General features: G+C 35.1%; 1 protein-coding gene across 1 annotated transcript; it reads left to right on the forward strand.

The window, feature by feature from the left end:
* Nucleotides 1-13,165: 13,165 nt before the first annotated feature.
* LOC137390318 (serine-rich adhesin for platelets-like) lies at nucleotides 13,166-76,917 on the forward strand. The gene is made up of 18 exons (XM_068076650.1): nucleotides 13,166-13,337; nucleotides 14,333-14,495; nucleotides 15,592-15,841; nucleotides 17,049-17,164; nucleotides 18,185-18,348; nucleotides 18,671-18,823; nucleotides 19,949-20,046; nucleotides 20,662-22,096; nucleotides 22,966-23,149; nucleotides 26,669-26,784; nucleotides 27,424-27,635; nucleotides 28,384-28,662; nucleotides 31,174-31,276; nucleotides 31,700-31,835; nucleotides 32,147-32,237; nucleotides 33,390-33,498; nucleotides 35,394-35,829; nucleotides 76,834-76,917. The coding sequence occupies exons 1-18, from the start codon at nucleotides 13,301-13,303 to the stop codon at nucleotides 76,904-76,906; spliced, it is 4,155 nt and encodes a 1,384-aa protein (XP_067932751.1). The 5' UTR covers nucleotides 13,166-13,300; the 3' UTR covers nucleotides 76,907-76,917.
* Nucleotides 76,918-108,449: the final 31,532 nt, after the last annotated feature.

Here is a 108,449-nt window from a genome sequence, read left to right on the forward strand (position 1 = left end):
TAAATAAAATCAGAGTAGTCTACAATAAATAAAATCAAAGTAGTCTACAATAAATAAAATGAAAACGAAACTCCAACCTGTTTAATTGGACTTGTAGACCAAAATTTCACCAGTTGTGTATTCAAACACAGTTACATTTTACAACAAATAACTTTGTATAGTAGAGACTGTGAAAGAAAGTGAAAATGACCAAAAAGTGACCAGATGCTTTTAATAATATACTACATGCATTATAATCTGATAAATGGAGCATGTAGTTTGTGTTAATACATATTATTATGTCATCTGTGAGCAGCTGGCGAAAAGCATGTTGTTGTACTACAGTTGTCATATACTGTTCATATGTTGTCATTTACAACTCTGCTATGAAAGTCAGCGCATTGAATTTAAACTGAGGTAGATTAGTTATAAACAGCGAGCTTATTTCTTTTTCCCAATCACTTAATGTCATCACGAAATAACATTCCTCAATTTCATCATTCAATTGCCATGAAATCAACCAATGCCAATGCAATAATATTTATAAAAACTTAAATACTTCAGTTTGTTTTTCCATCTTACAACACACTACATGTGTTGTAAAATACAGCGCGTTAAATTTTTTATAGAAACATCAAATTAATGAAGTATTCATAACTCTCATGGTCACACATCACAATCTAAAGTGCAAGCTATGCCCCTTATTCCCTAGTACACTGGTTGTATTGTTTACTAGAGACAGGCGAGATGCCATTAGTGTTAACACATCTACTTCAGACATCTGTGTATACAATAGTTGCCTCATTAGATTATCCTTGGTCTATTAATTAGCATCAGACAGATGAAGCACTTGTTTTACTTGTATCTTTTACATAAAGTCAGCTGGTCAACCTGGTCAACCTGATCAACCTGGTCAACCTGGTCAGCCGGGTCAACCTGGTCAGTTTATTTAACCAGGTCAACCTGGTAAACCTGGTAAACCTGGTAAACCTGGTAAACCTGGCAAACCTGGTCAACCTGGTCAACCTGTTCAGCCTATTTAACCAGGTCAACCTGGTCAATCTGGTCAACCTGGTTAATCTGGTCAACCTGGTCAACTAACTTTTACAAGCAACAGAAAGCTTAACTATTTTCAATTTTATGTCTGATCACTTCTTATTTGTATATAAAATTATCCATAATATGTAACAAAACTGTTATGTAAGTTTGTTTACATTTATTTGAAATGATGAAACTTAGTAATGGTGTTGCCAAAGCTGTATTGCCAATTTTCAACAGCTTTCTGTTAGATATCTCAGCCGAAAGCATCTTAAGTCCAGAGGATAATTACTTATCATCATATCATGATTTCTTCAATAAGTAGAGGGTATTAGAATAAAAGATCCAATCAGGTGGCAGCTTTCATCAACCTTATACAGCTCATTGTATAGGCTGAAGTAATCTCTTGCCGTATGCGTTTGCATTGTATTGCTTTACACAGGAATGCAAACAGTGATTCTAAGATTTACTTTAGGGATGAAAAGAATCATTTGGTCTGGAGATCAGGTGAGCGGATGAAGGATTCTCTGAGTGGCATCATGCTGCAGGTGACTTCTTCACCCAACAAGTGATTACTTGCCATGAGGCAGATAGGACGATCTGTCAGGTACGTTTCTTCATCAAAAACATACATCTGACACTCTCTGGCAGGTGGTGAAATTACCGTAGCAGGTTTTGGCATTTTTCTCTCTGATAGGGGATTTTTTGCAGTTGCAAGTACTGACAGTCTCTGACAAGTAGCTTACAGCCCTAGGTAGGCTGACAGCTACAGATAAATGGCAAGTAAAAATTGTGATGGATGAGGTTAGGTGTTTGGCAGGTAACAGATCACAGCCCAGCAAGCTGCTGACAACTTAGATAGAAAACACTTGGGCAGGGAATTCCCATAACATGTTTGGAATACTAAATGTGGAGTTGATAAAAGTTTAATGGCTGAAGTTTTAGCATTAAAAGATCATCATCGTGACAATAGATGCATATTGGAATCTTTATAACACATAAATATATAAAATCTATCTTTTACATATGAATATATATCTTCTATGATTTTTTTAACCATTATTAATAGTCTAGAAGTTAGCGTAAAGCACATGTACAAGTAAGCTAAAAATACAGCAGCAATGCTTTAGTTGATTTTAATTAGTTTTTGCTGCTGCTGTTTTTTCTATGGTCTGTTACAGCTCTTTTGACAGCACCCATGGATATATATTTTGGTTTGCTTTAGGTTTTTTTGTTATCTATTAGGTTTCCTATCTTTACTAACCAGGCTGTGTAACAAGGTAGACACCTCTAATAGTTTCACTAGCTTGCATAGTATCTATTAATGATGAAAGCAAACACCATCGTGAAAACAGAAATATTATTTCTTTAGTTACTTGGCTGATGATATGAACTACATGTAAATCTTTAGCTTGCAATTATAGATGCAGCTGTAATATTTTTAACAGCTGTGCGTGTATTCAATACTGAAGCACTGCAACGCTTTGCTTATTATATATGCGGCATCATAGTTCATACTTGTGTGCTTTATGATTTTGTAATTTAGGTTTGTACACTACACGCCGCTTGCATAAATCCATGCACTTCAAAATTTTTCAAATTTTTTGTTAAAAAAGTTCATGTAGTATACAGTCAAGCAACATAAAGGAGGGCCTCGATTTAAAACGTCGCTCAGTTCTTAAGATGCAGTGTGACTCGAAATCCAGTATAAGTTGGAACATTACTGTGTAAGTCGGAACATTACTGTGTAAGTCGGAACATTACTGTGTAAGTCGGAACATTACTGTGTAAGTCGGAACATTACTGTGTAAGTCGGAACATTACTGTGTAAGTCGGAACATTACTGTGTAAGTCGGAACGTTTCTGTGTAAGTCGGAACGTTTCTGTATAAGTCGGAACGTTTCTGTGTAAGTCGGAACGTTTCTGTGTAAGTCGGAACATTACTGTGTAAGTCGGAACATTACAGTGTAAGTCGGAACATTACTGTGTAAGTCGGAACATTACAGTGTAAGTTGGAACATTACAGTGTAAGTCGGAACATTACAGTGTAAGTCGGAACATTAATGTGTAAGTTGGAACATTGCTGTATAAGTCGGAACATTACTGTATAAGTCGGAACATTACTGTATAAGTCGGAACATCTTGAATAGTTAACTCTATACTCTTATTAATGTCTAGTTTCACCTCCATGATGATGGCCTTTCTCTGATACATTACTATTAGAATAATCTGCCTTGCTCTTTGAAGCCATAATGAAAGTCTAAAAGTTAAATAAATCTCAAACAGGCAACTGAACGAGAATCGGGCAGCCATAATCAGAATGGCGTTTCACTGAAACTGAGTGATGCACTGATGCTGTCTTTTTCCACCACAATCATAACAAAGTATATTCATTCCCGCATGTTGGAAACTAGTCCACAATCATTTGCATTACTCGCGTCGTAAACAACAGTAAGATGAAACTATGTTAAATATTATTTTAGATACTTTCATGGGCTGGGTTCGTACCTTTGAAACATCATCAGTCGAGATCACCATAATCTGAGGACTTCCTGTATGCGTAACCACATCTACATACCAGTAAGTTGTTTCTGTAAATTTTGTCTGTTAACTTTTTTATCGTATGACCTATTATATGCCTACGTAATGTCTAGGTTTTTAATTCATTTACAGATTTTATCATTGTATATTCTGTATCTATATAATCCATGCTTTCCTCATAGAGTTACACTCACAGCAGGTACTTGTTATTTTTAGCTTGAGTTTACGTATCAATACAAATGCTGGTTTCATCATAGCGTATGCCCGAGTTATACCTGCTGCTCATCTATTTAAACAGTTATAATTTTACACTGCCCACACCCAGTACACAATAAGGATACGGTGAGAACATGAGGAGAGATAGATTCAATTAGTCGATGCTCAGTATGATAATCTATTTGACATTAACCCTATATTCTTCCTCACTAATTACTAATGCCTGCAATACCCGCCACTCAGTCTTATTACGCTGATAGTTCTTGGTTGATTGCTCACTCTTACATCCTCAGAGGAGGTGCTTTTTTTGTGTGGTCAGGAGTGATAAACACTGTGTGTCGTCTTCTCTTGTATGGTTACTGGCATTGGCCATCGGGCACTTTCTCCTTTGTGGTCATAGTGATACACATTGTGTGTCGTATTTTTCTGCGTAGTTACTAGCAATAGGCATTCACCCTTGCTCCAGAGTGATCCCTAATACTGGACATTAGGCGCTTTCGTCTCTGTGGTCATAGTGATAGACACTATGTGACATAATTCTTCTGTGTGGTCACTAGCAATTGACATTTTTGTGTCTGCTCTTGTGGTCAGAAGTACATGTAATGGATAGTATGTGTCTTCTCCTGGGTGGTAACTGAAGGTGGACACTATGTGTCTTTTACTGTTTGGTCAGGAGCAGTGGACATTGGGAATCTGCTCATCCATGATCAATAGTGATTGACCGCAAGTTTTTACGTCTGCAAATCTATAACAATTCAAAAGTTATGTACCGAAAAGTTTATTTTACGTTGTCATCAATGACTTCCTTGTAATTTTGGTACTACCTATGGATTGTTTAAAAAACCATAAAGATTTTTTGTTCCATCTATGTAAAGCGTTACATTGTGATACAAAAAACTATGAGATTTTAATATAGGTTTTTTAACATCAGGTCACGACATAGGTTTGTATCATGCTAAACAGCATTTCGGTAAACAGTACACTAAAAATCTCAGTGGCAATGAGTATATACATTGTACCTATGCTCATTTTCTCAGCCTATGTATCACATAATTGGCTTGTTTGTACATCAACACTACTGTCCTCTACTGCGTAATTGTATCTATCTTATAGCCAACTCGATGCCTTGATGGGCTTGAAACTAAGTCAGACCAATTATAGATTTTAAACATTTTTCTAAATTAAACTAGTTTTTGCATAAAGACGCAAGTACATCGTTAAAATATCTACATATTTTAGCATTTTAAAAGACTCGCCTGTTATGGTAGGCAAGAATAGGATAAGATTATATCAGAACGTTTATTTATAGATTGCACTTTGCTTTTCTATAAATATTTTCTGATTTCTCATGCTTAAGGGCGAGTTGTTTATCAATTTTCTGACTAGCATTGTTTCCAGATTGTTAGGCTATAAGCAAGCGTGTTCAGGTGTGAGCTATAAAGTATTGATAGAATGATGTAAGGTACATTCATTTAAACAGTGTTATAAGTTTTACCTTTACTAGTCATCAATGTGTTTGTACCAAGTAGTTGGTTTTAATCTGAACCAGCTCAAAGGTGGAAAACTGCATAAACATTAGGAAGTCTTTTATCTTCAGGGTTAGAGCTGGAATACGTAAGCTAACAGTTTCCTATTGTAATAAAATAGTATTATGGCTCTAGCCTTTAATGCGGTTGTTATAATAGAGTGTTCTTTTATCTTCATAATATAGTTCAAGAGCTTTTTACACTCCTAAAGCATTGATGCGGGCTGTAAAAACTAGTTGGTGCAGATCTTTTTACAATATAAAAAGGTACATCAGTAAAAGCAAGCGCCTATAAAACGATATCTAATATAAAATTATATTTTTGCTCTAAATCTCTGGCAAGTATTGTGCTAGCGTGTGAGATCATTTTCTCTCAAGCACACAAAGTAATACAGCCAACTTTTTCAGGTTTAGCCTGTTTGTCTAATACAACTTGTTATCATTAGAAAATGATAATTCTTAAAGATTTTAATAAAATTCTGTAGTGTGATGTAGTTTAATGCTAATGTTGTACAAAAATAAGTATACACAATTTTTTAATACTGTAAACAATACATAATACAGTAAACAATACATAATGCGATCTCTTATTCATTTGAGAGTCCACTATAATAGATGCCTTGTATAACTTATGTTTATGGAGTTGCCTACCCATGTTTTAAAGCGGTTTCCCATTTGTCTGAGAATTGAACTTTCTAGATATAAAATCATCCGAATTGATCTTTAGATTAGAGATTTAGTATAATAGTACATATAAATGTAAATACTATAAATTTAAACATTACATAATATTATGGACTTTACTAGAAAAGGTTGTAGAATCAGGCATTAAAAATAATTTTAAACATTGCACATCATAATATGACATCTGACCGTTCTATGTGACTGTCAACTTATAGCAGGACTGAGTAAAATTTCATGCAAAATCTAATTTAAGAAATAGCTTCCTGCAGCTTGCCCACTCCCAGTTGCTCATGAGGAACCAACTACATGTATTTGGAGATTGAAAGTATATAACACAATGTCAAAATTGATTCCTCATTTATGAAGACATCATTAGGGCCTACTGGTTCCAGTCTTGAAATGTTTGTATTCAGAACTTTTATTATGTAGTTAGCTTGAGCATTTAGTGAGTATTTAGAGCAGGCAGGGGCCACCACTTCGAAAAGCAATTTTGTAGATAATGCGTAATTAGTTGCCTAGGGCTGCCTCGAGAATGCGTGATGGCTTAAAAGAAAACTTGTTGTCTTTAGTTAGGCTATAGCTATTTTTTGAGATCAGATGAGGTAGTCTGTGTTTCAGAGTAATTTATTTTTTACATTGATTCTAGATTTTACTATTTTAATTGTTGTTTATGTTACGAATCTATTATTTAAAACTTTTTTATTTAATCATTTACTCTGACACAAAGTAACCAATTATCAAACATTAATGACAACTACAGTTTGATAGCTTTGCTGCTGCAAGTCTTGTGTGTGTTATATAACCAATTAGCTGTACTACCCAACATTGCCCGGGTAATAAAAAAGTCTTTGAACAGAAAATTGATTTGTATTTAACATATAACAGCCTTTGCCATTCTAACTTTCAAACTACATATCATGAGAGAAGTATTTTGTGGCCTTTTGTGTAGCTGAAATAAATTAAGAGAGAGTATAAAGACAAGTGGAAAGATTTTCAAACTTTGTCAAACAACTGTAACTTTCAAACTTCATATCATGAGAGAAGTGTTTTGTGCAGGACAACTAATTCAAAAATAAATAAAACAACTGTCTGTAAAGGTTTTCAACCAACTGTAAAGTTAAGATTTCATAACTTGAAAGAAGAGTTTCGTTGAAATAAATTCGAAGAAAAATAAAAATGTAAAGGTGTTTAAATGTAAATGTGAAATAATTAGCAAGTAATGGCAAAATATAGTCTGTTTTGCTACGATTACAATCAGAAATTATTCGGTATACAATTACAATGTATGTGATTTCAGTTCGTTTCAGTGTTGGCATGTGAAAATATCGTAGGCTATGGACGTACATAGAGTGGCATAGAAATCCATAGTCATTATCTAATGCAATCACCTGGTAAAAATCATCATCGTTAAAAATAGTATCAATAGTATTTTCAACATTAATTTTATCATTGTGAAAAGCTTTTATTTTAATGGATACTGGATTTATCGTATAATGGATACAAGTAACTCACTATCGTAGGTATATCTTTTAATAACATATATAACCAGCACACTAATCGCCAAATTTTAAGTTCGAGATAAATTATTGTCGATATCGTGGGGCCGAATAAATTAGCCCTAACGGAAAAAAAACGAAGAAGCATCGTATTGCATAAACTTAGGTTCCAAAATATTTCTCAACAGAGGCATGTAACGTAAGGTAACTTAATGTAACGTGTGGGCGCAATGCTAAAATAATTAGTGTGGGGAATAGGGTTCATGAAAACTTACTTGATCGATATGCAGTTCTAGTTCGTGGATTTGTGGTGAGTTCAAATCCATCAAAATGCGGAATTTTAATATCAAGACTTTAATAGCTATAGCTAGACAATCAAAACGACAAATACACAAATGCGCGAATATTTCAAACTTTGAGAAATATATACGTGTATATAGATAAACAATAAACCTCGGACATTGCAGCTCATAGACATTGAGTTTGTTATTCAATGTTATTTGTCCAACTCAGCAAGGAGGCAAGGCTACAATCACATCTGTAATCAATACTAGTTTCATTGGTCTAAACTCTCTATAAGCCTGTATACTATATCATTAAGCAAGCTGCAACAACGGAATCACTTTACATTTATTGACGAAAACACAACTCCTAAAATATTTATTTTGAAACTTGACTTAGTTTTGGAAGACTTTAACATCAAGGAGTATTTATTCCATGAACAAGTTGTTCCAGTATGAATTCTACTTCAATGAACCTGTCAATAATTGTTTGAACCTGCAGTAAAAAGAAAACATTTTTTAATTAAATACATCACAAGATCTTTTTTTTAGTAATTTTTTATTACCTATTATTTATATTAGTTTTTTTATTCAAAATATTAACTGTTGTGATGCAAGTAATACAGGATTTGTCTACTCTTCATAATCTGGGTGAATGTTTTACATAGACACACATCCATAAATGTTCCTACATAGCTGCAGAAAATGACTGGAATTTACAGAGACTTTGTGTAGTAGAACATTACTATAAAAAGCCTATAATGCTCAACAATTATGGTTGTACTAGTACTTGTACTAATAAACTGATATTTTATGTCCCAACTTCAACTTCCTAGAAAGTACGTGAAAGTGAAGCAGAGCCAAATGCCCAGCTATAAATGCTGACTTGCCTGAGCATGCTGTTAACCTCTGTATATCTTTGTAATAAAGTTTTGGTACAAATCAGGTATGCTAATTATGGTTTTTAATGTTTTTTTTCAGTTGCTTCTGTTATATTGCTAAGACAACTGTTTCTCAATAGCTCAATTTTCAACATAGCAGACACTGGATAATAATACTACAGTTCTTTGTGTAGCTGTCCAACCTTTGTCTTGACTCAAAGACCTAGACTTCTACACAACATGCCCTACTGTTACCAGTTGCCTGTGTTGGCTTAGTTATAGTTTTCAGTTAGCTATGATGTCATTTTTTTCTTATATTTCAAATATGAAGACAAATTTAAAAGCTGTGAGCAATTGAGAACTGTTTCAACTTTGGCAATCTACTATTCGGTACATACTGAGCTGTGACTACCACTGATAAATTAGTTGATGATTATACTGCTCATTCACAATTTATGTAAGTATCTCTATTCTCTATTCTTTATGTGTAAGTACCTCTATGGTTTACGTGTGAGTGTCTCTATGATATGTGCGGGTATCTCTATGATTTATGTGTGAGTGCCTCTATGGTTTATGTGTAAATACGTCTATGGTTTATGTGTGAGTACCTATATGATTTATGTGTGAGTGCCTCTATGGTTTATGTATGAGTACTTCTATGGTTTATGTGTGAGTACATCTATGGTTTGTGTGTGAGTACCTCTATGGTTTATACGTAAGTACCAATATGGTTTAAAGACACTCTAGGGCCTAGTTCAGTGTTTAAGCTTACGTATTAGTAATAAAATTCATATATTGATAAACAGGGAAACACACTAGACTCATTTGACAAAAATAGTTGATGTAGCCCAGATCTAATCTTATATTTCACCAACAAGCACAGACATCACAAAACTTTGTGTTTGATAATTCAAGGTAGTTGAGAAGGTCAAGAAACATAAAAATTGTGCCTTAGCAAGTCTAGCTTGCACTACCATGAACAGATGTACAACTAGCTTGCACTACCATGAACAGATGTACAACTATTGGGAATTTGAAATCTGAAAGGAGAAACAAGCTGATGTAAACTTGATGGTAAAGTCACTATTTGGAAATCAATTTTTAAACTAATCTTGCATAACAACAGTTACAATAAACTGCTTTGAGCTGCACAGTTGCTGGCTTATTTTATGTCTGTGTATGTATTTATTTGTATCACTTCTCATGATGAAACCATTTTTCGTGCTGGCTCTGAGAATAAAAATTGTAAAAAACTGTAGAACTATACAAGTATATATAGAATAAAGATTGTAAAACAAAAGCTAAAAAAGACTAAAATTTTATGACAAGAAGTTTGTTTAACATTTGAGACATACTGAATGAAATTAGTATTTGTGAGAGTTTGTGTGATACACTACAGCGCTGTATCACCCTGGGGGAAGTTTGTCTAGCGTGATGATAGGGCTGCTGTTTGAGCTGCAGTATGCCTAAAGGTACTTAGTATTGGATTATAATTCACACAGCTCACCCATTTACAACTGGTAGCTTATTATAATATAGCATATTAGTAAAGTCATCTTAGATTGTGTATGGCGTAGTTTATGTCAATATGAAGTAGCGTTGTACATGTAAAGATTAAACAGAGCTTTCTATCATGATGTGAAATAGTAAGATTTTGTACCATATAAAACACCAGCATTAACTAGATTAATAACAGCCTGTTAAAGCACAAACTTTAAAAAAGACACCGAAAGTTTGTTTCATTGTATTACTTTTATCTTATTACCAAAAGAAAAGGTTTTAAAATTCTGATTTATCATTAAAGAACCGTCGGTTCTGAAGTTAGGACACATTTACAAGTAGTAGTAACAATGAAATCTTTACCAGAATAAAAACTGTGTTCATCCATTCGTCAGCCCAAAGCCACGGTTGGATGTTGAAAAAAAGAGATTGCATCGTATGGGAAACGATCTCATTAATATGAATATAAAAGAACAGTCATAAGTATATGTACTTGAAATTAGATTTTAGGGCCAGTTGCATCAGAGTTAGGGAGTAACTGTCTATAGCAGCTGACATGTGTCACCTTGCTGCATCACATGGTGTCACCTTGGTGCACCACAGAGCTTTTAGTGCAGCTGACATGTGTCACCTTGGTGCACCACACCTCTCTTAATGCAGCTGACACATGTCACTTTGCCGCACCACACCACTCTTAATGCAGCTGACACATGTCACTTTGTTGCACCACACCACTCTTAGTGCAGCTGACACATGTCACTTTGCTGCACCACACCACTCTTAGTGCAGCTGATACGTATCACTTTGCTGCATCACACCTCTCTTAGTGCAGCATTTTTTTCTCTTTAGGGTGCCCATGTGAGCTTCCTTTAAAGTGCCTGCACTACTTACCTGATTGGTGATTAGCTGAGATCAGAGAATATGGACCTGTCTGCTGACAGTTTCATGACAGAAGTGAGGAACAATTTTCTCTTGTGTAAGCTATGTGGAGAAGAGTTCAATGCACCAAAAACTCTGCCATGCATGCACACCTTCTGTCTCGCCTGTCTAACTAACTATGCAGGTAAACCTCAAGTGTATATATGCATAAAACTTTGTTGGTATTGCCTTAGTAATTTTACCTGCAAACAAATAGTCTATGAATTAGTTCTCATGCCAGATTAGTAGCTACCAGAATGTAGCTTGCCGAAGTGAGTGTTTCAACAATTATCTAAAGTTGTTAAAAAATAATTCAGATGTGCTGATAACTATAAGAATATGAAGTGAATTGGTGAACATATCTTCAGATGATTTGAAGATTTGATAGATGTTATACCAGTTGTACGCTGGCATTTCGGGGCGCCGTGAGAAATTGTCATCTGTAATAAGTATGTACACAATTATTCTCCAATGTAAAAAGGTAGTTGAGTGGTGCCAAATATCAAAATATTAGAGTTCAATTCCTGTGCGGTGCAATATTTTTTTAGCGCTTTTAACATGACTTTGGACAGACGCCCAAACGAACACGGCTCTTATTATAGTAAAAAATAGCTGAATCCCCGGTATTGCACAAGTAATAGAATAATTACTTAATGGATTTGAGTAACTTACCTGGAAAGCTAGATCTTTACTAAAATCTTTACAAAAACAAAACCCGTGTTTTGAGCCAGCTTAAAAATTGTTATGTTGGGAATTATTTAACAGTACTTGTTATTAACACTAAGCACGCGCTTCAAGCGTGAGGTCTTAACTGATGTAATGGCTATTTGACCAAGATATTCATTGTATTTTGTGTAGCTTAATGGTCAAGTTCCCCACTTCTCAATCTGGAGGTCTCAAGATCAAATCCAGTGCCGTGCAGCATTTTCATCGCTAGATTTTAATCGCTATAACTGCACACAGGGTTCAACAAATAAACAAAAAGACAAACACTAGATTTTATACATCAAGATTAAACTTTGCGTATTTATTGCAATCCTTTTCTGGTGATCTCTAGCTATAATTTGTTGAACTTTAAATTTTTTTTCAGTTCTCTTCGCACTGCACTAAAATACTCTTTGTTTAAAAAAGCAAGTAATAATAGTGCTATAACAATTACTACTATAACATTGGTATTATTAATAAACATTTGTGTAACAATATTTTGGTATTTTCCTATTTTGGTATTTTCTCTAGAGCACTTTCATTTTTAAAAACACTTTGTAAAAGTGACAGTTGCCTATTTGGAACCTCATTTTGCTTTTTAATGTTATTTTTACTCTAATAGTGAGGTTAAACCAACAAATATTATAATTGAAGGTCATCTACTGCGCACTAAAATACATTTTAGCACAAAACAACTAAAACAACATTAAAACAAAACTAAATTAAAAAAATTAAAATTAAAAATTAAAAAAGTTCATTAAAAAAATAGCTGACTGCATCAAATTCTGTCAATCTTAATGTGAGTATTGTTTAGCTAGAGCCTACTTAAAATACTACCTTTTATAGTTTTGTAGTAAATCATTTTATGCATGAGATACGCATATACATGTATGTCGGTATGTACAATTATAAAGCTAAATATGAAATGAGCTGAGCGCAATAGGAGGCTAAGCAAGAGATTAAATTGTATTTAAAATCAATGAATATTGTTTAAATCTAGTAGCCTTCTTTACTATAATAGCAGGTGGGTTCATCTGGCTGAAGCCATGGCTGGAAGTTGTAGAAAAAGATTGCATTATGGAGAAATTAAACTCACGGTATTGGTTTTAATAGTTTAACGCAGTAACATCTGTGCCAGTCAGCTGCATTAGGTAATACTGATTATTGGTGCGATAACTATACTCTACACTTTGTCATGTCTGATGATCTGTCACAGCGCATGAAACTGTCAAGGTACTACATGTAGTTGTAATAATAAAGTAATAACATAGCTATATGTAACAACTACTGCTGTTGCTGTATGCTGTTGTAATTATAATGCAAACATTTAAAGTACAGGAGAGTTATAAAAGTGCCATGCTATACTCTTCTTCAGATGAGGCCAAGCAATCCTACCGATACTCTACTTACTGCAAGCCCATTTCCTGTCCCGTCTGTAACAGACGCACTGATATAACTCGAGATGATATTGATTCGCTGCCAGACAACTTCCTGCTCAGTAGTTTAACTGGTCTTATCAAGTATAAAAGTGAAGAAATGAAATTCTGTCAAATCTGCAGCAGACGGCCTAAAGGTAATGGTTTTACTATCACAAGTCATGAGAAGAAAACTTCAACTCTCTAATTAAATGAGTCTGCTTTGCCAAGTCGGTTTTTATTAGAGTAGGAAGTTCAGTCAATGGTTCGTGGTTAAGTCAAAGCTAACTTAATAGTGGAAAAATTTAAGTACTATAATTTTCAGTAACATGAAAATTATGGTATTCTAATGTAAATTTTGGAAACACTATCATTTTTAAAACATCACCAATTCATGAATCTCTAACAAAAAGTAATGACAGCAGCCTTTGCTCTGTTATACTTTTATTCAAATGTGTAGTAATGCATCTGTCATCACTTCCGAGTGCATCTTATGTAAAAACGATGTGATAAGAATTTAATATAGTAGAATCGTATTTTTGTCCAAGAGGAACTAACTTTTTCAGCCAACAACAGAAATATAGGTTTCTATTACATCTATGAAGATCATGTCATTGTGGTGAAAGCTGGCTGACCCTGTGTATAAGCCGGCTCTTGACTTGACTCAAGCCGACTCAATTTGACTCAGCCAAGCTAGCCAACAAAGAAGAACAAAGAAACCAACTTGGAAAAAAGGGGCGGAGCTTGCATTGCCAGCGAGCCTAGGAAAAAAGAAGCCTCTCAAGACAGAAGCAGAGCATCTTTGCACCTTCCCAATATATGTGCTTTATTATGTATGCTGGTGCACAAATACGTGCATATTTGTTTAACTACCATTGTGCAGTTGATCTGAGATTGGTTTGATGAATTGTGAAGGAGTCTCCAAGACTTCCTTTACATAATAAACCAATGTTTTATCAGTGTCTAGTCATGGTTTTAGTTAGGAAAGTTTTTTACTAACTCAAGTGGTAATCAGTGAGCAGTCACATTTGGTATTAGCGGATTTTATAAGACTATGCTATGAATGGCAGTTGACTTCTCAACAAGCTGCTTAAATCTTTTAGCGCTGCAGTTTTTGAAATTATTCCAGCCTTCTATCAAATATTCCTCACAGGTAGGAAGCCAACAGCAATCAAGAGGTGCCTCGAGTGCAATAAACAATTGTGTAAAAGATGCGTAGCTCAGCACCAAGAGACACGAGTCACACAAAACCATACTCTGTGTTCTCTAGACAATGCTCAGAAGCTGATGTGTAGCGAACATGAGGAGAGCGTTAGGTAAGTCTATTGTTTAATGAGCTTCCAAAGTGTTATTTATCCGACTAATTTTATGTTTCTATGAGTGTGAGTAATTGTTGCTTTGGTAAATTTGGCATTTTATTCTACTCTGAGCTCTATGGTAGAAAACAGACAATGACGCTTTTAAAAAAGTGTTTTTATATAAAATAATTACTTTTCTAAATACTTGTTGATAACTAAAGCCTCTGCTCTGAGAAATGGCTGCAAGCTGTATTATAAGACAGACTGGATACATCCATTACATTAATCCCTTCTCAGAAAATGCAGTACACCTTAGCCTATACCAGACATTAACACCTTATCAATCCACTTTATAGAACAGAGTTATTCAAAAACAGCTTCTTCCAGTACTCATAATTTTACATTACTTTTCTTCATTTTTTCGACTGGTATAATTTACTTTGAACAGCCTTTACTGGTGATAATAATGTTTATACATGTATCTGTCTATCTAGTTATGCAACTAATCTCCTTCCGTACCAACTTTACTCATTGGTTTGCTAATAGTAACTACACATCTGAAACAAAATTAAAAATAATTTTTTTCAAAATCTGTAATTTAGTTACCAGTAATTACTACCTGGACCAAATTACAGTATGACTGTGAGACATGGCACATTGGATAGCCAACATCGGTATGTCCTGTTTTAATCGACACAGAATTCTGCTAAAAATAAAGTTGCATTTATGGTTTTGTGGAAACTTCCTGGTACTGACGAGGTGTTGAAAGTCGCTAAATGCTTTTTTCCCACCAATTTTACCAAAAATAGATTTATTGAGTAAACGCAGGATAGATGACGCATATCTCTAGCTACATGTATGTTAGCTTGAGTTCAAGTGCTTCAAGCTTGAACGCAAGTTCATAGTTCAAGCTAACATATCCTACCTCATTGAGTTTACATGACCAAACCTGAACACTTGATGACGCTGCAGTTGTATTACTTAAAGTAAACACAAGATTTTCTTGTCAAGTTAGATAACTCCAAAGGTAAACAACTCAAACTATAAACTCGGCCAACTGACATGGCTTCCAAATAATGATCATATTCTACTATAAACTGGTCATAAATTGCAGGTTTATTTGCAAGACTTGCTCAAAATGTGTCTGTGTTTATTGTACACACACATCACATAGAGGCCATGACATCATGTCGGTTGGGGATGGCATGCAGGTGTGCCAACAACAAATGGATACCACTATAGACACTTGCAATAGACGTGTAGACAGTCTCACAAGTCAGCTGCACTCAATTCAAGGCTGGGAGCTCTGCTACAATGAAACCAAGGAACTTATTCAAACCACGGCTGCTGCATTTCAAATGCAGGTTTGTTAGTATCCATTTGACTATTTCTACAAGCATGTAAAAATATACATGCGCTTGTACATGTAGGTATGTTAATAGCTATTAAATTAGAAACATTTATGATATTATTTTCACTGCATTTTAACAGCTAATTCAAATAGATTGAAAAACACGTTTAAAAAAGAAATCAGAACTGAGGCATGCATTGCAATGCAGTTCAAAAGCTACAATGCACTTTTGCAAGTGTACGGCACGGCAAAAAATGCACGGCAATTTTTGCAATGTCTTGCATTGCATTTTTGCATCGCAATTGCACTTTTGAAATTTTGCAATGCAAAACTTAAAATGAATGCATTGCATGCATTCATTTGAATAGATAAAAAGAACAATTATTTATATTGATAGTTTTATTGACAATACTGAACTCAATAAAACTAGATATGTCAAATGGTGATAAGAAATATACATGCAATTGGCAAGCTGTCGAGTCTCTTTAGAATGTTAGTGATCTACCTAAAAGCGTGTCTTTGGGTTTTCTGGGGCTGTTCTATAAAGCAGCACTCATCCCTGAACAAAGTCTTCGTGGATGGAGACAGCTCTTTGAGGCAGCCTCAGTTAGGATCAGCTCAAACTTGACCTTTTTTATAGTTCAGTAGTTCCAAGTAAAGATGTGCTTGATGACTTTGGTTTGTGCAAATGTTCACTTGCATAGCTTCTGATTCTAAATTCTTCTCTCTTTGCATATAGAAAATTTGATCTAAAACAAAACTTAAAAAATCTAATTCTTAAAGTTGGATGGTAATTTGATCAGTTTATTTCAAAATACAACCTACAAAAAATTCAGTTGTAATCTTTTTGTAAAATGTGCTTTTTATTCTTTCTATAGATCAACCAGTATTAGGGTCTCCAGCTTTTGATTCAATGTCATCAGGGCTCAACCTACCATAGTGAACCTGGGTAGCTATGAAAATTCACTTTCACATTGATACAAAATACAGGAGTTCATCAAAAACGGTTTAGTGTATTACAACTTAATAGTTTAGCATTATCACTCAACAAAATATTAGAAAAACAGATGATTACTGAGTAAACCGACTTCCTGCTTTATAGCTGGAAGGTTTGCTAGATCTAAACATAGGCCAAGTCTCTATAGCCATACAGGTGTTGACAACTCTTACATTCTTTATATTTTACCTCTGGTGGAATTTCTGTCTCTCGAATAATTCAGGTAGAGAACCAGAAGCAGTTGACACTAGCCAAGTTAGATGAGCTCTATGGAACAGAAGTGCTTGATATGATCAACAAAAAGGACCAACTGACAGAGAGCCTTCAAGGTCTCACCGAGTTAGTACATCTGAACTCTCTCACTTGTCTTGTTTGTCCAGCCAGCATGTTTATGAAGTACTAGCCAAATGCTGGGTAATAGCATAATTTCCTAATGAATCTGAGTAACTTACCTGGATAGCTAGATCTTTACTAAAATCTTTACTAAAGCGATATTCACGGTTTGGGACAGCTTAACAATTGTAATGCTTAATGGTCAACAGGGCTAGTTATTAACCCAGAGCAAGTGCTTTAAGCTTTAGTATTTTAACCAATGTATTGACTATTTGCCCAATGAATCCATTATTTTCAGCGTAGCTTAATGGTTAATACCTAGACCTAAAGGTCCCAAAATCAAATCCAGTGCTGGGCAAATTTTTTTAAATTGATATAGCTGGACGCAGGATTTAACAAAAAAAACAAAAAGACAAACATTGCGATGCATATATATAGATTGTTATTTGTGTTGAGAAGCTAAAAGCAAATACTTGTTATTTGGGAAACAGTTGTTATACAAGAAAAAATTACCAAAATTGCATAAGTTATATACCCACCATCCAAGGCATTTTATAAGCATACTCAACAATTCATAGCAGTTTATTGCAAAAGTTAATTTTAATAAATAATTGATTTTATTGTCAAGTTGGTTTAATTACTAAAAAAAATGTAAAAGAGATGTATTGGTGCTACTTATTGTAAACAGTTTTACTAGCAGAGCAGTTCAAAGTTTGCAGCTTTACACAAGTCTTGGCAAGTCTTGTTTGCCTTTTATACAAAGACTACAACTTGTGTGGCATTCACGACATGAATCAAACTCAGCTGACCCTAACAATCATAAAAGGTTGCAAGCTAATATAAAAATATAGACAGCAAAGAATAATGCAAATATCTGTGACAGCCTCATTAGTGTCTTAGTAATGATAATGTTTAGTATTTTAGTTGTTCTAACATGCTTATTATTTATTTAACATTATTTTTGCGGTTTTGTTATGACAATACCATGAAAAAATTGTTTGAGATGCCCTTAAATTTTTCTGATAGGGCCTGCAAGTTCGACCAAGTTACACCCGATGAAACAGTCTCATTGGAAGCAATACTAATACAGAACGAGATTCAGAACAAAGTAAAAAATTTGCTTAGCGAAACTTCGATGTCAGCATCGAACAGTCTGCCTCCTCCAGAACTAACAATTTCCTTCGAGAAAGGTGAGATGACCAATATACTTAAGCTATTTAGTGTTACCTCAAAGTGGCAGCTACAATCTGCTTAAAGGGAGTTACTCTGTCTCTCTCTAATGCGACACAATATACCATGAGGGCATAACTCCTTTTAGCATCTTAATAGTCCAAATTGAGGCTCAAGTACATGTATGTATGTGTCAAAGTAAGCTTGAAGAGAGTTACTATCTCTCGACACATTATACCACGAGGACACAACTCTTTTAGAAGTTTTAACAATGTAAATCCAAGATCAAGTATGTGTCAAATGAGCACTACGGAAATTTTTTGTTAATTTTCGTTCAATCAGGTGGGCTCAGTCTTGGGGCACTTATCGCAACTCAAGAAGATGCTAATGAGCCTCAATACTATGATGCTGATGAGACAGAGGATAGCCTTGCTGCCAGTCAAAACTGGTGTAGAAGTTGCCGATCAAGGTCAAGGAGCAGGTCAAGAGGTGCAGGTAGTAAAGCAAATATAGTTTTGATAAGCATACTCTACACACTGTAGCCTATTTAGCCGCAGCTAATGAGTTTGATACTTATATTTAGTCATTTGACCGCTTTTAGAACGATAGCGTTGATCAGTTTTTGATGATTTTAGTAAGTTGGTCGATGTCCATGTTTTCTAAATGCTTTATTGCTGTTAGGGTTTAACCAATTACTTTAAAATTTACTTGCTACTCTTTCTGCAGTTCATCCAGAAAAAATTAGAGCTAAGCTGTATCTGAATCACCGATGCTGAGCTGCTTGACATCATCTGCAAAAGTTGGCTAACTTCTTAGAACTCTAATTTCATCACAGACTTTTTGCAAGTGCAATGTATAACCATTTTAAAATAGTACACTTTGTGGTACAATCTATGGTACACTCTATGGTACACTCCATTCTACAGTCTATGGTACAGTCTGCCATACAGTCTGTGGTACAATTTATGGTACACTCTTTGGTACACTTTATGGTACACTCTATGGTACACTCTATGGTACACTCTATGGTACATTCTATGGTACACTCTATGGTACACTCTATAGTACACTCTATGGTACACTCTATGATACACTATATGGTACACTCTATGGTACACTCTATGGTACACTCTATGGTACACTCTATGGCACACTCTATGGCACACTCTATGGTACACTCTATGGTACACTCTATGGTACACTCTATGGTACACTCCATGGTACACTCTATGGTACCATTCTACAGTCTATGGTACAGTCTGCCATACAGTCTGTGGTACAATTTACGGTACACTCTTTGGTACCCACTGTGGTACACTTTATGGTACACTCTATGGTGCACTCTATAGTACACTCTATAGTACACTCCATTCTACAGTCTATGGTACAGTCTGCCATACAGTGTGTGGTACAATTTATGGTACACTCTTTGGTACTTTTTGTGGTACACTTTATGGTACACTCTAAGGTACACTTCATTCTATAGTCTATAGTGCAGCCTGCCATACAGTCTGATACAATTTATGTTACACTCTTTGGTACGCTCTTTGGTACACTTTATGGTACACTCTGTGGTAAACTCTATGGTACACTCTATGTTTATTTTTATTACTGTTTCAGACCTGTCCAAGAGGCTACAAGGTATATTGAATCCTGTCATGTCAGATACTGATGTTTCCTTGACTGATGTCTCAGCCTTGGGTACATTGTCTCCGCAGGTAAGTATTGAATGCTGCTTGGATTACACACTTCATATCTCAACACATCGCTCATGGTATGTCAACCCATCGTTTTTTTGACGCCATCATTCTGTTTGCACATGCGCTTGTCCACGAAAGAGCCGCCATCTTTGTAGAAAACGATCGCCATTATCTTGATTAATAGTATTTTTCGGTGTTGTTTTGATACTAAAATAAAAAATTTGCAAACAAAAGCATTGTTTGCAATAATGAATTGCAGAAGCTTTGTGTTTTTAATGATAAAAGTTGTCCATAAAGATGGCAGACAATGATAGAATGCCATCACGAAAAAACGAAGGATAGATTAAAAGATCAAAGGGTCATATTAACAATACGGGATAATGACTCTTTTTAAATATATTTTGGAAAATGCTCAGTTCAAGCTACTTTTCGACTAAGATTTTAGAAAATATAACAAGCTAAATAATTTGAAACAGAATTGCCACACTAACCTACCAATTTGCATGACATAGTCAATAAGTCCCAAGTTTTAAAACAAAGTCTTTCTAAAAACACTGAAAACAAAAACTCTGCTATAGGTACTCCTAAGCTAGTATAGCACTATTAAAAACAAGCCACTCGTGTGTTTTGCAGTTTTCGAAATACAACTTTAGCGATACAGATGAATTGGGAGAGGCAGAGATGCAAAGCGACAGAAACAGCCATCAGCCTAGCAAGGAATTAGATTATGAAAATATGGAAATGATGCTTTCGACTGTACCAGATGTGGTTCCTTCTACTAGACAGACAGAGGAAACAGGCACTCAGTATGAAATTATAACAACAAGCCCCAACTCACAGTACAGCAATATGACGAGTCAAACAGAAGCTCTTAGACCAATGGTTCTAACCCAAGATGCTGAATGTCAATATGAAAGCATTGAAACAAAAACTGAAAAACAATTCAACAGCTTTTCTACGATGACAAGTTTAAAATTCAATCTTAGCCAAAACAGCATGCCATTCGCTGAAGATACAGACACTGGGCATCATTTTCAGCTAGTTCCATTCACTAACAAATCAGAACAAATGACCATGACCACTCAGCTTCTACAGACATCTGACCAATCAACAACTACATCTCCACACCGATATACCCATAAGGCAACTTCTATTTCAGTAGAACAAAAAGATGTCTCCTTAAATCCTATTGGTTGGCAACTGAAAAATAATAGCTCTCAGACAATTGGCGAGCATGTAAAGGAAGCAATGACCAACACAGAGGCACTTAATGTTGTCAAAGATGTAGAGACCAACACCGATGTAAGTACACAAAGTGAGAAGTTTTCTCAGACTATTGTTCAAAAAGTCTTGGCTTGCGGAGTAATGGCTAAACCTTCTATAGCAGAGTTTAGCATTAACGTTAAGCCAACTTCACATAATTCAGCTACCAACACTGGAGTTCAGGAAACAACAGATGGTTCGGCTCAAACAACGAGGCAAGACCATGTTCAGAAATCTACCAACACACCATGTTCATTGTCGGTCAGCACAGGTGTTTCTGCTTATGTGGTTGGCGTGAATAACCAAACAAGTACCAAAGATCTGTTTCAACTAAATGAAGTTGGGATGCAGACAGAGTCTACCACTTCTTCTAGTAACAAGTCGGTAGGATGTGAAGCCAAAGTTAGCAGCTTAGATAATTTTACAAACACTGACCAAGCCTCACACAAAACAGTTGCGTCTGGTACAGACGTTCCAAACATTCCGCTGGTATCGACCGCTGTCGGTACTACTCCATTACCCATTCTTCGGAACAAAGGAGTCAATGTTACGCAGTCCAAATGCGACGCTTGGACAAGCACCATGAAAAAAAATACTTCGAGCAAAGCTTGCGGAACCGAGCGAGTAAGACTTCGTAATGTTGGGCTGTATGTGAGGCCGTTGTCGGTGAACAGTAGCAGCATGACAGAGCCTGTGGTGAGTAAAGATGCTAGCTGTGGACCAGAGGAAGCCAAGCTCCAGTCTCACCAGCAGTTAGACACCAAGGGTCTGATTAATTACTTCAACAGACAGACAAACACGCAGAGTGAGTAGAAAAGAGGTTGCGGGTAAAACAGTTTAGACTAAGGACCATTGAGCTACACAACCATTGAGCTACCATTAGACAATTACATCCAATTGTTTGATACGTATCTATAGATTTTTATAGAATAATATTGAAAGTTCCAATGTCAAGAAATTTTTAATCATGTTGACAAAATTTAAATGTGGATTTCTGAATAATACTGCAAGGTTAATCAGGCTACTTATCTAGAATTATGATAGTACAAAACTTAATGTTATGACTCCACTATAGAAGTGTTCCACATGGATTTGCACCTACCTAAGAAGCAAATTTAATTGCGAAAAATTATATACAGTATTAAATAGCTAAATTAAACATTAGGTATATAATATTAAATATAAATATAATTAAATATTGAACTAGTAAATCAAAATATTAGGTTTAATATTAAATATAGATATAATTAAATATTGAACGACTAAATCAAAATATTAAATTTAATATTAAACTTTAATATTAAATTTAATATTAAACTTTAATATTAAAATTTTTAATTAAATATTAAATATTAAACTATATGCCTTCTATTTAAATTAAATAATGCATAAAAAATGTTTATTAAATGTTTGCTTATTTGCTTCTAGCTCTTGGAATAAGATACTTTTCAGGAATTATTTTTGTATAGTCAAAATTAATAATGCTGTCTAAGTTTTCATTTCAGTTGCATCAATTTTTTTATTTACTCATGACTTAATAGAAGTTTAGCTCATGCTGCTAGTCAGGTTTTTATGGAAGAGCATGAGAAGCACATGGAGTATACACTCAAGAAAAAAATAATTGGAACTCGTTTTTCTCTATTAGTACAATATCAATGTCTATTTTTTCTGCAGCTCCTACCAAAACAGAGATGAGAACAAAGCACAGCCAGACCCGGGTAATTACTTTATCAGACAACTACACAGCCATGTTTCCTTCAGTATCAGTCGATAAGTCGACTAACACGCCACACCAAATTCGCCAGCAGCTTCGTGGTCACTTTGAGCTGAGTAATGCTTCCACGCAGTTACAGAGCCGGTAGGTTAATTATTTTCATTGCCAGCATGATTTTTTTAGCAAAAATGTCTAAAAAAATTTTTAACATAATTTGCTAACATGCAGAACTAATGGCTCAAATTGTGCAAGGCTCTAGAGCAGAACTAAACGCATATATCTTTACTTGCGAGAATTCATTTATTTTGTACAGGAAGCAATTTACATCACGATGTTGCTTAATATTTTTAACAAAATAAGCTAAAAGGTTTGTCTTGTGTAAATTTTAAAATACTGAAAAAATACAGGCATCACCAAAAATTGCTTCAAATGTATTAATGACTTGTACAAACAAATAATACTCATTGGGATGGCCAATCATTAAAGTATACAAATATGAGAAAATGTGTTTTTCCTCATTTGTTGTACATCCCTAAAAATATTTACAATACTTTTAGTTAGTTACTAAAATGTACAACCATGCGGCCGACAGCTGCTTCTTACATACCAAGTTTTTCTCAGCTTTATGTAAAATACTTGTTAGAAGATATTAAATTGCTAATGATTTGGCATTTTATGTAACAGTCTAAATCACTAAATTGGCGTAAGAATGCTAAATTGTGAAATCAACTAGAAAAAAAAAACTTTGATTCTTTTTGGTAGTTTTAGTTAACAAAGTTATGTCATATTTTTATTTAATTAAAATTTGCAGAGTTACAAAAAAACTAAAACTGTAAGTCAAATGTTGTACATCAGTTTTTAGGCTCATAAAAGACTTACAAATTTATTACTTACTCTACACTGTTGAACAGAGCTCGTGCAATTTGAACATATTTGAAATTCAAATTCATATTTAGCATTAGTGCTTCTACTACTGCTTGTAGACTAGAATCCTTAATCCATATCGCATGTCGTTATGTGCGCCTTTGCAACTTACCTCTGATAGCTAGATAAACATTGTTTCAGCTCGGTAGTTGGTAGCTCCCCACAGGATGCCCATTGTATGCAGGTAAATTCTTCAATGGAACCCAAGTTAATGTTCTCTTGTTTCCTGTTTCATGGCATTTTGCAAATGACAAATATTTACCAATGAATCTTTTGGAAATCGGGGGTCAATAATGCAACTGGACAAGTCAGCTAGTCAATCACCATTTTTTGTTTCACCAATCAGAACTTACTTTTTGACCAATGGCACTTCACCGTTTCACCAATCAGAGCTCACTCATTGACCAATTGCATCTCACCATTTCACCAACCAGAGTTCACTTTTGGACTAGTTGCTCCTCACGGCCAACAATCTCAACTCACAATTTCATCAACGGAACCCAACAGTGATTGGGGAAACCGTGAGTTGGGATTGATCAAGTTGTGATTGATAGCATAGTGATCACTATGCTATCAATCACAACTTGATCAATTCCAACTCACAATTTCATCAATAACAGACCACTATGCTATCAATCACAACTTGATCAATCCCAATTCACAGTTTCCCCAATCACTGTTTTATCAATCACAACTCTTCATTTCATGAATCTCACCTCACTGTTTCACGAATAAGAACTTCCTGTTTTATCAAGCGCAATTTATCATTTAATCCATTGCAGCTCAAGTTTCACTAATCACAGTTCACTATTTTATCAGTCTCAACTCATTTGATCAATCACAAGTTCACAACTAACATTCTTATCCCTCATGACTCACTAGTGCACTATTAAGCTATGCAGCTAGGTTTAACTCTTTCATTTGTCAATTTTTCAATTTCTAGAAATGGAATGCGCATGGTTTGGTTTTATTAGAACTGGGTTTAAAAGACTAAATGTAGCTTTGTGTAACACTTAGTTTTAATGCAGTCAAGCCTTGATGTTCCAAGTTAATCTAATCTCATAGATTACTTGCTTTGTATGTTGAAAGTGTTGGTTGTTGAAGCAAATTTTTTTTATAAGAATGTGTTACATTTTGGTTAATTAGTTTTACAGCTCAAAAACTTGATGCTAATTATAGAATTAAAACAATTGTATATTTAAACAGATGATAAAAATTAAATTTGAAAAATGAAAGTATATGTATGAAACTAAATTAAAAACTGATATTTAATACAGTTTTTAAAATAGCATCTATTCTAAAAATAAAAAAAGTACAGTTGAGGTGTAACCTTGGTGATGCAGGTAAACGGTGCAGAGGTAGGGGTTTCAATAGAAATAAGGAGCAATTCCTTATTTAGACTAAGTAAACTTTAAATTAACATAATGTATTGATGTGTATTTTTGTGTTTAAATATTCTCGTATTTTTACCTTTAACAGATTTAGTCTGCCCTCTCTCACTCAGCTCTAACTTTTCTACACCACGTGTTACTTCAAAACAACTACTAGCGGGCTGCAAAATCTTTTCAGCTGGTCCAAGACATTTGCTCATGTTTTCTGTTTTTTTATATTTAATCTTAAAATATAACGCCTTCTTTTAATGGCTTTTTGGCTAGTCTTATAAAAATAAATAATTTAAAATAATGAAATAAAAAATAAATAAAAAATAAACAGGTCGGCAGCACTGTTTAATATTATTCATAACCAAGGATAAATACCGTGAAACCTCTGTTTGAATGCCATGTAACCGAGCCATTATTAGTATGATTTTGTGGACACTTTTTTACTGATCATTTGCTACTGTTGGTTTAAAAAGATCAAAGAATGTTAAAGTGGCGGTCAAATAGGTCAAAGGTCAAATAGAAGTGGTGCGCAATTAAAGAGTGGTGTTCTATTTTTCAACTCTTGTCCTATAATAGTGGCAGTCAAATGAAGTTGGTGTTTAAGTAAATGTGGCGTTCAATTAGAGGTGGAGTTCAAATAGAGGTGGCGTTCAAATAAAGGTGGCGTTCCATTAGAGGTTTTACGGTAAATACATATGTTCTTATTTACAAAGCTGTAATGCTGTGAGAAACCTCAGAAATTGTACACTGAAACCATAGACCTATTAACTATACGTATAGTTAATAGGTCTATGACTGAAACCCGCTTGGTTTGTCAACACAAATTATGGGTCAGATTTTATTTCAATGGTAAAAAGATTTGTAGGTAGGGATGATTACAAATCGAAGATTGACTGCATACCTTTAGTTTAACTATAGAAACTGTGCTGTGACATTCAACAGCAGCGGCATTATACGATGAAGTGAAACTAGTGAATAAATACGGCAAAGTTTGCAACTTTATGACAGAGTAAAGATTAGAATACTCTGATGCACATAAACTTGTAACTACTAGCTAAGAAGCAACTTTCATTAAGTTTAGTTTGATACAAAATTCAACCTCATAAAATATCATCATTGACATCATTAGGAGAGCCTAACGTGTCATTTTACGTTAAAACAAACAAACTTGAATAACTAACACGCAAAATCATGTTTAAAGATTAAAATAAAATTTCATGGTACGTTAGGAATGAGTTTTTAGAAACAATGTAAAGTCAAGGTCAGGTCAGCATTAGAAAAAGTCACATGATAACAGGGTATAAAACGTAGGCGACGAGAGTAATGTGACTGTAGCATGCTCACGGGTGCTTTGCAGGGCTGTGCAAACTGAGTGGGCTGCCCATGAATGCCCATCCTGCTTGCCGACAATGGATGTTGGACCTCTTGGCATGAAAATGATGCCAGAAGCAAATGGCAGCATGCTGACAATGGGTCAGTTCTTATTATTCTTGGTCAGACTTGCTAAAGTGGCAAGTAGCAACTTACACGCATGTATTAATCCTTGCAACTTGTGTGTTTAGTGGACGCCTGCCACTTTTTAGTTGAACCAATAATTTGTTGTATAAGAAATAAAGTTATGGTTTCAATGTGATATGCTATTCACAAATAGTTTACAGTTCTAAACATACATCTTGTATATCATTTATATCATGTAATATAGTTATTCTCAAGACAGTTAAAATCTGCATATATAATGTAATATAGTTTGTTCTAGAGTAGTTACAAACTACATTCACCCTTATCTTATAATATCGTTTGTCCCGAGCAGTTCCAGCCTGCGTATATTTTGTAATATAGTCTGTCTCAGAACTGTTCCAGCAAGCATATATTTTATCTTGTTCTAAGGAAGTTTCAGGCTACACATATTTCATGGTATATTATGTTTAAAGGTTATCAAATGTGTTGTATGTAAAGATTACCTCCAATTTATAATATAGTATGTCTAGGGGAGCTTTAGACAAAACACGGCTTGCAATATGTTTTTCTACAGGCAGTAAGAAACTTCATGCCTCTTACAATATTCTGCCTCTGAGTGTAGCTTATAAAGCAAGAACTTCTGAACACTTTCAGACAACAATCACCGACATCTTCGGCTTGCGCCGCCGCAGAATAGTCTCCTCGGCATTAAAAAGAGGCAGCATTCCCTCCCAGCTCAACTAGCTCCAGCAATGTGTGACAAGTTTACAAATACAGGATCTTTGTCTACCCTTCTTCACCCTGATAAAAGCAGCACTGACTGCATGGATAACAAAATATCTGAGTGCATTCTTAAACTTCGACAGGTCAGTCGTGTGGCATTGGGAGCTGAAGTTATTTTTGCACACATTCAAACGTGTTGTTGATCATATTTATTGCATTTTTATGACCTTTGCATGTCATTGACATAGTCTCATTTATTTACCACTAGCAGTAAGCTTGCTGATGCCCGTCTTTTCATTTTTTCATCAAAAAGCCTAAGAAGCTGGTTCTCAGGAACCCGACAGAATTGTGAAACCAAATATTTGTAGCAAACTGATAGAAGAAAAGCAAAAAGCATATGCCTGTCAAATTTTGATAAAATCGGTCAAAAAAATGTGGAAATGCATAGCATGTACGCGGACTAACAGACACATACATACTTGCACGCACATGCATGCACACACACGCATGCACACCCGCATGCACACACTTGCACACAGGCACGCACACAGGCATGCATGCACGCGCGCGCACACACACAAACATACACACACAATGACAAAGTGAGATTTATTAATAAGGGTTTTTAAACCTTTAGATCTTGCGAGACATACGAGAGATTGTAAAAGAGAAATAGAAAATTTTATAAGAGGCCTTTTCGGTGTTCTTAATTTGCTCTTGACACTCATGCAACAGCCAGAAATTTTGAAATCATTATTTTTATGAAGAAATGTAAATTAATTTACTGTCAGCATATTTGGTGAATTATCTTGAATTTAGCATTCTTTTTTGAAATATTATTCTGCCTTGTAAATATTTATGTAGTAAATTATCATACATACTGTAATATAGGTCACAAAAAAGCTGCAGAAAAGTTCAAATGATGTAACAAGAAGCGAAAACTTCATTTATACGCCGGCATCTGGCAACCTAGGTGCATTATCACCAAGCCATCCACCTGCTGAGAGTGTCACACCATTGAGTAGAAGTGACACTGTCATCAGTGGAGCTACGTCTCCATGGGAGTGGCAGGATGATAGCAGTGAGTCAAGTGCTCCCACTACTAATATGACAGACAGGACTGCTAATTTATCAGAGAGTTACAGTCCCAGAAGCTTCATGGATCCTGAGGTACGTGTGAAACTTCACGGCTAGACTGAAATCGCTTGCAGAATGCTTTGTAAACAGTTTTGTTTTTTAGCTTAGAGATATAGCAAACATAAATAATATTTTATTTGAACTAATTAATTAAACCAGGATTTGAATTGATCAAATAAACTAGATTTTATTAGCGCTAATGAATTCAACTAAAGTTTTAATAGGCTAAACTAACTAACTGGTACTTAAGTAGTAATAAATAAACCAACTAGAAAGCAAATGCAGATGTTGGCCCATACCTTGAGTGCATAAAGAACAACAAAAGTGCCAGTTTTGTTACATACCAAATACCATTACTGTTTTTCATGCTTAAAATAATGGCTGCTTTTCAAAAACATTATTGTGTAATTTTAGTTTCCAGTCTAAAATATTTACATGCCATACCATTTATTTATTTACATATATAAATGGTATGGTAGGTCAGTAAAGATACCTCAGTAACTGACATGAGTGGCTCGAGAACCTACCAAGTTCATAGTGATGATGTCATCATTCACGAGGTAGAGATCATGAATAATGACATCATTGCCAGGTTCATATTGATGATGCCATCATTCATGGGGTAGAGATCATGAATAATGACATCATTGCCAGGTTCATATTGATGATGTCATCATTCATGAGGTAGAGACGATGAATAATGCCATCATTGTCAGGTTCATATTGATGATGTCATCATTTATGAGGTAGAGATCATGAATAATGACGTCATTGCCAGGTGCATAGTGATGATTTCATCATTCACGAGGTAGAGATCATGAATAATGACATCATTGCCAGGTTCATAGTGATGATGTCATCATTCACGGGTAGAGATCTTGAATAATGAAATCATTGCCAGGTTCATATTGATGATGTCATCATTCAGGAGGTAGAGATCATGAATAATGACATCATTGCCAGGTTCATAATGATGATGTCATCATTCACGGGTAGAGATCATGAATAATGACATCATTGCCAGGTTCATAGTGATAATGTCATCCTCCACATGATGGTAATCATGAATGATAACACCATTGCTAGATTTAGAAGCATCCTACATGTACGTGCAGGTACCTACATGTACGTGTAGGTCTAAAATTGGAGTTATTTTAGAGCTATTTGGTGAAATACAGCTCATTTACATCCACTGAAATCTATAATATAAATAAATATGTCAATTTTTAATAAATTGTAGATATCAATCCTTACTTACCTAGTTACCCTGGTTAAAAATAATGCTGCAGTAGTTCTGAATTTAACTTGAATAAACTATGAGTAGTCTTAGGACCTTCTCAAGCTCAACTAGAGTCAGTCGTGGTTGCCAACAAAGCCTAACTTGTAGTAGTCTGCTCTAATCTCGGGCTAGCATTTAACTGCATGCGTATAGCTTTTATGTGTTCATTTAATTCTATGGCATCTATGACATGAGGTCAAGATAAGGTCAGCCAGTCAGTCCTTGGTATTTTCTTAGATATCGCTCAAATGCGAGAGCATTTTGCAGTCACAATGCCTGCCTTATCACCCCACAATGCTGCTGCCTTTGACATCATCTGCTTCTGCTTTTAAAACAAGAACGGAAAATATGCTGAGATCTCCTGGCATGGTACGCACTCGCTTCATTGTGCTTCATTATGTTGTCTTGCCTTTTGCACCAGCTTCATGTAGTTATCGTTGCTTATATCTGCATGCATTCATTCCTAAGGATAAATTTATAGTCTACGTAGAAGCAAACTGGCATCGTTTTGCATCTAAAACTGATAAAGAAAGATTAGAACGCTTTCTAAATTATGCTTCAAGGTTATGCTACCTGATATGGACAGCTATGACCAACCAGCATCTAAATACTGAGGAGCTAAATGGGTTTTTAGATAATTGCTGTCTAAAATGCTCAAATCGTATCTCCAATCTGACTGACCATCCATTACATTCCTACTTCCTCAGAAAAACCTATTGCACTTTGTGCTAGACACCAACACCAACAGCTTTCTAAATTAACTGCTGTCTAAATTATTTGCTGTCTAAAATACTCAAATTGTATCTCCAATCTGACTGACCATCCATTAAATTATTATTTCCCAAAACATCCATTACACCTTATACCAGACACCAACGCCTTTGCGATTCACATTATAGAACAGTGTTATGCAAAAAGAGCTTAGGGCCTATTCTTTCAATACACATAGTTTACTAAATACTGTTTTTTTGTCTCAAGATCCAGTTTACTTTAAACAGCATGAACTAAGTTAACATCTATCTGTATTAAATTATGATATATATTATATTACTCTACATGTACTATATTATATTTTGTTACGCTATATCATATGTATTTATATAATATTATACTATATTATGCTGTGCTATATTTGGTTATCTTACACTATACATTATATATATATTTATTTATATTGTACTGTTTCATTACATTACAATAATTATGTGGCACTGACCCATGTAAATAAAGTTTATATCTATCTTTCTAGGCATTTTCTCTTTAAGGTGCGAAGTAGGCTCAGACGACTTGGGTCATCTACTCAAAGTGATGATGTGTTTGTGCCTTATGAGCAAGAGAGCCTACCAGTTCAAAGTTCTGCTCTACCAGGTAATTTTGCACATAAGTAAAAGCCTTGAAAAGTGTTTGCTCTATCGACTGATAGTTTTTATTGGTATCTACATAACTCGTCGTGTTGAGTAACAAGCAAAGGTAAAAACTTTCGTTACTCTAAGTGAACTTTGAAAAATATGTTTACAAGTAAGAATGGAAACATAACTCTAAATAAATGCAATAACCTTTACAAAAATTTTTTTTTCTTTTCATTTGTGCCACATTCAAATAAATGCAGTAGTATTAAAGTATTTGTCATGTATCATGCCTACTCCATTTTTGAGAATTCAATCACTTTAAACTTCCATGAACATGATTGTTGTTTGAACTTGTCTTTGGCGTCTCTACATTATGCAGCCATGCAGCTTTCAAACGCATTTGAATAGTATGGGCTATTGTCTCAAGTGATGATTTTTACAGGACGCAGTCAAAGTCCCTCGCAAACAGCGAGAAGTGGCTCCTTGGGACATCAGTGGGACCTCAAGTCATTGGTGCTTGAAGAGGATCGATTAAGGAGAAGACTCGGGAATTCTAACGAACAGCTGAATACTCTTGGGTGAGACTGAAACATTGAATTTGAGTTAATGCTGCTCGCAATAAAAATTTTTAATTTGAGTTGTCTCCTCATTTTCAGCTTAAAAAGATATGATATGCTTTGTTTTTGTTGTAGCAAGGATATAGTTGTAATAAAAAGTTCTCTGTGGGTAGTTGAAAAAGCACTTATGCGAATCATTTCTACTTAAATACAGCAGCGTGCTCAAAATCTATATAGTGTGTCTGCGCCATTTGTAAAGATTTTCAACGTAGTAAAACAAAAAATACGTTTTTGAATTAAGAAAGGTTTTCAAAAAGACATTTACCTTATAGAGTGGAAAAAGCAGAAGGTCACCAGATGCTGCCAATAGGGAGTAAAATCCACAAATCTACAGAGAATCTTATCACCAGCAAAGATAGTGCAGTAAGTTAAAAGCTAATAACCACATACAATCCACATAGCATTATTATTATTATTACTACTATTATATTTTAGCTGAAATATTTAAACTTTCTTTGGCGTATTTTAAAAAGTTCAACAAACTCAAAATAAATTTTACGCAATAAACAGAGTAAGGGAGTTTACTGATGTAGCACTTGTTATCACAGGTCTGGAGTAAGCAATCTAAATGTGCTACTTTAGGAATTAGGAGTTGTTCTCACATAACTCTTTGGATATCATCATTTGTTAGTAGTTTTCCCCTTTGCGTGTTTGTGGTCCTTTAGCACAAAAAAGCACACTTTCGGCTTGAACAAAATACCTTCCGGTTTCTTTGCGAGTGCCTCCTCTTTCTACTAGCGCTTGTAGTCATACATAAGCTATGCAAAAGAAATGCTTCCATTAAAAGCGGTTTCTTTGCGAGTGCCTCCTCTTTCTACTAGCGCTTGTAGTCATACATAAGCTATGCAAAAGAAATGCTTCCATTAAAAGTACCAAAGAGGTATTCACATGATCTTCATTTTTCTAGTGACAATAAACATATTTTTGCCACTTTTCTGCAAATTTCATTGAATAATTTCAAGTGAGCGAAATGATGGAAATTATATTTTTTTCACTTCTCTACAACTTTCATAAAATCAGACAGCAAAAGCCCGCTATGTTCCGTCTATGCTAACCTTTACAAGAATTCCTCTCTACTTTGCAGCTCGGCTTTTCCGGCTCCACTACTTAGCAGAGGAAAAAGTATTTACCAATAAATTTAGAATATTAAAAATTAAATTATGAAAACAAAAATGTACGAAATATGTAAATCTCTTTCATCCTTCCTCAAACATCTTTGTGCTAGCAGTTGTTGAGTTTTACTTTTTTCTTGTTACGTTTTGCAAAGTGTAAAATTTCAAAGTGCTTGTAAGACCCTTTTTAAACACAGTCAACTCTAAATGTTGTCTAATGAACCTGAAAAAAAGAAAATACTTGGGATTAATGGCAATGTGACTTGATTAGGTATGAGTGTATTTGTTTCCACTTATAACTAAGGGGGATGATAAAAGTAGATGTCGTTGTGAATGCAACTTGTGTGTCTTTCCCTGCCTAGCGTAAATCTTCTTTGCCATAGTCTTTCCCTCTCTTTCCTAGCATTTGCTCCCGGTGCCGAACCTTCCCACTACACCCCAAAGCAAAGTTAAATCAGGAAAACAAAGAACTAAGGCTCGCTCTAGACAACTACCAGCTGTAGATATGCTAGGTATGAAGTGTATATCTGAGCACCTTGTATACTTTTTGCGTGCTAATTTTTACAAATACACTTCCTGTTAGCCATATGTTTTAACGCTCATCAGAAATGCCTATAGAAATGTCTATGAATGTAATATTTAAAGGGTGTCACATGGTACATTAGTTTTTATTGCAGAAACATTGTTAGGTGTACGAGTATAAGCAATATTAAAAGGTGACACTGCACGCAGGTACTTGTAAGATTCTTTGTGTAACCAGTGGTCACTTGGGAACATGAAGCCTTACTCTAAGGTCGTGTCGGGGTCAATCTTAGAACGTTTAGAGATGAACTAAGTTTCCTTCTGTAGGGAATTAGTTTCATACTTTTTTCAATTTGATCTCTACTTTGTATGATTGTCCCAATTTGATCTCTACTTTGTATGATTGACCCAATTTGATCTCTACTTTGTATGATTGTCCCAATTTGGTTTCTGCTTTTTATGATTGTCCCAATTTGATATTTACATTGTATGATTGTCCCATTTTGATCTCTACTTTGTATGATTGTCCCAATTTGGTTTCTGCTTTTTATGATTGTCTCAATTTGATCTCTGCTTTGTATGATTGACCCAATTGATTTCTACTTTGTATGATTGTCCCAATTTGATCTCTACTTTGTATGATTGTCCCAATTTGATCTCTACTTTGTATGATTGTCCCAATTTGGTTTCTGCTTTTTATGATTGTCCCAATTTGATATTTACATTGTATGATTGTCCCATTTTGATCTCTACTTTGTATGATTGTCCCAATTTGGTTTCTGCTTTTTATGATTGTCTCAATTTGATCTCTGCTTTGTATAATTGTCCCATTTTGATCTCTACTTTGTATGATTGTCCCAATTTGGTTTCTGCTTTTTATGATTGTCCCAATTTGGTTTCTGCTTTTTATGATTGTCCCAATTTGATCTCTACTTTCTTCTGACCCTAAGCTATCTATGATTTACCATTTGCTATGGAGTGTTTAGCTTTTGGTGACATTCTGGCTCCTGCCTATCTTATCTTTTGGATGAATTAAAAATATTTGTTAAAAACAGTCGCAAGGTGAGCAATCTGTTTAGATGAAATCCTAAGGCCTGAACTTGTGCGCCAATAGAAATTGATCTGTTCTATAAATAGATCTGTTCTATAAATAGATCTGTTCTATAAATAGATATGTTCTATAAATAGATCTGTTCTATAATATGATTTATAGCACTAACTTGTTAGGGTTTTTAAATTCCCTCTTCATTCGGGTTACTGTTAACCAAAACTTAGCAGTGAATGTTTATTTTTTACTTATATTTTGTCTTTGAAGACGAAAACTTTTTATTGTGGACTGGCTATTCTTAACTGTTACAGCCAGCAATTGCATTAGTCAGCTTACAGATCATTTCCCTTTTTAAAACCTGTAAAAACTACATATACATAAAATCTTTACATACAAGGAGGGAATAGTTCATGTTTGTCAGAAAACTTTTGTTGACTTAGACAGTATATATAACAGTTTTAATAACAAACTACTAAACTTAACTACTACATAAATGTAAGTAAATTTTGTAATATAAGATCCAATATTCTCAACAATTTATTTGCAGTAAAAAACATGGAAATTAAAATGCTCCATTTTAGCTACAAATGATTTGTTTACTAGCTGTTTTTATTAAATTTTAAAAATTATTCGAATTAAATTTTAAAAACTTTTTTTGAATTAAATTATGCAAATATAAAATAAAACATCTTACATATATAGTTTTCTGTTCATTTCTACAATTTTCTCAATGAGTAGAATTTAATTTTCTTTCTCGAAAGTATGTTTTATATTTGTCTGATTATAGTAGGAATTTTATTGCACAAAATTGAAATCTACACATACTTAAATTCACAGGAGTTCATCGAAAAGGCGAGGCAGAACCTAAGCAAAGTTCGACGAAGACTTCACCAATGAGTAAACAACAGCTCAAGACTCCATCTCCAAGCGCTGAACATTCTGGCACCAGTATGAAAACATCAGCCCACACCATCATATCCTCCCCCCATCTCAATACTCCTTATATTAGTAGTACTAATCTAGTACTTGACCCTGAGAGTAAACCTTTAAAGGCCGTCAAACAACCAAGATCTCAAAGAGGAAATACAACTGTTAGAAGGTTCTTTCATATAGAACCTGTTTTTAGCCCTGTACAGACTCCTCAGCGCGTTCCCGTGACAGGGTCAGAAACAAGGCTATCAACTGCACAGCCTTCTTCATCAAAAGATTCGACAGCGAGCAGCCCAATCAAAGTAGGCCCTGTTAAACACTCCCCTTTAGTTGCAACACACAAGTCAACTCATGATGGTAAACCATCAGCTCAGAAAAAGAAGAAACTGCCATTCAGGAAGCCATGGAGCTGATGAAAAGCAGCTAATATAGCCTCTCTGGATCTTTCTACTAGTTGATTTTAGGTAGAGCTAGTCTCTATGGCTATTCAATGGTTAGCTCTATTAAAAACTCTGTTTATTTCTATGGATTTCTGCAGCTCATGGATCTCTCTAGAAGTTAGTTTTAGATACAGCTTGTCTCTGCGGATCTCCTTTAGTTAGCCTTGGGAACTCTTTACCTCATCCAGTTAATCAGATTGCAAATCAAAATCATCATAAATTTGTAATTTTAATATATTGTTTATTTAGACCTGCAATGCCACATCTTAGATTGAAATTCTGTCCTGCTTTTTTTTTTCGTTTTGCTGTTGTAAATAAAACTTTATTTGCTACAAACTCTTCGTGTAAGCTGCAAGCAGCACTAATTTACCAAAATAAAATAATTGCATTTAGTCCTGCTTCAATAAAATTCAATGAGTTTAGAATTTCTCTAGAAGCACTTCATATAACTGATATAGGAAGGCTTTTAACTATTAGCCTGTGAGCCTAAAAATGTTTTTATTAAACAAACATTTATTGAAGGAATTTGTTGTCATACAAAATATCCAGCTGATGGATGGAGAAATCTTCTGTAGCAATACAAACTGTCTCAAAACAACTGACAGTTGTGTCAAAGCTTTCTATTCATGGAATAAATCTAAAAGTAAATAAATAAAGGAAACTCAACTATTGCTTTCCTTCAAAGAATCATATAATTTATGTTTGTTGGATACTAAAGCAGTTTTCCATTGTGCACCCTGAACATCCTGGCCAATTAGAGTGTGGCTGCTTACATCACTACCGGGTCTTTGTTGCTGGTTGGAGAATCCCAAAAAGGAATCTTTGTACAATATGGTGTAATTAGTCTTACTATCTATAATCTGTTTTATAAAATTCATACATTGTTTCATACACTAATCTAAACTTAGATGCGTACATCTTTAAAATAGCATTGATAAACTCCAGTCCAGTTGTCTATGTTTTGATTCCAGACTTTTAAATAGTTGCCGGATGTCATCCAAAACAAATTGCTCACTTGACCATTTAAGCTCAAATCACTTCATCCTCTGGTATATACTTTCTGGTTGGTTTGGATATCTTGGAATCTTATTCATTTGCAATATTATATCATCAATTTCATATTTCTCAACTTTTAGTTCAAATGCCACCAATAAGAATACCATAGACTGGCTGCTTGACACTTTATGACATCCAAACAAAGCTGTTCAGAGTAATCTCTCTTAGACTGATTTAATACTATGATTGTCATAATTAGCTACATGTATAAGCATCTGAACATTAGAGCTTGCATCAGTCGATATATAATAGCATAATGTAACAATTGTCTTCAAGTGACACCCTGCAGCAGGTGGTATAACAACCTATTATTGCTACCTGCTTTACTCTGCTATTCGTTCTTCACTGTAGATTACTTGTGCTCTCAGAATGTGATCATGTGCTTCAAGCACAAACTCTGTAAGACACCTTCAGTACATCTATCAGTGTTAGGTGCACTCTTACTGAAAAACAAGAAATAGTTTCGTGTCTTCAAAGGGGTCCAGCTGAGCATTGCCATATGATAGTGCATATAATAGTGTCAATAATAATAGGTAACAACAAACAACCTGGTAGATTCATTTGTATGAAACAAAATTTAGTTTGTATAGAATACCAAGTGTATAATATAAACAGTCAAAGATGAGTTGATTGAAAAAATAAATCGGGTGCCATATTTCCAACACCAACTCACGATGGTTTTTAAACTTTCAGATTTCAGGACAGATACAATTTTACTCAACATCTCTCTGTATTTCTCCTTCTTAAATATTATCAAAGTTTGTTCTATCTGATATATTTTTATTCAAAACTGTGTAGAGAAGGTATCAGCCATTTTCTATCTCATTTTAAAGAACATCCCTATGAACTTTTCACTCAACCTTTACACATGTCATATCTCTACATAGCCATACAGTTGCCACTTCTCAGAGAAATCATCAATAGGAGATTTAGAAACAATTATAAGCTCAGAATACCACTTCTCCATTGTGTCTGTGGAAAATTATGACACTGCCACCATACGACTAGCTGTAGCAGGTGGTATATAAGCCACCAACGGCTTGTGCTCTATCATTCTTACTCACTACCAGTCCACAGCATCTTCGCTAAAACAATCATGTTCTCGGATGAGGAAAACTCTGTGGAAGTTCGCGTCCAAAGAATCGCAGAAATTGAGCGAATGCTACTGAAGTATAAAGCAGACGATTCTCAATCCGCTGCTATTAAATTCAGGATTGCAAAGGCAGTCTTAAAAATGCATAAAAGAAATTTAAGGCAGCAGCAATAGTTGAGGTCTAGATCCATCTTGAACTAAAGCGAAATGGCCCTTTTCAGGGCCACCCAATCAGAGAGAGAGAGGATGTTTCAAAATGATAGTGATTACAAACAATGGTTGATCTGTGATGATACTGTATGAGTGTAGAGATTTTACAGCCAGACTGCTCAGAATAGTAGAGCAGAACTTTCAAAACCTTGTCCAGCAAAAGATGGAAAATTATTTTCAAGTTACCAATTATCTCCGAGTCTTTTTGGTCAAATAAAAAACCAAAATATTTTTGTAAGTTGAGGCAAGCTATTTTAAACAGGCCTTCATGTCAAACTTTATTTTGCTACTGATGCAGAGTTGGGAGTGTCCGGTCAACCAATCAAACGGTGAAATAAATGCAAAATTTATGCAGTTCTTCTTTGCAGAGATACTGCAGATATGAACTATAGCTTTCTATTCATGGAATAAATCTAAAAGTAAATAAAAAAAGGAACTTCAACCATTGCTTTCCTTCAAAGAATCATATCATTTATGTTTGTTGTAAATTAAAGCAATTTTTCATTGAGCAACCTGAACAATCTGACCAATTAGAGTGTGGCTGCTTACATCACCTCCGGGTCTTTGTTGCTGGTTGGAGAATCCTAAAAAGGAATCTTTTTACAATATGGTGTAATTAGTGTTACCATCTATTATCTGCTTTATAAAATTCATACATTGTTCCATACACTCATCTAAACATAGATGCGTACATCTTTAAAATAGCATTGACAAACTCCAGTCCATTTGTCTATGTTTTGATTCCAGACTTTTAAATAGTTGCTGAATGTCATCCAAAAAAATCGCTCACTTGACCATATAAGCTCAAATCATTTCATCATCTGATATAGAATATTTGGTCAGTTTGGGTATATTGGCATCTTATTTCTCTGAACTATTATATCATCCATTTCATATTTTTCAACTTTTAGTTCAAATACCACCAATAAGAACACTATGGACTAGTCAAACTGGAATATATATATTGCAGGTGGTATATAAGCCACCAACGGCTTGTGCTCTACCATTCTTACTCACTGCCAGTCTACAGCAACTTCTCTAATACCATCATGTCTAATACACTGTATGTTCACGGATGAGGAAAACTCTGTGCAAGTTTGCGTCCAAAGAATTGCAGAAATTGAACGAATGCTACTGAAGTATAAAGCAGACGACTCTCGATCCACTGCTATTAAATTCAGGATTGCAAAGGCAGTCATAAAAATGCATAAAAGAAATTTAAAGCAGCAGGAATAGTTGAGGTTCAGGTTCATCTTGAACTAAAGCGAAGTGGCACTGTTCAGGGCCACCCAATCTGAGAGAGAGAGGATGTTCCAAAATGATAGTGATTACAAACAATGGATGATCTGTGATGATACTGTATGAGTGTAAAGATTTTACGGTGAGACTGCTCAGAATAGTAGAGTAAAACTTTTAAAACCTCGTCTTGTCCAGCAAAAGATGGAAAACTATTTTCAAGTTGCCAATTACCTCTTTTAGGTCAAATAAAAAACCAAAATATTTTTGTAAGTTAAGGCAAGCTATTTCAGACAGGCATTCGTGTCAAACTTTAGTTAGATACTGATGCGGAGTTGGAAGTGTCCAGTTTCCCAACCAAATGGTGAAATAAATGCAAAATTTATACAGTTCTCCTTTGCAAAGATGCTGCAGATACGAACTATAACTTTCTATTCATGGAATAAATCTAAAAATAGAAAAAAAAGGAACTTCAACCATTGCTTTCCTTCGAAGAATCGTATCATTTACATGTATGTTTGTTGTATACTAAAGCAATTTTCCATTGAGCTCCCTGAACAACCTGATCAATCAGAGTGTGGCTGCTTACATTACCAACCAGATCTTTGTTGCTGGTTGGAGAATTCTAAAAAGGAATCTCTTTACAATATGGTGTAATTATTGTTACCATCTATTATCTATTCTATAGAATCTATACATTGTTTTATACACTAGTTTAAATATAGATGCAAAGCTGTTCTGTGTAATATCTCCTGAAATTATTTAATACTATGATTGTCATAATTACTTATAAGCATCTGAACTTTAGAGCTTGTATCAATTAAATTTGCAATCATCTTGCCTTGCAAAAGACAGAAGAATTTTCATGTAGCCAAATCATCTCCGAGTCTTTTAGGTCAAATAAAAGAACCAAAATATTTTTGCAAGTTAAAGCAAGCTATTTCAAATAGTCTTTACCTCAAACTAGCTAAATACTGATGCAATGTTAGGAGTGTCAGGTCAACCAAACAAATGGTGAAATACATGCAAAATTTATGCAGTTTTTCTGCACAGAAATATTGCAGATACAAACTATCACTTCTCAAAATCTGTTTTGGTTTTTATTTTAATGCTGATCACCTGTAATTGAACAAACGACAGATTTAATGAGGACATTATCAAAACAGATTAATTTTTAAATTTTTTGTAAATGGCCATCACACTGTTCGATTCCTTTCAAGTGTGAAATGCAAATGCACAGAAACTGTAAGATTAACGTGACAATGTTACGAACCCTTGAAATCCAAATTGACTTGTAAAACTAATTGCAGCTTAATGAGTATTAGACTTTACTTGAGATTTACGTTGTATTTGATTAAATAGCAAAATGGTAACTTTATCAACTATATATATTTCTCAAAGTTTGTGTGTGTTTCTGTCGTTGTGTATGTCCAACTATAGCAGTTCAAATATTGTAATTTAAATTGGCATTCTGATGGATTTGAACTCATGAAGACTGCAATCGCAATATTTAAACCACGCACTCTACCACTGAGCTATACCAGGTGTGCTGACCAAGGCCGTTCTCATATACCATATAGCGCATATGTACACGCTAAATGATATATTATTTGAAACTCTATGAAACAAGATGCTTTTTCGTGTTTTCTTGAACTTTATTTTTGCTTTTTCGTAAAGTTCAATTGCTATATCCGCAGTCAAGGCCAAATCTTTTCCCACAGACAATTGTATTATCTTCGTAGGAAGAGCCTCGTCACTCTCTCTCCGTTCGGTCAGACAAAGACAGTATGATATCTCATTTTTACATTTGAACTGGTATCGAGAGGTACCTGTATTGTCGTTTTCAAAATTTTGATGGATAGCTTCTGCTGCTACAGTAACCTTTTTACACACACACTTCTATGCACGAATTGTTATTAATTCAACATATTTAGGATTTTTATTTTGTTTCCTCAGTTCGTATAAGTTGTATCATTACCAAATCATCTTTTATTATAATCGCAGCAAAACAGACGTAATTTAGCTATCACTTGCAGATTATTCCACATTTACATTTAAACCCTTTTATAGTTTTTTTAAATTTGTTTGACCTCTATTAAAAATTTTTCTCATGATATGAAGTTTGAAAGTTACAGTTGTTGAACAAAGTTTAAAAAGCTTTACATTTGTTTTTATTTTCTCTTAGTTCATTTTAACTACACAAAACACTTCTCTCATAATATGTAGTTTAAAAGTTAAAATGGCAAATGTTGGTATATGTTAAACACAAATCGATTTTTGGTCCAAAGACTTTATTACCTAGGCAACACCAAGTAATACAACTGATAAACTTATAAAATCCTCACCAACATTTTTATGTCTGCGAATTAGCCTACTGCTATTGATGAATGCTATTCAGTTGCTTCATATTCTGCTACCTATTCTATGATTGGTTGATGTTCTAGGTAGCACAGTTAAAAAAAGTAACCAAAAACAACCTGCTTGGGAAAGTCAAAATTGACACCAAGTCGTTCCAGTCAACTCCAAGACATATCTTTAGGCATAATACCTTTATTATAGCACAATGTAATAATTGTCTTCAAGTGACACCCTGCAGCAGGTGGTATAACAACCTACTATAATTGCTACCGTTTTTACTCTGCTAGTCGTTCTTCACTGTAGATTACTTGTGCACTCAGAATGTGATCATGTGCTTCAAGCACAAACTCTGTAAGACACCTTCAGCACATCCATCAGTGTTAGGTGTACTCTACTGTACAACAAGAAATAGTTTTGTGTCTCTAAAGGGGTCCAGCTGAGCATTGCCATATGATAGTGCATATAATAGTGTCAATAATAATAGGTAACAACAAACAACCTGATAGATTTAATTGTATAAAACAAAATTTAGTTTGTATAAAGTACCAAGTGTGTAATATAAACAGTCAAAGATGAGTTGATTGAAAAAGAACTCGGGTGCCATATTTCCTAAACCATCCTACGATGGTTTTTAAACTTTCAGATTACAGGACAGATACAGTTTTACCCAACCGCCATTTGTATTTCTCCTTCTTAAATATTATCACAGTTTGTTCCGTCTAATACATTGGTATTCAAAACTGTGTAGAGAAGGCCTCAGCCATTTTCTATCTCATTTTAAAGAACATCCCTATGAACGCTTCACTGAACCTTGCTACATGTCACATCTTTACATAGCCATACAGTTGACACTTCTCAGAGAAATCATCCGTTGGAGGTTTAGGAACAATTATAAGCTCAGAATAGCACTTCTCCATTGTGTCTGTGGAAAATCATGACACTGCCACTATACGACTAGTTGTAGCAGATGGTATATAAGCCACCAACGGCTTGTGCTCTATCATTCTTACTTACTACCAGTCCACAGCATCTTCGCTAAAACAATCATGTTCTCGGATGAGGAAAACTCTGTGGAAGTTCGCGTCCAAAGAATCGCAGAAATTGAGCGAATGCTACTGAAGTATAAAGCAGACGATTCTCAATCCGCTGCTATTAAATGCAGGATTGCAAAAGCAGTCTTAAAAATGCATAAAAGAAATTTAAGGCAGCAGCAATAGTTGAGGTCCAGATCCATCTTGAACTAAAGCAAAATGGCCCTTTTCAGGGCCACCCAATCAGAGAGAGAGAGAGGATGTTCCAATATGATAGTGATTACAAACAATGGTTGATCTGTGATGATACTGTATCAGTGTAGAGATTTTACAGTGAGACTGCTCAGAATAGTAGAGCAGAACTTTTAAAACCTTGTCCAGCAAAAGATGGAAAATTATTTTCAAGTTACCAATTATCTCCGAGTCTTTTTGGTCAAATAAAAAACCAAAATATTTTTGTAAGTTGAGGCGAGCTATTTTTAACAGGCCTTCATGTCAAACTTTATTTTGCTACTGATGCAGAGTTGGGAGTGTCCGGTCAACCAATCAAACGATGAAATAAATGCAAAATTTATGCAGTTCTCCTTTGCAGAGATACTGCAGATACGAACTATAGCTTTCTATTCTTGAAATAAATCTAAAAGTAAATAAAAAAAGAAACTTCAACCATTGCTTTCCTTCAAAGAATCATATCATTTATGTTTGTTGTATATTAAAGCAATTTTTCATTGAGCAACCTGAACAATCTGACCAATTAGAGTGTGGCTGCTTACATCACCACCGGGTCTTTGTTGCTGGTTGGAGAATCCTAAAAAGGAATCTTTTTACAATATGGTGTAATTAGTGTTACCATCTATTATCTGTTTTATATAATTCCCACACTGTTCCATACACTAATTTAAACATAGATGCGTACATCTTTAAAATAGCATTGACAAACTCCAGTCCATTTGTCTATGTTTTGATTCCAGACTTAAATAGTTGCTGAATGTCATCCAAACCAAATCGCTCACTTGACCACCTGTGTTCAAATCACTTGATCCTCTGGTATATACTTTGTTGTTGGTTTGGATATCTTGGAATCTTATTCATTTGCAATATTATATCATCAATTTCATATTTCTCAACTTTTAGTTCAAATGCCACCAATGAGAATACCATGGACTCTCCACTTGTCATTTTAAAACATCCAAACAAAGCTGTTCAGAGTAATCTCTCCTTGACTGATTTAATACTATGATTGTCATAATTACCTATAAGCATCTGAACATTAAAGCTTGTATCAATTATTACACTGTCTCTAGTTTTAATAAACTTCTGTTCATTTTTCTATGTTTTGACTTCAAACTTTTAAATAGTTGCTGAATATTCTCCAAAACAAATTGCTCACTTGACCATTTAAGTTCAAATCTCTTTATCCTATGATTTATACTTTGTGGTTGGTTTGGGTATCTTGGAATTTTATTCATGTGCAATATTATATCACCAATTTCTTATTTTTCAACTTTTAGTTCAAATACCACCAATGATAATACCATCGCTGCTTGATACTTTAAGACATCCACGCAAAGCTGTTCCGAGTAATATCTTCTGAAATGATTTAATACTATGATTGTCATAACTAATTATAAGCATCTGAACATTAGAGCTTGCATCAATTAAATTTGCAATCATCTTGCCTTGCAAAAGACAGAAGGATTTTCATGTAGCTAAATCATCTCTGAGTCTTTTAGGTCAAATAAAAGAACCAAAATATTTTCGCAAGTTAAGGCAAGCTATTTCAAATAGTCTTTACCTCAAACTAGCTAATACTGATGCAAAGTTAGGAGTGTCAAGTCAACCAAACAAATGGTGAAATACATGCAAAATTTATGCAGTTTTTCTGCACAGAAATATTGCAGATACAAACTATCACTTCTCAAAATCTGTTTTGGTTTTTATTTTAATGCTGATCACCTGTAATTGAACAAACGACAGATTTAATGAGGACATTATCAAAACAGATTAATTTTTAAATTTTTTGTAAATGGCCATCACACTGTTCGATTCCTTTCAAGTGTGAAATGCAAATGCACAGAAACTGTAAGATTAACGTGACAATGTTACGAACCCTTGAAATCCAAATTGACTTGTAAAACTAATTGCAGCTTAATGAGTATTAGACTTTACTTGAGATTTACGTTGTATTTGATTAAATAGCAAAATGTTAGCTTTATCAACTATATATATTTCTCAAAGTTTGTGTGTGTTTCTGTCGTTGTGTATGTCCAACTATAGCAGTTCAAATATTGTAATTTAAATTGGCATTCTGATGGATTTGAACTCATGAAGACTGCAATCGCAATATTTAAACCACGCACTCTACCACTGAGCTATACCAGGTGTGCTGACCAAGGCCGTTCTCATATACCATATAGCGCATATGTACACGCTAAATGATATATTATTTGAAACTCTATGAAACAAGATGCTTTTTCGTGTTTTCTTGAACTTTATTTTTGCTTTTTCGTAAAGTTCAATTGCTATATCCGCAGTCAAGGCCAAATCTTTTCCCACAGACAATTGTATTATCTTCGTAGGAAGAGCCTCGTCACTCTCTCTCCGTTCGGTCAGACAAAGACAGTATGATATCTCATTTTTACATTTGAACTGGTATCGAGAGGTACCTGCATTGTCGTTTTCAAAATTTTGATGGATAGCTTCTGCTGCTACAGTAACCTTTTTACACACACACTTCTATGCACGAATTGTTATTAATTCAACATATTTAGGATTTTTATTTTGTTTCCTCAGTTCGTATAAGTTGTATCATTACCAAATCATCTTTTATTATAATCGCAGCAAAACAGACGTAATTTAGCTATCACTTGCAGATTATTCCACATTTACATTTAAACCCTTTTATAGTTTTTTTAAATTTGTTTGACCTCTATTAAAAATTTTTCTCATGATATGAAGTTTGAAAGTTACAGTTGTTGAACAAAGTTTAAAAAGCTTTACATTTGTTTTTATTTTCTCTTAGTTCATTTTAACTACACAAAACACTTCTCTCATAATATGTAGTTTAAAAGTTAAAATGGCAAATGTTGGTATATGTTAAACACAAATCGATTTTTGGTCCAAAGACTTTATTACCTAGGCAACACCAAGTAATACAACTGATAAACTTATAAAATCCTCACCAACATTTTTATGTCTGCGAATTAGCCTACTGCTATTGATGAATGCTATTCAGTTGCTTCATATTCTGCTACCTATTCTATGATTGGTTGATGTTCTAGGTAGCACAGTTAAAAAAAGTAACCAAAAACAACCTGCTTGGGAAAGTCAAAATTGACACCAAGTCGTTCCAGTCAACTCCAAGACATATCTTTAGGCATAATACCTTTATTATAGCACAATGTAATAATTGTCTTCAAGTGACACCCTGCAGCAGGTGGTATAACAACCTACTATAATTGCTACCGTTTTTACTCTGCTAGTCGTTCTTCACTGTAGATTACTTGTGCACTCAGAATGTGATCATGTGCTTCAAGCACAAACTCTGTAAGACACCTTCAGCACATCCATCAGTGTTAGGTGTACTCTACTGTACAACAAGAAATAGTTTTGTGTCTCTAAAGGGGTCCAGCTGAGCATTGCCATATGATAGTGCATATAATAGTGTCAATAATAATAGGTAACAACAAACAACCTGATAGATTTAATTGTATAAAACAAAATTTAGTTTGTATAAAGTACCAAGTGTGTAATATAAACAGTCAAAGATGAGTTGATTGAAAAAGAACTCGGGTGCCATATTTCCTAAACCATCCTACGATGGTTTTTAAACTTTCAGATTACAGGACAGATACAGTTTTACCCAACCGCCATTTGTATTTCTCCTTCTTAAATATTATCACAGTTTGTTCCGTCTAATACATTGGTATTCAAAACTGTGTAGAGAAGGCCTCAGCCATTTTCTATCTCATTTTAAAGAACATCCCTATGAACGCTTCACTGAACCTTGCTACATGTCACATCTTTACATAGCCATACAGTTGACACTTCTCAGAGAAATCATCCGTTGGAGGTTTAGGAACAATTATAAGCTCAGAATAGCACTTCTCCATTGTGTCTGTGGAAAATCATGACACTGCCACTATACGACTAGTTGTAGCAGATGGTATATAAGCCACCAACGGCTTGTGCTCTATCATTCTTACTTACTACCAGTCCACAGCATCTTCGCTAAAACAATCATGTTCTCGGATGAGGAAAACTCTGTGGAAGTTCGCGTCCAAAGAATCGCAGAAATTGAGCGAATGCTACTGAAGTATAAAGCAGACGATTCTCAATCCGCTGCTATTAAATGCAGGATTGCAAAAGCAGTCTTAAAAATGCATAAAAGAAATTTAAGGCAGCAGCAATAGTTGAGGTCCAGATCCATCTTGAACTAAAGCAAAATGGCCCTTTTCAGGGCCACCCAATCAGAGAGAGAGAGAGGATGTTCCAATATGATAGTGATTACAAACAATGGTTGATCTGTGATGATACTGTATCAGTGTAGAGATTTTACAGTGAGACTGCTCAGAATAGTAGAGCAGAACTTTTAAAACCTTGTCCAGCAAAAGATGGAAAATTATTTTCAAGTTACCAATTATCTCCGAGTCTTTTTGGTCAAATAAAAAACCAAAATATTTTTGTAAGTTGAGGCGAGCTATTTTTAACAGGCCTTCATGTCAAACTTTATTTTGCTACTGATGCAGAGTTGGGAGTGTCCGGTCAACCAATCAAACGATGAAATAAATGCAAAATTTATGCAGTTCTCCTTTGCAGAGATACTGCAGATACGAACTATAGCTTTCTATTCTTGAAATAAATCTAAAAGTAAATAAAAAAAGAAACTTCAACCATTGCTTTCCTTCAAAGAATCATATCATTTATGTTTGTTGTATATTAAAGCAATTTTTCATTGAGCAACCTGAACAATCTGACCAATTAGAGTGTGGCTGCTTACATCACCACCGGGTCTTTGTTGCTGGTTGGAGAATCCTAAAAAGGAATCTTTTTACAATATGGTGTAATTAGTGTTACCATCTATTATCTGTTTTATATAATTCCCACACTGTTCCATACACTAATTTAAACATAGATGCGTACATCTTTAAAATAGCATTGACAAACTCCAGTCCATTTGTCTATGTTTTGATTCCAGACTTAAATAGTTGCTGAATGTCATCCAAACCAAATCGCTCACTTGACCACCTGTGTTCAAATCACTTGATCCTCTGGTATATACTTTGTTGTTGGTTTGGATATCTTGGAATCTTATTCATTTGCAATATTATATCATCAATTTCATATTTCTCAACTTTTAGTTCAAATGCCACCAATGAGAATACCATGGACTCTCCACTTGTCATTTTAAAACATCCAAACAAAGCTGTTCAGAGTAATCTCTCCTTGACTGATTTAATACTATGATTGTCATAATTACCTATAAGCATCTGAACATTAAAGCTTGTATCAATTATTACACTGTCTCTAGTTTTAATAAACTTCTGTTCATTTTTCTATGTTTTGACTTCAAACTTTTAAATAGTTGCTGAATATTCTCCAAAACAAATTGCTCACTTGACCATTTAAGTTCAAATCTCTTTATCCTATGATTTATACTTTGTGGTTGGTTTGGGTATCTTGGAATTTTATTCATGTGCAATATTATATCACCAATTTCTTATTTTTCAACTTTTAGTTCAAATACCACCAATGATAATACCATCGCTGCTTGATACTTTAAGACATCCACGCAAAGCTGTTCCGAGTAATATCTTCTGAAATGATTTAATACTATGATTGTCATAACTAATTATAAGCATCTGAACATTAGAGCTTGCATCAATTAAATTTGCAATCATCTTGCCTTGCAAAAGACAGAAGGATTTTCATGTAGCTAAATCATCTCTGAGTCTTTTAGGTCAAATAAAAGAACCAAAATATTTTCGCAAGTTAAGGCAAGCTATTTCAAATAGTCTTTACCTCAAACTAGCTAATACTGATGCAAAGTTAGGAGTGTCAAGTCAACCAAACAAATGGTGAAATACATGCAAAATTTATGCAGTTTTTCTGCACAGAAATATTGCAGATACAAACTATCACTTCTCAAAATCTGTTTTGGTTTTTATTTTAATGCTGATCACCTGTAATTGAACAAACGACAGATTTAATGAGGACATTATCAAAACAGATTAATTTTTAAATTTTTTGTAAACCCTTGAACTCTTGAACCCTTGAAATCTATTGACCTGTAAAACTAACTGCTGCTTAATGAGTATTAGACTTTACTTGAGATTTGTGTTGTATTTGATTAAATAGCAAAATGTTAGCTTTATCAACTATATATATTTCTCAAAGTTTGTGTGTCTTTCTGTTGTTGTGTATGTCCAACTATAGCAGTTCAAATATTGTAATTTAAAATTAGCATTCTGATGAATTTGAGCTCACGGAGACAGCAATCGCAGTATTTAAACCACTCCCTCTACCACTGAGCTATACAAAGTGAATTGAGCAAGGCCGTTTTCATATACCGTATAGCGTATGTACACACTAAATGATATATTATTTGAAACTCTATGAAACACGATGCTTTTTCATGTTTTCTTGAACTTTATTTTTGCTTTTTCGTAAAGTTCAATCACTATATCTGCGGTCAAGGCCAAATCTTTTCCCACAGACAAGTCATCTGTATTTCTCCTTTTTAAATATATATATACCTATTTATAAATATATATATATATATAGAAATATCTAGCCTTTAATAAAAATTACTATTACAAAAAATCAAAACTTGACCAACTTTCATTGGTCAATATTTTTGAATTTATAAGACAATTTGAGTCAGCAGCTCTCTGTAGTTCTCTTTTTAAATAGTTTCAGTGCACTACATCTGATACATTTCATTTAACAATGTGTAGAAAAAGTGTCAGTCGTTTTCTATCTCATTTTAAAACATATTTCTATGAATGTTTCACTCAACCTTGACACATGTCATATCTTTACATAGCCAGACAGTGAAAACTCTCTAGAATAATCAACAAAATGAGTTTTGGAACAATTATGAGCTCAAATAGCACTTTTCCATTGTGTCCGTGGAAGACTATGACACTGTCATCATGCGACTAGTCATAACAGGTGGTATATAAGTCACCACCAGCTTGTGCTGTACCATTCTTCTCTACCACAAGTTCACAGCGACTTCTCTAATACAACCATGTTTGAGAATGAGGAAAACTCTGCACAAGTTTCCATTAAAAGAATCGAGGATATTGAGCAACTGATACATAAGTACAAAGCAGACAACTCCCAATCTGCTGCTATTTAACTAATGATAGCAACCGCTGTCATAGAGATACATAAGAAAAATTTACGGCAGAAAGAGTAGTTCATGTCTACATTTAACATGAATTAAAGTGAAATGGCCCTTTTCATAGCCAGCCAATCAAATATAGAGCATGTTCCAAAATGTCAGTGATTACTAACATTTATTGATTTGTGTTGACACTGTATCAGTATAGAGCTTTTACTATGTTGCAAGCAGAACTGCTCACAATAATATAAAAGAACTTTGTAGAATACATACATGTATTGTTTCAGCAAAAATAGAAAAGGATTTTCTAATAGTCAAATCATTTGCGAGTCTTTTAGGTCAAAGAGAAAAAACAACCTATTTTCTTAAGTTTTAAAGAAAGCAATTTTAAACAAAATTTTATTTCAAACTAGCTACATACTGATGCAGAGTTGGGAGTCTCAGGTCAACCAAACAAACAATGAAATATATGCAAAATTTATGTGGTTTTCCTCTTCAGAGATACTGCAGATAAGAACTATCACTACTCAAAGATCATTGAAGTTGTTATTTTATTGCTGGTCATCTTTAATTGAACCAACAACAGATTAAATGTAGATATTTTCAAAAGAGATTTTTTGGAAACTTTTTGTAAATAGTCATTGCACTGTTTGAGTTTTTTCAAGTGTGAAATGAAAATACACAGAAACTGCAAGTTTAACATAACAATGTTATGAAACCTGGGAATCTATTGACCTGTAAAAAACTAAGTGTTTTATAAAAATTGATGAAAATGTAAGCTTTGTTTGAGATTTGCATTGCATTTGATGAAATATCGTCTTGTGTCAATAACATCAAAAAAATTTTAGAACTTTCCGAGAAACAGCTTCCTTAACTTTTAAATTCATAATTTAGTTATATCTATTATGACCTTGTATGATTATGGAGATAAATTTTACATCAATTCTAAGAAGAATTCAATACAAGCTCTTTAATGCACAACTGACTGTATTTATAACTTAAAACGTTTTTGTAAATAAAAATTTAACATACAGAATATGTACATAAATATATGATTTAGCACAGAATGTCATCAGTTATTTGACAGCATCACCTGCTGTACGGTACTTCTAAAATTTCAGATGAAAAATTTTCTTTACGATATGAGATTGATAATGAGCTGCCCTGGCTCAACTCTTATTACAAAGAGAACAAAAAATGACACTAGTTTCATTTATGACGCGTTGAGGGGTGTTAGTTTCTTTGATGAAGTTATATACTTGATAAAGTTCCTGCCATACAGTTCGTTTTTACTAAAAGAACACTTATTGAAGTAATTTGCTGGCATACAAAATTCCGAGCTAATGGATGGAGCAAGCTTTTGCAGCAATAAACACCGGCACAAAATAACTGAACGCGGTGTCAAAGCTTCCTATTCACGGAAAAAATCTCAGTAAATAAGAAATGAACTTCAACCATTGCATTCCTTCAATGAATCATATCACTTTTGTATGTTGGATACTAAAGTAATTGTTCACTGAGCAACCTGACCAATCAGAGTGGCTGTTTACATCACCAACTGAATCTTTGTTTCTGGTTGTAAAATTCTAAAAAGGAATTTCTTTACAATATTGTGTTATTAGCGTTACCATCTTTTATCTGTTCTATAGATTTTATACACTGTTCTATGCACTATTCTAAACATAAATTCGTACACGTTCAAAATAAGTTTGATGAATTCTCGTTCATTTTTCTATGTTTTGATTCCAAACTTTTAAATAATTGCTGAATTTCGTCCGAATCAATTAGCTCACTTGACTATCTGAGCTCAAATCGTTTCATCATCTGATTTATACTTCTTAGCTGGTTGGGGTATCTTAGCATCTTATTCCTCTGAAATATTATATCATCCATTTTGTATTTATCAACTTTTAGTTCAAATGTCACGAATAAGAATATCATGAACTCCTGCTTGACACTTTATGACATCCAAACAAAGTTAATCTGAGTAATCTCACCTAGACTGATTTAATACTATGATTGTCATTATTACTTATAAGCATCTAAACTTAGAGCTTGCATCAATTATTAAACTGTCTATGCTTGATTATCTTGTTGTCACCAAGTGACTTGTTTTGGCAGGTGTAACAACCTTTTATATCATTGTATATTTACTGTCCTCCATGGCTCCTTTAAGACAAATAAGCGCTTCCAAACATGAAGAAACCTTGTAACAGGTTTCTGGCAAAAAGAATCTTGAGATGTTAGCAGCAGCAGACATTGACATGGGGAAAAAAGTTGATAGCAAACAAACACAACACTGTTGTAACTGATTTGTTGACAGGCAAAAAACTGAATGACTGGAATACATATAGAAAGCCTTTCATTATATCTAGAAAATTCTTTCATTACAAGCCATTATAGTATTTTAGGCACTATAATGCAATTTTAATACGTTTAGGAGGGCTTTTATTATATCTAGAAAGTTGTTCAATTGACAAAGTATCAGAATATTCTAGGCACTAGTTAAGTTTACAGTTGCTATCAATATTACAGTCTAGAAATAATGTTTGTATTTATAAAGAACATGTTGGCTTCAAAATGACTTTAGTATGAGATGGTACAGGGAGTTTGCAATCAAGATATGTAGTAAAATGTTGCTAAAGTATTATTGTTTGTATATTATTACTGTTTTGTTTCAATACATATTGTCTCAGCAAAAAATAGAAAAGGGTTTTCTAATAGTCAAATCATTTGCGAGTCTTTTAGGTCAAAGAAAAAAACAACATATTTTCTTAAGTTTTAAGGCAAGCAATTTCAAACAATCTTTTAATTTAAACTAGCTAGACACTGATGCAGAGTTGGGAGTCTCAGGTCAACCAAACAATGAAACATACGCAAAATTTATGTGGTTTTCTTATGCAGAGATACTGCAGATAAGAACTATCACTTCTCAAATCTTGTTCAAGTTGTGATTTCATTGCTGGTCATCTTCAATTGAACAAATGACAGATTAAATGCGGACATTTTCAAAACAGACTAGTTTGGAAATTTTTAATAGTTTATCCTAGTATGCAATGCTAGTTAATGCAAGTTATTTTTAAGAGTTAATAGTAGTCCTCGGTATCCGCAGAGTAATGGCTTGGCGGAAAGTGCAGTTAAAACAATGAAAAGTTTGTGGAAAAAAGAGTGGAATAAAGATATGGCATTGTTAGTGTATAGAACAACCCCTTTGTCAACCGGCTACTCGCCTGGCAAATTAATGTTTGGCATAGCGGTTATGTTGAATTTGGGGGTAAGCAGTAAAGGGGAAGTAAATTACGAGGAGCTCAAAAGTAGAGAAAGGGAAGGAAAGTTGAAATTAAAAAGCAGTCAGGATATCCAGCATAAGAAATCAAAATTGCCAGAATTAGAGCTAGGACAGGTCGTCTACGTGAAGGCGCCTACTGACACTGGAGCAGCAAGTACGGTGGTAAGAAAGGACAGTACGGTGGTAAGAAGGGACAGTATGCCAGAGAGTTATTGGGTAAGGGTTGGTTCGGGTGAGATCAGGAGAAATAGAAAACATCTGTTTCCTCTTAATAACAATCTCACCTGGGGATACCCTAATTATACTGACACCGGCAGTCACATGGGTGCTAATCAAATCATTTCTAATCATTTTTGTAAGTTGTTTGAAGGTAGTGAGGAAGGTGAAACACAGTACTGGGCAGATAGCCAGCCTAGGCAAAGGAAAGCTGGAGCGAGAACAGGTGGTTTAAATGACGAATTGGAGGAACCACCCAGTGCCATGGTCGGAAGTGGCCCAGTTAGTGAGCACCATGATGTGAGTAGTCAAGATACGTAAACTTCACATGGGTCTAGAGAAGAGCAATAGCTAGAGGCACAGTTCCAAAGAGTAGTCGAGTCATTAGATCCTGGCTAGATAAAAATAGCTTTTACTACCAACTGTTGTTAAAAGAAAGTTGCCATGTTGCAGATTGTTGTAAAGAAATACCAATTAACAAATCAATTTCGATGGCAGACAGTTCTGGTGGTGGAGATAGTGGTGGCGGGCGACCGAGGAAGGGTAGTGAAGAAAGAGTTGTGGAGAAGAAGGATGGTAGCGAGGCTAAGAAGCCTGTGGTATATGGTAGTAGCTTAAAGCTGTGGTACTTTATTTTTAGAGCTAACTGTGATCACTTGGCTGTGAATTGCCTTGGTAATTCTTGTAGAAGATGCGGGACACTGGCAGTGGGCACCTGGCAAATGAACACTGGCAGAAAGACTGCAAAGTTCCGATCTGTCATTGGGGCGTTGTGACTGGGCAAGCAGTTGGTGGATGCCTTCGCCGGGGTCTATGGAGTTCAGTGAGTAACAAAACAAGGAAAAGGAAGGGCAGTGAGGAAGTACCGGCGCCTCAGAAGAAGGCTAGGAGTCATGCTGAGGTGAGTGGCGAGGCTAGGCAAGCTGTTATACCGGTACCCCGTATGGGGAAAGTAAACTCTTTTTTAGCATGTGTGTCCAGTGACAGGATGATGGACAGGGAAGGGTGCCAGAGGAGGATTGCCAGTATTGAGAGTGAGGAGTTGGAGGTGCGGAGGAAGTTTTAGGCAGAGTTGGCCAGACTGGCTGCCGAGCGCAGGGCAGCAGTCAGCGAGTTGAAGAATGCGGGGGCATTCAGGGTGACCAATGATCAGTTCGCTGATATTCAAAGGAAGATAGCGGGTAGTAGGCTTGAACCAAGGGAGGGTCAGGTCGACATAAATAGGTCTAGGCCTTCATCAATTCTAGCTATGTGACGCCATTTTCTGTGCAGCTGGTTATGGCCCAGAGGGAGACCTCCCACAGGGTTCCTGTCAAGCCTGTCTTCATTGGAGAGCGTGGCCAAGCCTGAAGGGGCAAAATCCGAGGTTGGTGAGTCGTTACTGGCCCAACCACCAGTTCCTGAGCCAGTTGAGAGAAGTGGAATTAGTGGTGGCGACACTAGTGTTGGTGTTGTTAGTGACAGAGGTCACGGTGGTAGTGAAGAAAATAGAGGGAACCAGGAGAGTAAAGAGAGTAGCGCTGTCAAGTACGACGGCAGCTCAGGGTTGCTCAAGAGTAATGGTGCTTTAGATAAGTTGATGGACCAGGAGTAAAGAGTAAGGTAAACTCCACCAGCGAGGTGAGTCACTGAATGAGTCCAGGTGTAGTTCTGGAAGGTTAGTGGCCCAAACAGAAAAAAAGAAGAGAAAGGGCATGTATAATTGGTGTATAATTGGGCATGTATAATAGTGGGCCCCAGGCAACGCTAAAGCCTGAGGTCATGGTGGTTACATGTAGTTACAGGTAGTTACAGATAGTTACGAGAAGTTACAAGAAGTCAAGGATGTGGTAGTAGGGGAAACGGTATATAAGCGAGTGCAGAACAGGACCAAGGGCTTCTTCACATCAGTACATGTAAGTGTACACATTTTACAAAGCCATCTTGCCAAACGATTTATCGCAGCCTGAGGAGCGTCAAGCGCAAAGCAGCATTGTAGCTGTGAAAACTATCACTATCCTATCTGTGTTAGAACTGTGTAAGGGTGGACTATACAACTAGTTATCCTATATTTCATGTTCAAGAGCATTTCCATGAACATGTTTTACTAAACTTTCAGTTGTCATATCATAACAGCCAATGTCTGTAGAAGATTATGTCAAGGGCTGATCATAAAATACCAAGCAGACAACTCCTAATCTGCTATCAAACTATAGATTATCTGGTAATCGCCATGTTTCATTTGACAGTTTTTTTCAAAGAATGAATGAAAGGAATCGTTGGCTACATATTTTGATTTATCTCATATCTTAATGACTGACAATTGAAAAGATTACTTCAATTATCTCTCTGAATTTAATGTTATTTCACTAACCAATGCTGACAAAAGCAAATGTGGAAAAAACAAGTAAATAAAATCTTATCTCCCCTGCCCACATTTTGCATCCATCTATTGAATATTAACCACTTCTTTCTTAACCCATTGTTAAAACTCTGTAAATAAAAAGTTGTCCTACTTACAATCAGAAAGCTACATGTGTCTCATGTACTTATATGTATCTCATGTGTATCATGTACTTACCTGCACTGCGAGTGTCTAGAGAAACTTTTTCTATCTTTAACTTAATATATCTTAATAAATCTCTCATCTAAAGATAATTCTAGTCAGACATCCAACAATAAGAAGTTATATATAACTATAAGTTCCGAGTGATATTTATCTATTGTGTCTCGAGAAGATTCTGAAACTGTCACATTGTGACTAGTTACAGCAGGTGGTAAATAAGTCTCATATAGTTTGTACTGTACCATTATTTTTCCATCAAATCACCGTTTTAAATGCCTCATTCGACTGAATCAAATATGTCTGCTGATAGGGGAAACACGAAACACACTTCCATCGAAAGGATCCAAGAAATCAAGACATTCATCCGAAAACACCAACTGAACAACTGAGGGTTTAATCTAAAAGTTCAACGAAGAACGTTGTTTAGAAAAACAATGGATCCCATCTGGATGGGATCTCCACAGAGCCCCCTGTGACGCCTACATAACATAACATTTGAGCAGCTGTTGTGCCTTGTAAAATTATCATTTTCTTATTCAATTTATCTACATAAACTTTCCTATATTTTACATACATAGACCATTTTTTCCTAGTATACTGGGTTGTGCATTCATAGCCCATCCTGAAAAAGAGCAGGTGCCACATTGCCAGCCACTGGCACGAACTGGCTAGAATTTTTATATAATCTCAAAGCCAAAGTGCATTTCCACTGTCAAAATCATCCTTAATATTGTTTAACAGGATCTGTACTTTACTCAAAATAATTATGTAATAAATCCTTTGATGTCTTGGTCCTTTTCATAAGCAAAATTAATTCATGTTACACCGGTGTAACAGTGGGCCTTTGTTCTCATTTCCTGCACTTCCTAGCAGGAAATGAGAACACTATATGGCTGAGAACACATGCTTTTCAACCATAATTCAGCTGAATTATGGCTGACAAACATGCATTGTAAAACTAATCTGCATTGGCTAATATGTGGTAACAATAGTATGCACTGGTGAAGTAGAAATGCCGTCTAATTATGTAGTTCTTTCTGTTTTTAAACTGAGGGTCGTCACCGATACAAATGGATTATCAAGTAAGGTAAAGGTGGATATTCTTTGCACCAAGTGAGTTGTTTTGACGATGGTATATAAGTTGAGCAGAACTTGAGAAGAGCATAGTCACATTCTGTAGTTGGGCATCGTGAGTTCTGTGAAATAGTAGTTCAGTGTAATTAAATTTGTGATTTTTGGTGGTAACCAACATGGCTTCTCGATCTCGCGTGAAAGTAGAGGGTGAGGAGAGTGATTCAGATGGAGATTGGCATCCAGACTTGCAGGCATTTAGCTGTGAATGCTTTATATGTAGGCGTAAGCGCAGCTGGTTTTGATATAATTGTTGCTTTAGGGTGCTAAACTTGTCCTTCGACAACAAAATTAACATCTATAACATTGTTTCTTGATCTACTGTAGACTATTGGTGGTAATGATTGCGAGCCAAGTGATGAAAGTGATGAAGAACCTTTATGTAACACGGTGCAGGCAGCTGCACCTACAGCCGGCAATGTACCAAAAAGAGTCCGGCCTTCATACCGCTGGAGGAAAAAGGTCTTTCAACCACCAAATTTGGCATTCACCGGTGCCAAAATGGAGGCTCCAGCTAACCAGAATATAAAAACACCATATTAGTACTTCCAACAATTTGTGACTACTGATATGATTGATGGCTTGGTTGACAATATCAACCTCTACAGCACACAAAAAACGGGAAAAAACATCAACACCACGTAGAAAGAAGTAGAGCAGATGATGGATGGGAATGTATTGTCATATGGGCCTTGTACGAATGAGCAGCGTGAGACAATACTGGGAACGAGGTACCAACTATGTACCGGTAAGTAGTGTAATGTCACGGAATAGGTTCCAACAGCTTACTACCCAACTGCACTTTGTCAACAATAGCAGCATATTAGATGAACAAAAGAAAGACAAGCTTTGAAAAATTCGACCATGGTTAGACAGTCTGAGGGATCAGTGCCTAAAAGTAACAGCAGAAGAGCGCAACCCAATTGATTAAATGATGGTACAGTATCGAGGAACAACCAGCCCAATAAGGCAGTATATAAAAAGCAAACCACATCTATGGGAATTCAAGGTATGGGGTAGAGCTGGTACCAGCGGAAAGCGTTTTGACTTTGACATTTACCACGGTGGCGATGGCACCCAAAGCCACCTTGGCCAAGGTGGAGATGTAGTGATGAAGCTCGTCTCTACACTAACCAAGAATTCAAACTATAAGATCTATGCAGACAATTTATTTACCAGCGTTCCACTCCTGGAGAAACTTTTAGGGTGAGGATTACAGTACACTGGCCCTGTCAGACAGATTCTAATTCTAAACTGTAACAGCAAAGTTGAAAAAGAGCTCAAGAAGGAAGGAAGATGGTCATTTGACTTTTCGGGTCGAAGATACTCACCACATTTCGGCTGTTAGATGGTTTGACAACCGAGCAGTGACATTGCTCTCGACCCATACCTGTGTAGAGCCACTGCGCATGGCTGGAAGATGGGACAAGAAAGCAAAGAAAAGGATTGATGTTTCCATGCCTGCAATTGTGGTAGATTACAACAACCACATGGGTGGTATTGACATACTCCACCCCTTTCTGTCAAAGTACCGATTTAGAATACGGTCTAGGAGATGGTATATCTACCTCTTTTGGCATTTTCTCTCCGTGGCTCTGGTCAATAGTTGGCTAATGTACAAGCGAGAATGCCGCTTGTTGCAGCTTTCAGACAATCAAATGCTCTCACAGCGCAAGTTTCAGGCTATAGTAGCTGAGTGCCTGGTATCAGTTGACAGCGACAAGAAGCGTGGCCAACGCACATCTTCTAACCCGCTGATAACCAAGCAAAAGGTTGTGAACATTCCATGTGCTGATGTGAAAAAATATCAAGTGGCCCATTGGCCAGCAAAGAGTGAAAAGAGAAGAAGGTGTAGGCTGTGTGAAATAAATAACACTAACACAATGTGCAGTAAATGTGGTGTGCGGGTGTGCTTTGTGGACGGACGTAATTGTTTCGTGAACTTCCATGCATAAGAGTTGTCATGTACATGATTCAAAAAGGTCCTGCTCAACTGTAACAGTTCACAATCTTATTGTCCTATCATTTATGTCATTTAAGTGATACTGACACATGCAATTTTATAATTATAATAAAACATTCAATATTCAACTCTTGCTCTTAGTTTACACTGTAGTGCCCAATGTGATATATTCGTCACAAAGCAAAAAACATTAAAAAAAGTCATGATTTTTTACCCTTGCAAAAAGGAAGCTGAAACAAACTAGATTACAAAAGAAAACTTTTTTTTATCATGGCTTCAACCACCTGGGTTCTGCGGGATCATCATTAGCCTGTAATTAGGTCAACATTAGCCTGTAATGAAGCTCTCTTCGACAAAAAGGTTAGTATAAAAATCAACATATAGCGGAATTTGTCAGTTAACATTTTCAAGTTTGTAGAACAAATGCAATGATTCAATGAGTCAGCAGCTCCCTCATCTTTTTTTTTAAATAATGTTACAGCTTAACATTATACATTTTCATTTAAAACTGTAAAAAAGGCATCAGCCGTTTTCAACTCATTTAATATATATTTATTTATTATATCTTTTGAATAACTTTAACTGTATATCTGCTATCATGACTGTGTCAAAACTGGGTAAAGAAGTGTGTTATTTGCTCTTTAAAAGTAAATCAACTTCTTTATGAACGTGTTTCACTGAACCGTCACACCTGTCATATCTAAAAATGAATATCTTTCCAAAAAAAATCAACAGTAGGAGGTTTAGAAACAATTACAAGCTCAGAGTAGCCCTTCTCCATTGTGTATGTGGAAGATTATGACATTATCACCATGCGACTATATAAGCCTCGTAAAGCTTGTGCTTTATCATTCTTACTCACTGTTCACAGCAACTTCTCTAATACAACTATGTTCACAAGTGAGGAAAACTCTGTGCAAGTTTGTGTCAAAAGAATCGCAGAAATCAAGCGACTAGTACTGAAGTATCAAGCAGACGACTCCCAATCTGCTGCTATTAAATTCAAGATTGCAAAGGCAGTCATAAAAATGCATGAGAAAAATTTAAGTTAGCAAGAGTAGTTGATCACTAGAGTCAACTTGAATTAAAGCAAAATGGCCCTTTTCAGGGCCAACCAATCAGAGAGAGAGGATGTTCCAAATGATAGTGATTACTAACATTCGTTGATCTGTGATGACACTGTATCGATGTAGAGATTTTACTATTTTGCAAGCTGAACTGCTCAGAATTATATAGTATAGAACTTTCTAGAATACATCTTGTCTCAGCAAAAAATGTAAAATGATTTTCAAGTAGTTAAATGCTCTAGGTCAGAGGTCATTTAGGTCAAATAAAAGCTCAAAATAAGTAAGCTCAGAGTGGCACTTTAAATTCTGTCTGTGGAAGATTATGACACAGTCACTATGTGACTAGTTATAGCAGGTAGTATATAAGCCACCAACAGCTTGTGCTGTACTACGCTTCTTCACCACAAGTTCACAGCAACTTCACTTACACAAGCATGTTTGAGAATGAATTAAACTGTGCAAGTCTCCGTCAAAGAAAAATCGCAGAAATCAAGCAACTGGTACTGAAATACCAAGCAGACAACTCCCAATCTGCTGCTGTCAAACTGAAGATAGCAAAAGCTGTTATAAAACTTCATGAGAGATATTTAAGGCAGCAGTAGTTGTTGAATCAAGTCAGCAAGACGTTAAATGAAATGGCTCTTTTTTCAGGGCCACCCTATCAGATGGAGAGGATGTTCCAAAATGATAGCGATTGATTCATTGATCTGTGATGACACTGTATCAGTGTAGAAATTTTACTATGAGACTGCTCAGAATAATATAATAAAACTTCATAGATTTCATTTTATTCAGCAAAATATGAAAAAAGCTTTTTAAGTAAATCAATCAACTCAGTCTTTTCTGTCTTGTAAAAGCTTGAACAAATTTATCTCTTGTCATAAATAAAAGCATATTTTAAACAGGTTTTTATCTCAAAACTAGATACTGATGCAAAAGTTCAGTCAGTCAGTCAGCCAAGCAATGAATTAAACAATATTTATGTAGATCTCCCAGCAATGCTCAAAGAAAAAATGCCAATGTTTGAAAAACTCAGCCTTGCACTTGAATTTTGAAAAATCTATAACCTCCAATTAAACTTCTCAGCTAGCCTACAATAGGCAGTTATACGGTATTCTAAACTCAGTAATATTTCTCTATTGTGTCTCTAGAAGGGTGTGGCACTGTCATGTGACTAGCTATAGTAGGTGGTATATAAGCCTCTAGCAATGCGCGCTCTGCCATCATCTCTTCATTGCAACAAAATCCTGTTCTAAATGTCTCCTTCAACAAAATTAAATACATGTGCAAGCAAAGAACAGCTCAACACATTTAATTCCCACCAGAAGAATCTGAAAAATCAGGAAGTTCATTCGAAAACACCAAACCAACAACTCCTTAACGTATGAGAAGATGAAGTGATCAATCAATAAGATCTGTAGGAAGTCAAAAGTGAATCAACTAGCCTATGTCAAATACCAAATGTTAACACTTACATCTACCTTTAAATTGATTCAGGATTTAGTCTCTCCTGTCTATGTTTTACATACATGTTTTTTTTTCCTTTTTATAACCGATTGCGCTTTTCACCTTCAACATGATTACAACCTATTGGCTGGTTCATGATACACCACATCAGCATAAAGCTTTAGATATGTTAAAAAATTGTACACAAGTCCTCTTGCTCAGCAGAGAAAGGAAAAAATTTGATGTGGCCCCATTAATCGTCGAGGCCCTTGAATAAAAAAAATCATCACACCTTACTTCATGCTAAGCTTTCCTGCCTTACAGCTATCCAAATTTCAAACAAAATTTACTTGAAAAAATTTCAATGTTGAGGTTGAAATGCTGTGGTTGTTATTCAAAGAAATGTGCATATTTTAGCAAGTTAGTAAAATTCATACAAACTATGTGTAAAGAGAAGCTAAAAGAAACATCTTACCTTGAGATACAAAATGAACCATGCTTTATTTGGAGCATTGAAGTTTAGACTCCCCAAAGCTATTAAATAAAAAGAAGCCAATGAAAGCCAAATTACTAAAAACAATAATGGAAAAAAATGGAAGTCTCTAGAATGCAATAAAAAAGAAATCGTTTCCTGTTGGTTTAGAACCCCTGACCTGTAATCAAATGGTTGGAGTTAAACTTCCAAAAAGATCACCTAGAAATGCACAGCCAAGATCACAAAGCCTCTATTTGTAGAGACATGCACAGCCTCTGCTTACTGTAAGCTAAGCAGACTTTCCTCATCATCTTCAAGCAATTGTTCAAACACAAATACAGACTTGTAAAAGGTGCATTCTGGAAGTTTTTCCTCAAGTCAGATAATGAGTTTTACAGCTTGTAGCTGCATTGTATCAACTATGAGAAACGATGCAGTAAATCAAGACAAGAATGTTTCGTGAAAGATCGGCAGCGATCAATGGGTAAACAGCTAATGATCAGCTCAATACTCATCAGAATGTTTCCGCTAGGATATGAATAATATTATAGATGATTAGTAAAATCTAGGATTCAAACTAAACTAATGTAAAAACATTCTTAGTAATTATATAATCTAAGAGAGATGAACAAATCCAAGGAAGTACATCATAACGCCACATCAACTTAGTGGATACGATGATAATTCACTGGTTATATGCCAGAGAATGCTATAAGAAAGTAAGCTGCAATTTCTATTGTTGACTTAAACTTGTCAATCGTGCAAAAATTAATTTTTAGTGAAGTTAATAAAATATATTCAGCCTCTTAAGAAAATTCCTTTCAAGAATCAAGTTTAGCAGTTTCAAAAGAATTTACAAAAAATTCAAGTTCACTCAAGAGTCGCTATTATGTTATGGCTGTGCTACACAGTCAAATAAAAAGTGTACAAACAGTAGTATAAACCTCTAGATACCTAACACAAGACTCAACAATGAATGCAACTGTATGTTGTATAGAAATAGAACTAGCCAATGGGCAAAAGACAAAGAGCCACAACAAATAAGGCAGTATACCCGATGAGCAAAACAGCTGCTCAAGATTTTAGTTTAGAATGTTCTGACGACTGGCACAGAAAATAAGCAAATGATTACAATTACAGTGAAAATTTTGCAAACTATTTGCATATGCACAAACTCAGAAAGCTGTTTTTTTACGAGTAGTACCATGCCTTTACCACTTACCTTCTTGCTAGATCATAAATCTACAGAGAGCTAACCGGCTGTTACATAACACCCTTTATTGAATAACTTACTTTCAAGGGCCCTGATTTTATATGCTGCAGTGGAAAGGTCGGCTATTTTAAAGTTTATAGCATTCTCACTAATCCTAGGAAGCATTTTTATAGCTAATTTTATTAAAGCCTTGCAAATGCTTAGAGATAATCTGAATTGATTATTGACAAGTAAATAAACAGCGAGACGGTTTAAAGACAATGTAAAGACTGTATATAAGATGTCATTTTTCTCTTCAAAATAAGCCGGAAAATCTTAAAATTATTTCAGATATTACATGGACTGAGGTCCTACGAGTTGACTAAGGTCCTATGAGTAGACTGAGGTCCTACGAGTAGACTAAGGTCCTCCGAGTAAACTAAGGTCTTACGAGTAGACTGAAGTCTTACGAGTAGACTGAGGTCCTACAAGTAGACCGATGTCCTACAAGTAAACTGTGGTTCTACAAGTAAACATGAACAAACAAAATGAACTAATAACTAGCAAGCAAGCACCCCAGAACATTGTTGGAAAATATTAAAAGCCAATTTATCACAGAGGTACCTAAAGCTTGAAATTTAAGATTAAATGATGATATTTTGTTCCTCAAAACTGTAGAGGTTTTTAAATATCTATGAGTATATTTTGTTGGTATTACGTGGCACTCAATTATACAACTACTAACAGTGTAAAGGAAGGTCTCTATTTGTTGAGAGTGTTTTTATAGTGAAACAGACTTTAGCATGAGTTCCTACAGAATGGTTTATAAAGTGGATGCTCTCTGATATTCTACCCAAACTATACTCAGCTGCTCATGAGAGCTTCATGAAATTTTTTGGTTTTGGTCACTAGAATTTCAAGAGTGTGAGGTGCGACAGTTGTTGCAAGATTGCAATCAAGATATGTAGCAAATTGTTGCTAAATTATTAGTTTTGTTTTAAGACATAAAGTTATCATGAAAGGACTAGTTGTAATTAGTTCAACTTGAGTAAGAAAACTCTATCTTGAATTTTAATTAATATTTATTGAAAAGATCATTTCAATCACACGATCAGCTGTCAGCTTTATCACTTTTGTCAACTTTGTAATAAAGATCTCTGTGAATGTTTGTAGGTAACAGCAAGAAAGCATTGTTTTGTTTCACGGCAAACTGCGGTAAATTTACCATTGTCCAACATATCACTGCACCATCATTTAGCACTATTTAGGTTCATTTAAGTTCCATTTAAGTAGACAACTCCAATTCATATATTTATTAAATTTAGTTATTACCCTTGCTATTGCTCTGTTCTTCTAATTTACATGTAAAAATACAGAACAACTCAGATATTATTATAAATCTGTTGAACTCATACTTTGTACACCATCCTGTTTATATAGTACAACACAAATATGGTATGAGTTACTGGAGATTTTAATTGGTAAACTATGACATCATTTTACATTGCAGACATCTACTAAATACCATATATGATACTGCAAAGATTAGTTAGTATAAGGAGGGCTTAAATATTCTTTCTCTATCTGACAAATGAACTATCATTCTTTCATTTAACTATTATTCATGTTATTCTTTAGCTTTTGTAACTCACACATGAAAATACAGCTGTAATATTATTAGAAAAGCAGACTACTCAAAATCTGCCTATCATATTATTTGTAAGTACAACACGCTACTACGTAAGTACGTAAGTACAACGCATTACTGCAGTTTTTAATTGCAGAGTTTGACATTTTAAATTACAAACTTCTGCTAACAAAGATTTTTAATAATACAAACTGAAAAGCTTCAAGCAGAGTTTTGAACATTGTTGTATTATAGTTGGAATGTTCCCATCAATACATAAAACACCAACATTGCTTTTGTTTTCTTTTACAAATTTTTATGTATATATTATAGGGTAAAAAATTGGTTTTCAATATTTTGGTGATTATTTAAAGGACTTTCATGCTTTGAAAAACTTTAAATATTGTATGTTAAATATAATTTGTACACGGTCACATATATTATTAATACACGGTGAAAAATATTTGGTAAAACTTTACCAGTGAATCAGTTCATATTTTCTAAATTGATCTCTGATTTAACCCCCGACTCCCAAACTATCCATAATTTACATTTTGCTATGGAATGCTTAGATTATGGTCATTTGAATGTAGAGGTATGCAAGATTGGACTGTGCTTTTAGTGTGAAGATCTGATAGTAAAAGTTATTATACTGTAGTGAAAAGCATGTTTATTGTGAAATCAACTTAGCACCAGATGATGCAGATAAAGTTGGCATCATTGTTAGCATTCAGTTGGTGACAAATATTTTCAAGTACAACAAGGTGTGCTAATATACATGTGTGTAGATGTAAACACACGCATGTAGTATTGTTGTACAAATGAGAAAAACTTTAAACAAGTCTACAAGGGGAAAAATAGGAAGTTGTCTTTCATTGTCAAGATCCCCAAATCTCCATCAGCAGCAACTCAGACTAACAGAAGCAGATATAAAGATGCATGAGAAGATAACCTAGTAAGAGAATAGTGGAGAAGTTATAGTTGAAAATGGAGCACGAGATTGTAGGCTCATTCATTTGTATAAAGTTTTAGCTTGTATAATAGAGTACCTATACCGAGTGTATAATATAAACAGTAATAAAGGTTAGCATCAAACAACCTGATGGATTCATTTGTATTAAACAAAATTTAGTTTGTATAGAGTACAGAGTAGTTAATATAAACAGTCAAAGATGAGTTGATTAAAAAAACGAATGCCATCTTTCCTAAACCAACCTACGATGGTTTTTAAACTTTCAGATTTGCAGGACAGATACAGTTTTACCCAACAGCCCTTTGTATTTCTCTTTCTTTAATATTATCACAGTTTGTTCCGCCTAATACATTGGTATTCAAAACTGTGTAGAGAAGGCATCAGCCATTTTCTATCTCATTTTAAAGAACATCCCTATGAACGCTTCACTGAACCTTGCTACATGTCACATCTTTACATAGTCATACAGTTGACACTTCTCAGAGAAATCATCAGTTGGAGGTTTAGGAACAATTATAAGCTCAGAATACCACTTCTCCATTGTGTCTGTAGAAAATTATGACACTGCCACCATACGACTAGTTGTAGCAGATGGTATATAAGCCACCAACGGCTTGTGCTCTATCATTCTTACTTACTACCAGTCCACAGCATCTTCGCTAAAACAATCATGTTCTCGGATGAGGAAAACTCTGTGGAAGTTCGCGTCCAAAGAATCGCAGAAATTGAGCGAATGCTACTGAAGTATAAAGCAGACGATTCTCAATCCGCTGCTATTAAATGCAGGATTGCAAAGGCAGTCTTAAAAATGCATAAAAGAAATTTAAGGCAGCAGCAATAGTTGAGGTCTAGATCCATCTTGAACTAAAGCAAAATGGCCCTTTTCAGGGCCACCCAATCAGAGAGAGAGAGGATGTTCCAAAATGATAGTGATTACAAACAATGGTTGACCTGTGATGATACTGTATCAGTGTAGAGATTTTACAGTGAGACTGCTCAGAATAGTAGAGCAGAACTTTTAAAACCTTGTCCAGCAAAAGATGGAAAATTATTTTCAAGTTACCAATTACCTCTGAGTCTTTTTGGTCAAATTAAAAACCAAAATATTTTTGTAAGTTGAGGCAAGCTATTTTAAACAGGCCTTCATGTCAAACTTTAGTTTGATACTGATGCAGATTTGGGAGTGTCCGGTCAACCAATCAAACGGTGAAATAAATGCAAAATTTGTGTGGTTCTCCTATGCAGAGATACTGCAGATATTAACTATAGCTTTCTATTCATGGAATAAATCTAAAAGTAGAAAAAAAGGAAATTCAACTATTGCTTTCCTTCAAAGAATCGTATCATTTATGTTTGTTTTATACTAAAGCAGTTTTCCATTGTGCAACCTGAACAACCTGACCAATTAGAGTGTTGCTGCTTACATCACCACCGGGTCTTTGTTGCTGGTTGGAGAATCCTAAAAAGGAATCTCTTTACGATATGGTGTAATTAGTGTTATCATCTATTATCTGCTTTATAAAATTCATCCACTGTCTGTTTCATACATTATCTGTTTTATATAATTCATACATGTTTTATATAATTTCATACACTAATCTAAACTTAGATGCGTACATCTTTAAAATAGCATTGATAAACTGCAGTCCATTTGTCTATGTTTTGATTCCAGGCTTTTAAATAGTTGCTGAATGTCATCCAAACCAAATCGCTTACTTGACCATTTAAGGTCAAATCACTTCATCCTCTGATATATACTTTCTGGTTGGTTTGGGTGTCTTGGCATCTTATTCATTTGCAATATTATATCATGGATTTCATATTTCTCAACTTTTAGTTCAAATGCCACTAGTAAGAATACCATGGACTCCTGCTTGACACTTTATGACATCTAAACAAAGCTGTTCAGAGTAATCTCACCTAGACTGATTTAATATTATGATTATCATAATTACCTATAAGCATCTGAACTTTAGTATCTGAACTTTAGCTTGTATCAATTATTAAACTGTCTATGCTTGATTATCTTGTTGTCACCAAGTGACTTGTTGTGGCAGGTGTAGCCACCTTTTATATCATTGTATATTTACTGTCTTCCATGGCTTCTTTAAGACAAATAAGCGCTTCCAAACATGAAAAAACCGTGTAGACTGATTTGATATTATGATTGCTATAATTAGCTATAAGCATATGTACTGTAGAGCTTGCATCAATGTCCAACTATAGCAGTTCAAATATTGTAATTTAAAATTGGCATTTTGATGGATTTGAACTCACGGAGACAGCAATATTTAAACCACTCCCTCTACCACTGAGCTATACAAAGTGTATTGAGCAAGGCCGTTCTCATATACCGTATAGCGCATATGTACACGCTAAATGACATATTATTTGAAACTCTATGAAACACGATGCTTTTTCGTGTTTTCTTGAACTTTATTTTTGCTTTTTCGTAAAGTTCAATCGCTATATCCGCGGTCAAGGCCAAATCTTTTCCCACAGACAATTGTATTATCTTCGTAGGAAGAGCCTCGTCACTCTTTCTCTCTCTGTTCGGTCAGACAAAGACAGTATGATATCTCATTTTTACATTTGTACTGGTATCGAGAGGTACCTGTATTGTCGTTTTCAAAATTTTGATGGATAGCTTCTGCTGCTACAGTAACCTTTTTACACACACACTTCTATGCACGAATTGTTATTAATTCAACATATTCAAGATTTTTATTTTGTTTCCTCAGTTCGTATAAGTTGTATCATTACCAAATCATCTTTTATTATAATCGCAGCAAAACAGACGTAATTTAGCTATCACTTGCTAATTATTCCACATTTACATTTAAACCCTTTTATAGTTTTTTTTTAATTTGTTTGACCTTTATTAAAAATTTTTCTCATGATATGAAGTTTGAAAGTTACAGTTGTTGAACAAAGTTTAAAAAGCTTTACATTTGTTTTTATTTTCTCTTAGTTTATTTTAACTACACAAAACACTTCTCTCATAATATGTAGTTTAAAAGTTAAAATGGCAAATGTTGGTATATGTTAAACACAAATCGATTTTTGGTCCAAAGACTTTATTACCTGGGCAACACCGGGTAATACAACTGATAAACTTGTAAAATCCTCACCAACATTTTTATGTCTGCGAATTAGCCTATTGCTTTTGATGAATGCTATTCAGTTGCTTCATATTCTGCTACCTATTCTATGATTGGTTGATGTTCTAGGTAGCACAGTTAAAAAAAGTAACCAAAAACAACCTGCTTGGGAAAGTCAGAATTGACATCAAGTCGTTCCAGTCAACTCCAAGACATATCTTTAAGCATAATACCTTTATTATAGCATAATGTAATAATTGTCTTCAAGTGACACCCTGCAGCAGGTGGTATAACAACCTACTATAATTGCTACCGTGTTTACTCTGCTAGTCGTTCTTCATTGTAGATTACTTGTGCTCTCAGAATGTGATCATGTGCTTCAAGCACAAACTCTGTAAGACGCCTTCAGCACATCCATCAGTGTTAGGTGTACTCTACTGAAAAACAAGTAATAGTTTTGTGTTTTCAAAGGGGTCCAGCTGAGCATTGCCATCCGATAGTGCATATAATAGTGTCAATAATCATAGGTAACAACAAACAACCTGATAGATTCATTTGTATAAAACAGAATTTAGTTTTTTATAAAGTACCAAGTGTATAATATAAACAGTCAAAGATGAGTTGATTGAAAAAGAACTCGGGTGCCATCTTTCCAACACCAACCTACGATGGTTTTTAAACTTTCAGATTACAGGACAGATACAATTTTACTCGGCAGCCATCTATATTTTTCCTTCTTGAATATTATCACAGTTTGCTCCGTCTGATATATTTTATTCAAAACTGTGTAGAGAAGGTATCACCCATTTTCTATCTCATTTTAAAGAACATCCCTATAAACTTTTCACTCAACCTTGACACATGTCATTTCTCTACAAAGCCATACAGTTGCCACTTCTCAGAGAAATCATCAATAGGAGATTTAAAAACAATTATAAGCTCAGAATAGCACTTCTTCATTGTGTATGTGGAAAATTATGACACTGCCTCCATACGACTAGTTGTAGCAGATGGTATATAAGCCACCAACGGCTTGTGCTCTATCATTCTTACTTACTACCAGTCCACAGCATCTTCGCTAAAACAATCATGTTCTCAGATGAGAAAAACTCTGTGGAAGTTCGCGTCCAAAGAATCGCAGAAATTGAGCGAATGCTACTGAAGTATAAAGCAGACGATTCTCAATCCGCTGCTATTAAATGCAGGATTGCAAAGGCAGTCTTAAAAATGCATAAAAGAAATTTAAGGCAGCAGCAATAGTTGAGGTCTAGATCCATCTTGAACTAAAGCAAAATGGCCCTTTTCAGGGCCACCCAATCAGAGAGAGAGAGGATGTTCCAAAATGATAGTGATTACAAACAATGGTTGATCTGTGATGATACTGTATCAGTGTAGAGATTTTACAGTCAGACTGCTCAGAATAGTAGAGCAGAACTTTCAAAACCTTGCCCAGCAAAAGATGGAAAATTATTTTCAAGTTGCCTGTACATCCTAGTCTTTTAGGTGAAATAAGAACCCAAAATATTTTTGTAAGTTGAGGCAAGCTATTTTAAACAGGCCTTCATGTCCAACTTTAGTTTGATACTGATGCATAGTTGGTAGTGTCAGGTCAACCAAACAAACAATGAGATACATGAAAAATTTATGCAGTTCTCCTATGCAGAGCTACTGCAGATACAAACTATTGAAAACTATATGAAACCTTGGAATCCATTGACTTGTAATAATAAATACTGCTTTATGAAAACTAAACTTTACTTTAAATTTGTGTTGAATTTGAATAGATAATAAAATTTTAGCTTTATAAACTTATAAAATTCTTACAAACACTTTTAAGTCTGCGAATGAGCCTATTGCTATTGATTGTTATTCAGTTGCTTCATATTCCGCTACCTGTTTTATGATTTGATTGATGCTCTAAGTAGCACAGTTAGAAAGAGTAACCAGAAACATACCTGCTAGAAACAGAAACGTAACCTACATGGAGTATTAATTGAAGTTTTAACTACTATTTGCTTTCTTCAAAGACTTCTGTTGAGAGTAAAAAATAGTGGCACCTAGTCCTGCATCAGTAAAATCAAAATGAACTTAGGAATTCCTAAAAATCAGCTTTCTTAACTTTTAAATTCATAATTTAGTTATATTTAGTACTACCTTGTATAATAATGGAGAAGCATTTTGGATCAATTTCACAAAGAATTTATTACAAGAACTTTAATGCTCAACTGATTGTCTTTATAACTGATATTTATAAGAGTTTGTAAATAAAAAATTAATATATAGAATATGTACATAAATATGTAAGTCAGCACAGACTGTCATCAGTTATTTGACAGCATCACCTGCTGTACGGTACTTTCAAAATTTCCAATGACAAATTTTCTTCACAACCTCAGACTGATAATGAGCTGCCTTGGCTCAACTACAAACAATCGGAATAACTTGGAGTTATGGCCCTTGCTTGGACCGAGAACTTATAAGGATGATATACAGCCCCCCCATGGAGGGCTGTATATTATTTTTATAAATTCTCTGTTAATTTCTAATTAAATCTATACAAAGCATTTTTTATGTTTTGACTTCAAACTTTTAAATAATTGGTGAAAGTTCTCCAAACCATATTACTCACTTGACCATTTAAGCTCAAATCATTTCATCATCTTGTATACACTTTTCGGTAAGTTTGAGTATCTTGACATTTTATTCCTGTACAATATTATATCATCAGTTTCTTATTTCTCAACTTTTGGTTTAAATGCCACCAGTAAGAACATAGACACCCAAGGTAAGAAACATCTTACCTTGAAATACAAAATGAACAATACTTTATTTGTAGCATTGAAGTTTAGACTCCCCAAAGCTATTAAATAAAAGGAAAAGAACATAAGCCAGTCAATAGACTGAGAACCATGGAGTAAACCCAAATGACTGAAAACAAAAAGGATGGAAAAAATTAAATGGAAGTTTCTAAAATGAAATGAAAAAGAAATCGTTTCCTATCGGTTTAGAACTCCTGACCTGTAATCAAATGGTTGGAGTTAAACTTCCAAAAAGATCACCGAGAAATGCACAGCCAAGATCACAAAGCCTCTATTTGTAGAACAACTAGGAAGCTAAAAATTAAGTTGTTTAGTTGCTCTAAAAACATGTACAACCTCTGCTTACTGCCAGCTAAGCAGACATCCTCCATCTTCAAGCAATTACTCAAACACAAATAAAGGCTTCTTGTGAAATGTGCATTCTGGAAGTTTTCCCTCAAGTCAGATAAAGAGCTTCACAGCTTGTAGCTACACTGTATCAACTTATGAAAAACAATGTAGTAAAGGAAGACAAGGGTGTTTCATCAAAGATCGGCAGCGATCAGCGGGTAAACAGCTAATGACCAGCACAATACTTATCAGAAGGTTACCACTAGGATAGGAATAAAATTACAGATGCTTAGCAAAATCTAGGATTCAAAATAAACTAACAATAATGTCAAAACATTCATAGTAAATAAAGAATCTAAGAGTATATCATAACGCCACATAAACCTAGTGGATACAATGATAATTTACTGGTTATATGCCAGAGAATGCTATAAGAAAGTAAGTTGCAATTTCTATTGATGCCTTAAACTTGTCATTCGTGCAAAAATTAATTTTTAGTGAAGTTAATAAAATATATTCAGCCTGTAAGAAACTTTCTTTTCAAGAATCAAGTTCAGCAGTTTCAAAAGATTTTACAAAAAAATTCAAGTTTGCTCAAGAGTTGCTATTTTGTTTTGGCTGTCGAATAAAAAGTGTACAAGCATTAGTATAAGTCTCTACATACCTAACATAAGGCTTGAAGATAGACTTGACAGACTTGAAGATGAATGCAAGTCTTTTGTATAAAAAATAGAACTAGCCAGTGGGCAAAAGACAAAGAGCCACAACAAATAAGGCAGTATACCTGATGAGCCAAAAACAGCGCAGACTTCAGTTTAGTAAGTTTTGATGAATGCAACAGTTAAGCAAATGAATACAATTACAGTGAAAATGTTGCAAACAATTTGAATATGCACAAACTCAAAAAGATGTTTTTTTACAGAGTAGTACCTCGCCTTCATCATTTGGATAACTTCTTGACTGAGCATAAATCTACAGAGAGCTAACCAGCTGTTACATAACACCCCTTATTAAACAACTTACTTATTATAGTGGCCCTGATTTTATATGCTGCAGTGGAAAGGTTGGTTATCTTAAAGCTTTTATAGCATTCTCACTAATCTCAGAAATCATCATTATAGCTAATTTTAGTAAAGCCTTGCAAATGCTGAGAGATAATCTGCATTGATTCTTGTCAGGTGAAAATACAGCGAGGCGGTTTAAAAACAATGTAAAGAGTGTATATAAAATATTATTTTTATCTTCAAAATGAGCCAGAAAATTTTAAAACTATTTCAGACATTATGTGGACTGAGGTCCTATAAGTTGACTGAGGTCCTACGAGTAGACTGAGGTCCTACGAGTAGACTGAGGTCCTACGAGTAGACTGAGGTCCTACGAGTAGACTGAGGTCCTACGAGTAGACTGAGGTCTGACAGGTAGACTGTGGTACTACGAGTAGACCGAGGTTATACAAGTAGAATGAGGTCCAGCTGGTAGATTGAGGTCCTACGAGTAGATTGTGGTCTTACGAGTAGACTTAGGTCCTACGAGTACACATGGGTAAACAAAATGAACTAGTAACTAGCAAGCACCCAAACACATTGTTGGGAAATATTAAAAGCTGATTTATCACAGAGGTACCTAAAGCTTGAAATTTAAGATTAAATGATGATATCCTGTTCCTCAAAACTGTAGAGGTTTTTAAATATGTAAAAATACAGGACAACTCAAATATTATTATAAATATGTTAAACACAAGCTTTGCACACCATGCTGTTTATAAGTACAGCACAGTTATGGTATGAATTACTGGAACTTTAAACTGTAAATCTATGATATTATTTTACATTGCAAATATCTACTAACTAACGGTATCATATATGTGATACCGCAAAAATTAGTTCGTTCAAGCAAAATTTGAATAATTTCTTCTATGTGACAACTAAACTAACCTTCCTTCATATAACTATTAGTCATGTCAATCTTTAGCTTTTGTAATTTACATGTGAAAATACAGCTATAATATTATTAGAAAAGCGGACTCAACTCATAATCTGTGCATTATGCTCTTTGTAAATACAACACGCTGACACATTGCATTACTGAAACTTTTAATTGCAGAGTTTAACATTTTACATTACAAAATTCTGCTAATAAAGATTTGCAATACTACAAACTGAGCTGGTTCAGACAGAATTTGGAATATTATTGTATTATAGTTAGAATGCTCCCATCGATACACACAACAGATGCATTTCTTTTGTTTAAAGAAAAGCGTCTATGTATATATTATTTCTTAGTGTAAAAAAGTTTTTAATATTTTGTTGATCATTTAAAGAAAGCATTTTTATGTTTTGAACAACTTTAAATATTGTATGTTAAATATAATTTGAACACTGTGACAAATATTTGTTAAAACTTTACCAGTAAATCAGTTCATATTTTCCAAATTGATCTCTGATTGAACCTTTGACTCCCAAGCCATCCATAATTTACATTTTGCTATGGAATGCTTAGCTTTTGGTCATTTGAATGCAGAGGTGTGCGAGATTAAACTGGCTATTAGTGCGAAGACCTGAAAGTAAAAATTGTTCCTGTAGTGAAAAGCATGTTTATTGTGAAATCAATTTAGCACAAGATCATGCAGACAAAGTTGGCATCATCATTAGCTTTCAGTTTGAGACAAATATTTTTAAGTACAGCAAACTGTGCTAATATACATGTATTTCGATGTGAACACAGGCATGTAGTATTTTTGGTACAGATGAAGAAAACTTCAAACAAGTTTACAAGATAAAGATTTGGAAGTTGTTTTTCATTACCAAGACCCTAAATTCCTATCAGCACTAGCTCAGACTAACAGAAGCAGGTATAAAGATGCATGAGAGGATAACTTAGTAAGAAAAGAGTGTAGAAGTCATATTCACGAATGGAGCAAGACATGAATATAGTCAATAATAAAGGGTTTCATCAAACAACCTGGTAGATTAATTTGTATTAAACAAAATTGAGTTTGTATAGAATATCGAGTGTGTAATTTAAACAGTCAAAGATGAGTTGATAGGAAAAAGAAATCGGGTGCCATTTTTCAAACAACAACTTGTGATAGTTTTTAAACGTTCAGATTTCATGACAGATGCAATTTTACTCAACAGCCCTCTGTATTTCTCCTCCTTTAATATTATCACAGTTTTCTCCATCTGATATATTTTTATTCAAAACTGTGTAAAGAAGGTATCAGCCATTTTCTATCTCACTTAAAGAAAAACATGTTTATGCGTGTTTCACTCAACCTTGACACACTTTATATCTTTATATAGCCATACAGTTGTCACTTTTCAGAAAAATCAACAGTAGGAAGTTTAGAAACAATTACATGCTCAGAGTAGCGCTTCTTCATTGTGTCTGTGGGAGATTATGACACTGTCACTAGGTGACTAGTTGTAGCAGGTGGTATATAAGCCACCAACAGCTTGTGCTCTATCATTTTTACTCACTGCAAGTTCACAGCATCCTCTCTAATGCAATGATGTTTACAAATGAGGAAACCTCTGAGCAAGTTTGCATCCAAAGAATTGCAGAAATTCAGCAACTGGTACTGAAGTATCAAGCAGACGACTCTCAATCTGCTGCTATTAAACTCAAGATTGCAAAGGCAGTCTTAAAAATTAATCAGAGAAATTTAAGGCAGCAGTAGTAACTGATGTCTAGATCCAACTTGAATTAAAGCGAAATGGCCCTTTTCAGGGATACCCAATCAAATGGAGATCATGTTCTAAAACTATAGTGCTTGCAAGCATTTGCTTATTTGTGATGACACTGTATCAGTGAAGATCTTTTACCATGTGGCTGATAAAAACAGTAGAGTAAAACTTTCAAAAATACATCTTGTCCAACAAAAAATGAAAAGATTTTTGTAAAGGGTCATCACACTGCTAGAGTCTTTTCAAGCGTGCGATGCAAATGCACAGAAGCTGTAGGTTTAGCATGACAATGTTATGAAACCTTGGAATCTATTGACCTGTAAAAAACTAATTGCTGGTTTATGAAATTTTATCAAAAGTAAGCTTTACTTGTGATTTGTGTTGCATGTGAATAAATAACAAAATGTTAACTTTATAGGCTTATAAAATCCTTACAAACATTTTTATGCTTGCGAATGAGCCTTATGCCATTGATTGATGTTATTCAGTTGCTTCATATTCTGCTACCTGTTTTATGATTGGCTGATGTTCTAAGTGGCACAGTTAGAAAGTGTAACCAGAAAACTAATTACGTTGTTCATGTTTGTCAAGAAATATTTTTATTTGAATGTTATAGCAGCGTTTAATAACAACCTACTAAATGTAAGTAAATGACAGCGAGCAGCCCAATCAAAGTGGGTCCTGTTAAACACTCCCCTTTAGTTAAAACACACAGCAAGTCAACTCATGATGGTAAACCATCAGCTCAGAAAAAGAAGAAACTGCCATTCAGGAAGCCATGGAGCTGATGACAAGCAGCTAATCACTTCTAATAGTTAGCTTTAAGTACAGCTTGTCTCTATGGCTATTCGATAGCTCTATTAGACAATCAGTTTGTCACTTTAATCACATGATCAGCTGTCAGCTTTATCACCTTTGTCAACTTTGTAATAAAGATTTCTGTGAATGTTTGTAAGTAACAGCAGGAAAGCATTGTTTTGTTTAATAGCTATGTTAAACACTCAGTTTGTCTTTATAAATTTTTGACAGCACTGCAGCTTCTGGATCTCCCTAGAAGTTAGTCTTGTACACAGCTAGTCTCTGCGGATGACGTTTAGTTAGCCTTGAGTACTCTTTACTCCGTTCAATTAGTAAGATTGAAAATCAAATGATCATAAATCTGTAACTTTAATATATTGTTAATTTACACCTGCAATGCAACATCTTAGATTGAAATCCGGTAGTTTTCTTTTCGTTCTGCTTTTGTAAATAAAACTTTATTTACAACAAACTTTTCATGATAACCTAAATGCAACATTAATTGAATTTTTATAATATAGTTTGCTTTCTTCAAATGCTTCTGTAGAGGATAAAGAATAGTTGCATCTAGTCCTGCGTCGGAGAAATTAAAACGAGTTATTAATTCCCAAGAAGCAGCTCTCTTGACTTTTAAAAAAAAAATTATATTTTTATAAATTTTTAGGGTTTCACAAAAAAATCAATATATAGAATATGTACTATAATATATAAGACAGCGCAGAATGTCATCAGTTATTTGACAGCATCACCTGCTGTACGGTAATTCCAAAATTTCAGATGACTAATTTTACATTCATGACCAGTGATAAATTTACTTCACAACCTGAGACTGGTAATGAGCTGCCTTGGCTCAGCTCCAAACAATTGCGATAATTTGGAGTTATGGCCCTTGCTTGAGCAGAGAACTTATAACAAAGCGTACAGAAAATAAAACTAGTTCTGTTAATAGAGCTTTAAGGAGTGTCAATTTTTGCAATCATGTTATATAACTAATATAAAAAGGATTTCAACTATTAGTGTGTGAACCTAAAATATTTTATTAAAAAACAGTTACTGAAATAATTTGCTGTCATACAAATTAACCTGCTGATGAATGGAACAAGCTTTTGTAGCAATTAAAATGGTCTCAAAATATCTGACAGTTGAAAAACCTAAAAGCAAATAAGGAAAGGAAATTCCACTATTGCATTCCTTCAAAGAATCATATCATTTGTGCATGTTAGATTTTAAGTTAATTTTCCATTGTGCAACCTGACCAATCAGAGTTTTGCTGCTAACATTACCGACTCGATTTTTGTTGCTGGTTGGAGAATTTTAAAAAGGAATCATACAATATTCTGTAATTAGTGTTACCATCTATTTTCTGTTCTATAGAAGCTATACAGCGTTTTATACACTAGTTTAAATATAGATGCGTATACCTTCAAAATAGCTTTGATCAATTCTCGGTAATTTTTCTTTTTTTTCCGTCCAAACTTTTAAATAATTGCTGAATATTGTCCAAAGCAAACAGCTCACTTGACCATTTAAGCTTAAATCACTTCATCATCTGATATATAATTTTCGGTCAGTTTGGGTATCCTGTCATCTTATTCTTTTGCAGTATTATATCATCAATTTCATATTTCTCAACTTTTAGTTCAAATGCCACCAATAAGAATACTGTGAACTCGCCGCTTGACACTTTATGATATCCAAACAAAGCTGTTCAGAGTAATCTCTTTTAGACGGATTTAATACTATGATTTCCATAATTACCTATAAGCATCTGAACATTAGAGCTTGTACTAATTAAACTGTTTATGGTTGATTATCACATTGTCACCGAGTGACTTGTTGTGGCAGGTGGAGCCACACATTATCTCACTGTATCTCTACTGTCCTCCATGGCTCCTTCAAGACAAACAAATACTTCCAAACGTGAAGAAATAATATAACAAGTTTCTGTCAAAACGAATCTTGAGATGTTCACAGTAGCAGACGTTAACATGGGAAAAAGCTGATAGTAAACAAACACAACATCTTTGTAACTGAATTGTTGACAGGCAAAAACTGAATGGTTGGAATACATATAGGAGGCCTTTCATTATATCTAGAAAGTTGTTCAATTACAAGCCATTATAATATTCTAGGCACTATAATGTGAATTTTAAATCAGAAATTAGGCAAATCAGCAACATGTAGCAATGCTCTAAAATCAATTATTCACAACGATGCAGAAATTAAGAACTCACAAGAGATAGCCAATTGTTTTAATCAATCTTTACATCCATACGAACTAAATTAGCCCAGGCTTTTACCAACACTCCAGGCCTTTGGGACAATGTGGAAAATGATGATTTGTTACCAACAGACCTGCAGTTTCAGTTTAGCAGTGTTGGTGAGGATTATGTTGAGGATTTGTTGCATAAGCTGAATGCAAATAAAGCTACAGGATTAGATTCAATTCCAGCAAAGCTTGTAAAAGTTGCAGCCTCTGCTTTAGCTTATCCTCTAGCTCATTATAAATACTAGCTTACAATTAGGTATATACCCTGACAGCCTTAAAATAGCACAAGTTAAACCTTTGTTTAACAAGGGTTCACCAAAGCTTTTACCAAATTATAGACCAATCTCTATATTGCCAATTTTAGTAAAATTTTGGAGAAAGTTGCAAATATGCAAATATTTAGAAAATAACAGCATTCTTACGACACAACAATTTGGTTTCAGATAAAATCAAAACACTAGCCAAGCATTAATTGAGCTCACAAATAAAGTTTTACTGGCAATGAACCGTGGCAGAGCAGTACTAGGGATATTTCATGATTTCAGTAAAGCTGTTGACAGTATTGAAGGCAATATAATCATTTACAAATTAAAATATATGCACTTTTCATCGTCTTCTATTCAATGGATAAAAAACTGCTTGGAATATAGAAAACACGTAACTTTTATAGAAAACTATAAATCTAGCTTTTCAAGTATTAATTGCGGCGTTCCTCAAGGTTCTATCCTGGGTCCAACCTTATTCTTAATATATATTAATGATCTAGTGTTATCTACTAATCATTTAAAACCTATTCTATTCGCTGACAATATAAATTTAATTTTGGGTCTAACTATTTGAATAATGACAATGATATAGTTAACAGTGAAATTAAAAAAATTGAACAATCGTGTAATACAAATAAATTAACTGTAAACATGAACAAAACAATATATATTGCAATGAGAAATCATCAAAAGAAAATAAAATTAGAAAATTCAATAAAATTCTTTGATTCGGAATTAAAGGAGACATCTTTGATCAATTTCTTAAGATTTCATTTAGACAGTCACCTGATATGGGAGACACACATCAACAGCTAAATAAGCAGATATAGGATCTATGCCAAGCCTGATTGGTTAATGTTCTAAATTTTTAACCAGTAGTATTATGAAACTAATATACAATGGGGCTATTAGGTCAAAAATAAGCTGCTGTCTGGAGTTATGGGAAAATGCTCCATTTTGTTATTTAAAATATATTAATATCACAAAAATGTTTAATCCACATAATATTCAATAAACCGCCACTAGCTTCATCTCGGTCTCTGTTTGTTCAGCTGTCTGTGTTGCCTGTTGATAAACTTTACCAGTATAAAATTCTCTTGATAGCTCATTCAAAATTTTGTTTAAGATGAAACCAAGAAGGATTCATACTATAACACCAGATTTTTAGAAACCAATCTACCTTTACAATTATTTTATACTACTTCAGATAAAAAAAACATGGAATGCTGAGTACCATCACAATGGAACAGTCTTCCAATAGACTTACGCAAAATCTCTGCATTTACTAGTTTTAGAGTTAATGTTAAAAGCCATTTGTTAAACCTAGATTAACTCAGACCTGCTGTTTGAGTTTGCCAATTGCTTGAGTTAGCCAGAAATATCTACCCTTTATAAAAATTACTATTATAAAAAATAAAAATTTGACAAATTTTCATAGGTTGATATTTTAGAATTTATAAAATAATTTGAGTCAGCAGCCCTCTGCAGTTCTCTTTTTAAATAGTTTCACTGTACTCCATCTGATACATTTCATTTAACACTGTGTAGAGAAGGTGTCAGCCGTTTTTTATCTCATTTTAAAGAACATTTCTATGAGCCTTTCACTAAACCTTGACTCATATCATATCTTTACATAGCCATACAGTTTCCACTTCTCAGAGAAATCAACAGTTGGAGGTTTAGAAACAATTATAAGCTCAGAATAGCACTTCTCCATTGTGTCTGTGGAAGATTATGACATTGTCACAATGTGACTAGTTGTAACAGGTGGTATATAAGCCACCAACAGCTTGTGCTGTACCATTCTCCTCTACCACAACTTCACAGCGACTTCACTTCTGCAAGCATGTTCGAGAATGAGAAAAACTTGGTTCAAGGTTCTGCCAAAAGAATTGCTGAAATCAAGAAACTGGTACAAAAATACAAAACATGCAACTTCCAAACTGCTGCTGTTAAAGTCAAGATTGCGAAAGCAGTAGTAAAAATGCATGAGGGAAATTTACGCCAGCAGGAGTAATTTATGTCTCAAGCTAACATAAATTAAAGCGAAATGGCCCTTTTCAGGGCTACCCAATCAAATATAGAGCATGTTCCAAAATGATAAGAATTACTAACATTCATTGATCTGTGATGACACTATATCGATGTAGAGCTTTTACTATGTTGCAAGCTGAACTGCTCAGAATAATATAAGAACTTTCTAGAATACACATTGTCTCAGCAAAAGATAGAAAAGGATTTTTAAATAGTCAAAGTATCTGCAAGTATTTTAGGTCAAATAAAAAACCAAAATATGTTTGTCAGTCAAGGCAGGCTATTTCAAATAGGTCTTTATCTCATACTAGCTAGATACTGGTGCAGAGTTGAGATTCTCAGGTCAACCAAACAAATGGTGAAATACTCCTAAAGTTTATGTGGTTTTCCTATGCAGAAACACTGCAGATAAGAACTAGCACTTCTCAAAAATCGTTCTGTTTTTATTTTAATCCTGGTCATCTTTAATTGTACTAGCGACAGATTAAATGCGAACATTTTCAAAACAGACTAACTTAGAAAATTTTTGTAAACAGCCATGTCTCTGCTTGAGTCTTTTCAAATGTGAGATCCTCAGAAAGTGTAAGTTTAACATGACAATGTTATGAAACCTTGAGATTTGTGTTGCATTTGATTAAATAATAAAATGTTAACTTTATAAGCTTATAAAATCCTTTTAAACGTTTTTATGTCTGCGAATGAGCCTAATGGCATTGATTAATGTTATTCAGTTGCTTCATATTCTGCTACCTATTCTGTGATTGGTTGATATTCTACTGTAGGTAGAAAATTTAGAAAAAAGTAGCCAGAAAACATCTGCTGGTCAAAGTCAAAAATGACACCAAGCCATACCGGTCAACTCTAAGACACTCCTTTAGGCATAAGATCTCTATTATAGCATACTGTAACAATTGTCTGCAAGTGGCACACTGCAGCAGGTGATATAGAAACCTACTATTACTACCTGCTTCACTCTACTATTAATTCTTCTTTATAGATTTCTTGTAATTTACATTTCTGATTTCAAGAAATCTAAGTATGTTCCTTAAAAGCAAAAGTTCTCAGTAGACTGTCACCGAAAAACCTGTGAGAATTAGGTTGATTTTAACATATACAGGTCTGGCAAATATATGAGACATTTTAGGATTGGCCAATCAGGTAAAGACTGTTCTAGGCTGTTAGAAATAACTCATTGGTTCATCCATGCTGACACCAAAAACCAGGGCTGTCATTTGTCCAAGACTTCGCTACAAAATCAAATAGAATAACTCTACGGATTGTCTGCCATCTTAGCAAATATTGTTTAATTGAGTCTCCAGCAACTTTAACTCTGTCGCTCGTTCTTACTTTTTCTATAAGTCCCTTTCTTATCAACTCATCTAAAAAGTGATCGCCTACAAATAAAAAATATTTGATGTACTTCTGTCAAGAGATTCTGGAAAACTAGGCAGTTACTTGGACACTACTAAAACATCAACTATCAATCAGCTGATATTATTTTGAAGATTGCAGAAGCAGTCAGAAGTCTTTGAGAAAAAGATAAATTGAATGAAGCCAGCCAGGAGACGGCTTCAACAGCCCTCTCCATGCTTGCCCAATCATAAGGTGTTTTCCCACTCAGCCATAACAATTCCTACAAAAATGTTAGGTTATTTATGATAACGATCTCATTGTATCTCTACTACATTAAAATTAGAGATTCTGTCTTATTGATGTTGAAACTGAAAAAAACAATTCCTATTCTATGTAAGTGAATGACAGCAAGCAGCCCAATCAAAGTAGGTCCTGTTAAACACTCCCCTTTAGTTGCAATACACAGCAAGTCAACTCATGATGGTAAACCATCAGCTCAGAAAAAGAAGAAACTGCCATTTAGGAAGCCATGGAGCTGATGACAAGCAGCTAATAGCCTCTATAGATCTCTCTACTAGTTGATTTTAGGTAGAGCTAGTCTCTATGGCTATTCAATTGTTAGCTCTGTTAAAAACTCAGTTTATTTCTATGGATTTCTGCAGCTCATAGATCTCTCTAGTAAGTAGTCTTGTATATAGCTCGTCTCTGCGGATCTCCTTTATTTAGCCTTAGGTACTCTTTACCTCATTTATTTACTAAAATTGAAAATCAAAATCATCATAAATCTGTAATTTTAATATATTGTTAATTTAGACCTGCAATGCAACATCTTAGATTGAGATTCTGTACTGTTTTCTTTTTGTTTTGCTTTTGTAAATAAAACTTTATTTGCTACAAACTCTTCATGGTAACCTAAACGCAGCATTAATCCTAAAAATAGAATAGTTGCATTTAGTCCTGCGTCAGTAAAATCAAAATGAGTTTAGAATTTCTCAAGAACCATTTCCATTAACTTTTAAGCCCATAATTTAGTTATATCTATTACTACCTTGTATGATTATGATGAAGCATTTTGGATCAATTTCACACAAAAAAATTTTACAAGCTCTTTAATGCACAACTGACTGTCTTTATAATTTATAAAGATCTTGTGAATAAAAAATTAATATATAGAATCTTTAAATATATGTAAGTCAGCACAGAATGTCATCAGTTATTTGACAGCATCACCTGCTGTATAGTACTTCCAAAATTTCAGATGACAAATTTTTTTCACAACCCAAAACAGATAATGAGCTGTCTTAGGTCAACACCAAACAATTGAAATAACTTGGAGTTATGGCCCTTGCTTGAACAGAGAACATAACAAAAAGTACAGAAAATAAAACTAGTTCTGTTAATAAAGCTCTGAGGGGTGTTAGTTTCTGTGATCAAGTTATATAATGGGTATATGAAGGATTTCAACTATTAGTCTGTGAAGTTGTGTCAAAGCATTCTATTCACGGAAGAAATCTAAAAGTAAAAATAAAAGGAACTTCAACCATTGCATTCTTTCAAGAATCATATCATTTAGGTATGTTGAATATTAAAGTAATTTTCCATTGTGCAACCTGACCAATCAGAGTGTGGCTGCTAACATCACCCACCGGGTCTTTGTTGCTTGTAGAAGAATCCTGAAAAGGAATCTTACAATATTGTGTAATTAGTGTTACCATGTATTATCTGTTTTATAGAATTCATACACTGTTCCATGCACTAGTCTAAACATAGATGTGTGCAGCTTCATAATAGCATTGATAAATTCCTGTTTATTTTTCTATGTTTTGATTCCAAACTTTTAAATAGTTGCTGAATGTCATCCAAATCAAATCGCTCACTTGACCATTTAAGCTCAAATCACTTCATCATCTGATTTATACTCTCTGGTCAGCTTGGGTATTTTGGCATCTTATTCCTGCGCAATATTATATTATCAATTTCATATTTCTAACTTTTAGTTCAAATGCTACCAATGAGAATATCATGGACTCGCTGCTTGACACTTTAAGGCACCCAAACAAAGATGTTCAGAGTAATCTCTCCTTGACTTATTTAATACTATGATTGTCATAATTACCTGTGAGTATCTGAACATAAGAGCTTGTATCGATTAAACTGTCTATGGTTGGTTATTGTATTGTCACCAAGTGACTTGTTGGGGCAAGTAGAGCCACCATTTATATCATTATATCTCTACTGTCTTTCATGGCCCCTTTAAGACAAATAAACACGTTCAAGTATAAGGAAATATTATAACAATAACAAATAATAATATAACAATGAGATGTGACAAATAAACATTTGTCACATCTCATTTGTCAACACTCCCATCGAAAGGATGCGAGAATTAAAGACATTTATTCGCAAACACTAAAACAACAAGTCAGCTTCTGCAGCTTTCGAGCTTAGAATTGCAGAAGCATTCCTAAAGATGTACGAAAAGATGCAAGCTTATGAATAAAGAGTCAAATAAAACGACGTGTTTACCAATTTGTACATGATGACATGGTGTTTAGTAAAACTTTACCAGTGAATCGGCTCACGTTTTGTAAATTGATCTCTGCTTAAACCTCAAACCCCTGACCTCAAACCATATATGATTTACAATTTTCTATCGATTGCTTATCTTTATGTCATTTGATTGTAGAGGTGTTTGCCTTTGCGGCATGCTTTATTATGAGTCTCTTGTTAAAGCAAGGGCCATAACTCTAAATTATTCTAATTGTTTCAAGTTGAGGTAGGAAAGCTCAGTATGTGAGATTTGACTGTGTTATTGGTGGGAAGTTCTGAAAGGAAAATTTGTTTGCGCAGTGAAAAGCATTTTTACTGTGAAATCAACTTAGCACGAGATGATGCAGATGAACTTGGCATCATTGTTAGCATTCAGTTTGAGACCAACATTTTCAAGTACAGCAAAGTGTGTTAATATACATGTGTTGTGTAGATGTGAACACAGGCATGTAGAGTTTTTGTACAAATGAGGAAAACTTTAAATAAGTTTACAAGGTGAAAATTAGGAAGTTGTCTTTCATTGTGTAGATTCCCAAATCTCTATCAGCAGTTACTCAGACTAACAGAAGCAGGCATGAAAATGCATGAAAGGGTAACCTAAGAAGAGAATAATAAAGAAGTCATAGTTGAGAATGGAGCAGGTGATGATAGATTTAATAATATTTTAATAAACAGACTCAATAATAAAGGTTAACATCAAACAACTTGATGGATTCATTTGTATTGAATGAAATTTAGTTTGCATAGAGTACCAAGTAGTTAGTATAAACAGTCGAGGATGAGTTGGCTAAAAAGGAAATTAGTTGCCATCTTTCCTACACCAACCTGCGATGGTTTTTAAACTTTCAGATTTGCATGACAGATACAATTTTACTTGACAGCCTTTGGTATTCCTCCTTTTTAAATATTGTCACATTTTGCTTCATCTGATACAATTTTCATTTAAAACTGTGTATACACAGTTTTAAATGAAAATTGTATAGAAAAGGTGTCAACCAGTTTCTATCTCATTTGAAAGAACATTTTTATGACTGTTTCACTAAACCTTGACACATGTCATATTTTTACAAAGCCATACAGTTGACTCTGCTAAGAAATATTAACAATAGGAGGTTTCAAAACCATTATAAACTCAGAGTGGCGTTTCTCCATTGTGTCTGTAGAAGATTATGACACCATCATCATGTGACTAGTTGTAGCAGGTGCTATATAAGCCACCAACAGCTTGTGCTGTATCATTTTTACTCACTATAAGTTCACAGCAACTTCTCTATTACCACTATGTTTGAAAATGAGGAAACCTCTGACCAAGTTTGCGTTCAAAGAATCGCAGAACTTCAGCGACTGGTACTGAAGTATCAAGCAGACGGCTCTCAATCTGCTGCTATTAAACTTAAGATTTCAAAGGCAGTCATAAAAATGCATGAAAGAAAATTAAGGCAGCAGGAGTAAATGCTGTCTAGAGACAACTTGATTTAAAGAAAAATGGCCCTTTTCAGGGCCACCTAATCAGAGAGAGAAAATGTTCCAAAATGATAGTGATTACAAACATTTGTTGATCTGTGACGACATTATCAATATAGAGCTTTTACTATGTTGCAAGCAGAACTGCTCAGAATAATATAGAAGAACTTTTTAGAATACATCTTGTCACAGGAAAAGATGGAAAAGGATTTTCAAATAGCCCAATCATCTGTGAGTTTTTCAGGTCAAATAAAAAAATAACATATTTTCGTAAGTTTTAAGGCGAGCTATCTCAAGCAGACTTTTTGTCTCATACTAGCTAGATGTTGATGCAGAGTTGAGAGTGCAGGTCAACTAAACAAACGGTGAAATATACCCAAAATTTATGTGGTTTTCCTATGCAGAGATACCAAAGATAAGAACTATCACTTCTCAAAAATCGTTCTTGTTTTATTTTATTGCTGGTCATCTTTAATTGTACTAGCGACAGATTAAACTTGGATATTTTCAAAGCAGTCTAATTGGGAAATTTTCTGTAAATGGTCATTACACTGCTTGAGTCTTGTCAAGTGTAAAAATGGCCCTTTTCAGGACCACCCAATCAAATAGAGCATGTTCCAAAATGTCAGTGATTACTAACATTTGTTGATCTGTGTTGACACTGTATCGATGTAGGGCTTTTACTATATTGCTAGCTGAACTGCTCAGAATAATATAGAACTTTTTAGAATACATATTGTCCAATAATATAGTAGAACTTTATATGCATAATATTACAAAATTAATATACTAGAACGCATCTTGTCCAGCAAAATATGGAAAAGGATTTTCAAGTAGCCAAATTAGCTCAGAGTCTTTTAGGTAAAATAAAAAACCAAAATATTTTTGTAAGTCGAGGCAAAATATTTTAAAAAGGCCTTCATATAAAGTTTAGTTAGATACTGATGCAGAGTTAAAAGTGTCAGGTCAATCCAACAAACGGTGGAATACACGCTAAATTTGTGCGGTTCTCCTACACAAAGGTACTGCAGATACAAACTATTGGAAACTATACAAAACCTTGGAATCTATTGACTAGTAAAAGTAATTGCTGCTTCATGCTGCTTTATACTTTATTGCTGTTTTTGGTGGTCCAATGTACCACCATAATTCATTCCAATATCATCCAGCACTATTTAGGTTCATTTAAGATCTGTTCGTTTCAGGCTGCAAAAAGGACAACTCTGAGTTGTTCTTACAGCCTGAAACCTAAATGGATTTCATCTTTATGTGTAGATATATGTGGAAGTGTTAGGAGAGATTTACTCAGCTTTTATGTTAATAACTTTTGACACAGCTAAAACCTAAAAATTAACTCTTGTCAGACGGTCTAACAATAGGGGCTACACGTAATTATAAGCTCAGAGTATCTTTTCTTTATTGTGTCGCTAGAAGATTCTGACACTGTCATTTTGTGACTAGCTATATCAGGTGGTATACAAGTCTCCTACAGTTTGCAATGTACCATTATTTCTCCATCACATCATTGCTTTAAATAGATCTGTTAACCGAATCAAATATGTCCACTGATAAGGGAAACATGCCAGACACTCACATCAAAAGGATGCGAGAAATAAGGACATTTATTCGAAAACACCAAAACAACAACTCAACTTCTGCAGCTTTCAAGCTTGGGATTGCAGAAGCATTCCTAAAGATATACGAGAAGATGCAAACTGATGAATAAAGATTCAAATAAAACGGCCCTTTCTAGGGCCACCAACCAGATAGAGATTATGTTCAATAGTTATAGTTTGTATAGTTATGTTTATAGTAATATTGTTTTGTTCAGCTGAGAACCATGAAAAGGTTGAAAGCCATCGAGCTATCCCTCAAGGAAATGCATTTATGTAACCAACATTCTTTATTCTAATTTACACACTTTTTGATAGACTAAATAATCACAATTCAGAATGTTCATAAAGTTCACACAAATAAATTTTATACATTCATTTAATTTACCCATGCTACTGCTCTGCTCTTCTAATTTACATGTAAAAATACTGAATAACTCAGATATTATTATAAATTTGTTGAACTCATCCTTTGTACACCATCATTTTTATAAGTACAGCACAAATATGGTATGAATTACTGGAGCTTCAAATTGTAAAACTATGACATCATTTTACATAGGAAATATCTATTAATTAACATATGTGATACTGCAAAAATTAGTTGGTTTAAGCAGGGCTTGAATAATTTTCAAACAGCTTTTGTAATTTAAAAAAGCAGCCTCAACTCAAAATCTGTACATCATGCTCTTTGTAAGTACAACACGCTGACACATTGCATGGCTGCAGCTATCGGTTGCATATTTTGACATTTTACATTACAAACTTCTGCTAACAAAGATTTGTAATACTACAAAGTGAGTTAATTTAGGTAGAGTTTGGAATACTATATATTATGGTTAGAATGTTTCCATCAATACATATAACAGATACTTCTTTTTTGTTTTTAGAGAATTGTATATGTATAGATTATCTGTTGGTGTAAAAAATTAGTTTTTGATAACTTGGTGATCATTTAAAGCACTTTTATGTTTTGAGAAACTTTAAATATTGTATGTTAAATATAATTTGTACATGATGACAAATATCTATTAAAACTTTACCAGTAAATCAGTTCATATTTTTTAAATTGGTCTCTGATTGAACCCCAAACCCCTGACCCTCAAACTATCCAAAATTTACATTTTGCTAAGGAATGCTTAGCTTTTGGTTATTTGAATGTAGAAGTATGCGAGATTTGACTGTGCTATTAGTGTGAAAATCTGAAAAAAATGTGAAAAGCATGCTTATCGTGATGTCAGATGATGCAAGAAAAAAGCGATGCAGATAAAGTTGGCATCATTGTTAGCATTCAGTTGGTGACAAATATTTTTAAGTACAGTAACGTGTGCTAATATAAATGTGTGTAGATGTGTACACACGCATGTAGTATTTTTGTACAGATGAAGAAAACTTTTTAACAAGTTTACAAAGTGAAAACTTGGAAGTAGTCTTTCATTGTCAAGATCCATAAATCTCTATTAGCCGCAACTCAGACTAACAGAAGCAGGTATAAAAATGCATGAAAAGATAACCTAGTAAGATAATAGTGAAGAAGTTATAGTTGAGAATGGAGCAGGAGATAAATAGAGTCAATAATAAAGGGTAACATCAAACAACCTTGTGGATTCATTTGTATTAAACAAAATTAAGTTTGTATAGACTATTGAGTGTTTAATATAAACAGTCAAAGATGAGTTGAAAGAAATCGAGTGCCATCTTTCCAACACCGACTTGCGATAGCTTTTAAACTTTCAGATTTGCATTACAGATGCAATTTTACTTGACAGCCATTTTATTTCTCCTCAAATATTATCACAGTTTGCTTCATCTGATATATTTTTATTCAAAACTGCGTAGAGAAGGCATCAGCCATTTTCTATCTCATTTTAAAAACATTTTTATGAGTGTTTCACTCAACCTCAACAAGTGTCATATTTTTACATAGCCATACAGTTGACACGTTCCAGAAAAATCAACAATAGGAGATTTGGAAGCCATTATAAGCTCAGAGTAGCACTTATTCATTGTGTCTGTGGAAGATCATGACACTGTCACCATGTGACTAGTTGTAGCAGGTGATATATAAGACCACAAACAGCTTATGCTATATCATTTTTACTCACTGCAAGTACACAGCAACTCTAATACAACTATGTTTAAAATTGAGGAAAACTAGAGCAAATTTGCATCCAAAGAGTTGCAGAAAATGGGCGAATGCTACTGCCGTATCAAACAGACGGCTCTCAATCTGCTGTTAATAAATTCAAGATTGCAAAGGCAGCCATAAAAATGCATGAAAGATATTTAAGGCAGCAGAAATAGTTGAGGTCCAGATCCATCTTGAACTAAAGCGAAATGGCCCTTTTCCGGGCCACCCAATCAGATAGAGAGGATGTTCCAAAATGTGATTACAAAAATTTGTTGATCTGTGATGACACTGTATCGGTGTAAAGATTTTGCCATGAAACTGCTCAGAATAATATAGTAGAACTTTATAGATTTCATTTTATCCAGCAAAATATGAAAAACTAATTTTCAAGTAAATCAATCAGCTCAAAGTCTTTCCTGTTTTTTCAAAGCTTTAACAAATTGAACTCTTTTCATAATTAAAGGCATACTATTTTAAACAGGTTTTTGTTACAAATCTAAAAACTGATGCAGAGTTCATTCAGTCAGCCAAGCAATAAAATAAACAATATTTATGTAGATCTCCCAGCAATCATCAAAGAAAAAATGCCCATGTTTGATGAAACTCAGCCTTGCACTCAAATTTTGACAAATCTGTAACCTACAATTACACTTCCCAGCTAACCTACAATAGACAGTTATACAGAATTCTACACTGAGTAATATTTCTTTATTTTGTCTCTAGAAGGGTGTCACACTGTCACCTTGCGACTAACTATAGCAGGTGGTATATAAGCCTCTAGCAGTGCACACTCTGCCATTATCTCTTCATTGCAACACATTGCTGTTCTAAATGTCTCGTTCAACAAAATTAAATACATCTGCAAACAAGGAACATCTCTACACACTCCCACCAGAAGAATCTGAAAAATCAGGATGTTTATTCGAAAACATCGAACCGACAACTCCAAACGAATGAGAAGATGGAGTGATCAATCAATAAGATTTGAAGGAAGTCGAGAGTGAATAAACTAGCCTATGTCTAAGAGAATAGAATAGAACCCGACTAAAAAATGACTACAGTCAGCCACAGTGTAGACAACAAGTATTATTATCATTATTATTAGTAGTATTATTAGTATTATTAAATTATTGGATATGTGTTGGTTCGGGTGAGATCAGGAGAAATTGGAAACATCTTTTTCCTCTTAATAACAATCTCTCCTGGGGTTCCTCTAACGATACTAACACCGGTAGTCAGGGTGCTAACCATAACATCCCTAATGATTTCTGTGAGTTGTTTGAAGATAGTGAGGAAGGTGAAACACAGTACTGGGTAGACAACCAGCCTAGGCCTGGTGTAGGCGGGGAGAGAATAGGTGGTTTAAATGATGAATCGGAGGAACCACCCGGTGCCACGGTTAGAAGTGGCCTAGCCAGTGGGGATCCCGATGTGAGTAGTCGAGATACCCGAACCTCGCAGGGTACTAGAGAAGGGGCAATAGCCAAAAGCACAGTTACAAGGAGTAGTCGGGTCAGTAAACCCTGGCTAGATAAAGATAGTTTTTACTATTAACCGTTGTTAAAAGATTATTGCCATGTTGCAGATTGTTGTAAAGAAATTTCATCAAAACTACAATCTCAAATGGAAAGCAGTTCAGGTGGCGATGCTAGTGGTGGGGGACGACCGGAGAAGGATCGCAGTGAGGAGAGAGTGGGGGAGAGGAAGAACGGTAGTGAGGCTAAGAAGCCTGTGGTATATGGCAGTAGCGGTAAGATTTGGTGCATGATCTGTAGAGTTAAGCGAGATCACTTGGCGGTAAATTGCCCTGGTAATGCTTGCAGGAGGTGCGGGAGAATTGGACACTGGCAGAAGGACTGCAAGGTACCCATCTGCCAGTGGTGTGGGGAGACCGGGCACGCTGTTAGTGGATGCCCCCATCGAGGTACAGGTGGTCCAGTGAGCATGGAGGCAGGGAAAAGGAAGGGCAGTGAGGAAGTACCAGCGCCTCAGAGGAAGGTGAGGAGTTATGCTGAGGTGAGTGGCGGTGCTAGGCAAGTTGCTGCACCAGTACCCATTATGGGGAAGGTGAGCTCTTTTTTAGCAGACGTGACCAGTGATGGGATGATGGACATGGAAGGTTGCCGGAAGAGGATCGCTAGTATTGAGCGAGAGGAGGCGGAGGTACGTAGGAAGTTCGAGACAGAGTTGGTCAGACTGGCTGCCGAGCGCAGGGCAGCGGTCAGTGAGTTTGAGAATGCAGAGGCATTCAGGGCAGCCATTGAGCAGTTGGCCGAAGTTCAGAGGAGGATTGCGGGTAGTAAGCTTGCACCGAAAGAGGGTCAGGCCGAGGTGAATAGGTCTGGGCCTATACCAATTCCCAGCTCTGTGGCGCCACCCCCTGAGCAGCCGATTACGGCCCAGGGGGAGACTTCCCACAGGATGCCTGTTAGGCCCGTCTCCACTGGGGAAAGCGTGGTCAAGACGGAAGGGGCGGAATCTGAGGTTGAGGAGTCGTTATCGGCCCAACTACCAGTTTCCGAGCCAGTTGAGAGTAGTGGTGGTATCGGTGGAGGCAGTGTTGTTGGTGACAGAGGTCACGGTGGTGGTGACAGAGGTCACGGTGGTGGTGACAGAGGTCACGGTGGTGGTGACGGAGGTCACGGTGGTGGTGATGGAGGTCACGGAGGTGGTGACGGAAATCACGGAGGTGGTGAAGGAGGTCACGGAGGTCACGGAGGTGGTGAAGGAGGTGGAGGAGATCAGGAGAGTAGTGCGGCCGAGTACGACAGCAGCCCCGGGTTGCTCGAGAGCGATGGTACGCAAGATGTGTCGATGGAGGAAGACCTGGGTTAAAGCGTAAGGTAAACTTCACCAGCAAGGTGAGTCGGTGAATGAGTTCCAATGTATTTCTGGGAAGTTAGTGGCCCATACAAAAAAAGAAAAAGGGCATGTTGTATAATCGGGTTGGTGGGCTGCGGGCTACACTAATGCCCGAGGTCATGGTAGTTACAGGTAGTTACGAGAGGTTACGGGAAGGTACGAGAAGTCAAGGCAAGTATAAAGGGTCGGGAGATTGAGAGAGCTTTCTTCTTTGCTTCAACCACATGTGAGTACGCACGTTTATATAACAGAAATGTCTTACAAGTCAATGATTGGGAATTAGACCTGGATTCCTACTTTTGTGCAAAACATATATAGGGTAGCCACAGACTTCGACATCTCAAAAGATTTCTGAAAGGAGAAGCCAAGATATGTGTTGAAGGACATTTCAGCACAAACACAAATGAAGCCTATTAGGCAGCTAGAACAACTTTAAAAAGCTGGTATGGAAATGAGCAAAACATAACTAAGTTTTTCAGAATGAAGCTGGACAAGTGGGCAAAAGTTGCTTCCAAAGATGGACTAGGCCTGAAAGACTTGAGATCTGTTGAGTCACTTAAAGAGTGCCGTGCAGTCTGTTAAAGCTCTGCAAGTTCTCAACGATTGCATAGAAAATGAACGAATGATGGAAAAGCTTTCTGAGTGGCTAAGGTTTAAAGGCCTAGAACTTCTGGTAAGGATCTCTTGTGCATTCATGAACCTCTCACAGTAGGTTCGAATATAACAAGCGGTGTACGTGTTCCTTAGGGAACAGCCTCAACATGAAAATCTAAATAAGTTTATAATGCAGGTACTAAGGCTATAACAAGGTACAGCAGTTTTTATTCAAATGAGAAAGACTCGAGGAGTTTACAAGGTGAAAATTTGCAAATTGTCTTTCATTGTCAAGACCCCCAAATCTCCATCAGCAGCAACTCAGATTAACAGAAGCAGGTATAAAGATGCATGAAAGGATAATCTAAAAAGAGAATAGTGGAGAAGTTATAGTCGAAGATGGAGCAGGAGATGAATAGACTCAGCTATAAAAGGTAACATAAATCAACCTTGTTGATTAATTTGTACAAAAATATAAATTTCTAGAAAGTACTGAGGGTTTAATTGACTAGGTCAACAAAGAGGGTCTTTTCTTTTTAAATAATTTCACAGCTTTACATGTTACATTTTTCATTTAAAACTGTAATGTGTTTCACTAAACCGTCTCACCTGTCATATCTTAACAAGACCATATTTCCAAAAAAAACAACAATAGGAAGTTTAGGAACAATTATAAGCTCAGAATAACATTTCTCCATCGTGTATGTGCAAGATTAAAACACTGCCACTAAGCGGCTGGTTGTAGAGGGTTGTACATAAGCAACCAACAGCTTGTGCTCTACCATCCTTATTCTCTACCATAAGTACACAACAACTTTTCTCATGCAAGAATGTTTAAAAATGAGGAAAGCTCGGTGCAAGTTTCTATCAAAAGAATTGCAGAAATCAAGCAGCTGGTACAAAAATACGAAACATAGGACTCCCAATCTGCTGCTGCTAAATTCAAGATTGCGAAAGCAGTCGTAAAGATACATGAGAAGATTTTACGGCAGGAGTAGTTGATGTCTAGAGTTAACATGAATTAAAGCGAAATGGCCCTTTTCAGGGCCACCTAACCAAATATAGAGCATGTTTGAAAATGTCATCGATTATTAACACTTGTTGACCTGTGAGGACGCTGTATCGATGTACAGCTTTCACCATGTTGCGAGTTAAATTGCTCAGAATAATTTAGTGGAACTTTCTAGAACACATCTTGTCTCAGCAAAAGATGTAAAAGAACTTTCAAATAGCCGAATCATCTGCGAGTCATTTAGGTCAAATAAAAGCTCAAAATAAATAAGTTCAGAGTGGCACTTCTCCATTGTGTCTGTGTGAGATTATAACATTGTCACCGTGTGACTAGTTGTAGCAAGTGATATATGAGCCACCAACAGCTTGTGCTCTACCACTCTTCTTCACCACAAGTCCGCAGAAACTTCACTTACTCAGTCTTGTTTACAAATAAGGAAAAGTCTGTGCAAGTTTACATCAAAAGAATTGGGAAGTTGAGCGACTGATACTGAAATACCAAACAGACGACTCTCAATCTACAGCTATCAACCTTAAAATAGCGAAAACAGTCGTAAAAAGATTATGACATTGCCATCATGTGACTAGTCGCAACAAGTGGTATATAAGCCACCAACAGCTGGTGCTGTACCACTCTTCTTCACCACAAGTCCACTGCAACTTCACTTACTCAAGCTTGTTTACAAATAAGGAAAAGTCTGTGCAAGTTCCCGTCAAAAAAATTAAGGATATTAAGCAGCTGGTACTAAAATACCAAGCAGACAACTCCCAATCTGCTGCTATTAAACTGAAGATATCAAAAGCTGTCATAAAACTGCACGAGATATATTTAAGGCAGCAAGAGTAGTTGGTGAATAAAGTCAGCAAGAAGTTGAATAAAATAGCTCTTTTTAGCGTCACTCATCAGATGAATAGGATGTTCCAAAATGATAGTGATTACTAACATTTATTGATCTGTGATGACACTGTATCGGTGTAGAAGTTTTACCATGAGACTGCTCGGAATAATAAAGTAGAACTTTATAGATTTCATTTTATCCAGCAAACGATTGAAAATGATTTGCAAGTAAACCGAACAGCTCAAAGTCTTTTCTGTCTTGTCAAAGCTTTAACAAATTGAACTCTTTTCATAATTAAAAACATACTATTTTAAACAGGTTTTTGTTACAAATCTAGAAACTGATGCAGAGTTTAGTCAGTCAGCCAAGCAATAAAATAAACAATATTTATGTAGATTTCCCAGCAATCAGCAAAGAAAAAATGCCCATGTTTGATGAAACTCAGCCTTGCACTCGAATTTTGACAATTCTGTAACCTACAATTAAACTTCCCAGTTAACCTACAATAGACAGTTATACAGAATTCTACACTGAGTAATATTTCTCTATTGTGTCTCTAGAAGGGTGTGACTCTGTCACCTTGCGACTAACTATAGCAGGTGGTATATAAGCCTCTAGCAGTGCACACTCTGCCATTATCTCTTCATTGCAACACATTGCTGTTCTAAACGTCTTATTCAACAAAATCAAATACATCTGCAAGCAAGAAACACGCTCAACCCATTCCCACCAGAAGAATCTGAAAAATCAGGATGTTTATTCGAAAACATCGAACCGACAACTCCAAACGAATGAGAAGATGGAGTGATCAATCAATAAGATCTGAAGGAAGTCGAGAGTGAATAAACTATCCTATATCAAAGAGAATAGAATAGAACCCGACAAAACAATGACTACAGTCAGCCACAGTGTAGACAGCAAGAGCTTTTCGTGAATTACAAGAAAAAATAACTCCACCCAGTCAACAGTGTAGACAACACAAGAGGTGTACCAGAAACATACATACTAGCCAAAGTGAAAAAACCACATGAGCTGAACTACAAACACTAAAATTAATTCATTTACGGTTTAGACATCAGGATCTATGCCTGCATTACAACTTAACAAAGGTCAAGAGTATCTGGATAGAACCATTAATTTAAATTAACATTTTACTAATATACAATTGACCATTCTTGATTTAAGTATCATTACCATGCAGTTTTTATTTTAACTTTGCTATATTTGTACCTATTTTCTGGCAACCTGTAGCTTGTGACTCATGTCGGCAATTTCCTTTTAAGCAGTGCGCCTTTTGGCTATTGACTTCAGCATGTCCGAGGTTGGAGACGCTTCGGTGGTGTCGCATAATGGCAACACTGATGGTGTGCATGGTGATATGCCAAGCAAAGAATCAATAGATGATAGTAATGAAAACTTCGACTTCTAGTGAAACACAGGAAATACCCAATTTAAGTAATGATAGGGAATTCAATAGCGCTCCCACTTCCATTGTACTCGTCGAAAGCATGCGCTTGCGACGAAAGGTAAAACTTTCTAACATTGGGAGAGAAAGCTGAATTTCTGAGTTAAACCTGAAACTAACCAAATAAATTATGGTTCAGTACAAATTTATTAATACGGTACAGTGTAATTTAACAAAATAAACTTCCATTGACACATTGTATGAAATTTGTGACAACGTTGATGCTAGCATTATCGAGACTCATGGTATGTATAATAAATTAGTTGCTCTATGTAATACTGATATGGCATTAAATAAAATGATGGGGACAATAAAATCCATGTATGATGGTCTTGTGATTCACAGCTAATTCTCTGAAAGATTCAGTAGAGGAACACATAGAGACGTTGGAAGAATTGCAGCTGCAAGAAGCTCAAAAGAAACTTGCTGAAGCTAACAGAAAAATAGAAAAACAGGCCAGGCTATTTGAGAAGATGGTAAGGGAGGAAGAATCTAACTCTAACTATCCTTCAACATCTTCCATAATGCGTAGCGTATAAAAAATTAATAGAGCTGTCAACCAAACAAAGGAACCTGATTTACCATCTAATGAAGCAGACAGACAACAACCAGAACAGACCAGACAGGAACAAGCACAATCGTGCAGAGAAGTAGCTAGAGTTACTGAACACATACATGTAGGTGTGGATGTTGAGAGCAGAAGAAATCCAATCAGTTTTCTACCGGAAAAATCGAAAAGTACCATGGCTACTTCTGACACCACAAACTCAGAACTATTATTTTTAAAACGACTAGCAGCCTGCCTGACAGCAACATTTAAAAGTTCACGTAAATCAGTAGAACTCAGTTTATTTAAAGGAAATGTCTTACAATTCAATGATTGGGAATTAGACCTGGATTCCTACTTTTGTGCGAAACATATATAGGGTAGCCACAGACTTCGACATCTCAAAAGATTTCTGAAAGGAGAAGCCAAGATATGTGTTGAAGGACATTTCAGCACAAACACAAATGAAGCCTATTAGGCAGCTAGAACAACTTTAAAAAGCTGATATGGAAATGAGCAAAACATAACTAAGTTTTTCAGAATGAAGCTGGACAAGTGGGCAAAAGTTGCTTCCAAAGATGGACTAGGCCTGAAAGACTTGAGATCTGTTGAGTCACTTAAAGAGTGCCGTGCAGTCTGTTAAAGCTCTGCAAGTTCTCAACGATTGCATAGAAAATGAACGAATGATGGAAAAGCTTTCTGAGTGGCTAAGGTTTAAAGGCCTAGAACTTCTGGTAAGGATCTCTTGTGCATTCATGAACCTCTCACAGTAGGTTCGAATATAACAAGCGGTGTACGTGTTCCTTAGGGAACAGCCTCAACATGAAAATCTAAATAAGTTTATAATGCAGGTACTAAGGCTATAACAAGGTACAGCAGTTTTTATTCAAATGAGAAAGACTCGAGGAGTTTACAAGGTGAAAATTTGCAAATTGTCTTTCATTGTCAAGACCCCCAAATCTCCATCAGCAGCAACTCAGATTAACAGAAGCAGGTATAAAGATGCATGAAAGGATAATCTAAAAAGAGAATAGTGGAGAAGTTATAGTCGAAGATGGAGCAGGAGATGAATAGACTCAGCTATAAAAGGTAACATAAATCAACCTTGTTGATTAATTTGTACAAAAATATAAATTTCTAGAAAGTACTGAGGGTTTAATTGACTAGGTCAACAAAGAGGGTCTTTTCTTTTTAAATAATTTCACAGCTTTACATGTTATATTTTTCATTTAAAACTGTAGTGTGTTTCACTAAACCGTCTCACCTGTCATATCTTAACAAGACCATATTTCCAAAAAAAACAACAATAGGAAGTTTAGGAACAATTATAAGCTCAGAATAACATTTCTCCATCGTGTCTGTGCAAGATTAAAACACTGCCACTAAGCGGCTGGTTGTAGAGGGTTGTACATAAGCAACCAACAGCTTGTGCTCTACCATCCTTATTCTCTACCATAAGTACACAACAACTTTTCTCATGCAAGAATGTTTAAAAATGAGGAAAGCTCGGTGCAAGTTTCTATCAAAAGAATTGCAGAAATCAAGCAGCTGGTACAAAAATACGAAACATAGGACTCCCAATCTGCTGCTGCTAAATTCAAGATTGCGAAAGCAGTCGTAAAGATACATGAGAAGATTTTACGGCAGGAGTAGTTGATGTCTAGAGTTAACATGAATTAAAGCGAAATGGCCCTTTTCAGGGCCACCTAACCAAATATAGAGCATGTTTGAAAATGTCATCGATTATTAACACTTGTTGACCTGTGAGGACGCTGTATCGATGTACAGCTTTCACCATGTTGCGAGTGTAGAATAATTTAGTGGAACTTTCTAGAACACATCTTGTCTCAGCAAAAGATGTAAAAGAACTTTCAAATAGCCAAATCATCTGCGAGTCATTTAGGTCAAATAAAAGCTCAAAATAAATAAGTTCAGAGTGGCACTTCTCCATTGTGTCTGTGTGAGATTATAACATTGTCACCATGCGACTAGTCGTAACAGGTGGTATATAAACCACCAACAGCTTGTGCTCTACCACTCTTCTTCACCACAAGTCCACTGCAACTTCACTTACTCAAACTTGTTTACAAATAAGGAAAAGTCTGTGCAAGTTCCCGTCAAAAGAATTAAGGATATTAAGCAGCTGGTACTAAAATACCAAGCAGGCAACTCCCAATCTGCTGCTATTAAACTGAAGATAGCGAAAGCTGTCATAAAACTGCATGAGATATATTTAAGGCAGCAAGAGTAGTTGGTGAATAAAGTCAGTAAGAAGTTAAATAAAATAGCTCTTTTTAGGGTCACTCAATCAGATGAATAGGATGTTCCAAAATGATAGTGATTACTAACATTTATTGATCTGTGATGACACTGTATCAGTGTAGAAGTTTTACCATGAGACTGCTCGGAATAATAAAGTAGAACTTTATAGATTTCATTTTATCCAGCAAACGATTGAAAATGATTTGCAAGTAAACTGAACAGCTCAAAGTCTTTTCTGTCTTGTCAAAGCTTTAACAAATTGAACTCTTTTCATAATTAAAGGCATACTATTTTAAACAGGTTTTTGTTACAAATCTAGAAACTGATACAGAGTTCAGTCAGCCAGCCAATCAATGAAATAAACAATATTTATGTAGATCTCCCAGCAATCAGCAAAGAAAAAATGCATATGTTTGATGAAACTCAGCCTTGCACTCGAATTTTGACAATTCTGTAACCTACAATTAAACTTCCCAGCTAACCTACAATAGACAGTTATACAGTATTCTAAACTGAGTAATATTTCTCTATTGCGTCTCTAGAAGGGTGTGACACTGTCACCTTGTGACTAGCTATAGCAGGTGGTATATAAGCCTCTAGCAGTGCACACTCTGCCATTATCTCTTCATCCTAACACATTGCTGTTCTAAATGTCTCTTTCAACAAAATTAAGTACATTTGCAAAACAAGAAACCCGCTCAACCCATTCCCACCAGAAGAATCTGAAAAATCAGGATGTTTATTCGAAAACATCGAACCGACAACTCCGAACGTATGAGAAGATGGAGTGATCAATCAATAAGATCTGTAGGAAGTCAAGAGTAAATGAACTAACCTATGTCAAATGTAGAATGTTAACTCTTGCATCTACCTTTAAACTTAGTTCAGGATCTAATCTCTCCTGTCCATGTTTTACATACATCTATTGAATGTTAACCACTCCTTTCATACCTCACTGTTAGAACTCTAGACGAAGAGCGCATAGATAAAAACTTCTCTTTTTATAACCGAGTGTGCTTCTAACCTTCTACATGATTACAACATATTGGCTTGTTCATGATACACCACATCAGCATAAACTTTTGATATGTTCAAAAAAATTGTACACAATTCCTCTTGCTCAAAGGAGAAGGGAAAAATTTGATGTAGCCTCATTAATCCGCGAGGCCCTTGAATAAAAAAAATCATTACACCTTTCCTCCTGCACATTCATGTTAAACTGTCCTGCCTTACAGCTATCCAAATTTCAAGAAAAACTTGCTTAAAAAAACTTCAATGTGGAGGTTGAAATGCTTTGGTAGTTATTCCAAGAAATATGCATAATCTAGCAATTTATGAAAAATCGCACATACTCGTACTATGTGTAGAGAGAAGCTAGAAGAAACATCTTACTTTGAGATACAAAATGAACAATGCTTTATTTGGAGCATTGAAGCTTAGACTCCCCAAAGCTATTAAATAAAAGGAAAAGAACATAAGCCAGTCAATAGACTGAGAACCATGGAGCAAACCCAAATGATTAAAAACAATAAAAATGGAAATAAAATGGAGTCTCTAAAATGAAAAAGAAATCGTGGCCTATTGGTTTAGAACCCCTGACCTGTAATCAAATGGTTGGAGTTAAACTCCCAAAAAGGTCAAGGAGACACGCCCAGCCAAGATCACTGAGCCGATGTTTGTAGAACAATTAGGAAGCTAAAAATTAAAAGTTGTTTATTTGCTCTAAAAAACATGCACAACCTCTGCTTACAGTAAGCTAAGCAGACATCCTCCATCTTCAAGCGATCACTCAAGCACAAACACAGACTTGTAGAAGTTGCATTCTTGAAGCTTTTCCTCAAGTCAAATAATGAGCTTCGCAGCTTGTAGCTACATTGTATCAACTATGAGAAACAATGTAGTAAAGCAAGACAAGGGTGTTTCATGAAAGATCGGCATTGATCAGCAGGTAAACAGCTAATGATCAGCACAATGCTTATCAGAATGTAACCGCTAGGGTACGAATAAAATTGGATATTAGTAAAATCTAAGATCAAAATAAACTAATGTCAAAACATTTGTAGTAATTATATAACCTAAGAGAGATAAACAAATCTAGGGAAATACATCATAACGCCACATAAACTTAGTGGATACGATGATAATTCACTGGTTATATGCCAGAGAATGCTATAAGAAAATAAGCTGTAATTTCTATTGATGCCTTAAACTGTCAATCGTACAAAAATTAAATTTTAGTGAAGTTAATAAAATATATTCAGCCTGTAAAAAAAATTCCTTTCAAGAATTAAGTTTAGCAGTTTCAAAAGAATCTACAAAAAAATTCAAGTTCACTCAAGAGTCGCTATTATGTTATGGCTGTGCTACACAGTCTAATATAAAGTGTACAAGCAGTAGTATAAGCCTCTAGATACCTAACACAAGACTCGACGGTGAATGCAACTGTATGTTGTATAGAAATAGAACTAGCCAATGGGCAAAAAGACAAAGAGCCACAACAAATAAGGCAGTATACCTGATTATGAGCCAAAAACAGCACAGGTCGAAAGCTTTTTCTGACTATGAAAAAGCACACAGACGTCAGTTTAGAACGTTCCGACAACTGGCACAGGTAATGAGCAAATGAATACAATTACAGTGAAAATATTGCAAACAATTTGAATATGCACAAACTAATATAAACCTGTTTAACAGAGAAGTACCTTGCCTTTACCATTTAGATAACATCTTGCTAGATCATAAATTTACAGAGAGCTAACCAGCTGCTACATAACACTCCCTATTGAATAACTTACTTCTAGTGGCCCTGATTTTATATGCTGCAGTGGAGAGGTCGGCTATCTTATAGCTTTTATAGCATTCTCACTAATCTCAGAAATCATCATTATAGCTAATTTTAGTAAAGCATTGCAAATGCTTAGAGATAATCTGCATTAATTTTTGTCAAGTGAAAATACAGCGAAATCATAGCGAATCCGCTGGTTCATAGTTATGTCGTCACATACGGGTGATGAGGCATAGTGTATAATTATTTTATTCAAATTTATTATTTATGCTTGTAACATGAAACTGCAACAAAACATTAACTTTCTTGTCAATAAAAGGTTGTTGGAAGTGTATTAATTATACAGTCTGTAATATGCAAAGCAGTTGGTAACATATAACAAAAACACATAAAATAAAGATATAATATTTACCTTAATAACACATCCAGGAAATTGCTAAATAGTATGTGATTCCCCTTTTGGTTAATTCTTGATTATACATGTATATGACATTGGCATAAGAATGGAACTTGATACAAATTAAAGGAAAGTACCAGCATTGAAAAACAGAGCTGCAAAACTAAATGTTGTTGGCTCAAAGGCTGACAAAACAATGACTTCAAGCACACCTAATCAAACATATGGCACTATGGCAAGTCAGACAGACCACACAAGACCATTAGACCATCCAAGATCAACAGATCAACTGGCATTCATTCTGGGCAGGAGCAGTGAATCATACAGGGTGACTAGATTGTGAAGTGCATTATCAAATTAGGAAATTAAACAGAGACAACCAGAACCTTATAGAAACTGTTCAAAAATAATGTAAAGAATAGATATAAAATAATATTTTTATCTTCAAAATGAAGTCAAAGAATCTTAAAAACTCTTTCAGATATTATGTAGACTGAGGTCCTACAAGTAGACTGGGATCCTACAAGTAAACTGAGGTACTACGAGTAGACTGAGGTCCTACGAGTAGACTGACGTCCTACAAGTAGACTGAGGTCCTACGAGTAGACTGAGGTCATGCGAGTAAACTGAGGTCCTACAAGTAGACTGAGGTTCTACGAGTAAACTGAGGTCTTATGAGTAGACTGAGGTCCTACAAGTAGACTGATGTCCTACGAGTAGACTGATGTCCTACAGTAGACTGAGATCCTACGAGTAGATCAAGGGCCTACGAGTAGATTGAGGTCCTATGAGTAGACTGATGTCCTACAAGTAGACTGAGGTCCTACAACTAGACTGAGGTCCTACAAGTAGACTGAGGTCCTACGAGTCGAGATGAACAGAAAAAGATGAACTGATGACTAGCAAAAACCCCAACCCATTGTTAGGAAATATTTAAAACTAATTTATCACAAAGGTAGCTAAAGCTTTAAATTAAAGATTAAATAATTCCATCTTGTTCCTCAAAACTGTAGAGGTTTTTAAATATCTACAGAGATATTTCGTTGGTATTACATGGCACTCAATTTTACAACTACTAACATAGTAAAGGAAGGATCTTAAGGTCTCTATTTGTTGAGAGTATTTTAACAGTGAAACAGACTTTAGCCTGAGATCCTGCAGAATGGTTTGTGAAGTGGATGCTTTCTGATATTCTACCCAAGCTTCTCAGCTGTTCATGAGAGCTTCATGAAATTACAATAATATTTGTGGATATTCGCGTAACCTTTGTTGAGTTAAAAGAGAAATTTGGCTGCAAGAACGCTCTACTAGCTAATGTATTAGGAGAAGGCCAAATGCAGTTGTCTTCTAAACGCAACGCAAATGATTAAATAAGATCTGTTCAGACATTTTAATAATAGCCATATAATATGCAGTTAGTTAGCTCTTGTCGAAAAAAAATCAGCAATAGGAGGCTTGGAAACAATTATAAGCTCAGAGTACCATTTTTTATGATTTCTATGAAAAATTATGACACTTTTCATCGTGTGACTAGTTATACCAGGTGATATAAAAGCATTCAATCAAGGCCTCCTGTGGTGTGTGTGCGTGCGTGTGCGTGCGTGAGTGCGCATGCGCGCGAGCGTGTGTGCGTGAGTGTGCGTGTGCGTGTGCGTGTACGTGTACGCCCGCGTGCGTGTGTGTGTGTGAGTGCGTGTGTCCACAGCAACTTCTCTAATTCAATCATGTTTTAGAATCAGAAAAACTCATCGTATGTTATTAGTCAGCTTTGAACTTAATATCTTTGAAAGCTAGAACTTACCACTAACTCTTGTCAGACACCCAACAATAGAGGCTATATAGCTAATTATAAGCTTAGAGTAACCTCTCTCTATTGTGTCTCTATAGAAGATTCTGACAAGTCATCTTGTGACTAGTTATAGCAGGTGGTTTATAAGCCTCTAGCAGTCTGCTGCGTGGCATTATTTCTTCATCACAATTCATTGCTGCTGTAAATGACACCTTTGATAGAATCAAAAGCGTCAGCAAAAAAGAAAACACTGAGCACACTCCCATCAAAAGAATCCGAAAAATCATGAAGTTCATTCAAAAATATCAAAGCGCCAACTCCAAACAGCCAGTTCCTAGCTAAAGATTTGAGAAAATCGCGCACTGTATGAGACGATGAGACAGTTTATAAATAAAACCAGTAGGAAGTAAAAAACGGCCCTTTTCAGGGCCACCAATCAGATAGAGATTATGTTCAACAATTTTCTTAGCTTATCCACGATGAAACTGCATGTTACAGACATCTTGTCTTGTTTAGCTCAGAGTAAGCCAAAATTTAGAAGTTATGGAGCTCTTCCTCACAAAGATTAATTTATGTATTCACTAGTCATAATTTCTTCTGGGTGGGAAGTAAATCAACACTTCTTCATCTAAATATTTTCCATATCATTCTTTCACTTTTGTGATTTAGTTTTTATTATTTACATGCAAAAATACAGAACGGTTTTACGTTTCTTTATATATCATGCTGTTTATGTACGTCATTCTGTTTATAAGTATATCATTCTGTTGATAAGTATATCATTCTGTTTATAAGTATATCATTCTGTTGATATGTACATGATTCTGTTGATATGTACATCATTCTGTTGATATGTACATCATTATGTTGATATGTACATCATTCTGTTGATATGTACATCATTCTGTTGATATGTACATCATTCTGTTGATATGTACATCATTCTGTTGATATGTACATCATTCTGTTGATATGTACATCATTCTGTTGATATGTACATCATTCTGTTGATATGTACATCATTCTGTTGATATGTACATCATTCTGTTGATATGTACATCATTCTGTTGATATGTACATCATTCTGTTGATATGTACATCATTCTGGTGGTATGCATATTATTCTGTTGATATGTACTTCATTCTGTTTATAAATATATCATTCTGTTGATAAGTATACCATCCTGTATCGCGTCTAGCAACTTTATTCTTGACTTGTCTTCTCATTAAGTAGACAACTGTTGGTGAAATTGTATTTATTATGCTAAATTGTGCTTATGTGTTCGACTTCACTGACCCAAAGTCACTTGCAAAAAGAACGGGTGTGTATACGGGTACATACATATGAGCATGCACCTGTATGTAGGAACATGTGCGTGCTTGTATGTATATGCGTGTAATGCATACATGCATTACATGTAATGCATGTATGTAATGCATGTAATGCGTGTAATGCATTACATGCATACATACATGCATTACATGTAATGCATGTATGTAATGTGTGTAATGCATTACATGTACTGCATGTATGAATGCATTTTTGTCCTGACACTTTCAGCGTGACCCGGGACAGATGGACAGACACAGCTGTTATTATAGTAAAGATTGTTTCGATTCGCTGAAGTACTCAGGTTGACGATGAGAAGCTAGCAGAAAGCAAGCTGTTTGCATACACGTAACAACAAGAGTAGCAGCACCACCTCTGCACCAACTGGGTCATCTTGGGTTCCTCCTGTCTACATGGACAGTGACCTCTGCTGTCTGAGCTATAATCACTAGCCAGTCAGTTATTCAGATAAAATTATAAGTCTTAACTCTAATCTACTTATTGAAGCCAGTCAGAGTTTACAAATAAAGCTCAGTATTAGACCAGTAAGTAGGTACATACAACAGTTTGAAAGATCTGTGTGTCAGCTGCAAATCTTTTGGACTAAAGGAATAGTTAGGCATAATCGCATACCCGTTGTTCCTAAATTAGTTCTAAGTCTTTGCTATAATACAAACTGTATCCGACCCTTTGTCTGATTGGTTAGATGTTTGAAAAATAATTAGATCGCATGGGATTCAAATTCATCTGCTCTGCACCGCAACCACCTTGCTGCATTGTGGAATAATTGTGCAGTTACTTATTACATCTGATTATCTGTCTCGACACACTGCCCCGCCAGGGCACAAGGATTTCATTAAAAGATAATTCACAGCAGCCAATGAGTTTGCTAGAATTTTACAGATAGTAATGTAGTAAAAGGGTACTGGGCTGTGCTTACATGTATATTGAAGGCAACATTGCTTGATTTTTTCTATTCAACTTTGTATTTGCACAAGTCCATTTATTGCTGATAAAATAGTCTCCAAACCATGGAGTAGAACCGTATAGCTGTATATCATATCATATAATCTCTGACTGACTCTACTACTGATCTTGTCTTCCTTTAAAGTTGGTGATTCCTTTTAATTTATATGATAAAAATGGCAGATGCCGGCCGATATCAGTAGATGCCAGCCAATATTCCCAGATGCCGGCCGATATCGACAGAAGCGGCTGATGCAGCAGGTATTTAGGACTTTGAAGTATGAGTCATAGCCCTTACTAAACATGAACTAACCAATAGGAAGCCCAATTGAAACACCCAAATATGACTAACTAAATTTCTGGACAGTAGTTGTAAAGGTTTACCAAACCAAAACGAGCGCTATATACATAAATACATATTTATATAAAAAGAATAGTCAGGCGCAGTAGTTGAAAAGCTGTCAAGATATGCCATCTTCATGCAAATGTAAGGAAGGCCTCGTACCTTCTTGTCTCTGGAGCGTGCAAATGGGTGTAATTACATGGAAACATTAATGAATATCTAGCAAACTTTGCTTTTTTTATCTACAAAAGTCTTTTGAGGGAGCTTCTTAAGACTGTGTCACTTGCAACTAATCTTGTCTAAAATATTATTTGTGAGTTATTATGACATGTTAAAAACTAAAAGCATTTTTATAAGCCTGTGTAATTTTTTCAAATTGTTTTTTTTTTGATAGTTTGCATCAGTACCATCATATTTTTCTCTAATCAGAAAGTTAGAATTTTTGGAGGTATCGCTTGGTCAAAGGCTGCTTTGATTGATCCGAGGCAGTCATACGCAAGAATCTCCCTGCAAAGACTGTTAAGGGTCTTATGTTAAAAGTGTCTAAAAGATCTGCTCAAATAAACATCCAACTTAAGTCTCTCATGTTCATGTTGATCATTAAGAGATGATCTTTGTAGCTGTAATTTCTGCCTTATGGATACCTTGAGCTCGCCATGGATA

The sequence above is a fragment of the Watersipora subatra genome, chromosome 3 (genome assembly GCF_963576615.1).
Source record: "Watersipora subatra chromosome 3, tzWatSuba1.1, whole genome shotgun sequence".
In the NCBI taxonomy this organism is placed as follows: domain Eukaryota; kingdom Metazoa; phylum Bryozoa; class Gymnolaemata; order Cheilostomatida; family Watersiporidae; genus Watersipora; species Watersipora subatra.

Coding starts and splice junctions, on each gene's coding strand:
- LOC137390318 (XM_068076650.1), top strand. CDS start 13,301: ATGAAATTCTGTCAAATCTGCAGCAGACGGCCTAAAG. Junction 27,636..28,383: donor GCATTCTTAAACTTCGACAG/GTCAGTCGTGTG, acceptor ACTGTAATATAG/GTCACAAAAAAGCTGCAGAA. Junction 31,836..32,146: donor GAACAGCTGAATACTCTTGG/GTGAGACTGAAA, acceptor TTTACCTTATAG/AGTGGAAAAAGCAGAAGGTC.